This window comes from Sminthopsis crassicaudata, chromosome 2 (genome assembly GCF_048593235.1).
Source record: "Sminthopsis crassicaudata isolate SCR6 chromosome 2, ASM4859323v1, whole genome shotgun sequence".
Classification (NCBI taxonomy): domain Eukaryota; kingdom Metazoa; phylum Chordata; class Mammalia; order Dasyuromorphia; family Dasyuridae; genus Sminthopsis; species Sminthopsis crassicaudata.
The window spans coordinates 376,900,369-377,022,264 of NC_133618.1; the positions used below are offsets into that span (position 1 = coordinate 376,900,369).

The 121,896-nt window shown below is 37.3% G+C and overlaps 1 protein-coding gene and 1 long non-coding RNA gene across 2 annotated transcripts in view; one reads left to right on the top strand and one right to left on the bottom strand.

Annotated features, from left to right (window-relative positions):
• LOC141553525 (uncharacterized) overlaps positions 1 to 2,800 on the top strand; it is a 14,111-nt gene extending 11,311 nt beyond the window's left edge. The window contains exon 3 of the long non-coding RNA XR_012485494.1: positions 1,075 to 2,800. This is a non-coding gene — a long non-coding RNA (uncharacterized LOC141553525). The remainder of the gene's footprint in view (positions 1 to 1,074) is intronic.
• A 29,260-nt stretch (positions 2,801 to 32,060) lies between these two features.
• Positions 32,061 to 120,996, bottom strand: HHIPL1 (HHIP like 1). The gene is made up of 9 exons (XM_074291321.1): positions 120,542 to 120,996; positions 90,789 to 91,435; positions 87,529 to 87,672; positions 84,291 to 84,619; positions 80,062 to 80,188; positions 71,432 to 71,577; positions 52,603 to 52,684; positions 40,546 to 40,628; positions 32,061 to 33,975 (listed from the first exon to the last, which is right to left on the bottom strand). Exons 1-9 carry the CDS (start codon positions 120,827 to 120,829, stop codon positions 33,386 to 33,388), a joined length of 2,436 nt encoding a protein of 811 aa, XP_074147422.1. The 5' UTR covers positions 120,830 to 120,996; the 3' UTR covers positions 32,061 to 33,385.
• Between the last annotated feature and the right edge of the window lie 900 nt (positions 120,997 to 121,896).

Consider the following 121,896-nt stretch of genomic DNA (forward strand, 5'->3'; position numbering starts at 1 on the left):
TCCTGGCAAGAAAAAGCAAGCATAGTAAAAAAAAAAAAAAAAAGAAAAAAAAATGTAACTTATGTACCTTATTTTTTGTTTGTTTTCCTGAGGCAATTGGGTTTAAGTGACTTCCCTGGCTCACACAGCTAGGAGGTGTTAACTTCAGGGCTGGTGCTCTATCCATTGCACCACCTAGTTGCCCTTGTGTACCTTATTCTCAAAGACCTATAGGGCTGGAAACTAACCCCAGAGATGACAGGCCAAATGATAATATGGCAAATGAATGTTACACATATGGGAAAAACGTGCATTCATGTTTCAGTTGACACTTATTTGGGCTTTGTAGCTGCATCTTCTCAACAAGGAAGCTTCCTCACATGTAATAAATCACATTTCACTGTTTTGCTTCTATGGACATTCCACACACCATCAAGACTAATAATGGGCGCTTATACATTTCAAAAATTGTGAAGACCGAGTTAGCACTCTGGATACCTTAGAATCAGCCAGAGTCAGGATAAGCAAAAGTCCTTGATCTTTATTCTTGGTCTTTTGGGGTAGCACTCAGGGGAATAGACATAGCAATCTCCACACCTTCTTTCTCTCTCTCCACCACCAAAAAGTAACTCCTGTTTGTCTTACTCCATCCTCTGATCGCTCTCACAATTCTCTGTCTACACCCACAGATCAGCCAGCACAGAATAGTTGGGCAGGACCATTCTCCAAGCATATGTTGATAGAATATTGTCCAATTGGTAATTAGCCTTAAGTGCTCAGACCTCAGTGCAACTCAGTTTCAGCCCTTTACAAAAAATATTAAACAGTTCTTAGAGGAATTCTCTATACATCATATTTTTGGAATTCCTTACAGCCCCACAGGACAGCCCATTAAAGAAAGGACTAATCAAACCCGGAAGAGAGTTATCAAAAAACAAAGAGGGAGATAGGGTTACTCAGATATAGATAAAGCAGTATACACAATAAATTATTTAAAATTTGATTCAAATGATTTCAATCCAGCTATGAAGTATTCTCTGGTAAAAATAGACAGAGAATTACTAAAAGATAACAATAACATTTCTTCTTTCTTAGGAAGGCCCCCTAAGAACAAGCCTGTGGTAATGAAAAAAGTCCTAAAGGTTCAGTCCACAGAATTGAAGAGGGGAAAAAAGAAAAAAAGGCGACCATCAAAAAGGAGAAGGCGCTCCCCCAAGACAGCTAACAAGATGCTTTCTATATATATCATGAGACACACAATTGAGCAATAAAAAAGACTATTAATTTTAAGTGATCAAGTGGAGTGCTGTTCACTGGCTTGCTAAAAATTATATGAACACAATCAGTGGACTTGAGCTAATAGAAGCAATAGAGAAGAAGAAACGACGCAAAGCTCTTAAGGTTTCCTGGAACCATGAGAGGAAGAAGTAGTAGAACTGGATCAGAGAAAGGACCAGAGCATGTATGTCTTATGTAACAAAGCCAGATTAGAACCCATGCATGAATGGTGAGAACAAAGGAAGGACCTTTTTAAAAAAACCTATTTTGGGGTAAGAGGAAGATGGAAGAAGAGATAAGAGGGTTTCTAATTTTTGGTGAATTAAATAGTGGGTGGTTGGGACCCTGTAAAAAAATAGAAATTGCCAGATTTGACATTAGATGTCAAGTCCTGGCTCTTCCACTTGCTATCTATGTGACTTTGGACGAGCAATCTAATATCTCTAGGATTCGATTTCTTCATCTATGCTATCTCTATGACTTTGGACAAACCAGTTTCCTCATTTACGCTATGTGACTTTGGACAAGCTATTTAATATCTTCGGTTCTGTTTCCTCATCTATAAAACAAAGGGATGGGATTAAATGGCCTCTGAGGTCCCTCTTAGATCTAAATCTATTTGGAATCAGAGGACTTGGGTTGGAGTAAAGGATTTGTTACTTATACCTGTAAGATAGCAAATCACTTTCACCCCACAGCATTGAAAGAGGGGATGGGACTTAATTGGTGCTAAGGTTATTTCCAATTTTAAATCTCTGGTCCCATGACATTTTTGCTCCTTGAGGACATTCTACATTCCACACATTCAATCAGTGCATTCTCACATTGAACTTCTTCTTAAAATGACCCTTCCAATCTTTAGGCATTGTAGTCACCCAAATTCAAACCCTCCCTTAATTTTGCCCAAGGATCCATCCTTGAGCAATAATATTCCCTGCTTTTTTTTTTTTCTCATTGCCAGTCCTGTACATTTTCTTTTTGTTAGGTTTTCATGCTGGAAAAACAGATTATTGGGATATTCAAGCAAGCTGAGCACCAGCCTACTGCAATATCCTGCCAGTATTTTTAATAAAATTCTAGTGGGCAGCTAGCTGATAGAGTATCAGACATGAAGTTCAAGAAAACTCATCTTCCTGAGATCAAATCCAACCTCAGGTACTTACTAGTTGGATGATCCTAGGCAAGACATTTAACCTGGTTTCCCTCAGTTTCCTCACCTATAAGATGAAATGGAGAAAAGGATGGCAAACCACACCAGATATTTGCCAAGAAAACCCCAGATGGGATCCCAGAGTTTAACATGACTGAAAATTGACTGAACAAACTTTGAGCAGGTTAGAGTTAGTCCCAAAGGATTCTGGAATCATTAATTTAGAATTTGACCTTAGAGACAATGAAGTCTAATCCATTACTTTTATAGAAAATTACTTACTGGGATCACATGGTTGATATGTGGGGAGGGACTTGAACTTAAGTCTTCCTGACTCCAAGCCCAATGTTTTATCCACCATTTTGTGCAGATTCCACATTCAGTGGCAAAACTCCAGAGATGTTTGCTGCATCTGGGTATACAAAATCCACAATGTATACTTTCTAGCTGATAACCATGACTTCCTTAAGGAATAAAAAAGTTTGCTTGAATTCAACCCAAGTACAAATAGGATTTTTGTTTGTCTGCTTGCTTGTTTTTATTCAACCCACTGAGATCTTGTCCCCATATCAGGTCATAGAAGTATAGACAGCAAGACATTGTATTTGATCCTAAAGAATGGAACTAGGAGTAATAAACTCAAGTTACAAAGGGAAAGATTTCAATTTGACATAAGGAAAACTTCCCTAGCTTCTCAGAGCTGCCCCCAAGTACTATGTACAGCTTCGGTAACTAGAGTATTTTAATAGGAAGCAATATGAGCTCTTGTTCAGATGTTACAGAGGGAATTTATACTTTAGGAAGGGACTGAGTTTGGTAACTCTTTGACTTCTAAATTCTCTAACTCTGAAATTCTCAGCTTCTCAAATTTATTTGAGAGAGAAAGCGATCTCAGTTCTGATTCATTAGAAATACCTCTAAACAGCCTCCAGAGGGCATGATGGTATAGGGTACACTGGGAAGAATTTAAGAACAGTGAAGAAGTCTCACTTTAAGAATGTTCCCTTGAGACCATGGGCAGCTCAACTTTAAGAAGGCTAAATATTCATATATACTTTTTTATCTAAGGAAAGAAAAATAAGAAAACAAAACAGCTCTGACTTCCCTGCATCAAACCATTTCCCTTCAAATAGTAGTGACCTACCTAGAAGAATCTACCTCAGTTATAAATGTGAAGAAAAGTACCATAAAATGTATTGTAAGGTGGGACTTTCAAACTATGATGATTTGGTGTGGGTTTTACAGTAAGTCATATGGAATGTCAGAGCTGAAAGGGAACTCAGAATCATAGAACATCATATGTCAGACCTAGAAGCAGCCCAGAGATCATCAAAGGTTCTTAACCTTTTTGTATGCAATGAAGCCTTTCTCAGAATGTTTGTTATTTGTTTTCAAAATTGAAGCTGGCAAAAAGAGAGAGAGAAAAAGAAAGAGAGACAGAGGAAAGGAGAGAGGGAGGAAGAGAGGGAGGGAGTGATGGGGGTTGAGGTCCCTTTAGGAGGAAGGAAGGGAGGAAGAGCGGGAAGGAGGGAGGGAGGAAGAAAGGAGGAAAGGAGGGAGGGAGGAAGAAAAGACCATGCACACCTGATCTAATCCACTCTTTTCATTTTACAGAGGAAAAAAATTATGAGAAGTGAATTGACTTGCCCAAAGTTATTCATTGAATTAGTGGTAAGGATAAGGGCTAGAATTAAGATTTTTAAACAATCCTAAACCAGTATTCTTTTCCTGCCCTAGGAACTTGAAATCAATCAAAAAAGTACTGATGCGGGTTGTGGTCCCTTTAAGACTAATCCTTTCAGATTGATTTATTCCTTTCTGATTTCCAACCCCTCTTAAGTGAAGAAGCTAGGACTTTTGATTCACAAATTCTAGTCAAAAGCACCCTTTTGAATTCCAATAGGAGATATCTGGGCTCTCACAACCCCCATCATCTGAGACAACTTGGGCTGTCCCAGCCCCCATTCTAATGATCTGCTCAGGTTTCCCAACCCCCACCTAGCAAATTCTAGCCCTCCCTGAAACTCATGGAGGAACCAACTTGGGACTCCACCCATAGGCCCCTTTAGCTAAATCTCTCCTTATAAAAGAGCCAAGGTGGAGTCCTCTCTTTGCAGAGGGCCGAAACTTGCCAACACTCTGCCCACTGGAACTTCTGGTTCTGGTGTCCTCCTCTCTTTACCTAACACCTTTTACTAACTAGACTTTACTTCCAAACCCCATAATAAACCTCTTTTATCAATCTAAGTTTTCAGGTCTGTAAATTCCTTTACAGGGAACTCTCGCCGCCACTAGAACTCATTTAACTCTGTATATCTGAATATATCTGAATAGATAGATAGATAGATATAGATATGTATATCTGAATCCAAAGGGGTTGCAGGGGAGCTCCATCTGACTCCCTGTACCCTGAACCTGACACTAGACCTCAATTAAACCCTAATTTCATTTAGTTACCCCATATCCAGATCTCATCAGTACCACTGACTGCTTTCCATATATGTATGCAGCATTGAACTAAGCACATAATCTCTACCTCAGAAAGATCGTGATCTGGCTGGACAGACCAGACTCAAACCTAAAAAACAAAGAGGAACAGACTAAAAGATGGCACTATAGGCAAGATGGTTTTCATCTCATATTTAACATTACCAAGACAGAACTCATTCTCTTTCCCATCACGCTGACTCTCTTCCAAACTTCCCTATTTCTGCTGAAAGCACCTCCATTCATCTAGTCTATCAGGTTAGTAACCTCAAGGTTATCCCCCCACTCCTCATTTTCCCTTACCATATACATCCAATCGGTGGCAAAACCTTGATGTTTCTACTTCCATAACAATATAATCCAACCTCTTGTCTTGTAATGCCGGAGAAACTGAGACACGATAGAGATTAGAGAGTTATAATATTTTATTTGAAAAGGAGAGATTTACTGGGACCAAATGGATCCATGGTTTGGTCCCAGGGCTGAATGAGACTATCGTCTCCAAGAATCCAGCAGCTAATGTCGGATACAAGATTCTTTTATAGGGTAACAAGAACCTAATGGGGGAGATACCTGGATGGGGATGACCTAATGGGGGGGAGGCACCTAGGATGACATAATGGGGGGAGGCCCCAGAGAGGCTCCTGATATTCTAATGATGTCTAAGATACAAGACCTTTGTTCTATCAAACATTAAGAGGGAATAATTATAGTCTGAGGTCTTGGGGCAGAGTAACTGAGGTAGGACAATTAGGGAAACTGAGTCAGGACCACAGTCTCTACTCAAACAACCATGTAAATTAAACCTAAGTTATAGGCCTTGTCATCTGCTGGCTAGATTATTGAAGTTACCTCTTGATGATTCTGTCTCAAGTCTTCTCATTCCAATCTATTCTCCCAACAACTGAATGAATGAATTGAATGGATAGTGAGTTCAAGTCTCACTTTCTATTTCTATTCTTGGGATAAAAAAATTTCTTTTGAAACTCCAAAGGCAACATTTTATTTCCTATCCTGAAGTACAAGTCTCTTTGATTCCCCATTAGTTGGATGTTACAGAAGTAACACAACATGAATCTCCAGCCCCTCATTACATAGCCAGTGTCGGCTCCCAAGGAGCTTCCTAGAAGGGGGAAGGGTAACAGAGGAGAATTAAAGATAAAGAACAAAAGATTCTTTTCAGATCTCAGGTCACCACCACTGATTACAAAAGTCAGTCCTTGCCCCCAAGGAAGAAGATAAACTCCACCCTTGATTATTCCTTGATATCCTAGTGGGTTTCAATTTTCTAATTTAAGCTTCATTTCTCCAATTTAGCTTTCATAACTATGGAAAACAAATGTCCATCCATTTCTCACAATTTCCCTCTTCTTTTCTTTTTAATAATTTGGTTTCCACATCTTTTTCAAAGCCCTCAGATTTGGATAGTTTTTCATCCCACTTCATAATAAAAGTCTGCTAATCCCTGCACTGATCTCCTTACACAGGATGGATAATTAATCCCTGAATTCTTTGCTAATTCTTCTAATAGGGTGTGCTAGGAATGAAACTACTTCTAATTGTAGCAGAGAATTGCCAATAATTTTTTTAGTCATTCTACTTTCTCATGCCATTCTGCTAGTGACATGTAACTGAAATAAAATATTTAAACTAAAATATAAATTCAGTTCAGTTGTGTCCAACTCTTCCTGACCCCACTTGGGATTTTCTTGGCAAAGATATTGGAGTGGTTTGCCATTTGCTTCTCCAGTTCATTTTATAATTGAGGAAATAGAGGTAAACAGATTTAAGTGACTTGCCTAGATCACACAGCTGGTGTGTGTCTGAAGTCGAATTTGAACTCACAAAAATATTCCTGATTCCAGACTTGGTCCTCTATACACTTAGCTACCTCGAAAGATTTTTCCACTTGGTCCTGATGAGGTTTGGTGCAGGGCAGAGAGTTATGGGAACCCATTCTGGTTGGCACAGGTCCTTCATAAAATAATTTACAAACCCGAAAAGTTAGGCTGGCAAAAAGAAGTTTATTATTGTAACTGAGAAGTCAGCCTTTGCTAGGAAGACTCATTGGCAAGGTAAAGTTCCTAGCAGAGAAATCCCAACAGAGAGGTAAAAAAGGGTGTAGTCCTGTTAGGGAAATAGGTGAGAGAGATAAAGAGGAGCTGACACTGAGAAGAGAATGCCTTCTCGGTGGGCAGAGGTGGGCTTCCTCGAAGGCAGCTATGCCAAGGAGAGAGAGAGGTTTCTTGGCATAGCATGTTCCTGCTTTGGGCTTTTGCAAGGAAGTACCCCAAGTTGCCCCTTTTTATAATTTGAAACTTTGGCTAGGGGTGGAGGCAGTTTGAATTGAAATCAGACTGAAATCTTTGAATTGAATAGAAATCTAGATCTCCAGTTTGGGCTAAGTAGGAGTGGTCCTGGGCTCAACTAGTCCACCAAGATAACAGAATGAAACCACTTTATCTTGATTCCCTGAGGCAGGCCTCTCCCAGGAGAGTTCAAGGAGTTTCTCCCCTTCAAGGAGTTCTCAAGAGTTTACCTCATGGTTCACCCCCCACCAAGTCAGGACAGTACTGGGGTTCCTCCTTCAGTTCCAAGTGTTTCTTTTTACTCTTTACAATCAAACTCAACTTTCTCTGCTTCTCACAAATAGCTGTCTATCTCCCAGCATCATGCCTTTATCTTGGTCATTCCTCTGATTGACATGCATTCCTTCAGAATCCTGTAACTGCCAGGAATCCCTAGTTTTATTTAAGATTCAGTTCAAGAAATGCCTTCTATATCAAGTTTTTCCTGTTTCCAACTGTGTGGGATAGTATGGACCACGAAAGCAATCAGAGACTCTTAGAGTAAGAAAAAAGCAAAAGAGGGTTTATGATCTCACAAGAAAGGGCATCTTCCATCTGACCAGGTGTTTGTCAGTAAAAAGGAGAATACAAAGCATGAACTGCAAAATACCAAATTAAATAGAACAGAAGCCCTCCCCGATTTGACCTTTTCTCCCATTGTTTACATCCTAAAACCAGAAATCTATCCTAGAAACAAAAAGATTACAAGTCAATAATAATAAACTCAATTTAGATTTCCTGAGAGAAGTGCTATACAGGAAGATATTCTCAGGTAAGAAAATTCAAAGCCATCCTCATCTTTTAAAAAAGTTCTTAAATGCTAATTAAGAGGTAGTGGGAAACAGGAGGGGACAAAACACCTACAAATTTTTAGCTATAGCTTTATTTGTTATTATAAAGTCTTAGGTTATAATTAAGACTATATAAATAAGGCTATATTCCCATGACAGTGTCTTCACCCAGTTAATTCCACACACTCTCAAATATTAGTGCCCTCTTTTCTAAATACCTATTATTGTATTTGATTTATATTTATTATTTGTAAAACCCCACCAGTGGAATTTTCTCTCAATTCACATATATATGGATGAGACCAGCTCCCAGTGAGCAACTGCCTACTTCCCTCATTAGGGATGAAGCTGTCTCTTGTGTAACTTCTCCCATTTGTTTGTTTTCTATTAATTACCAGTTATCTAGACAGTTTAAAAAAAATTTAATTAGCTTTTAAAAATATACATTTACTATGCATTTTGTTTAGAAATACATATATACTAGGTATATAGACCCAAAAGTTTGAGACTAAGGGGGAAAGTGGACTCAAGTTTAGGGGGCACTTATAGAAAAGGGTGAATAGCTCCTGGATTTTGGAAGTCCTTTTCTGTCTTGTATATACTTGTCTATACTGGGGAGTACTCATAAGATTGCCCTTAGATAGGCATAGCACTCAGTTGGGCTCCAAAGGTTGATGCCTTTGTAGAATCCTGTAGCTGCCTTGCCTTGGTATTTAATAAGCTATTGCTACTCCTAGAACTAATTCTGATGGGAAGACCAAAGCTTTCGACCTTTCAAAGTTCATGCATCCTCAAATGAAAGGAGACAGAAAGAGGAGAGATTAAATCCTCTCTCTATCATGCTATTCTCTGGTTGCAGGTATAAGAGTCTGCCCCCAAAATATATCTTCTTTGCCAATTCAATTTTTTTTTACATACATAAACACAGGAGTGTATCTAATTCTCTTAACCAATCTCAATGCATTTTTAACTGAAATAGTATGGCACCCTAAGAGAGAAAAAGTAATATGTAACAAATAGATCAAACCATTACTACCACTTTCAGTACCCTCTCCTCTTAGAGCTTTGTGGAGACAACTCAGAACCCCCAATCCAGGAACAAGCTTCTCAATTATAGTCTGTACCTATCATCCCAGGAGGCAATCATTGTGGAGATGTGCCTGGCAATTGCTCCAGAAGGTGCTATAGTCACATGTATTGAAAATCCCAGGGGGAAAAAGAAAATTCTATCATCAAAATCAGTGGCACTTTGAAATGATTCATCATTAGAAGCTAATATGATTTTATCAGTGAAAATTATATTGAGGGGTAAGAGATACCCTAACAGCGATGATGGTCCTAGGCCAGTGTTGTAGCTTTTACAAAAGAATTCACAGTCCCAGTCTGCAAGCAAGGGTTTTTGGCAAAAATGGGTTTATTTCACTGAGAAACTCTTTCCCTCAGTGGACTGCTTCCTGATTAGGAAGATAGCAAAGTTTGGGGTACAAAGTCTTGTTTTTTATTTACCTTTTTACTTACCTTTTATTTACCCCTTTGGGGCTAGGGAGTGATTAGAGGCTAATTTCCAAATCAATAAAGGTGGTGATTGTTTCCCAGACCAAAGTGATTCCCAGATCAATTGGAGATGAGAGTTTCCTGTGGGAACCATGTAGTTTTCTCAGAGCTGGGAGATTTAGGTGGGTGGGGATTATTTTTAGGAATTTCCCCAGGCCAGGTGGCCCACCCTCTACAAAGATCAGGGAGAAACAAAATCCTATTACATCATTCTCCCCTCAAGCAGTCACCCCCAAATTCATTTGGGGCAAAGGGATGGAGGTTCCATCTTCTGGAGCTGCTTCTAGCTGACAAGGGCCATAGAGCAGTCCCTATGCTCAATGGGGTTCTGGCCAGGAGGGGAAGTGAGAGATCTGAAGATGGCAGCAGCAACATCTAGGGGATGTTAAGTGTCCAAGTCAGTTTTCCCATGATCTTCAGACTGAATGAGTAGTTGGAAGTTCATAGCTTGGAGCCTGGAGGAAACAAATCTCATAAGCAGGTTAAAAATGGGTGGCATCCAGCGTGGAGATGGTGACATTTGGGAATGGAGACTTTGCAAATAATGCATCAAGTCCCATTTGTGGGCTGCCTTTGGGATGCTGATGGCCCACCCAACAATCCTGAATGCCCCCACTGCCTACGGAGCTCCCTAGCTGAAAGACTAAGGAGTTAACTATTAGCAGGGACCATATCAAGAAAAACCGGAAAGAGAATGCTAGGAGCAAAGTTCTCATCCTTGGAGTGGGAAAAAGTTAGGAAGAAAAGGGAGTGAAAGAAAGAAGGACACAGACGACTTCACCCTTCTTTCTCTAGAGTATTTTCAGGAGTCCTGCAGAAAAGTAGCTTCAGGTCCTCTATGGGTTCACAGGACTATTCTGAAATATCTGAAGGAGAAGTAACAGAAGCAGCATTTTTAATCCTAGAAATATGAGTCCAGCTGGGTTACTCTTCCAGAGGGACTGACATTGGAGTAGTCAGAATGACCTTATATGGTCCTTTCCACTTTACACGTAGAGAGTCAGCACCTTCAGACTTCCAAGATTTCAAGTACCCACATCCCCTGGATTTCCAGGGGAGGCAGTCTGAGTATGAGCATCTCTAAGTTTAGGGAGATGCTTGTTTGTGTACTCAGAAAGGGCCTTCTGGAGTGCCCCAAGCTGTGTGGCAAACTGAGTGGCCAGTTGCTGTTCTGGGTCTACAAGACCCATACAAAAGTTCAAAGGGGCTCAGTTTAATTTCTCCCAAGATGCAATACGAACTCCAAGAAGCCCTAATGGGAGATTCTTCACCTAATCTTCTCCAGTCTCTAAGCACAGTTTAGTAAGGGCTCACTTGAGGATGTGATTCATTTTCTTTATCTTCCCAAAAGCCTAAGAATGCCAGGCAGAGTGGAGATGGTGGGTGATTTTAAATGCCTTGGCCATGCTTTGAGTTATCTGAGAAGTAAAAGCTGGACCACTCTGCAAGGAACTGGGCAGGGCAAAGCGAGGTATGATCTCTTCTTAGCAAGCACTTTGAGACCTCCTGAGCTTTCTCAGTCCTGCAGGGAAAAGCTTCTACCCAGTTAGGAAAGATGTAAGCAAAGACCAAAAGCAACTTGTAACCTCTGCAGGGGAGCATATGAGTAAATGTGGTCTAATTGCCAAACTCCCCTGTGTGTGTGCCCCTTCTTTGAGTAGACTTCAGGAGGGGGGGAGGTTTAACAGCTCCTTCAGGCTTTACTTGGACACAAACTGGGCAGGCCTGTCTGATCGTTTCTCCCAGCTTGTGACCAGTAAAAATGCATTTCACAGGGAATTGAAGAGCATTTCTTCCCAACTGGGTAGTTTGGTGAAGACCAAAAATACGTTTCCACTGGCTTGCCTCTGGGATTAAAAGCTGGCCTGAGGGTGTTTGAATGAGAAAGGGTGTATCCACTTTCTTCTGCAAGGACTTATTCCTGTGAGCTATATGAAGGGGTATAAGAATTAGGGAGCTGGAGGATTAAAGGTGCCATAGTTGGGTAAACGGGCAGTAGCTTGAGCAGCTGAATCTGCAAACCTATTCCCTGGGTTCTGAAATGAATCTCCCTTCTGGTGTCCTTTACAAAATATGAATGAAATCTCTCTAGGTTTGTGGACAGCTGGCAATAGTTGTAGAATTTCTCCTGCATATTTAAAAGGATGATTCTTTGCTTTCAAAATCCCCTTTCTTTCCATATAACCTCATGAGCATGCAGAATATGAAAAGCATATTTGGAGTCTATATAGATGCTCACTCTCCTTCCCCTCCCTAGTTCCAAAGATCTGGTTAGGGCAATGAGTTCAGATTTCTGGGCAGAAGTCCCAGGAAACAGTGGCTTAGTTTTCAGAGTGCCATTGAGGGTCACTACAGAATAACCTGCCTTTCTTTCCCCATTTTCAAGAAAACTAGACCCATCTGTAAACCATTCACCATCTGGGTTCTCAAGGGGAATGTTCCTCAAGTCAGGTCAGCTGGAATAGACAGAATTTAAGCTTCCTCACAATTATGAATGATGTTTCCTGACATCATTGTTGTCAGGGAGCAGGGTGGCAGGGTTAAGGGTGTGACACACCTGGAGAGTCAGGTCAGGGTGTCTAGCAGGAGAACCTGATATCTAGTGAGCCTCCCACTAGCGAGCCACTGATGCTCTAAAATGCTCTGAACCTGATGAGGGTTAAAAACCTCCAATGGCTGCTCTACAGTGAGTTTTGAGGCTTCTTCAATTAGAAGAAGCAGCCATTGCTCTAAGGCCTAAGGATCATCCTAGGGAAACTGAGTCCAGTTTCTTTGAAAAGTAGGCAAGCAGTCTGGGATCGGTCCAAGAGCCAGAGTTAAGACCCTCAGGGCCTGGCCCTGCCTTTCATCTACATACAGAATGAAAGGCTTTTCTAAATTAGATAGAGCTAGAGCAGGGGCAGAAGCCAGTTTGGCTTTCAGGGTCTTAAAAGCTTTGGCCTGATAGGGGCGAATACACCTGGGTTTGTCAATCCTGAGGAGGTTTTGCCTGGCTCTGAGAGAGACTCTCCTACCCCACATGGGCACAGCCTTTCAGGGAAGATCTGTCTGCTGCCCCTCCTCCAAATAGGGGCCTTTTCCCAAAGCCCCACAAGCTTGGCTGGTCGCTAAAAAGGAGGTGCCCTTTTGGGGTGCCATGAAGCCAGACTGTCAGGGCAGGAGCTCTTATAACCAAGCACATCCTAAGGATGTGGGCTCTCTGTGGCTGACCGAGGGAGGGGCTTGTGAGTGCCCACAGCCGGTCTGTTACTTTATAGGGAGACTCCACCTGCACACACATACATGCACCTGTTTTAGAGCACCAGTGTATCCACAATATATGCTCACATGTGAAACAATCTACCCCTTAAGCCCTCCTGCATGTCTATATAGACATAGCATTCATAAGTAAGCTGACCCGCTTCCCACTCCCTCCACCCAATTATATTGTGGGTAGCCCCAACTAATGTTCTTTTGGGATAAGGTTCCCTCCCCTCCCTATCTCCCCTCCCTGCCTGACCTGATTCTCCATGTGAATAGTGTAATCCCACTACTGACCCTGCTGGTTCCTCCCTCACCATGTACTGCTAGCCGGAACAGGAAACCACGGCGAGGCACAAGCAGGCCTGTTCTCTGTTTCTCTCTCTGACTCTGTGGTCTTCCTCCTCTGCTGGTATTCAGTCCCTATTATTAAAGACTCCAAAAGCTGTTTCTAACAGCTGAGTCAAAGAAGTTTGAGGGCCCAGGGCTAACTTCTGCAGCTTCCTCCAGATGTCTAGGGCAGGCTGGTTAATAAAATGCATGCTGAGGACAGTGGTTCCCTCTGGAGAAGTGGGCTCCAGATTAGTGTATTTTCTTAGCGCTTCTACAAGGTACCCCCGAAAGAAGGCAAGATTTCCTCAGCTCCTTGGGTGATCTCCCTAAGTTTGTCATAATTAGCCTGCTTTTTAATTCCCCTCTTTATGCCTACAGTGAGGCAGGTTAAGAGGTGGTTCCTTTTCTCTCTATCACTACTCCCCTCCTCATAGTTCCATCCAGGGTCTGAGACAGGCACAGCAATAGCCCTGGGGGTTCTAGAGGAGGAAGATGCAGCCAAACTTTTGGGCCTGATCTCAGATTCCCTTTTTCTCCTCTATGGTCCAACAGGAGAAGATAATGATATTAATATCTCCCCAGGAAAGATCCCATTGGAGGGCATTGGCTTTAAACCCCTCAATAAACTTAGTGGAATCCTCAGAGTTATGGCCAAGTTTCTCCTTAATCTGGGAGAGATTTAACATTGAAAAAGGCACCTGTACCCTGAGTGTCTCTCCCTGAGAGTCTGCTGTTTTTTCAGGGGCCAGAGGTTAGAAGGCGGAGCTGAATCGAGATCCTGAGGAGGAAAAAAAAGGATTCCACTCCTTGTATGAGAAGGACTGAGGAGTGGGGGCTGGGCTGCTTCAGAGTCTGGTTCAGGAGGTGAGGGGGATCAAGTTGAAGAAATATTGTTGAACATAATGTCCTATCTTTGATAAGGGGGTGGTTCTGGAAGGAATTCCCAGGCCTCCTGATAAGGACTGCATGGGGCTGCAGAGGAGGGATCCTATATCCCTAGAGGAGTAGGAAGTGAGGGGGTTATTTAAAAGATTACTATCTAATTTTGATTCCCCTCCAGTAAATTTTACCAGCATCCTGCATCGCTATCTTAATTTAGGTCTTAATTTAGGATCTTAAGACAAGGCCATGAAGGCTTGGACATAGGGAACTTTAGTCCACTTGCCTTGCCTTTGGCAAAACAAATCAAGCTGTTGGATAGTGCTCTAGCTAACTGAACCATTAATGGGCCATTTTTCCTGCTTCCCCAAATATATTGAGGCTAGGTGGCATAACAAAAGAAAATTAGTTTCTTAGTTTTGAGATCTTTTAAGCTAAATTTGCCTCTGTTTTTTAAGAGACAGCCTAAAGGAGAATCCTTAGGAATAGAGACAGAAGTGGACTGTTCCATTTTTTACACAAGTCTTAAGATTTTCTGGATCTATAATCCCCCCTCCTCTCAGGTGTCCCTGAGAGGGAGAGAGGTGACAGAAGTCTCCTGGTTAAGGGTACTTCTGTTAAAAGATGCAGGAACTCCAAGTCTAGGCATCCCTAGTCAAGGAAATATGCTGAGCATAGCCCTCCCAACAGCCACAAACCTTCCCATGGAGTTGTCCATTGTTATAGAACAGACAACAGAGACAAAAGGAGGCTTATCTCAGCCAAGAGAATGTAAAATTTTGGGGATCCTTGTAACAAGCTATCAAATGTTGAGGGGTGATAGATACCCTAACAGGGATGGGGATCCCCAGGCAAGTGTTGCAGGTTTTGCGAAAGAATTCAGTTCCAATCTGCAAGCGAGGATTTTGGCAAAAATGGATTTATTTCACTGAGAAATTCTTTCCCTCAGTGGGCTACTTCCTGATTAGGAAGATAGTGAAGTCTGGGGTACAGGATCTTGTTTTTTATTTAGTCTTCTATGGTTTGGGACTGGGGAGTGATTAAGGTCTAATTTCTAAATCAATATGAGTGGTGATTGTTTCCCAGACCAAAGTGATTCCCAGATCAATTGGAGGTGGGAGTTTCCTTTGGGAACCAGGTAATTTTTCCAAAGCTGGGAGATTCAAGTGGGTGGGGAGCATTTTTAGGAATTTCCCCAGGCCAGGTGGCCTACCCTCCACAAAGATCAGGGGGACATGAAGTCCTATTACATCAATTACTTTTAAAAACATCTACTTTGTTGCTGCATCTTAAGGACCATGTGACCTTTCTATCTGACTTGCAGCAGAAACCTTTCCTATATGTTGTATTCCTCATTAGGATGTGAGTTCTTTGAGAAAAGGGACTCTAATATTTCTGTTTGTATCTTCAAAGCTTTCCACATAACAAATGCTCAATAAATACTTCATTCACTCACTCATTCATCCATTTATGCATTTTCTAGTGTGTCCACATTTGATTTTGCACAATGACTCAAAACTACTTCATTCCTTGGAGATTGAGGAGATGCCCTTAATTTGGGAATGGCTGAACAAGTTGTGATATATGATTGTAATGGAATATTATTGTGCTAGAAAAAGTGACAAATAGGATGGTTGCAGGAAAATCTGGAAAGATTTACGTTAGTGGACAGAATGAAGTGAAGAGCATCAGAAGAACATCGTACATTGTTAATAGCAATATTGTATGATGAACAACCATGAATGACTTAGCTATTCTCAGCAATACAATGATCCAAGACAATTCCAAAGGATAAATGATTTAAAATATTATACCCCTTCATAGAAAGAACTGATGGCCTCTGAATATAGATTGTAGCATACTATTTTTAATTCATTCTTTTTCTCTTTTCTTTCTCTCTGTTTTTCTTTTTTTTCTCTTTTGTAAAATTTTCTTCCATATATGTGTATACATGTATAACCCATATAAGATTGCTTACCATCTCAAGAAAGGAAGAAAGGAGGGAGAGTTAGATTTGAAACTCAAAATTTAAAAAGGAAACCGTGAATGTTAAAAAATAATTTTTATATGTAATTGGGGAAAAATGAAATGTTACTTAAAAATAATTTCACTCCTTCCAAAATGATTAAGCACTTAGGTTTAAACCTAGTTTATACTTTTAAGTCAATAAAGGTACTTCTACTTTCTGTAATAATTGGGGTGAGGGTGTGATTCTTTGATGTATATATATATAATATGTATGTATATTTGTAGATTGATATACACAAAGTAAGTTTCTTAAGAGTATAGTACAGATTTTTTTTTGGTATCACCACTGTGTACCTGCTGTGCTTGGCACCCAGTAGACAATAAATGCATGCTGGTGGATTATTTAATTGATTGTGACATTGGGGGAGGGGAGAAAGAATGACATAATCAAAGAAGGCTTCTTAGAGGAGATAACACTTGATCTGGACTTCCAAGGATGAGGAAGATTTGGAAAAGAGAGGAACAGAAAGGGTCTCCAGGGAGGGAGACAGTACTGCTTAGAAACTCTCCTTACTGGATGGGAGATTCTCTTTAAAATGTGTTCCCTCCCATTCTACATGATCACTCACTCATTCCAGGACAACATAAACAACAGATCAGACAGAGAAAACACTGATATCAAGAAATATGAGAAAATCACACTCATTGCCTGTTTTGTTTCATTTTGTTTTCTGGCTGTTTGGCTGTATTCTTAGCATATCTTGCATCAGAACATCTGGCATAAAGAGCCTTAGGCTCTATCTCCCTGACTCCAGAGAGAACAGGAGACCTTCCTGCTGGGGATCTTGCTCCTGCATTCTACTGCCTGTTTTCTTGGGCACTCATGAAGACCCTTTCATGTACAGTACTTAGGGAGAACTTCAAAGAGCTCAAAGAGCAGTTTACATGAGTCTTCAGGAAACCAGATCTAGGAAAGTCATACTATTGATAATAATAGTAAACATTTCTGTATCATCCATTATGTGCCAGGCACTCTACTAAGTGCTTTACAGTTGATCCTCAAAACCCCTGGAAGTAGGTTCTTATTATTCCCATTTTATAGTTGAGGAAATTAAAGCTGTCAGAAATGCCTTCCTCCCTATAAGATAAGAAGGAGGAAGAAGGCAGCCACAACAACAGTCTGCTGCTAAATTTAAACTTATTTTTCATGATTCCAAGCTTCGTACTTTATCCATTTTGCCCCCTAACTGCTTCTTCTTCAACCATGGGGTATAGCTAATAATGGACTATTACTATACTATTCTATGGTAAAACTTACAGCTTGCAAAGAACTTTCTTATAGCAGGAGGGTGGATGATGTATATATGCATTGTTCTCACTCTACCCATAAGGAAATTGAAGATCAGGGAAGTGATGTTGCAAGCTAGCAAATGAAAACTATGACATGAATGCAGATGTCCTAACCCATTCCACCTCCTTGGGTATCCAATTTCTAGAATGCTATTTAGTCTGAATTTCCTTTAAGTAATCCAGAAATTAAAATATTTCCCAAACTTGTGATGTCAGCAGTGACCCCTGGATCATTGTTTTATGGTTGTTCTTTGACCTCTCCTATTTCTGTCTTCAGAGTTGAACTAGTTTGTGATTCCAAAGTCCCTTTCATAGGAGAGAACTGGGAAGAATCTTAAAAGTTGGATAGTCTAATACTCTCGTTTTACAAAAACTGAATGAAATTAAGTGACTTGTGCAGGGTAACACAGCTTAGTTAAGTATATGAAGAGGTCTCAAAACTAGAGTCTTCCTGATTCTGTCTAGAACTCTAGCATTCTGGATGCTATTATTGTAAGCTCTGGATACAAACTTTGCTCTCCTAGCTTCTCCCAAGCTTTCCCATCCTGTCTCACTTTTCTTAAGTCTGTGTGCTTTTCCTCCCTCTATTGGGGTGAGGTTGGTGGTATTCCCTGATATTTCCAGAATTCTCTCGTGAGAAGAAAGGGTAAAAGGTAAAAACAATGATGTGAAGCCCAGCCCTGTCGCTTACTAATTGTTTGACTTTAGGCAAATCACAAACTCTGCTTCAGTTTTCTTAAATGTCAAATGGACTGATGATATCTTAATGGGTGTTGTGAAGTTTAAGTGAAATAATAAATATGGAGACCTTTGAAGGCCCCAAAGCATTATATAAATACCAGCCCTTATTTTCGTGAAGTTCTATCACTACTTTGGGGAAAATATATCCCTTCTTTGCTCTGCAGTTGTTACCTCATCTCTAAAATACAAGGTTTAGGTAAGATGGCCACCAAAGTCTCTTCCAGCTCTCAACCCTCTGATGCTTCTCCTGCTTCTTGTCTGGGAACCAGGCCAGGAAGAGCTTCCTAAGTTGCATGGGAGTGGTTGATTCTACACTTTCTTGCCAGAGTGATATTCTATGCTTGACAAGAGCTTTGTGGATAGATGAAACAGAAGCAGCTGGTGGTATCTGCCTCCCTATACCTTGAGATACTTGAGGAGGAAGGAGGCTGCCACAGCAATTATCCCTATGACTCATGCCGGGGAACTCAAAACACTAAAGTACATCAGGAGTTTACCCAAGAGCTTCAATTGATGTCAAGCAGATGTGTGTGTATGCAAACATTCTTGGCAGTTAGGATATGCTGTAAATACTCATTTAACTGTTGTCACTGAGATGAAATGTTGACATTTATTCTCTAACCAGCTCCATGATACACTAAGATCCCTGGAACTGAAAATTAGAAGGAAAGCAGAAAACTGAGGGGAAAATGTTGCAACATGAATATGTGATAAAGGTCTCATTTCTCAAATATAGAGAGAATGGGGTTAAAATTATAAAAATACAAGTCATTCCCCAATTGATAAATAATCAAAAGATGTGAACAGGAGTTACCAAAGAAATCAAAGCTATTTATATAGTCAAATGAAAAAATGCTCTAGATCACTATTGATCAGAGCAATGCAAATTAAAACAGCTTTGATGTACCACCTCACAGCTATAAGATTATCTAATATGACAAAAAGGAAACATTTTAGATCAGGGGTTCTCAAATCCTTTGAGCCAGTAGTAATATTATAAGTCTATACTCCAAGAATATCCCAAAAAAGGGAAAAGGACTTAGCAAAAGATTTAGTTGCATAGAATAATTTACAGCAACTCTTTTTTGTGGTGGCTAAGAATTGGAAATCAAATAATTGGGGGATGACTAAACAAGCTGTGGTATATGATTATAATATAATATTATTGTGCTATAAGAAATGACAAGTAGAATGTCAGAGAAATCTGAATAGACTTAAATGAACTGATGCATAGTAAAATTATCAGAACCAGGAGAATATTGTACATAGTAACAGCAATATTATTTGATGAATTGCTCAGCAATTCAATGATTCAAAACAATCCCAAAGGACCAGTGGTACTGTCTCCAAAGAAAGAACTGATATTAATTGAATACAGATTGAAGCATGCCATTTTTTACTTTTTATTTTCAGTTTTTCAATTATTTGAGTCATCTTGAACAAAATGACTAATATGGAATTGTTTTACATAATTACATGTGTATTACCTATATCTGATTACTTACCAGCTCAGGAAGGAAAGGACACATGGATAGAATTTGGAACTCAATACATTTAATAAAAATTGGGTGGGGGGAATTTCCTGGCTCTGCAAGGACTTGAACAAGGAATTTTTATTCTCTGGATCTGTCTTCTCTGAGGAGGGTACACCTTGGACTTCCAAGTTCCCATTAGGATACAATATTCTATCTATATTCCTATGAAATCCCACATTTTGTGCAAGATAAATTGAGTGCAAATTCCTTCACCTCTCTATGCCTTGTTTCCATTTTTTAGAAACAAAAATATTTTTTGATTATAAACTTAAAACTCTTACACAACTGAAAACCACTCAAAAGTGGAAAATATATAATTACAAACTTCTATCACATCCAGATTAACTATGTAAATTGATTTTGAACAAATACAAAATTTCTCCCTCTCTTCTTTTTTTAAAATTTATTTCCAGTTCTTGTTACTATTATTATTTACTACTAGTATTATCACTACTATTATTCACATAGTTGTAATCATCTTACATATTGTCCCTTCTTTCTCACTCTGTTTTTTTGCTTCTTGCAAGCTTTGATCTTCATAGTTGAAATTTCTTACAGTGCAACAATATTTCATTAATACAAGTCACATATTTCATCTATTTCTTGATCACAAGACAGATAGGCTATATCCAGAGTTTTTATTCTTATAAATACTACTGCTAAATTTTTTTTTCTATGAATAGAACTCTTTCCCTCCTTACCAACAGTTTAAGTCCCAGATCTGCATTCATTCTTTCTAAGACTTTGGGCAAATCTCCCCCTCTCCCTCCTCCCCGTTCTGGGCTTTAGTTACCTCATCTATAAAATGAGAAAATAGGACTAGATGATCTTTAAGGTCCTTTAAGTCAAAATCGATTATCACACAATACTTAAGATATAGTGCTAAAGCTCTTTTTGTCATGACAAAGAATTGAAAATTGAGAGGATGTCCATTAGCTGTGATATATGAATGTGATGGAATACTATTGTACTACAAGAAATGATGAGCAGGCAGATTTCAGAAAAGTCTGGAAAATCTTACATGAACTGATGCTAAGTGAAGTGAACAGAACCAAGATAACATTGTACACAGTAACAACAACATTGTGTGATGATCAACTATGATAGACCCAGTTCTTCTCAGCAATGCAACAATACAAGACAATCCCAAAAGACTCATGATGGAAAATATTTTCTGGAAAATCTAGAGAAAGAACTATAAAGTCTGAATGCTAATCAAAGCATAATATTTTCATATTTGTTTAATATATCAGATTGCTTGATGTTCTGGGGAGGGGAAAGAAAGGGAGGGAGAAAAATTTGGAACCCAAAATTTTATAAGAAATGACTGCTGAAAACTATCTTTGCATGCAATTGGAAAAAATAAAATTCTTTACAAAAAACAGATGTAGTGCTAAAAATGGATCAGTCAAAGGGGCTTAGCAGCTTTGTAATTCTTACTATATAATCCCATGTTATTGCCAAATTACCAATTCATCACCCCATACTTTCCCTCATAAACTCTCTTCAGGTTTACAAATTACATTTTTAAAATCTTTAATTGTCTTTGCTAGCTTTCTGGGTCATGAGTCTTGACTCATCTAGCCATTGGATTCCAATGATTCTGGAGGAAAGAGTGAGGCTGGTGACCTAGGCCAAATGGCCAAGGTCATTGCATCCAAGGCCATCCTTTTTTTTTTTTTTATTCTAGTATTTTTTAAAAATAGTTTTTATTTACCAGATTTTGCATGGGTAATTTTACAATGTTTTGTTCCAATTTTTCCCCTCCTTACCCCCCAGAGGGCAGGTCGACCAATACATGTTAAATATGTTAGAGTATAAATTAATTACAATATATGTATACATGACCAAACAGTTGTTTTGCTGAACAAAAAAGAATCAGACTTTGAAATAGTGTACAATTAGCCTGTGAGGGAAATAGAAAATGTAGGTGAACAAAATTAGAGGGATTGGAAATTCTATGTAGTGGTTCATAGTCATCTCCCAGAGTTCTTTTGCTGGATGTAGCTGGTTCAGGTCATTACTGCTCCATTGGAACTGATTATCCAACGCCATCCTGATATATATCCGACCCCTGCACCAGAGGAGAAAGTGAGGTAGATGATCTTGCACAACTTTCCCTGATGTAAATCCAATTCACTTGAATGTCACGCATCACATTTCTGGTAACATGATCTTCTTTGAGAACAAAGGACAAACAACAAATTCAATCCATATTCAAGTCAAGACATCACCCTCATGATGTCTTTGGTCCTGTTCTAGAATAAAGGATGAACAGCAATCTTTGCTAATTTGATGAATTTCTCACCCCTTCCCCCCCCCCAACTGTATTGAGCACTTATTACATTGCTGGCATTGTACTAAGCCCTGGGGATACAAAAGAAAATTGAAAAATGGTCCTGTCCTCAAGGAGCTTACATTTTAAAGGGTGATAAAGTATGTACATTATATATATATATATATATCGTATCTGGGAAATGGGAGGAGACCATAAGAGTCCTCTTGGAGAAAGTAGCAGTTGAGCTAAATCTTAAAGGAAACCTGTTTGGATTCTAAGAGTGAAAAGGGAGAATATATCAAGCACCACGAACATTTAATACAAGACAAGGAGGTGGAAGATGGAGTGTCATGTCAAGAGCAACTGCAAGTAGACCAGTGTAGCTGGATCCCAGAGTATAGGAAAAGGAGTGAAGCATTAGGAATATTTGAAAGGTGGAAATAGACCAGATGGAAAATAGCTTTAAATGTTTAACAGAGTTTATGTTGGACTCTAAAGGAAGGGGCAGTTTTTGATGTGGTCCTGAAGCTTAAAAACTAAGCCTTTAGATTTAGTTGGTTTTTGTTGTTGTTGTTGTTGTTTTGTTTTGTTTTATAGTTTTTATTTACCAGATATATGCATGGATAATTTTACAGCATTGACAATTGCCAACCCTTTTGTTCTAAATTTTCCCCTCCTTCCCTCCCCAGATGGCAGGTTGACCAATACATGTTAAATACATTAAAGTATAAATTAAATACAATATATGTATACATGTCCAAACAGTTGTTTTGCTGTAAAAAAAAAAAAAGAATTGGACTTTGAAATAGTGTATAATTATCCTGTGAAGGAAATCCAAAATGCAGGCAGACAAAAATAGGGGTATTGGGAATTCTATGTAGTGGTTCATACTCATCTCCCAGAGTTATTTCACTGGGTGTAGCTGGTTCTGGTCATTACTGCTCTATTGGAACTGATTTGGTTCATCTCATTGTTGAAAATGGCCACATCCATCGGAATTGATCATTATATAGTTTTGTTGTTGAAGTATATAACAATCTCCTGGTTCTGCTCATTTCACTCAGCATCAGTTCATGTAAGTCTCTCCAGGCCTTTCTGAAATCATCCTGCTGGTCATTTCTTACAGAACAAATATTCCATAACATTCATATACCACAATTTATTCAGCCATTCTCCAATTGATGGGCATCCACATAGTTTCCAGTTTCTGACCACTACAAAGAGGGCTGCCACAAACATTCTTGCACGTACAGGTTCCTTTCCCTTCTTTAACATCTCTTTAGGATATAAATAAGCCCAGTAGTAACACTGCTAGGTCAAAGAATATACACAGTTTGATAACTTTTTGAGCATAGTTCCAAATTGCTCTCCAGAATGGCTGGATGTATTCACAACTCCACCAACAATGTGTCAGTGTCCCTGTTTTCCCACATCCCCTCCAACATTTTGCATTACCTTTCCCTGTCATTCTAGCCAATCTGACAGGTGTGTAGTGGCATCGCAGAGTTGTCTTAATTTGCATTTCACTGATTAATAATGATTTGGAGAATCTTTTCATATGACTAGAAATAGTTTCAATTTCTTCATCTGAGAATTGTCTGTTCATATCCTTTGACCATTTATCAATTGGAGAATGGCTTGATTTCTTATAAATTAGAGTCAATTCTTTATATATTTTGGAAATGAGGCCTTTATCTGAACCTTTGACTGTAAAAATGTTTTCCCAGTTTATTGTTTCCCTTCTAATGTTATTTGCATTAGTTTTGTTTGTACAAAAACTTTTCAGTTTGATATAATCAAAGTTTTCTATTTTGTGACCAATAATTATCTCTTATTCTTCTTTGGACATAAATTCATTCCTCTTCCACAGGTCTGAGAGGGAAACTATCCTATGTTCCTCTAATTTATTTATAATCTCATTCTTTATTCCTAGGTCATGAACCCATTTTGACCTGGTTTTTGTGTACATTGTTAAGTGTGGATCAATGCCTAGTTTCTGCCATATTAATTCCCAATTTTCCCAGGAGTTTTTGTCAAATATTGAGTTCTTATCCCAAAAGCTGAAGTCCTTGGGTTTGTCAAACACTAGATTATTAAAGTTATTGATTATTTTGTCCTTTGGACCTAACCTATTCCACTGATCAACTAGTCTATTTCTTAGCCAATACCAAATGGTTTTGGTAACTGCTGCTTTATAATATAATTTTAGATCTGGTACAGCTAGACCTTTTGTTTTTTTTCATATGAACTTTGTGTTATTTTTTCTAGGTCATTAAAATAGTTTTTTGGGAGTTTGATTATTATTATATAATTATATAAATAGATTAGTTGTCATCTTTATTATGTTTGCTCGCCCTATGCAAGAGCATTTAGCCTTTAGATTTAGGAGTACCATTGTGCATCCACTATCCTGACCCAACTCCCTAAAATAAGATGCCCCTCCCTGGATCAGCTCATCATTTCTAAACTCACCACTATGCTGCTAACTCACTCCTTCAACTTCATTTCCCCTCTTACTGGAGTGCAGAATACCAAACTCCTCTCGATGCCTTCCTTTAGAAGGCAGGAACTGGATCCCAGCTCACTCCACTTTATATTTTTGTTCTACCTATTTTCAACACCTGGTGTTCTCCCCACCCCCTCCATTTTTCTACCTCTTTTCATGCCTCATCTCCCTCTTTAGATTGTAAGCTACTGTAGGGCAAAGACTATTTGTCTGTCTATCCATTGTTATTTGTATTTATATATTTACATAAATTGTAGCCAAAGTGCTTACCATAATACTTAACACACATTGGTACTTAATGTTTATTGGATTTGATTATTGGAGGGAAGGGTGTGAATGATGGGAGTAATCCAGAGTGAGGGGGAGTGGTCATAAGACAAAGCAGGAAGAATAGAGGATGGTGCAAAGATAAACTAATTCACTAAGGAATCAAGATTGAGAAGGGAACATGATAGTCTAAGAAAATACTGAAGGGAGGAGATATTAGAAGTCAAAGTGATAATAAAGATTAAATTTACGAGGTAAGGTATAAAGAGGGATGGAATAATAGAAGATTATAAATCAGAGGGGGAAAGAGAAAGAAACACACATTTAAGTATCTATCTCATGCCAGGCACTGTGCTAAGTGTTTAACAAATAATATATCATTGATCTTTATAACAATGCTATGAAATAAGTGATATTATTATTTCCATTTTAAAGTTAAGTAAACTGAGTCAGAGGTTAATTGATTTGCTGAGGGTCACAAAGATAGAAAGTATCTGGGGCTAGATCATCTAGCCCCACTGATAGCACCATTGCCAAGGAATTTCAGAATTTTTCGACATGAAAGTGTATTATGGTTTCAGGTGCTATGTCAGTTTTAAGTTTCTTTGTGTATATAAAGGAATTTTACTAAATAATGTCAAAGAGTGCTTTTATTACTAAGATTTTTACAATTTACTTTGGGAAAGATCACAAGAAAAAAGCCTGGATTTGAGAATTTTTTTCTTTTTTGGAGGCCATCAGGATTAAGTGACTTGCCTAATATTTATAAAGAAATAAATGTATGACTTTTAAAAACATATACAATAACATGAATCTAGAGCTGCTAATCTGAAGATTCATTGCAATTCCAAATTACAAAGTATGATCCTAAACTAAGATCTGTGTTAATAAATAGTGATTTGCATTTAACAAATCAATCTTAAAAAATTTTATCTATTAGATCAAGTGTATCTTCAACAATGAGTTCTTTAAAGTAGTTTAAACATCCTTACAGTTGGGTTTGTTACTAATTTGTTCAGCAAATCCTTTCTTGGCAGATAGTATAAAGATGCATTTCAGTCTAGCCTGCCTAACTTGTCACAGATCCCAGTGAGGAAAGACTGGCAGGATTGTTGTGGGGAAAGCACTTTGTAAATCTTTAAACAACATATAAATGTGAATTATTAATTCATAATAATGAATTATCACAGTGTTACTGTGTATATATTCAGCACAGTCAAAACAGACAATTTTCTGAATGTACAATAAATCAAAAACTCATTCTAAATTATTTTCTCCTTTTCCATGTTTACCATTATAAAACAAAATAAAAATCCACTTTTTATCTTCCCTAAAGTCTTCCTCTGATATGTCTTTGTGGATCCGAGGTGAGCATGGGCTTTGATAGGGGAACATAAGCTTGATTATGGACTCAACAAAGAATTTGTTGTGTTGATTGGAGGAGTAACCAAGCCAAGAGCAGATATTCATCACTGGATACCAATAAAAGCATTGCCCCTCCCCTACAGCATTTACTAAACTATATACCAAGGTACAGAGGAGCTACAATCTCTGTCAGTGGAAGAAGGACCATCTACCTATGAAATTACAGTTCATTTAGGATCATAATTCCTTAATTATAAGGGACTTGAAAACAATCTAGGTGATATAGTCACACAACACTATGTGACTAGCTGTTTAGTGAGTCAAGTCACTAAATATCTTTCTCAGATTTCTTAACAAAAGATAAAGTTGTAAAGCACTTAGAATAGAGTCTGATACAGAGTTAAGTACTACAGAAAGTCTTATTCAATTACCCTTTTCCTCTCTCTCAAAGGGTTTTTGTGATGGTAAAATGAGATATTTATAAAATGCTTTCCAAATACTAAAGTGTTATAAAAATGCTAATTATTATTATTTCATCCAAGGATTCTTAACCTGGAGTCTGAAAATTTTTTTAATAGTAAAAATTGACAATTGGTTTTTTAAATAATTCTGTGCATTTTAATTCATGCATTTTAAAACATTATCTGAAAAAAAAAATCTGTCCATAGGTTCTACTAGACTTCCAAAGAGACTTGTATTTCAAAACAAGGCTAAGAACTCCAGCTCTAATAAAAGTCACCCATAGCAATTGTGACTTATTCAAGATAATACAGTGAGGAAGCAGCAGAGTTAGAATTCTAGAGCAGCCTTCTGACTCTAAATCATGCATTCTTTGTTCTATGTCATGCAGCCTCCTTAATTTGAAGCAGATTTTATGCAATGCTTTACATTTCAAAACTCATTTTCATATTCATGACCTCTTTGGATCCTCATGTCCTTGTGAGCTTAAGGAAACAAGTATTAAACATTTTCATTTTAAAGATTAGGAAACTGAGGCAGTGGCTCAAATTCAGTCTTCCATTACAGATTTTTTTTTTTTTTTTTTTTTTTTTTACAATTCAGGGTATTTACAGAATTATAAAACATAGAGTTGGAAATGTACTAAGAAGTCATCTAGTCTAATCCCCTGCTGATTTAAGAATCTGAGCAGCATCCTTCACAAGTCACTATTCAAAGTCTGCTTGGACAAATACCTTTCTCCTCTTGAGACAGCTCATTTCCTTGTAGATCAGTACTGATTAGAAATTCTTCTCTATATAGAACTGAACCTGCCTCCCTGTAATTAAATTAGTCAAAGTTAAATTCATACTTAGAATTTTGAGGCAGCTAAATAGTGCAGTAGACAGAGTATAGATTCTGAAATCAGGAAGTCTCATTTCCCTGAGTTCAAATCTGGCCTCAAATAATTGCTGGCAGTGTGACCCTAGGCAAGTCACTTAACTCTATCTCAGTTTCCTCATCTGCAAAATGAGATGGAGAAGGAAATGACAAACCATTCCAGTATCTTTGCCAAGAAAATCCTAAGAGGTCACAGAGTTGGACATGATTGAACTAAAAACAATTTCTCCTTCAAAGGATATCTACTTATGTCATGTTTTTCAATACACCTCCTACTGTAGGTTCCAAGGCCTTCCTATAATTAAGCATATCTTCTCTACTCTCTTCCTTCTCAGTCTCCCACTCTTTCCTTGGATAAGTTTTTCACACTATTTTCCAGGCTTTATTTTTATTTTTTCTGAGGCAATGGGGTTTAAGTGACTTGCCCAGGTCTCATGGCTAGGAAGTGTTAAGTGTCTGAGACCAGATTTAAATTCAGGTGCTCCTGACTTCAAGGCTGGTGCTCTATCCACTGCATCATCTAGCTGCCCCTTCCAGTCTTTAATTGGACATTTTTTTAGAGTTCTAAAACCTAAGCACTATTACCCTTCATACATTTCTTGAAATCATTTCACAAGACATTAGTTTTTTGAAAAGATTGTTCTAAGCCAACCCTGGGTCACCCATCCTAAGCCTCTGTGTATATGTAGGACTCTCCCCTCATTGCTGTGAACAATCATCTTGATTCAGGACCAAAGCCTTATCTTCCCAAGGACATCTCTGAATTTGTTTAGAACTACAGTTATCTCTTTCACATGGTGATTTTTCCCATCACAGTTTTGATATATCATGAGTTGGCATAAAAAATTAAATGGAAATATTGGGGGAGTTTTGCAGAAGCTACATAGTAAACAAAAGCTAGTAGACAACACAGAGAAATTTAGAAACTCAGACACATATGTATTGTATTATATAACATCAACACATTTTATCTTTTAATATCATAATAATTCAAACTTTTCTCTGTTATGAAAGGACCAAAAAAATTTTACTTGGATTTTCCAGACTGCAAGGGATGGAAGGTGACATAACTTAACATGCATAATGTGGAAGGGGTAAGTGTACTGGCTAATATTTCACCACAAATTGAAATACTTAGTCCCACCAAGATCACCGATCTAAAACTAGATTCCTTTTTTACAGGTCAACTAATTCAATACCCTTGTATTTTTATAGATGAGGCCCATTGAAGAAAGTTAAATGACTTACCAAAGATCACTCCTAGGTCTTATAATAAAATCAAATTAGGCGTTTATTTCAATGGCAAAATTTCAAATGACATTCCTTACACTGTTACTTTATAAAAGTAAAAATAAATATATAAAAGGCTTAGTTAGGAATTATGAAAAAGATTGTTCAATGAATATGAAATTTAATAAGGGGGTCTCAAATACAAAAGATCCAATAGGGATTTTAGCTAAAAATATTACAGTGATTCCCACTTCAAACTTAGTCATGGCAAGTTCAATAACATATTGGAAGAGTTACTAATCACACTTAGTGGAAAAGGAAAAGGAAAATCACTCCAGTATCTTTGTAAAGAAAATAACCAAATGAGGTCACAAAGAGTTGAACATGATTGAAATGATTCAACAACAAAAAGTCACATCTAGAATCTTTTTTGTAGTATGCTTCATTTAATTATCTCATTAGTAAATTTTTACTGCATGTGAAGAGGTAAAGGTAGGATTCAAACTCAGATCTTCTGATTTCAGATCTAGGGCTTTCCCAAGTGACTTGCCCAAGATCACAGTAACAGTTAATCTGAACTCAGCTGCTTTAACTACAAATCCGAGAGAGAGGAGTGGAAAGACATCGGATTGGAAGCCAGATGATTTGAATGGCATGGATCAGACGCATGGGACACTATTTGGGGGACAGAAAGCAGAGGATGAATGTGCCATTGGAAGGGTCTTTGTGCAACAATGGGGCAGCAAATGGGGCATAAATTACTGGAAATGAAGATGGAGAATTGTACCAGGAAAAGGAAGAATAAGAAGGAAATCTATAGAAAGAACACTAGAAAAAGTCAGAATCCCTGGGTTTTGAGTGTCAGCTCTGGGTAACCCTGAGTAAAGCATTTTATCTCTCTGAGCTTCAATTTCTTCATCTACAAACTATAAGTAATAATCCTTGCTCTATTTCACTGCAGATTTATTTTATAAGATGCTTTGTTAATAGTAAAGGATTATGGAAATGAAAGCTATTTGTTGCTAAAAGGAGGTAAAAAGATGTTTTACATATGGTATGTTACTATTTGCAAAAGTTTCATGATGTGGCAAGAGTGTTGGCTTTGGAATCAAAAGATATGTATTTATGCGGATATAAAGTCTAAACTATACCCTTTATTTGCAGTGTGAACACGGCATCTGTATTACCTGCCACACAGGGATAGTCTGAGGATCTCACTATAAGAGATTCTAAAAATTAATGGTCTTATATTGTTTTGTCAGTTTTGTGCTACATCTCCAAAATGTCCTGTCCATCAATACATGCAGCTAATTCTGGTATGGAGAATAGAATGAGCAATGCTTATAATACTTTCAAAGAAGAAGAACCAAAGCACTCAATGAAACAATAAAAGACAAAGTAAGATAGATTCAAGCATTCAGCATTTATCAGGGGCATGTTGCAATATGGCAACAAAGATGACATCCCTTCCCAGCTCCCAAGACATTCTGTTCTCTGAAGCTCAGATTTTGGCAGGGCCCTCAAACAGAGGGAAACATTTGGTTGGGGTCACAGCCCAATTATCCAGTCTCATACACTGCCATGACAAAGCCTAGAGAAATTTATTGACCCATCTCAGTTTCCTGTCACAAAGACATGCCAAAATGTGATGTAAAACTAATTTGGATTGGGTCTTTTTAAGACTGAATGTTCTGGAGAAAGAGGCAATATTAGTCAGAAAATTTGGGTGCTAGGATCTGCTATGTAACTTTGAGCTTTCTTTGTAAAGGGAGAGAACTGGCTAAAGGTCTTCTAAAGAAAGTCAAACAGACAAATCTCTAGAACTATAAAAATCTCTCTCACACTTCCATATCTTCATGCTATTTTCCCACGCATAAAATGTCTTTTCTCTCTCTCTTTGCCTGTTAAATCCTTTAAAGCCTAACTCAAATTGACTCCCTGATTCCCAAGAGATGACCTTTTCCAAGGAGATAGTACTTTAATTTTTGATGCACATTTAATGATATATTTTTAGAGAGGCATAACACTAGACTCACCACAGAATAATGCATTTTTTAGTCATGGCAACTCATGAAAATCACCTATTAGTGGGATCCACAGTGATAGAGGAAATATGCCCCCCTCCCCCCAAAATTATCGATCCTTAAAGTTGAAGCTGCTAATTATAGATATGTTACTTATCCCCTTACTACACTAGTATCCCCATACCAGACTAGTTCCTTATAGCCATGGGCCATCTTTTATCTAAATTTTATATTTCCTCACCATCTAATAAATTATTTTCAGGAAGTGCTTATTAAACTGTTGTTGATTTGTTCATCCGTAATAGTCAATGATTCTACAGAAGATTTTAGGAAGTGTATATGATAATTTCGTACTTGATAAGTTGTCATCAAAAGGCCAGATTCTCAAGTTAATTTGATTGTTCTCCTCCTTTCCCTAGAGTAAATAGAACTCCTCTACTAGAATTTCATTTCCTTCCAAATAGGATTATGTCATTACTGTATTTCTATCCCCAGCACTTGGGACATAGTAGGTACTTAATAAGTGGTTTATTGGTGGATTAATTGGATTCCAAAGGGATAGTACAGCATAATAGCTTCCAGAGACTCTTATTCAACATATAGCATTTAAGGTAGGAATACATCAGCTAATAATTCCTTCCCTTTCTGATATTCCATAGGACTTTAGAACATCAATGTCTGAAGGGGCCTTGGAATCATAAAATAGATTATCAGAGTGGGAAGCAACCTCAGAATCATAGAGCAGGCATTTTAGCAAATGATTTGTTCAGTTTAACTAAAGGATCTCTATAGCATCCCTAACAGATGCCTGTCTAATCTCTGTTTGAATCATTTCCAGTGATGGAGAATTCACTATCTTAGAAGTCACCCCATAGATACAACTGCTGGAATTGTATCATGTAGTCTAGTTCTTTCACTTGAAAGTTTAAAAAATGGAATTTAGGGAAGTGACTAATTCACAATCACAAAGGAAAACCATTCTAGCATAGGGCTTGTCCCACCCAATAGTTTCTGAAGCTGGATCTAAAGACTTCAGGAATAGTCATGGCAAATATATAGTTTCTGTGGTAAGGGCTTCTCATTTACCTACATTAGAGGAAGCAGAAACCATTCCTCATGTCCCTTGGCCAAGCTTGGTCCACTTCATATGAGTAACTTTTATTCATAGGAAATAGGAAGCTCACAGAATACTATTCAATCAATCAACCAATGAGCAAGAATTTAAGTGACTACTAAACAATCCCTACTTGAAATGAATTTACATCCTAAAATATGAAGTTATGACTGCTTTACTTGGTCAGTGCTCATGGGTAGAGACTGGTACTACCTGATTTATAGGATCATAGAATTTAGAGCTAGAAGGGATACTTATATACCATTCCACTATTTTATAAATAAGGAAACTGAAGCATGGAGAGATTATGATTTATCTATGGTCACATAAAGAGGAACCAGTTTTATTCACAATAACTTTTGACTCCATATACTAGACTGCAGCTTTGTGATATGATATTCAAAGAATTATAGGATTAACAGGGATCTCTACCTAACAGGGGAACTCCAACAGAATGTAAAGAGCAAGAACTGTTCATTTTTATTCTCATATTTCCAACATGCAGCCCAGGGCCCTATTGAACAGGCATTTGGCAAATGATTTGTTCAGTTGAACTAAAGAACCTTTATAAAATCCTTAACAGATGCCTGTCTAGTCTCTGAATCATTTCCAGTGATGGAGAATTCACTATCTTAGAAGTCACCCCATTCCATTATTAGATGGCTTCAATGATCAGATTGTATCTGACCCAAAATTGTCCTTCCTGCATTTATACCTATTCTGTTTTCTGGAGTCTGTCAACACTCAGATAACAGGCAAGAATTTATTAAATAATTATTGTTTTCCAGACACTATGCTGGAGTCACAAAGAATTTATCTTTTTTCTCTTTCTTATGATAACTCCTTAATTATTTGAAGAAAGCAATCAAGTTGCCCTTATATCTTTTCTTCTTCTTACAAACCACCTACAACTATTTCAACTGGTTCTCCTTGGTCTAGTCTCCAGTCCTCATCCTTACCACTGCTCTCTCATTCTAGTCTAGCAAAATTCCTCCTAAAATGGATGGAACTGAACAAAATATCCCACATAAGGCACAAATAGAACAAAAGACGCCAAGATCTTCATCTTTGTCACTCCAGACACTAGCCTTTTAATAATGTAGCTGAAAAAAGCTGACTCCAACTCTGTACCTTGCCAAACTTGAGTGATGAACTTTGACTTTCCAAATTTTGCCCTGCTATTCCTCTGAGTATTGAGAGGAAAAAGGAAAGGAGGGAGAAAAGGAGAGAGGGAGGGAGGGAAGAAAGGAAAGAGGGAAGGAGAAAGGAAGGAAGGAAAGAAAGAAGAAGGAAGGAAGGAAGGAAGGAAGGAAGGAAGGAAGGAAGGAAGGAAGGAAGGAAGGAAGGAAGGAAGGAAGGAAGGAAGGAAGGAAGGAAGGAAGGAAGGAAGGAGGGAAGGAGGGAAGGAGGGAGGAAAGAGGAAGGAAAGAGGAAGGAAGGGAGGAAGGAAGGAAGCTAGGAAGGGAGGAAGGAAGGAAGCAAGGAAGGGAGGAAAGAAGATCTCAAATACACATATTTGGCCATATGTGCACACATGTACATATATACATGCATAGTGCAAAATAGCCCACAAGGCCACTTCTCATCCCCATCATCCCTTAGCATCATGCTCCAGGGCCACCCACATGGTCTATAGGTCAGGATCCCGATGGCTGCATATCACCCCTGCATCCTCCTTGTGGTCACAGTTGTGTTTGCCCACCCCAGCATGGGAACACTCCAGAAGGTTTCTCTCCTGGCCGGTGCAGCGCACGTCGTCCAGGAGGATAGGCAGGGAGCGGCCCTCACCAAATTCTGCCCTCTTGGCCGCCTTGACCACGTAGGGGAAGCCCAGTTGGCGGCAGACAACAACTGCAGCCTTTGAGTCCCAAACATCATCGCAGACGGTGCCCCAGTGCCTGCCCACATAGATCTCCACTCGGCCCCTGTCCCGACCTGGGGAGTGGTGGTTGAGTAGTCTGACCGCACCATTTCGGAGAGAGGGGGAGGCTGTAGCTGGCCTTCCTTTTCTCCTCCCGCCTCTCCGGCCAGAGGGCCTGCGGGTAGAGGTCAAAATAGGTGTGGCCGGGGTCACTGAACGGTTTCGGAGGAGTTGCAAAATCTGCTCAGCCCAGTCAGGGGTCAAAGGAGGTGTGGGCCGTGCCGTGGAGGTGCTCCGTCGGGGGGTTTTGGTGGTGGTTCGTGGCTTAGGCCTCGCAGTTACGGTTTTGGAGATGAACTCTTAAAGAGAAAGAGAAAAGTGAGAAAAGGCAACTTTCTAATTTTGGCCATTTGTGGTATGTTACTAGAGCCTTTGACAGACCTTTTTGAGAGAATGAAATCGGAAGGACTCAGGAGATTTCATCAATTTGGCTGTTTCTGGCCTTGGGAAACAGCATCGCCACTGCCAATCCCTGTGGTGCATTACATTTCTAAGATCTCAAGCAATTCACAGTCCAGCTTTACATAAGATTCTTCCCAGAGATACACAAAATCCAGGGTAACACACACAAGAAGAAACTTACTCAGAAAACATGGGATAATACCTGCTTCTCAGAAAATCACAGGATGTCATATCTGGAAGGGACTTTAGGGACTATCTAGTTCGACCCATACTAGAAGCAGGAATCCTCTCCATCATCTCCAACAACAGGTCCTGTACTCTCCACCTGAATATCTCCAGGGAACCCATTCTAGTTTTATACTACTCTAAACTGTTTCTAAAACTGTCTTTATATCTTTTTTTTCCCCCTTTGAAGACAATCAGGGTTAAGTGACTTGACCAGGGTCACAGAGCTAGTAAGTGGTTAAGGTCAAATTTGAACTCAGGTTCTCCTAACTCCACAGCCAGTACTCTACACACTGTACCACCTAGCTTCTCTTCTTCTTTCCTACCTTCCATCCTTCATCTCCCCTCTTCCCTTTCCTTCCTCCCTCCCTCTCTCCATTCCTCCTTCCCTCCCTTTTTTGCTTCCCTCCCTCCCTTTCTTTCCCTCTTCTACCTCCCTCCATTCCTTTCTCCCTCTCCTACCATCCACCATTTCTCCATCCATCCATCCTTCACTCCATCCTTCACTTTCCTTTTTCCCTTTCCTTTCTCCCCTCCCTTTCTTTCCCTTCATCCCTCCATCTCTCCTACTCTCCCTTTCCTCCTCCCTTCCTTCTTCCCTCCTCTTCTTCTTTCTAGCTCTCATTATATTAAACTTACAATTTAATTCTACCCTCAGGCATAGTGGATAGAGTGCTGGGCCAGGGATCAGAAAGACCTGAATTCCAAATGGCCTCCAGCATTTATTAACTTTTGCATGATCTTCAGCAAATTGCTTAATTTCTGTTTACCTCAGTTTTCTCATCTATAAAACAGGGATAATAATAGCACCTACCTCCCAGGGTTGTTGTGAAGATTAAATAAGAGAATAGTTGTAAAACATTTAGTACAGTTACTGGCATATAATAAGTACTATATAAATGTTATTATTATTATTATCATTAAATATGTGAAGCTTTCATTTTCCTTATTAGTCTTCTGTTCTTCAGGTTCAAGATAGCAATCCATTTAACAAATCCTCCCATGACATTCATCCTGTCACTCTCTCACAGGTTTACTGGTTCTAGGTCCTATTTATCATGGCTGGTAAACAGAAGTGAACACAGCCCTCCCAGATGTGGTTCCCGGAGGGCAGAGTATAACAGTGCTATTATCTCCCCGTTTAGGACACTATAACTCTCTAAATACCACCTAGGATAATATTAAATTTTTTAAGTTGTTATAACATCCTATTGATTTATATTATGGCTGATATTTTAATTTCAGAGTCTATTAAAAATTTCAGATACTTTTCATAGGGATCATTATCTACCCATGTCTCCCCAAAACTATATTTTTAATCTCTTCCTATAATTTCAATCCACTGGTTCAAGTTTTGTCTCCTGGGAACTGGTCAGAATATTTCTAATATCTTTTCCATATGAAAGTCCATAATTGAAGATGGCATCTCTGTCTCTCCTGAGACTTCTCTTCTCTGGTCTAAACATGCTAATTCATCAAAATCATGAAGCACTTTAACATCCTTGCCACCTGCCTCTGTCCACAATCCAACTTTTTTAATGTTCCTCCTAAAACATTATGCCCAGAATAGTGATCCATAAGCAACATTTTTTAAACTTTTTTTGTCTCAGGACTCTTTTATGCTTGTTTCTTAGAGGGAGAAGCAATCAGGGTTAGGTGACTTGTCCAGGATCATACAGCTGGTAATTGCCTGAAACTGGATTTGAATTTAGATCTCTATCCACTGGGCCACCTAACTGCCTTACTCTTTTTATTATTAGAGATCTCAAAGGGCTTTTGTTTATGTGTGTTATATTCATTTATATTTACCATAAGACATATTAGTTTCATTATTAAAATTATTTTAAGCTCATGGATCCCCTGAAAGGTCTCAAGAACTCTCAGGAGCCCCCAGGTAACACTTTGGGAATTGCTGTCCTAGACCAAAATTCAAAGAGAGTTTTCAGTAGAGAGTTGCATCAACACAGAGAGTACATGTTGGGGAAAGAGTAGAAAAGGGAAGGATAGATTTAAATATACCAGCATCTCTATGATCAGACGGTGGAGCACTTTATCTGTGGAGCTAAAGGAAACCGTCATTGCCCTTAGAAGATTAGTCTTTTGTCTTCTAAGTCTCCTGCAGGCAATAGATAAAGCTAGTGAGAATCTGAAGCTCTGGACAGGTGCAGGAAATAATCTATTATACTGCACTGTGGGGCTAACTGTGCTGATGGGAGCACAATAATTAGCAGGGAGTAGAAAACTAAGGCAGTAAGACAGCACTGAGTTGCCCTTGGTTATTCCAGATTAAGATTTAGATGAATGAAATCCTAGGGAACTGAAAGAATTAGCAAATGGGATTGAGGAGCCTCTGTCAGTGGTCTTTGGAGTATTGGGGAAAATGGGAAAAAAAGAAAGGGAAATTTTTTTTGTTCACTTGTATCTGGTTCTTCATGACTCCATTTGGGGTTTTCTTGACAAAGAACTAGAGTGGCCACTTCCAGTTGATCAATGATGGACAGAAATAACCACACCCAGAGAAGGAACACTGGGAAGCGAATGTAAATTGTTAGCACTACTGTCTATCTACCCAGGTTACTTACACCTTCGGAATCTAATACTTAATGTGCAACAAGAAAATGGTATTTACACACATATATTGTATCTGGGTTATATTGTAACATATGTAAAATGTATGGGATTACCTGCCATCGGGGGGAGGGAGTGGAGGGAGGGAGGGGATAATTTGGAAAAATGAATAAAAAATAAAATTTAAAAAAAAAAAGAACTAGAGTGGCTTGCCATTTCCTTCTCTGGTTTATTTTACAGATGAGGAAACTGAGGCAAATATGGTGAAGTGACAGCTAGTAGGTTGATGAGTCTTTTTGACTTAAGGCTTGTTACTCTATCCACTGTGCCATTTAGCTGTGCAGAAAAATGTCCTGACGCAAAAATAAAAGATAGCAATACATTGTTCTAAAAGAATAAAGGAGTCACTTGAGGGTATCTGTGGCAATCTCACAGAAGAGGATGACCCTGAAGGATGAGTAAGAATGTGCTAGGCCATGTCTGGGAAATCGAAGAAATCCACTGGCGGGAACCCCCGAAAGAAAGGGAAAATAGGGTCTCCCTGAGGCCAAGGAAAGGGGAGCTGAGAGACAGAGTTTACTCCTATTTTTCCTGCTTCTTTTCCTATAGTAGTATAGCGGAAGTATAGAAGTATAGGGGAAGATTGGAGAAGAAATCAACTCAAAGGCAGGGGTCACTGCCAGCCACAAAAAAATGCATCTGACTCTCCTTCTTGCCCTGCATCTTCACTTGAGTCACATTGTCCGTGCTACTACTTTTTTCATTTTCTCTCTTTAATTAGCCCTTCCTTTCCCCTGATTTCCCTGTTCCCAGGTACTAGACTCAAAAGCACTCCAAATGCATCTCTCCCCACAGCGTTCCCCCATCACTGGAATGTGTGAGAACAGCTCAGGTTGCCACGACAACCCAGTCAACAGAGAAGACTTTCTTTAGTGGCTTCTCCACCACTCCCCCAACTCCTCTTGGCTCCAGACAGCTTTGAAATTCCACAGGACTGCAAAGATTTCCATTTCTGACAACCTTCATGACTGGGGTCAGCCTGGTGTGGAGGAAGCAACCCTGGTCAAAGAGTCAGGAGGTCAGATGTCTTAGTCCTAGACATGTCAGCGACTAGCTCATGGCCCTAGGAGTCAAAGCCCTTAGCATTTAAAAGTGTAAAAGACTCTAGGGAGTATTTAACAACACCCCCCACTCCCCACCCCCCGCCTCCGTTTAGAGATGGAAAAAACAGATCAAGAAAAGGAAACTGACTTGCCCAGAATTATTGAGATAGTTAAGGAGTAACTCTGGGATTATAATAATAATTCTCCTTTCTAGAGTGTTTTCAAATTTAAAATTATTTTCCTGATGGCAATCACAGGAAGCAGGTAGCAGCTAGGTGGGACAATCCCCGTTTTAGGGGAATGCTTTTATCTACAACACAGCAGCTTCTAGGATAGATGGCAAGAGAATTGAGTCCTTAGAAGGGGTAAAGGGATCATACCTTTAAGGATGAAAGGAAGGAAATCTACTCATTTCCCCCATCTACCAGAGAGACAACATGGTTCTCAAAATGCAATCCGGAGTTCTCTAGGTTAAAAATATTTTCATGGTAAAATGAATTTCTATTTTTAATACAATAAATCTTTATCAATATAACTTATATAAGCAAAAGCTCTTTGGGGGAATTCTCATTTTTTAAGCATGTAAAAAGATACTGAGACAAAAAGTTCAAAGATTAATAATTGATGTAACTCATAGAGCACTTGGGACATGGAGGAAGACCTGAGTTCAGATTCTGCCTCATACATTTACCAACTGTGTGATCCTGGGAAAGTTACTTAATCTTTCTGTCAGTTTTCTCATCTGTAAAATGGGACAGAGGAGTGTTTGGATTCACTGGGCTTTGATATCCCTTCTAGCTCTAAACCTATGCGCCCCTAACCAGTTCAATGCCCCATCCACCTGGGCAGGGATAGAATACTACTTAAAATAAAAATAAAAGCTGACACTTATATGTTGTTTTAAGGTTTGCAAAGTGATTTTAGATAAACATGTATATGGACATATAATATAAAAATAATAGCTACAGATATGTATGTATATGTGTGTGTATATATATATACACATACACACACATACTCTTAATTTGAGCATTACTACAACCCAATATCTCTCTTCTCCAATCTATTCTCCACAGAGCTGTCAAATTTCATCTCTGCCTTATGTTTAAAAGAACTTCACATGTTTAATCTATATTGGATTATTAGGGGAGGAGTAGAGCAAGAGTGAATGTTGAAAACTATCTTAGTATGTATTTTGAAAATAAAAAAACTATTGTCAAATTCATCTCTGCCAGCTGGCTTCCTTGAATCCCAATTAAAATACCCTCTTTTACAAAAAGCCTTTCCCAATCTTTCTTAATTCCAGCACCTTTCCTCTTTTAAGTATATCCTATTTATCAGGTATATAGCTGGCTTATACTTATTTGCCTGTTGTCTCCCCCATTTAGATTGTTAACTCCTTGAGAGCAGAGATTGTCCTTTACATCTTTTTGTATTCCTAGTGGTTAGCACATAGTTGGCTCTAAATAAATGTTTTTTTAATCGACTCAACAAATTGATATTCTTAAAGCACAGATGAAACCATATTTGAGAAGCTCTTAAGTATTTCCCTGTATGCACATTTTCACTTGTCATGTAAAGCCTATATACCTGGGGTTGCATAAAAATTTCTCAGGTAAAAAGGGTTCACAAGTGGAAAAAGTTTAGTATCCCCAGTAGATATATAACACAGTGCTTTGCACATAGTAAACAGCAAGTTTTCCTTCCTTCCTTCCTTCCTTCCTTCCTTCCTTCCTTCCTTCCTTCCTTCCTTCCTTCCTTCCTTCCTTCCTTCCTTCCTTCCTTCCTTCCTTCCTTCCTTTTTCTTTCTCTCTCTCTTTGTTTTTTCTTTTTTTCTTTCTCTCTTTCTCTATTCCTTTTTTTTCTCTCTTTGTCTCTCTCTTTCCTTCTTTCTTTCTTCCCTTCTTCAAGGTCAAATGACTTTTCCAGATCATACAGGTAGTAAGTGTCTGAGGCCAGATTTGAAGTCAAGAAGATGAGTCTTCCTGATTTCAGATTCCACACTCTGTCCACTGTGCCAGCTTGCTACACCATCTAAACATCAAAATTTTATAAAAATATTTTTTTCTTCTTTATTTCTTCCACCATGTTTTGATCATGGCAACTGGTCAAGAAATACTTAGGGACTGAGTAACTCAATTGCTTCCCTCTCTTTTTGGAGCCAGAAATCCCAGAACTGACGAGGAAGCCATGCTCAATTTGGGAAATAAAAAGCTGCCCCATGCCCAATGTCCACACTATCTATTTCAGTCATGGTGTCATCGTTGCTATGTCCTTTGGGGTCCTGTAATATTGAAACCAACCCTAGAAGCCTCCCACATTCATCTCAGGGGCTGAGAGATGCCCATCTCCAAAGAATAGCATGTTATAATAAAAGGGTGGTGGCTTTAAACCCAGAATATTGGTATTTGCATCTAGGCTTTGGTATTTATCTTATGTATAATTTTAGGCACGTCACCATTGATTTCCTTTTCTGGAAGATAAAGAGCTCATCCTAGATCATCCCTCCCAGTTCAGACTCCTATGACTCTGGACTCGGCATACCAAACATAAAAAAGCAGCAAAACTTACTCTCCTTAGGTTCAAAGCTGATGATTCGACTCTTCACTTTCACTGGGGCTGCCTTGATCTGACACTTGCCGGGAGGAGCTCTCCTGCCAATACATAAAAGGAGCCATGAGAAAGCATCCTCGGTGCAACAATAACAAGGCTTGAAATCAAGAAATATCTCCTACATCTGGAGAGCTGACCTTGCCCATCCCTTTTGTCTGCTGGGAGGACCTCGTCTGAGCATCTCATTTGGGAGAAAATCAATCAGGTTCCAAAGCTAGCCCCAGTCACCATTTCAGTATCTCATCCCATTTCAATAAACTCATCCTTATGTCCAACCCAAATGTCTCAAGCTATAGTTGAGCAGGGGTGAAATACAGGAAGCAAGAGATGGAACAAGGAAAAGCTGGTAGGCAAGTCAGAAAGAGAGGCAGAATCAAGAGTCTCTAAGGCTGTTCCAGCTCTAAGAATCTATGTGTTAAATATTTAATCTAAATCAGATTGCTTTCTGTATTTGAAGAGGGAAGAGAAGAAAGGGAGGGAGAAAAATTTGGAACAGAAAGTCTTACAAAAATTAATGTTGAAAACTATCTTTTCATGTATTTGGAAAAATAAAATACTGTTGGGGGAGGGGATTTATATGTTATATCTAACCTAAATCAAATTGCTTACCATTTTAGGAAGGGGAAAGGAAAGGAGGGAGGAAGAAAAAAATGTAACCAAAAATTTTTAAAATAAATGTTAAAAATTGTCTTTACATAAAATTGGAAAAATAAAATACTACTTTAAAAAAAATCTATGTTAGAATCCTAAATTCCCTTATACTCTGGAGTGCTAAAGTGAACTTCAATGGAGAGAGAAGGGATAAAGACATTCAAGGTACTCGAGGGAGATAAGATTAACACACACAAAACAACAGCAAACAACATAAGATGATGTAATAAAGTGACCCAGGTGATAAATTGTACAGCATAGTCTATAGAAGTTCAGAGCTAGCTTAGAACAGAATGGATTCCCTTATAAAGTGATGAGATCCCAATCATGAGGTGGGTAAGTTCTCTCTCAAGATATAGAAGGAATGACCACATGTAAGAATGGGAAGTTGCAGAGGGGATTCCTGTTCAAAAGCTAGTTGGTTAAGATTGATTCTAAAAGTCTCTGCCAACTCTAATGTTTTATGATTTTCTGATTCCTTAATTAAGGAGAGGCATTCACATAACACACACACAAACACACACATCAACCTGACCCAGAGAGGGGGGGAAACCCCTTTCATTCAAAAGAAAAAAAGCTTTCCCAAGGACACTCTGGAGAACCAGTGTAGTTTTTTTTTTTTTTTTAGGCAAATTCTCATCAGGTAACAAGGAAGATGAGAGTTTGAGTCATCTCACCGTGGAGAATGAGAACAATCTTGCCTTGAAATCCTTGCCCAGCACTGTGATCAGCTGGGAGCACCAGGCTGCTGAGGCATGAAAAAATCATCAAACAGCCAGAGCACATGATGAGCAGAGAAGAGTTTCTGGGGTCATAAATCCAAAGGAGGCCAAGATCTTATCAAAGCCTCCAAGTTTGGGGCAAAATGTATTCTCCACATGGCAGCCCAGGAGATACATGTGGAAAAGCTATAGGTAGCTAATCATAAAAACAACCCCTCGCTGGAATAGTGACAGAAGTTACAGAGCTCTTTATCCTCTATCATTTCATCTCAATGATTACAATAGCCTACAAGTTTGGAAGAGGAAGACAGGATTATCCCCATTTTATATGAGGAAATTGTCTGCACTGTTAAACTGTGAGACACCCAATGCTCCATGAAAAATCTCCTGCAAGGAAGAATCAGCACCTGTTCTAATCAATAAAATCACCCTCATCCTGTTATAAAAAACTGTCAGTAAAAACTCTAATTCAACTTTCAGATTTTATAGATAAGGGCAATAAAGAAGTGACTCACCCTACGTCTCATAACTAAAAAGCATCAAAGCTAGTATTTAAACTCAGCTCTTCTGACAATACCTACCTAGTGCTCTTCTGGATTCTCCTTCATGGACTATGTCATCCTTCCTCTTATGTTACCATGATAGGATTTAGTAGGTAGCCAACTTTGGATGTCTGCACTTTTCCATAATTTTCATTGACTCTCTTCTATAGAGGAGATAAAGTTAGAATTCCTATTTAGGGTCCTCCATTTTGGGTATGGATCTACTAATGCAGTTCCATTTCTTACTGTTTCCACTTGTGTAACTCCATATTTCAAACTAGACTAGTCACTGTTATATGAAGAAAGATTGCCACCTTTGTTTATACCATTCTCTGTATTTTTTAATGCTTTTCCATCCTGACCTATATTAACTCCTATCTAAGTGAAACCTGATTCAACTAGAAGCCTTTCCTGATTTTTCAAGTCAGAATTCAATTCAATAGAAAGCTTGTAGGACATGAGTTTAGGACATCATAGAGAACCACTCAAGACTTATCAAACCTGATTACTGTTACCCACTTCTAGTGATCCAGGTGGGTATAGTGATAGTGCCAGAAGAATCTAAGTTACACTACATAGGATTATGAGGTCTTGGGTCATCACTGCTGTTATAATAAAAAAAAGAGGGTTTTAAAAGAGAAGGCAGATTTGGGAAGCAAGCAGCTGGTTTAAAAGATTGCATCTAAGGTGGGATTTGGATTTCTGAGCCCTAATTCAATGTATCAGAATGATGGGCTCTAGGACATTAAATGGAATGCATCTAACAGGCACTGATAAAAATCTACCTGCTGGCCTGCCTCTATCAAGCAAAGGACAGATCTCACAAGAGGTCCTCTTTCACAATGGCAGTCCAGGATCAGAGCCTTTATACCTCACCAGGAGTGTAAAAAGTCAACTTGATGGAGGTAACTTATGACAGAGATGCCTTTGCTAATAGCCTTCTGCCAGGTTCAATATGTCAGAGAATAGCCCTTTCTTATACTGTCTACTACATATATCTCAGGATCACAGCCTCACTACCTCTAGAGGAGATAGAAAATCAACATTTAAGACAAAGGCTGAAGGGACAGCTAGGTGGCGAAGTGGATAGAGCACCAGCCCTGAAGTCAGGAGGACCCGAGTTCAAATCTGGTCTCAGACACTTAACACTTCCTAGCTGTGTGACCCTGGGCAAGTCACTTAATCCCAGCCTCAAAAAAAAAAAAAAAAAAAAAAAAAAAAAAAAAAAAAAAAAAAAAGACAAAGGCTGGAACATTGTTTACTGGGACAGTAAGACCTATTGTCCTAGAGATTTCTGAATTCCTATACTCAGTCAATGGGTGTCTAGGAGGAAATTTTCCTCCTCTAAGAGGAAATTCCCTTCCCTTGCTACTAGTCTCAGCAAATCATCCCCATTCACTTTATCAATACTGCTTCTAAATTCTGCATTCCTCACTCCTATATTCTTCCTTTATACCCTCTAGTACTCCTATTCTATTGTTAACAACCCACTTTGAGAGGTGAGAAGTATATCATGGTATCTTAGATAAGGCTCTAGATTATGAGTCAGGAAGATCTGGGTTGAACTCCTCCATCAGATAATTAATAATTGTATGACCCTGGGCAAAAGACTTAATCTTTCTGTACCTCAATTTTCTCAAGTGTAAAATTAGGGGGTTTCATCCAATGGCCTGTAAGGTTCCTTTCAATTCTAAAACTATACTATATTCTTCTATTCACACGCCTTCCATCTTCTTGACCTCACAAAAACAATCTCTCAGTCTCTGCAATTGCAACAAGGAAAGAAAAATGCTTTAAATGTTGTTTCTTGGCCTCAGAACAATATTAGAAGCAATGGAAGTTCACTCTTTGTGGATGATATGATGGTATACACATAGAACCCCAAAGATTCAACTAAAAAGCTATTAGAAATAATCCACACCTTTAGCAAAGTTGCAGGATACAAAATAAATCCACATAAATCATCAGCATTCTTATATGTCACTAACAAAGTCCAACAGTTAGAGTTACAGAGAGAAATTCCATTTAAAGTAACTACCAATAGTATAAAATATTTAGGAATCTATCTGCCAAGGGAAAATCAGAAACTATATGAGCAAAACTATAAAACACTTTCCACACAAATTAAGGTCCGATCTAACCAATTGGAAAAATATTAAATGCTCTTGGATAGGGTGAGCAAATATAATAAAGATGACAATACACCTAAACTAATCTATTTATTTAGCGTTATACCAATCAGACTCCCAAAAAATTATTTTAATGACCTAGAAAAAATAACAGCAAAGTTCATATGGAAAAACAAAAGGTCAAGAATTTCAAGGGAATTAATGAAAAAAAATCAAATGAAGGTGGCCTAGCTGTACCAGATCTAAAATTATATTATAAAGTAGCAGTTACCAAAACCATTTGGTATTGGCTAAGAAGTAGACTAGTTGATCAGTGGAATAGGTTAGGTCCAAAGGACAAAATAATTAATAACTCTAACAACCTAGTGTTTGATCCAGCCGCCCAGCCTTTAGAATAAGAACTCAATGTTTGACAAAAATTGCTGGGAAAACTGGAAATTAATATGGCAGAAACTAGGCATTGATCCACACTTAACACCATACACCAAGGTCAGGTCATAATGGGTTCATGACCTAGGAATAAAGAATGAGATTATAAATAAATTAGAGGAACATAGGATAGTTTACCTCTCAGACCTGTGGAAGAGGAATTAATTCATGACCAAAGAAGAACTAGAGATCATTATTGATCACAAAATAGAAAGCTTTGATTATATCAAATTGAAAAGTTTTTGTACAAACAAAATCAATGCAGATAAGATTAGAAGGGAAACAATAAACTGGGAAAACATTTTTACAGTCAAAGGTTCAGATAAAGGCCTCATTTCCAAAATATATAGAGAACTGACTCTAATATATAAGAAATCAAGCCTATCTCCAATTGATAAATGATCAAAGGATATAAACAGACAATTCTCAGATAAAGAAATTGAAACTATTTCTAGTCATATGAAAAGATTCTCCAAATCATTATTAATCAGTGAAATGCAAATTAAAACAACTCTGAGATGCCACTACACACCTGTCACATTGGCTAGAATGACAGGGAAAGGTGATGCAGAATGTTGGAGGGGATGTGGGAAAACAGGGACACTGACACATTGTTGGTGGAGTTGTGAATACATCCAGCCATTCTGGAGAGCAATTTGGAACTATGCTCAAAAAGTTATTAAACTGTGCATACCCTTTGATCCAGCAGTGTTGCTACTGGGTTTGTATCCCAAAGAGATCTTAAAAAAGGGAAAGGGACCTGTATGTGCAAGAACGTTTGTGGCATAATAATAATAATGGCAATTGAAGATTTGTAAAGTATTTTATTAATATTATTAAATAGCTTTATTACCTGTATCCTACAGTGCTGTTCTGAGATTCAAATGAGTTCATGCATATACAGTGTTTCCTAAACTAAGTAGAACTGTGCATAGTGCCAGAGTCAGGAAGACATTTTTCTGAGTTCAAATCTGCCTTTAGAGTCTTGTTAAATGTGTGACCCTGGGCTAGTCACTTAACCCTGTTTGCCTCAGTTTCTTTATCTTTTAAGTGAGATGGAGAAGGAAATAGCAAGCCAGGCTAGTATTTGCCAAGAAAACTGTATATGAGGTGATGAAGACTGATATTCAGTCAGACATGACTGAAAAACACTGAATAACAACAACCAAAAAAGTGATATGGAAATATCAATTATTGCTATGATTACAAAACACAATGTTTGCTCCCTGTTGGCAGGACTCATTGTGAGACACTCCAGACAAGCCAAGTATCAGTTGAATGGGACAAGCCACACATTAGTATGCATGACAGCATGCCTGTAAAGGCAACAGAGTGTGTTATACTAGCCAGAAGGGGCCAAGGAGGAATTCAGGCTGAGCAGTGATAAAATACATAGCTGCATATAGATAGATAAGGATGAGAAGGGGGAAAAAAGAAGGGAGGGCTACTTTTATTATCCCACAGGACAGGAGAAGATGGACAGGTAGGATGAATCACAGAACCACTGAATCTCTGCTTCAGAGGAGGCCTCAGAGCTCATTTAGTTGAACCTAACTAGAGGTCTGATCAGAAATCTTCTCTACCACATCCTTGAGAATTGGCCATTTAGTCTTTCATTGAAAATGCTTCCAGCAAGAGGGATAGCCTTATTTATTGAAGCTGCCTGTTCCATGGTTTGGCAATGGATTATTAGAAAGTTTTTCCTTATACCCAGTGACAATCTGTCTCTCTACAATTTCTACCTGCTGTTCTTTTCCTCTGAGAGTCTTCTTTATTTTTTCTAGACTTAAACATCACTTGTTTCAACTTATCCTTGCATGGCATAGTTTCCCATCTCCCCCCCCCCAAAAAAAAATCAGATTGTTCTCTTTTGAACTTTGGTTTGTTAACATGCTTTTGAAAATGAGGACCCCAAAACTAAAAATGTACTCTGGATAAGCTCTGACCAGGGTAGAGGACCACAAGGTTATTGTCTCTCTTATTTTGCATGCCTTGATTATATTACTATAGCCTAAGATCTCAGGATATTTTTTGATTGCTACATTATACTGTTTTCTAATTAAACATCTAGGGTCCACCAAAATGCCAAGTCCATTAAAATTTCTATTGTTCTTCGGTTGCTTTTCAGCTATGTCCAACTCTTCCTAGGTTTTATTGGCAAATATAGTAGAATTTTTGCCATTTTCTTCTCCAACTCATTTTAAAGAGAAGAAACTGAGACAAATAGGGTTAAGTAACTTGCCCTGGGTCACACAGCTAGTAAGTATCTGAAAGTGTATCTGAACTTAGGTCTTTCTGATTCCAGACCCAATGCTCTATCCACTGCATCACCTAACTGGGATCCAATAAAATACAATCACATGCCCTATAGCCAGCCATGTTCTCCCTTCTTCCATTGGTACAATTAAAAATTTTTGGATCCAAGTGTAGGACTTTAAATATATCCTGATTTAATTTAATTTTATTAGATCTGGATTACCATTCTAATTTATTAAAATATTTTTGGATTCTGGCTCTGTCACCTAGTGACTTGAGAAAAATCCATTCTTCTTAACTCCAAGTTATCTGCAAATTTAATAAGCATGCCATCTCTACCTCCCTATAAATCACTGTAAGTTCCTATAAAAAGTATAATAGAAGTGGCACAAAGACAAATTGGCAGAGCACTGTAACAATATCTATAGCTATCCTACATATTTGTACAGAATATTTTGTATGTATGTATGTATGTATGCACATATATATATATGTATATAGTTTTATACACCAATAACTCTGTTTATATATATCTATATTATATATATATACATACATATATGAAGAGACAGAGAAGAAAATAGAAAGAGACAGGGATAGAAAAACAGAGAGAAACAGACAGAGACACAGAGAGAGGTATATATATATATAAAAGTCATGAACATTTATTAAGAATCTACCAGATACAAAACAGTCTTCCCCATCAAGGAGTTTACACGGCAATGGGAGAGAAAACACACACCAGTCAGTCACAGAGAGTAAATGGAAAGTAACTTTAGAGATAACACAAGGAGCTGGGCACTAGGAAAGATCTCCTGAAGGAACTGGTACTTGACCTGAGTCTTAAAAATAAGCCCAGGAGTCTAAGAGTTGGGCATTGGGAAGGAAAGCACTTCAGACATAGAGAACAGGTAGTACAGAGAAACAGAGATGAGAGATGGTGTGTACTATACAAGGAATAGCAATAAAGACAGTATCGCTGCATCACCAAATACAGGAAATGTAGTAGAATATAATAAAATTGAAAAATTAAGAGGTCAGGTTCTGAAGAGCTATGAATACCAAATAAAGCTCTTTTTTTTCAATTGTTTGTTCTGGAGATAAAAAGGACCATGGAGTTTAGGGAATAGGAGGGTAAGGGAATGACATGGTCACAGTGTAGTTTTATGGAAGACAGATTAGAATTGGGGATGGGGAAAGAGAGAGAGACTTGGAGCAGAGAGATCAACCAAGGCTGCTACCAAAGAGCAAGTACGAGATAATAAAAGGTGATGTTGAGTAGGTGGAAAGAAGAGGCTGTTTACAAGAGTTAGTGAAAGCAAAAATGGAAAGATTTGGCAACAGATTGGATATGTGGATAAGTGAGAATAAGTTGAGAATAACCCAAAAGTTGTGAACCTGCTTGACTGAGAGGATAGTGATAACCTTTAACAATCACAGAAAATTTGGGACAAGGAGAAAATTTGACTGGAAAGATGAGTTTTGTTTGGGATACACTGAGTTTGAGATGACAACCAGTTTGAAAGGTTCATTAGGTAGTTGGAAATGGAGATTTGTGTTCAGGAGAGAGGTAGAGACTAGAAATATAAATGTAGGAATCATCTGCATAGAAATGAAAACTGAACTCTAGGAAAGCTGATAACATCTTCAAGGGGAAAACACAGAAATAAGAAGAGAGTTCAGTAAAAATTATTGTGGGACACCCATATTTAGTGAACATGATATGGAAGAAGAGCCAACAAAATAAAACAATAACAAAAATAAGAGAATAGATAAATAAGAAGACTGAGAGAGAAAAGTGAAAAAGAAAAGAAGAAAATGAAGGAAGAAAAAGGAAAGAAGATAAAGAAAGGAGGAAGGAAAAGAAAGAGGAAAAATGAAAGAAGAAAAGAAAAAAAGAGAAAGAAAAGAGGGAAAGAAGGAGGGGGAAGAAGAAGGAAAGGAAAAGAGAGAAAGAAAGGAAAAAAGTAACAAACAAACAAAGAGAAAGAAGGAAGAAAAATAAAGGAGGGTGGAGGGAGAGAGGAAGAAAAGGAAAGAGAAAGAGAGGGAGAAAGGGAGAAAGAGAGAGAGAGAAAAATTTAGAGATAAATAGAAAGGAAGGAAGGAAGGAAGGAAGGAAGGAAGGAAGGAAGGAAGGAAGGAAGGAAGGAAGGAAGGAAGGAAGGAAGGAAGGAAGGAAGGAAGGAAGGAAGGAAGGAAGGAAGGAAGGAAGGAAGGAAGGAAAGGAAGGAAGGAAGGAAGGAAGGAAGGAAAGGAAGGAAGAGAAAGAGGGAGAGAGGGAGGGAAGGGAAAAAGGGAGATAAAGAAGGAGGAAGAAAGAAAAGGGGAAGGAAGGAAAAGAGAAAGAAGAGAAATGGAAAAAATACAGAAAGAAAAGAATGGGGGGGGAACGTTGGTAAACTGTGCCAAAGGTCACAGAGAAGTCAAGAAGAATGAGAATGGAGAAGAGGCCATTTGATCTGATAATTAAAAGACTCTACTTTGGAGAGGACTGTTTCAATTGAATAATGGAATTTTTTAAAAAGTTAGAGGAGAACTGGAAGCACCAATTTTAAAGTCATTTCCAAAGAGTTTAATTGGGAAGAGAAGGAGAAAGACAGTAGGGAAAGTGGGTGGGCATGATAGGAGGCAGTTTGACTGCTCAGTGGATAGCCTTGGGCCTAGAATCAAGAAGACCTGTGTTCAAATCTAGCATAGACACTATGTGACCCTGAGCAAGTCAGTTAAACTCTGTTTGCTTTACTCTCTGGAGAAGGAAATGGTAAACCATTTCAGTATTTTTGCTAAGAAAACTACATGGATCACATTGGGGTGCTATGGTCTACAGGCTCATATAGAGTTGGACACAACAATACCATCATGGCAACAGATTGGATATGTGGATAAGTGAGAATAAGTTGAGCATAACCCAAAAGTTATTTTCAAGGGTGGAAAGATTTGAGTGCTTGCAGGCAGCAGGAAAGGAATGAGTAAATAGAGAGTAGAGTTAATGATGAGAGCAATCTGCTAGAGAAGACAGAAGTAGATGGGATCATGTCTACATAGAGGACTTGACCTTGGCCCTCTATGTAGACATCATCAGGTAAGGGAAGAGAGAATAGAAGATGATATCAGGAAGGAGGTGAGATGAGAAGAAGAGAGAATTTTTTTTTGTAAAATATGACTTAAGACAGCAGTGGAAAACAAACAGCCTACAAGGCCATATAAAGCCTGTGAAGTCATTTGCTAAGGCAACTGCAGGTGATGCTGAGCTGAAAGCTAGGTACAACAACCTTCACTGTTTGAGTTCTATAAGTTGATAATTGTTTATGGCTCACAAATGATGTCATAAATATCCAAATGGCCATTGGAAGAAAAAAAACTTTCCCATCCCTGATTTAAGGTTTTCACCAGAGAAAGTAGAGGGAGAAAATGACATAAGATGTGGGAAGTTCAAGGTAAAAATCAGAGGTTTAAAATAGCATCTGTTTGAGTGGAATGAGAAATCAGCTGAGGAAGAGTAATAGGGTTGCCTAGCTGCAGTGAGGGCCCAGTTTGATTTAGCAAGTGTAAATTTCTTGTAACGCCAGCTGATAAGGTTTGGGGGGTTTCCTCTAGCTCTGTTCAGAAGCATATGATAAAATTATATAACATGTATGCATGTACCTGTACACATAAATATAAATAAAATATATATATCATTTTATATATAATGTGCATATACACATATAAAAATATTTATATATATATAGCATAGCATATATATTATACAAAGCCCTTTCCTTACAAGTTGTGAGGCAAGTAATACATGTATTGTAATTCCCATTCTATAAATGAAAAACCTGAAGTTCCCAAGATTAAAATAAGTTGCCTATAGTCACATAGGACAGCTAGGTGGTGCCATAGTATATAAAATACTGAGCCTGAGTCAGGAAGACTCATTTTCCTGAGTTCAAATCCTTAATTTAACACTTAACTCTGTTTGCCTCAGTTTCCTCATTTGTAAAATGAGCTGGAGGAGGAAATGCTAAGAAAACCCCAAATGGAGTCATGAAGTATTGGACATACCTGAAAAAATGCCTGAAAAAGCAATAGCTGGGCAGTCATATATGCTGATGAATGTCAAATCTCCATGACTCAAACCCAGGTCTCCTGACACATAACCCTAGTTGGACTCTGTCTACTAGAGCACAATGGTTTTCAACAGAGCAGGGTTCATTTCAGGTTCATAAAAATTATACCCTTTCTCTGACATTTAATAGCCTAGTCATTTTAAAAAATCAACTCCAATGCTTTCTTCTTCATGAATTCTTCCCTGATCCTACATGGAGAAGTGATCTCTCCCACATCGGATGTCATGATTCATAATCTGCTTGAGCTGATTTTAGGATATGTTTATTATTTTCTTCCCCAATAGACTTAAGATTGCACATTCATGCAGCTTTCCCTGGTTGAATACCTTTAAGTGCTTAATAAAGCAGGGGTCACCAGATCAGGGTAAAGGCCATCAGACTATTATCATCATACAGGATGGATGGGTTGCAATCTTTATTACAAGAGGGAACTGCAGAAATTGAGCTCACAGATCCAGTTGAAGATTAGATCCATACAAGAGTATTTACCTTTGAATGCCTTTTAGCACCAGGGAACTAGTCTTTACCCATTCTCAAGGTTTGCTCAACCAAGAACAGATATGATTCTGTGGGTAAGAGCAGTGATGCTGTTCTGATGAATCAAAATCATACTGAAGCCTTCAGAGGCCAGATAAAGAATAGTCTATGCTCTTTGTCGGGAGCTACTTCTTCCCTATTAACAAAAAAGCTGACTCCTTCTTATCAAGTTGGGCACTGCCCCAATGGAACTTCCAGGTAACTGAACAGAGCCTTTCCTCTAGAGACCATTGTGCTCTCTGTCACCATAGGCCAATATTAAGCCTTTCCCTGATGATTCCTTTCAATAGCCTAGTAACCTAGGTTGCACAGGAGCAGGAAATGAGTGACCTGTATCAATTATTATTGTGTCAAATAAACGCACAAGAGACAATTATCAGGGAATTGAGCACAAGACTGAGCAACAGAAAGCCACAGCAAGCTGTTGTGAATGATGAAATCCGGACAGTTCAATTAGCCTGCCTGAAGAAGGAACATCCTGAAAAAGCCATCGAGCTTTGATTCTAGGATGCTCTGCGATTCTAGGGTTCTGAAGTGCATTCCAGCTCTCTGCCAATTATGAGGCTGAATTATGACTGCTGAAAAATGTATCGTAGCCAAGAGTATGGATATTATATTTATTTTTTGACCTTACCTAGAGGTGTCAACCATTTTGTAAATGACTCCACTTGCAGATGTGGCGCTTGGCACTCCAGTAGACATGAAGTAAAGTTCTCCTTTGAGAAAACAAAAAACAAGGGAACATGTAAAAAATGTTACCTGGTGCAATGACCGTTTCTTGCTTCCTTGGACATCCTTTATTCTTCTAATCTTATAGATATAGCTGTTTAACTACCCATTCCAAAATGAGTTCAGTCTATATCTGAGCTTGGGAACATTTATGGCAAGCCAGGCCCAAGAGCTCTTAAGACTCACCACAGAATTCACACAACTTTCAGCAGCCAGTCTCTTTCCTTCATGTGATCAAGTGCAACTTTGTTGTTCTATTCTCAATATCTGGTCCCTAATATCATCCTTTCCATACCCAAGTTACTTCTCAGTTTCTCTGAGTTAAAAATAATAAATCTTTTCAGTGGTTTGGCCTTGCCTCTCCCCTATCACAGAATCTCAAATTTGGAAAGGATCACCAAAGTCATCCAGCACAACCAAGGCTTCCAGTGTAAGTATTGATTGCATTCATTTCCCAGACTCCAGTCTACTTCCTTACCAATCCAACCTTCACACTAAGGCCTGAGAATTTTCCTAATCGACTGCTCTAATCGCATCACTCATTTTCCTCAAAAGCCTTCAGCAGTTCCCACGGCCTACTGAATAATGTATAAACTCCTTAGCCTAGCTTTAGAGAGAGGTAGCACAGATTGTAGAGAACAAAGCATTAGATTTGTGTTTGCAGCCCAGCTCTGTATAACTTTGAACAAGTCACTTTAATTCTCTGGGTCTCAATTTACTCATCTGTAAAAATATGGAGGCTTCATCTCTAAGGTCCCTTCTGGCTCTAAATCCTATGATTCTCCTATGATCGGACTTAAATTTACTAATCTTATTTCATACTATCCCCTCCTTCCTTGACCCTATATTCCAGCTCATTTAGTCTGCACTTCGTCCAGTTTTTTCCCATTCCCCCAACTTTAAATCATTCCCCGGGACCTGGAATAGACTTTCCTAGTCATCTGCCCATTCAAATCCCTTCCTTTTTCCTAAGCTGAATTTGGATACTACCTCTTCCAGGAAACTTTCCCATACTATTTCTTCCATCCCCCAAACCTCTCAGAAAATGTATTTTTTGTTTCCTTCGTCAAATTTCTTACAGCCCTTTGTCAGGACATCTTCTTTTATTTAATTACATCCTAATCTATATCATTTATTTGTGTACATTTCATATCTTCCATATAGACACACATTAAATTGTAAATTTATTGCAACTAGAAATTGTGATATTGTAGTTACTTTTTACAGTCCTGATTTTTTAAGCTATACATAGTGGATAGTTAATATTTATTGTTGAATTGAATGAAGCATGAACCCTGTCTACAAAAACTCTAACAGTCATCTAGTCTCTGCTTGAAGACTTTCAATGATAGGAAGCTTATTTCTAAGATTTCTTTCTTGCCTATGAGGTTGCCATGCCACCTATTATCAATATGCTGCCAGACTCTCAAGAAATAATATTCTTCCTTCTAGCTGATAGTGCATTCAGCTTTTGACCACTGCTATTTATCAGTGGCTGCCCACTTATCTGAATCTCCTTCTCCTGATAGCTGAGCTCACCCATAACTTTCTGTAGTCTCAGCTATGCTCAGGAGGGTTTTTCCTGCTGCTCAATAAGCCTTAATTATAATATCTGAAAACCTGGATCCTTATTCATCACAGCATTTTGGCCATGGGACAGTGAAAAAGAACTGAAGCTGGAATGAGATTCAGGTTAAAAGTCCCAAATCTGTCATGTATTAGTTATGCAGTCTTGAGTGGCTCACTTTACTTGTTGGGATCTCAGGTTCTCCATCGGTAAAATGAAAGGGTTAAAATCAATATTTCTAAGCTCCCTTTTAGCCCTGACAGTTCTGTGATTCTGAGCACAGCAGCAGATGACCAACCTGTCAAACTGAATATTCATTGAGATGTTATTCTTAAGTAAGGACCTGTGGGACAAATGGAAAAAGAATGAGAAGGTCTTAAGCTCAGGATGAGCTGAGTCTGGGGAAGAATGCTAAGGACAACAAAAAGGGCTTTTGTAGTTATGCTGGGGAAAAGAGGAGGATCACAGAAGGGATGGAAATGCTGCTTAGGGAAGATGGGCTGATAATAGATGACATACAGAACTGCTCTTTTTTTTTCTTTCCTTTTCTTCTCTCTGCCAGGATGAAATGTCTTTGGAATGGAGAGGACAAAACAAAATCAGCAAGTAGGGAGATGAAGGCCAAGGTAATTAAGGAAATAATAAGAGAGCATCTAATTGCCCTTGGTGAGTTCAAGCCATCAGGCCCCAAATGACAGGGTGCTGAAAGAACGTGGGGATGGGATTACTGAGTACTTTGAAAGATCCTGCAGAATAGGAGAGATGCTTCAGGACTTAAAAGGGGCAAATGTTCTGATTTTCACAAAAGGGAAAAGAATGGAAACTGGAATCTGTAGACCAGGAAGTATAATTTTAATCCCAGCAAAATTCTAGAACATATTATTAAAGGGATGGTTTGTCAACATCTAGAAAGGAAAGCAGTTATCACTGAGAATTAGCACAGCTTTATCAAGAACAGGTCAGACCAGACTAACTACATTTTCCTTTCAGACAGAGTAGTTAGACCTGTACAGCAAAGGAAGATTGTAGAAATAATATGTAGAAACCAGTCAACCATTTGACAAAGTCTTTCCTGTTATCCTTATAGCAAAGATGTAGGAATATAAATGAGGCAGTGATACAGTTAGGTTTATTTGAAACTGGTTGAAAATTTCCCTCAATTAAAGGAATAAATGATTTGATTTCTTGAATACAGCTCATGAGTATGACTGCAAAGAATAGTCAAGAAAATACGTATTAGCTATTTGGCAATAAGGCATAAATGTAAGTTATTTATATAAATGACTATATTATATATTATTATTTTTCTTATGTGACTATTTTTGACATGAAGCTTTTATTTTTAAAATTAATTTTTATTGATTAAAAAAAGAAACCAGTTGAAATAGGTGACAAAAGAAATATTCAAGGTTGGTTTAAGAGAAGGGGCTGGAACCCAGGTCTCCTAACTTAGAATCCAATATTCTTTCAGTCAGGCTGCTGAAATATGGGGGCTGGGAGCATTGATTTTTCCAGAGCAGAGGCTCTAGATATTGTGACTAAGGACAAATAGCTCAGCCAGAAAGATGATTTCTCCATTGTTCCAAGTACACCCAAGTCCCAGACCTCAAATGTCTTATCTATTAAAGTAGACGATTGAATGAGCTGATCTAAAAAAGCTTTACATCTCATTTCCTAAATATTTCTGAATTTGGGAAAGTTACATGAAAAGCTGGAATGTGATCTATAGCTTGGAAAAAATAATATTTTCACATCCTCAAATATACTCATTATCAGAAATTCAATAGAGGTTCAAATAATCTCAGTCAATAAATCAGAAATAATTCTCCCCATTTTATACATATGAAAATTGAGGTCCCAGAAAAGTGAAATGGTTTTTCCTCAAATCACAAGATAAGTTAGTGATGGCAGCCCAGGTTTTCTGACTTCCATGATCTTTTCAGAATACCACCTGCATGAGTGGCAGATTTTCTCAAGAAAAGTTAAGGCCCATCTGCCTCTCCCTCCAAAACTAAAATAAAATAAAAAGCTTGGCTGCCATATACCTAATTAACCAAGTTTTGCCTGAGGGCAGTCTAAATATCTAGCACTGCTAGATGGAACCAGTTTGCCAAATTATCTGATTCTCTGTCTCAGGGAGCCAGGAAACCCACTGAGGATCATAATTCACAGTCCAAGAAGCTGGTAACTAATATGTTTGCAATGTTTGCACCCAGAAGCTTGGAGTGAGCATGTGGGGAAAAAGCAGGGAGGAATGGGGAGGAAAGAAGGAAAACTGGCTCTAAAAGTTTTCTTTACAAATATTTTCATTGCCTTTTTGTTTAAACATTTTAAATGCATTCCCTAAAGGGGAACATCAAGAGGGTGTTGTTTAGTTGTTTCATAAATACCTGTTGTTTTTTATATGTTAGCCTCCATATTCCTCTCTACATTTCCTACCCTTCCATTCCATACACAAACTCTCTCTTATTCTAACCCCACCTAATCAAACCACCTCAGGAAAAAAAAATTAAACAAAACCAATTATAAAAGGAACTTTATTTGACAGTATATGTAACATTCAGCATCCCCAGTTTCTAAGCACCTGGAAGACTGGGAGAGTTCCATCCAACAATATTCCTCCACCATGCCATCCCTTCCCATTTCACTTTTAAGGCCTTCATTTTGGGGACAAGGCCCATATCAGTTTGACTTCATTTCTCCCCTCAGCTGTGCTTCTGATACTAAGAATATCACCACAATTATCCAACTCTTCCCTCTTCCTGGAACTTCTCTCAGTTCGTGGCTGCCTCACCCAGCAAAATTTTTCTGCCATCTGAGTTCTGTTATCCCATTGATGGCTTTTGGTTTTTATAATTTTTTGGAAGCCCCTCCTTTCAAGGCCTTTATTTTGGTCCTGCTTCATTCCCATCTTGGCTGTGCTTCTGACTTTAGGAACTCTGCTTCCATGCCTCTGCTTGAGTACCCTGAGTTCTCCTCCATCAGCATCCTTTTATGTGTTGTCTTCTCTCATTAGAATACAAACTCCTTAAGGCCAACAACTGTCTTTTCCTTTGCTTGTTTTTGTCTCCCTTTGCTTAGAAAAATGTCTGACACAAAAGTGATTCTTAAAAATGGATGTTAACCTTACCTTGCCTGCCTCAGTTCTCTAATGAAAGGAAATGTTTCTTTAAATATTTTCTAAGATTAAAATTAGTCTGAACTCATATAGCCATTTCATCTATTATAATTATGGTAGTTACTATATATATATATATATATATTGTTCTACATGTGCTATTTCAGTTTGTATCAGTTTCACAAGATTTCTTCTCATGTTTTTCTCTATCCTTTACTAGCTGTATCACTTTAGTCAGGTCATTTGAGGTCTCTGGGCTACAACTTCCTCACCTCTAAAACAGGGATAAATAATCTCTATCCTGAATCCCTTACAGTATTGTTATGAAGAACAAAAAGAACAAAAAGGGGAGTGGAGGAAGAGAATTTAGAATTCAAAATCTTTTTAAAAATAAATGGTAAAAATTGCTTTTGCATGCAAGTGGGAAAAATAAAATATTAATTTAAAAGAAAAAGAAAATGCTATAGAACCCTGAAGAAACTGATTCAAGATGGAGAAGTGAGCACATTGACAAGAACCATTTTCTTTAACACACCCATCAAAATACACACACGGGAGGAAGGAGAAAAGCAGAGACAGAGACAGGAGAGAGAGACAGAGGCAAAGAAAGTGAGAGAGAGAAAATGAGATTAAAAAAATACAAAAAATCCCCAGAACCAAAAAAAAATGTATAGATTTTCTATGAAGGAAAATAAATGGCAGACAAAAAACATCTCAATATAGGCCTTAAAAAAACTGCATTGAATTATCCAAGTTACTGGAAAGCATATAGAACAAAGTGAAAAGCATGGAGGATAGATCACAATGCAAAAATCTTAGGATTACTAATATTCTACAAATTTTTCTTTAAAAATATAGACAATTTATTTTAAGAAAATTTGTCCAACAAAGGATAGTTTACCTCTCAGATCTGAGGAAAAGAAATGAATGTGTGGCCAAAGAAGAACTGGAGTTCATTATTGAACACAAAATGGATAATTTTGATTACATTAAGTTAAAAAGGTTTTTGTACAAACAAAACTAATGCAGACAAGATTAGAAAGAAAGCAAAAAACTGGGAAAACATTTTTACATCCAAAGGCTCTGATAAAGGCTTCATTTCTAAAATATATAGAGAAATGACTCAAATTTATAAGAATTCAAGCCATTCTCCAACTTTATCTGATAAATGGTCAAAAGATATGAACAGACAATTTTCAGATGAAATGAAACAATTTCTGGTCATATGAAAAAGTGTTCTAATTCACTATTGATCAGAGAAATGCAGATTGAGACAACTCTAATGTACCACTACATACCTCTCAGATTGTCTAAGATGACAGGAAAAAATAACGAATGTTGGAGGGGATGTGGAAAAACTGGAACACTCTTACATTGTTTGTGGAGTTGTGAATGGATCCAGCCATTCTGGAGAGCAGTTTGGAGATATGACCAAAGGGCTATCAAAAGATGCATACCCTTTGATCTAGCAGTGTTTCTGCTGGACTTATATCCCAAAGAGATCTTAAAGGAGGGAAAAGGGACCTGTATGTCCAAGAATGTTTGTAGCAGCCCTTTTTGTGGTGGCTAGAAACTGGAAAATGAATAGATACTCATCAATTAGAGAATGGTTGGGTAAATTGTGGTATATGAATGTTATAGAATATTATTGTTCTGTAAGAAATGACCAACAGGATGAATACAGAGAAGCCTGGAGAGACTTACATGATCTGATACTAAGTGAAGTGAGTAGAGCCAGGAGATCATTATATACGGCAACAGCAAGACTATGCAATGATTAATTCTGATAGACATGACTCTTTTCAACAATGAGATGACTCAGGACAGTTCCAATGATCTTATGATGAAGAGAGCCATCTACACCTAGAGAAAGGACTGTGGGAACTAAATATGGATTACATATAGCATTTTCACTCTTTTTGTTGTTTGCTTGATTTTATTTCTTTTTTCATATTTTTTTCCTTTTTGATCTGGTTTTTCTTGTGCAGCAAAATAATTATATAAATATGTATGCATATGTTGGATTTAACATATATTTTTACCATGTTTAACATAGATTACTTGCCATATAGGAGAGGGGGTGGGGGGAAAGGAGGGAAAAATTGGAACACAAGACTTTTCAAGGGTCAATGTTGAAAAATTGTCCATGTATATGTTTTGAAAATAAAAGGCTTTAATAAAAAACAAACACAGACCAAAAAAAAAAAAAAAGCCCTCAAAAAATTTGTAAAAAACCCTACTAGAAAATTAGAAGAAATTGATTTTTTCTAATATTAGAAATTCATTTTATTTGGACTTCCCCAAAACTTTCAAGGCCATACAAGCTATTGAAGAATCTTCTGAATGTACCTGGTTGAATAGGAAACTTCAGTATCTTAGGATCAAACAAACTACTCTTTGACCCAGTAATAGTACTATTAGGCCTATAATCTAAAGATAACAAGGAAAGAGAGAAAAGATATATCTGAGAATATTTATAGCAATTCTTTTTGGCAAATAAATGGAAGCTGAAAAGGTATTCATTATTTGGGAAATGGCTGAACAAGTTATGGTATATAAATGTATTATTTTGTACATTATTGTACTGTGAGAAAGTATGGAGATGGTTTCAGAGAAAGTTGGGAAAATTTGTAGGAACTGATGTAGAGTGAAATGAGCAGTACCAGGAGAATAATTTCTACAATAACAATATTGTGAAAATAATCTTCTTTGTAAGGCTTAGTAACTGATTAATGAAATAACCAATTATGACTCCAGAAATCTCATGAAGAAATATGCTATTCACTTCCTCATTGAGAGGAAATGGGTTTTTAGGAATTTATTTTTGTTTAACTAAAAAGGTTATTAAGAAGACTTTATTTATTTATTTATTTATTGCTTTCTAAATTAATGAAAGAAAATATGGAAATGAGATTGTAGATCTGAAAATAAAATTAAATTTAATATTAGGATCAGAAGACTTAAGGGTTGAAAGGTATTTTGAGATCTAAGAGGTTTTTTTTGTTTGTTTGTTTTACAATTTTGTATCATGGCCCCTTTGGCAGTCTGGCTGGAACCCATGAACTGCTTCTCAGAGTAATATTTTTAAATGCATAAAATAAAATATATAGGATTACAAATGAAGCCAGTTATATTGACATATTTATAAGAATATTTTTAAAACCACAAGTTTGTGGACTTTCCTAGGTTAAGAATCTTTGATTTAGACCAAACCCTTGTTTTGCAAAGGAGGAAACTGAGGCTCAGAAAATTTAAGGAACTTAGCCAAAGTCATGCAAATAGCAACTCATCAAGCCAGAACTAAGCCCAGATCTTCTTTTCTCCACTACAACATATATGTCTATCATTTTAGCTTTTACAACATACTCAAGTTCTGTGAATGTCTGGTGTCATGAAAAAAACTCTTTACTTAAACACAAAAAGTATAGGTTGAAATCTTACAGGACTAAACCTCTTATCTATGTGACTTTGGATTGACTCCATTGAATCACAAAACATTATGGGAGATTTTAAAAATCATCTTGTCCAACTCCTTCATTTTCCAGATCAAAAAATGGAAATGTAAAGAGAGAAAAAGCCTTGGCTAAGGTCATAGTCTATAAATGGCACAGATGTGACATAAATCCAGCTTTTTTGACACCAAGTCACTACCCTATACTTTTCCTTAAATCCAATTTAAGCTCTTGAGTTTTCAGTTCCACATCTGTAAAATAAGAGGTTTGAACTAAAGATGATCTTTTAAAGCTCCTTACAGTTCTGATGAGATTCTATGATTCTATAATTTTTAAGTCTGTTCAATCTGTAACATTTTGTACTTCTGATTGTAAAGTCTCTTAAAGCTTCAACATTGTATAATCTGGAAAAGAGAAGAAGAGAGAACAGAAGAGAGGAGAGAAAAAGATGAGAAGGATAAGGAGAAGATAGGAAAGAAAGGATAAATGTGGGAAATATTCTTTGTAAGGAGGCAAGGGGAAGCTTGTAATTAATTTTAGACCCACAAAACCATTATTAATATTATTCTTATTAGCATTAATAATAATTATTATATATACATATATAATTCTTAAAGTTTCAAAGCACTTTGCATATTTTATCTCATTTGATCCTCACAGGACCGAAGTGCAGAATAAATTAACCCTCTAATCCTCATGGAAAACAAAGAATTTCAAATACCATGAAAACTTCCCATTAGCCACAGGCATGCTAATTCCAACTGGGGCACTTCTCAGATTATTTTCTGGCACTAGTGGGTTCTGGAGACCAGGGAATAGATGCCCTGCCCCTTTGGAAAATACATAATGAAATTAGTCGCCCATCTTCACCTGGCTCAGCCAGAATGGGACCCAAAAAACCTGTAAAACTGTCAAAGGAAAAGAAAAAGCTTTGAAGGAATGAACTTGCAGAGATTTCTTGGCATCAAGCACTGAGCTGGCGTAAGGAATGGGGATGCAGGGATCACCACAGGGGTGCATGGGGTTGCCTGGTAACCTAGCCAAGCATTCTCAGCAGCTTTGAATGGCCCAAATGGGCTTTGTCCCATGACAATCCCTGACTGTTGGTGAATGGCTCTCCCAGTGGAAACAAAGACCTGAGGCCCCAGCCAACTCCGCCAGCTCACAGATCCCTGCCTTCCCCCACTCCTTTGTTACACATTTTTCTAAACTTAAAGCCTCACCAGCTCTAAAGGAGAAATTCTTCTCCAAAGAAAATTACTTGGTTTTATTTTTAAGGATCCAAATTTCTAATGGTCAAGCCTTCCTCATCCTCATTCCCCCATAACAGCATAGCAGGGCTAGGAGTAAGCAAAACTAATTCCAAAAGTAGTTGCTACTAACTACTAAGTTGATATGAGGCAAATACCTTCACTTCTCTGGGCCTCAGTTTGCTCGTCTGTAAACTGAGAAGATTCGATTAGATGACCAGTACTAGTGTTCAATGGCCTGAAACGTATACAGAGTTAATCACTGCCTTTGTGAAAATATTTGAGGGGTGCTAAAAAGTCATCTTGCCATAGAACTTTTTGCTCGTCTACCAAGGTACCACAAATTTCACCATTAAGCACAACCTCTCTAAGAGTCCCCTATTAAAATGCAAACTTGAAAAAGAATCACTCTGTGAAAACAGAGGATTTTATACTTAGATTTAGAAGAGTTGGGGCAAGAAAGAGAGAAAGGCAGGAAAAGGATTGTTATTAAACCTGAAGAAATGTCCTGAGGATGGTTATCTGGGGGAGGAATGGAGAAACATTGCATGTGAAGAGCCATGAGGTCAGCCACCAACTACAAGGTAAGTCAGATGTGTAGGGTAAAGAAAACAAAAATAAAAGCCCCTCTTTCTTTCACAGTCTGACAGGAGGAGCCTGATTGCTAATTTCCTTGGACCCAAACACTTCCTCACTCTCTTTCAGATCATGAGGAATGGAGCCACACTTCTATACAATCCCAATTGAGGGTCCTCAGATCTCAAGTCTGTTGCCTAATGATAGTTGTAGTCTCACTCCAAAGGTGTGAGTGGTAAAATCTCAAAAAAAAAAAAAAAAAGTATTTAAAGTACACTTTTAAGTTTAATTTAAGATTAGAGATAGCAGAAGAGGTTATGTCAGGAAAAGTAGAACTGAGAATTATCAGTATTGAGATGGTAATTAAATCAATCAGAACTAATGAGATCACCAAGTTAAGTAGTATAAAGAGAGAAGAGAAGAGGGTCCAAACCAGAACCCTGTGGGACACCCATAAATAGAGAGCATGACATGGATGATGACCCAGAAAGGAAATTGAGAAGTGGTGATCTAATAGAACCAAATTAGATTATAGGAAATCTGAAAGCTTTTATATAAATATGATCAATAAAGTCAGAAACAGAAGAAATATTATTGACTAAGAAATCTTTGCAGAAAATTTCTGATAAAAGGCCTACTATTCAAGTTGATGTGAATACTAAAATCAGTTTATTCTATCCCCATTTTCAGGAAATACTAAAATGCTCATCCTGTGAACTTAGTTTCCCAGACTGTGTTTTATTACCACAGTTAAAGCAACCATATATAATATGCCCAGATAGCCTTGAAAGGCATCTTTAAGATACCTCTAGGATATCTATGGTGGGAACTCCCCACAATGTTTTATTAAGTCCTGAGGGGAACCAAGTTTTCCTAGAATATCTTTAAGATAATTACAATATCTGAAAATACATCCTTTATCTCCCCAACTCTTTCCTCGTACTTCCCTATACCCTGACAAGTTCCCAAGGTTATATTTTCCCTATAAAAGATGTGCTTATAATGAAGATTTCTGCTAAGCCCTTTTCAGGACAAAATCCACTATGAGGTCTTCTCTCCCTCCTCATAATTCTGGTTAGTCTGCTAAACTCCTTTATGGATTTAATCTGCTAGTCAATGACACACTCATACCTCATACCATATTCCTTTAATGGCTTCTTCTAAACCCTTTTCCTCACTAACCCTAATATTCTCCCAAACTCAAGATTTCTGACTCCTCATCCTGTTATTCTTTTTTCTACACTGTAAAAGAGCAGGAAAAATTCAGAAAATAGATTATTTGATCAGAAAATATCCTTTCCAACATCCTGAATGTCTAGCCTTGTGGCTTCCTGAACATTTGCAGGGATGGGGAATTTCTGAGGCAATCCATTCTATTTTTGAGCAACTCTGAATTAATAGGCTATCCTATGCAATTTAGTAGTTAGGTAATTATATACTGTCTGGTATTGTTTGCTATTGTTTCAGAGTATTAACCTTGTCTCCAGATTTATAATGAATTCCTTAAACATTGTTCAGCACAAGGATGGGCATTGTAAGTATTGAGTATGATGACTGACTGAGGAGGTGGGGTGTAGAGCGAATGAGCAAAGGCATGAGAGTGTGGGTAACACACAGACACACACACACACAGACACACACACACACACACACACAGACACACACACACACCCCAACGGTATCAATTATGCAGCTGTGTTTATGCAGATGCTGGAGGAGCTGTTTAGGACAGTCAGCAAAAGGGGAAGAGATTTCTGAGAAGTCATATAATACATCCCCCTGCCTTCAGGCAGGCACAGAATCAAACTATCCTAGTCCAATCTCAATTATTTAATTAGTTTCGCTATCTCTAGTCTCTCCTTCCCTGTCCCACAACTCCCATTTATCTTTTACACAGCTACCAAAATAAAATAATACTTTGCAGATCTGAACATTCAATTCAACATTTATCAAATATCTATAATTTATAAAACCTTATACTAAATGCTGGAGGCAGAAATAGAAATGAGATAGTCTATTCCTTCAAGAAAGTTTTTATTCTACTAGGGGACACAACAAGTATTCAGAGAAACAAATACAAAGTATATTGAAAGGGAGAAGATCCCCTAGAGATTGGGGAAGGAAGAATCAGGGGAAGCTTCACAGAGTTGAAATCTATGCTAAACCTTGAAGGAAGATAAGAATTTGCAAGATAGAAATGGCAAGCAGTCCTTTTAGGCATGGCTTGTTTGGAGATATGGAAGTGGAGGGGTAGCCAGTTGAGTTTGGGGGACAGATAATGGTTGTTTAACGGGAGCATAGAGCATCTAAAAGGAAGTGGGAAAAAGAAGGGATGTGAGGGTAGGCAAAAAAATGTCATAAAGAAAGATTGGGAGTCAGATTCCAAACAATCAAAGATACCAGCTTAAGGAGCTAGGGTTTTATCCAAAGGTTATGGGAGAATTCCTGAAGTGTTTCAAAAAAGGAAATAACATTTTCTGTTCTTCAGGAAGATTATTTGGCCAATTGTATGGAAGGTAGATGGTAGAGGAGAAAGACCAAAAGAGGAAGTTATTACAATAGTCCAGGTGAAAAGCTATAATACCTAAATTAGGGGAGTGGCTAAGTAGAAAAAAGGAGATAAAAATGAGAAATTCCAAGGGAGAGGAATCAATAAGGCTTGGGCATTGAATGTGATACATGATTAAGAAAGAAAAGTCATGGATCATTCAATCTACCAATTGAGTAACTAACTACGCTGTGTCAAGCACTGTTCTGGACACTAGATCAGTATGAGGTTACAAATTATTGATGATTGGAAAGATATTGGTTTTGGGGCAGCTAGGTGACTCAGTGGATCCAGCCTTGAATTCAGGAGGACCTGAGTTCAAATCTGGTCTCAGACACTTAACACTTCCTAGCTGTGTGACCCTGGGCAAGTCACTTAATCCCAGCCTCAGGAAAAAAAAAGAATAGGGAAAGATATTGGTTTCCCTTATCCCATATAGAAAGAAGAAAGCTTGGAGAAGGGGGAAGGGATTCAGGAGGTAAAGGTATATCGTGAATGCTGAACCTGAGATGCCAATACAGATATGGATGTTCAAGTGCAATGGGAGATAAAAGATTGAAGTTCAGGAGTATAATTAGAGCAAGTTCTACAAATCATGAGAATATACTACATCCAGATGATCACTGAATTCATGGAAACTTATGAGATCACCTAGAACAGAAAACGGATGGACACTGGATAGATCCTCTAGCTTCTACTTGTGGCCCTAAACACTCCTGGACACTCGAGAACCAAATTAAAATGCACCTGGCACAAATAAGAATGCAATAAAACAAGTAATATTACATTAAAAAATCTAAACCAATATGTAGGTCATTAGGATTCTTAGGTACATATTAATGACCCCTGTTTCTATTTGACTTTGATATTAATGACCTAGAGAGTCAGAGAGAAGGAAAACAGGACCAAGACAAAGACTTCGGGGATACCCAAGTTTTTTAGGTGGGATATTTATGATAATCCAGGACAGGCTCCTAGAAAGGAATATTAGACAAAGAATGAACCAGGATAACAAAGAATTAAAAATGGAAAGGATATCCATCCATTAAGGAATGGATGAACAAGTTGTGTATATGATTGTGTGGAATACTACTGTGTTATAAGAAATGACAAGGAGGATAATTTCAGAAAAACCTGGGAAGATTTATATGAATTGGTGCAAAACAAAGCAAATAGAACCAGGAGAACATTGTACCCTAACAGCAATATTGTACCATGATCAGCTATAAAATCACAGCTACTCTCAGTGATCCTGATCAATTCCAAGAGTCATGATGGAAAACACTATCCACCCTCCAGAGAAAGAACTGATGGAATCTGAATGAAAATTGAAGCATACATTTTTGACTTTCTTTATTTTTCTTGCCTTTTTTTTTTGGAGTATAGTTATTGTAGAAATATATTCTGCATGATTTATTATTTCTAGCATACAATAGAAACTCCTGTTTGGCACATAAAGCTTTTTCTAATAGTGTTCTTCATACACCTTACTTCCCTCCATGCACTCACTTTAAGATTCAATTATTCCCCAAAAATGGCACTCCTATCTCTGGACCCCTATACCTAGACTCATCTCCTACCTCACCTTCTTTTCCCTGTCTTCCTTCAAAATGACACTCAGATCTCATCATCTGCAAAAGGTCTTGCCCTGTCCTAATTGTTAGTGTCTTCATCTTTCAGAGTACTTTCCATCTACTCTATACAGATCTTATACATACCTAGTTATTTCCAAATTGTTTCCCCTATTAAAATGTATGGTCCTTTGAGGTGAGGCATATATAGCCCCTGCTATTGAGGAAGACTGAAGCTGATAGGTAGATTGAGCTTGGGAGTTATGAAGAACAGTAGGACTAAAATCTATTGAGTGTCCACCTTGAGTCTGGTACAATTTAGTGAGCCCTTGGGGAGGTAGGGACACCCAGACTATCTTCCAAGGAGTGAACTGGCCCAGATCAGAAAAAGGTCAGTATTGAGTTCAAGCCCCTGGGACTATTATACTTCCAGCCCCTTTGAGATGGGAATAATAATAATAATAATAATAATAACAATAATAAATCAATCAATAAATGAATGAATGAATAACTAAATCGATAAATAAATGTATGAATAAACAGATGAATAAATGAGTAAATAAATCAGTAGATAATTGAATAAATGAATAAATAAATGAGTGAAAGCAAACAAACAAAAAACCATTTCCTCATTATTACCTTTCTCCTTTCCTCACCTTTTGTACCTATATGCCTCTGGATATAATTTCTTTTGATCTGTCCTTCCTCACTTAAGACAACAACATATTGCATCCCTACTGATTTGTGGCCTTGTATATTATTATTCTAGCCTGAGTCTCTTTATGGGGTTGTAAAAGAGATTGTTACTAAAGCAAAAAGCTAAGGAATTTAAAGTAATTTTTCCCCCTGTCAGATCCAGTTAATTTAGCACAAGGGAAAAAATCTCTATCCAAGGATCACAAATTGACCCTAACCCTGGCCATAGAACAAATCCTAACCCAATCCCCATCTCCAAGACAGGCCTATTGCCTAATGATTCCATCTTTCTCCTCTTTTTTATCTTAAGGCATCAAAATTAACCACCCTTTCCCACAATTATAAGTAAGTATATTTCAGAGGTGATGCTAAGCATAGAACACAAGCCCTCATAGTTGCTTCCTGGTATTAACACAGGAGACTCATGACCAATTCTCCCTCATATAAGGCTCTCCAGTCATAAAAAACAGGACAAACAGCTCCTACAGGCATCCTCTGGAGTCTTGCCTGGACAGTTTGGAAAAGGTCTAGAAATGCCTGTGGGAGGAATTATGTACAAGTGCTAAGCCTAATTAGCACAAAGCACTGCCAGCTATTTAAAGGGATGATTGTCTTAATCAGCTGGAAAAGACCTTCATTTGTACCGGGCACAATTTATAGGCCTAATTAGCATAGCCATGAACTCTTTGGTCCTGGTCCTTTGGAGAAAATGACTCAGTTCTCAATTCTTAATCTTTGGATTAGTGAAGTCAACATATGAATTGGGCTCAAGTGTTCACAGGCAAAACACCCTACAACTGAAGTCAGTGGCCTTGGTAATATTAGTATCTTATGCTTCCTTAGGTCTTAGTTATTCTCCAGGGGTCCATTCATCTTTACTTGGCCCAGACAGGGTGCTAATGATAGAAGCCAACATTCTGGGTCTAATCCTGTCTAAGAAGCTTTGCTCTCTCTCCATGAACATAAATTTCATCCTCAATCGGACCAAATGTTAAAAGGGAGCAAGAAGAGAGATTGTAGAAGAATTAGGGTAGAGATGAATTACCCATCTCTACTACCTGGGTTAAAAATCCCTCAGAGAAGATGTCTGTTGAGTAATGTCATCTTATAATAGCTGTAACACACATTATTGATTTTCCAAGTTTGTTCAAGACAATTCTATTAGGTAACTCTTGAAAGCATCACCATCCCACAAAACTATCCCAGAGAACCTCAGGACTAGAAATGACCTCAGTGGGCAACTAGCCATAAGCTTCCTTGAAGAATCATTATCCCCTCTTTAATATTCCCAACAGGTGATTCTTAACTTAAAGACTACTACTCACTACTCACTACTTAAAGACATCCAACTTTAAACAACTCTGATTATTGAACATTTTCTGTATCTCAAGCAAAAATTTGCTTTCTTTTCATTTCTCCTGTTGCTTTTATGTTCTGTCCTTTGGGGACAAGAAAAGAAAATTACATCTCTCTTCTAATGATATACCTTTGGATACTTGAAAACAACTCTCATATCCCTCACTCTGGTTCCTAACAAATCTTCTTTTTATTAGGTTGCACATCCTCGGTTCCCTTATTTTTTTTTTAATAACATTCTCTACGCTTTGCATAATTCTGGTCACTCCTCTCTGCATGAGTTCCAATTTGTTAGTATCCTTTCTAAAATAGAATAATAAAATGAAAAAATAGAACAATATTCCATTCTGTTATACTCAGTATGCCACATGTGCTCTGACCACAGCAGAGCAGAGGAGTTTTATCACTTCTCTTGTTTTGAATCTATAATGTCCAGGTTAGTTCTCTGGAGGATCTCGGGACTAGCCTAGAACTTAATGCAGGAGTGCAGGAGGCAGGAGAGCCACCAGGAGATGGTCAAAGATGGAATATCTCATTTCCAGTCTTCTCAGCCCTTATATACCTCAGTGTGATTACATCATTACAGTACACTATGTATGTGTGAATTAGAGAACCATTACATCACCATGCTAAGTATGAACTAGAGAACCATTATCTCATCAACCACACTGAGTAAACATCCTGCTGTAAGTATCTTTGCTTCAAGTATACTTTTCTCAGAGTTCCCCAATATCTTCGGTCCTCTACATGAATCCATTTTACAGATTAAAAACCAAACAAACTCAGAGATAACAAAGTTCTCAAGTGGTGCTTACTGATTATCACACCTGAGTATTAACCCCCATTCTAAGTCCAGTACTTCCCTCTAGTATACCTGTTTCCTCTACAGCATTAGAATCAAACATTAAATCTTGACTACTGGAGTTCTGAACCAGATTAAAATAAAATACTTAAAAATTAATAAAAATATAATAAAACATAAGTAATGCTAATGTGTGGTTTTCTAAGTCAATAATGCCTCTGGTAGAAATCTTTATGCACAATTTAGTGGTTCCAATCTCAATTTGAGTTCAATACCACTGCTCAACAGAAAGTAGGTATCTGAACACATTCCTTAATTCCTTCTCTAGCATTAACAAACCTTGCAGATAAGCTCATGTCTACAGGCCTGGAGGCAATAATTATTTCCAGAGAGGCAGTCATCCCACCAGTTCTCAGTTATATACCAGAGAGTTTCCCCTGAGGAAGGTGTCTATCAGGGAAATGGCCTTAAGCAAGCCTCAAACAACACATGGAACCAAACTGGAAGGACCTTAGAATCAGATGAAGCACTCTGCTTAAATGAAGTTTTCTCAAAAAGTCTATGAGATGGAATAGGCCAGACCTCAGGAATTCATCTAATTATATATATTGTTTAGATATTAAGTTGAATAATTAAAATCAATTATTTATAGATATATTATCAATGATCGATAGACATAAATATTTATTATTACTATAACCTCAACAGACTATGAGTTTATACTTCCCCTACACACACACCACTTGTAAACATGTTGTCACATGTTCCCTAATCCCAGAGGTCTGCAGGGCTGGAAGGTTGGGCCTTAGGCCCAGGTTTCAAGAAGTCACATGATCTCTAGGTATAGAGGTTTCTAGGAGAACTTAGGTCTAAGCTTCAGGAAGTGGCAGGAAGTGCCATGGCCCAGGAACCAGACATCATTGATCATTGGTCAATAATGGTTACTTCCTTTTTAGAGCATCCAATGAAAAAGCTTGGGTCTTTTGCTATTTAACCAGCTTTACTATTTCTGGCTTAAGCACATATTGGAAGCTGAGATGTCTCCCAGGTGTGCTTGGGCCCCTCCCTACAGGGACCAAATAAATGCTTTCTCTATGTATCTGAAGATGTCTCTGATCAATTTGGATAAGGAGAGCTGGCACCTGTCCCACACATGCTTTACAACCACAAGCCTGGAAGAGGCCTCAAAAGGATATCCATTCATGTTATTTCCTTTCCTCTTTGAGGAAACTGAAGCCAAGAGAGATGAAATTATTTTGCCAAAATCACAATGCCAAAAGTAGACCAGCACCTAAGTCTTCTGACTCCTATCATATAATGGAAAATGTCAGAGCCAGAAGATCTCACAGATAATAGTTCAATCCTTTCACTTTAAAGAAAAAAGAAGGGGAAAAACATTTAAAAATTGTAAAAGAAAGAAAAAAAGAAAAAGGAAAGTGAGATTTGGAAATATGGTATGATTTGTCCAAGATCACAAAGATAACAACTTTCTCTCACCCAGCCTACAAATAGCACCTTGGCTTTGTATTTTGTGCTACTGAACCTTTTTTATTGGATAAAGACATAAATACAGTCATTCTACCAGTCATATTTGTTTAACTGGTGGTTATTTTTTTCTTTATTGTTGTTATAAAAGAAGACATATTGAGAAATCCTGTGCTTATTTTCTTTTAAAAACATCAATAATTTTTCTTTTTTTTTCTAAGAAGAAAGATACTATAAAATACATCAAACCGCTCCTAGATATCAAGAAAAGATCAGCCTCTGTCACTAAAACTACAGTGAAACTTGATTTTACCTGCCTCATCTTCAGCAAAGGAAATGATGTACTGATAATAGTTGTTGATCATGCCTGGAAACATGCATGTCTGCCCACGCCCCATGCAGATCTCACTGTACTGCCACTGTCTGGTGGCCTGGTTCTCCCTGAGTGACATCAAGCGCCTAAAGAGGAAAAGCAAATGGCATTAATACTAGTCACTGATGGCACAGTCTGGAACAGAGTAAAAGGCGCTAACTAGGCGTGGAACCCAAATCTATGTGACATCAACTCTTGATTGCCTCAAAGACAAATTACTTGCCCAGGTCACACAGCTAGTGTCTGAGGCCAGATTTACACACAGGTCCTCCTGACTACACCATCTGACTGACCCCAAGGTGATGTTTCTAAAGCTTAGATGTGACCATGTCATTTCCCCAATCCCTGATCCCCAATAGCTCCCCATTACATAACATAAATGCCTCTGTTGGACATTTAAAAATCTCCACAACCTGGCCCCCTCCTACTATCCAATCATGGATCTCTAGGTGGGATTGGCAGAGAAAACCTGAAGTACTGAAAAGATTACTCCCTGAAGCAAACAAGGAAGGATATGGTGGGGATCAGCTCAAGTTTACAGGCCTACCCCTTGTGGAGATCTTGGGTAACCCCACCTTACTGTATCTAAACAGTAAACAAGTTATATCAAACAATTTTGCCCATAAATCTTCCCATAGCTTACACCATCTTTGCCAAATCCCTTTTGGTTAGCCTGGTGTCTATTTTACATCTTCATTTTGTCTATAATCTCTTCTCCTAAATAAATATCCCTTTTGGCAAAGAGAATGGCCATTGTGAATTTGTAACGAGTTTATTTCAAACTAGGAATTGCTACCTTGAACTCATCTAAGGCTTTATTTTTCTTCACACACTCTAGTAACTCTGGCCTAGATAAGTCCCTTAAAGAGATACTCCATCACTACTTGCATACCTTCTCAATGGCTATCTTCCATAACTGCAAGGATTTCCCTCCAGGGTTCCTAGTCTTCCTTCAAGACTAAATGCAAGTCTCCCCTGCTATAGTTGGTTAGTATCTTCTTCTCTCAGATTATCATCTATCTACTCTGTATACATATTGTATGCACATGTTGTCTCCCCTTATTTTGTAAGCTGCTAAAGGACATGAGTCCTTTTTTTTACTTTTCTTTGTATCCCAGAATTTAGCACACTGAATTAGCATTTAATAAATGCTTGTTAGGGGGCAGCTAAGTGGCACAGTGGATAGAGCACCAGCCCTGAATTCAGGAGGACCGGAGTTCAAATCTGGTCTCAGACACTTAACACTTCCTAGCTGTGTGACCCTGGGCAAGTCACTTAACCCCAGCCTCAGAAAAAACAAACAAATAAATAAATAAATAAAATTTAAAAATAAATGCTTGTTGACTATTTCCTTAGGGTAAAGCAAGGGCTAATAGAAATTGAGTCAAAGAATCTCTTCTTTCACCTTGTCAAAAAAATATAAATGAATGAATGAAATCTGGGAGGGGAAGATCCTCAGGGTTTCTAGTCAAAGCAGAAATGATTGCTATTTACATTCTATCTGAGTCAATCAGGACCTAAACAATGACCAAATAGAGCTTGGCCTCCTAGGACTTACTGGGGGCCAATTAGAATCAAATTGCTTTTGGTTTTAAGGTCCATTTAAGACTTTAGCTTAAAACAGCCACAGTCTCCCACCGCATCCATGGCCATCTCCTGATCAATTGATCAATTGAATCAATTGCATCAATTGATCCTGATCTATATCTTGCCACTGGACCCAGATTGCTTTGGAGGGGAAAGTGAGGTAAGTGAATTTGAACAGCCCTCCCTCACTTAAATCCAATTCACCTGCTTGTCATGGCATCGCCTCCCCAATATCATGGTCTTCTTCAAGAAAGAAGGGCAGACAACAGGGCAAAGAACTGTGCTAGGCCCTGGAATATAAAAGCCAAAAAAAAAAAAAAAGAGCTTGTATTTATAGCTAGGTTATAGCAGTAGTTGGGAGGGCTAGGCCTGAAATCAAGAAAATCCGAGTTCAAATGTGGTTTCAGACACTTATTATTTGTATGATCATGGGCAAGTCACTTTACCGATGTTCATTTCAGCTTTCTCATATGTGAAATGGGGATAATAATCTCTGCTTCCCATGGTTGTATTGAGGATCAAATGAGATTATATTTGTAAAGCATTTAGCACAGTGACACACAGTTGGTACTATGTAAATGTTAACTATTATATATAATATACAATGTATTGTTATAATATTGTTATTATATTAGAAGGATGAAACAGAAATAAGAAACTTAGTGATAATATGAGAAGGGAAGGAGCCTTAACAACCTCAGAGATCAAAAAAAGATCAGAGGTACCATGAGAACTCAATTTTGAAGAAAGTCTCAGAATCTAGTAGGGACTGATGAGGGATGTGAGCCAGACATGGGTGACAGGCTATGCAAAGGTGGAGAGACAGAAAATAAATGTGAAATTTGAGAAAAAAATACTTGTTAGGCTATTTTGCCTGAAACATCAGGTTTATGTAAGGTAGCCATAGGAAACAAGTTAAATCCAGATGTATGGGAAGACAACCTCTGACTCAAAATGACTACTCAGAGACTTCTCAAAGTGAAAATTAGTTTTATTAGAATCTCATGAGAAGCAGGCAGTCTGCTCACTGAGTTCTCAGAGAGAGGAAAGCCAATTTTACAGAGGCTAAGAGGTAATTTAAATAGTCAAAAAACCACAGGAGTCCATGGTCCCCTCCCCTTATCTTGTTAATTTTCACTGCCCACTCAAGTGGAAGTAGCAAAGGTTTGCTAAATTCTAGTCAAGCCAATATAATTGACTTACTGCAAATGTGTATGCCTAAATTCATTGTGGTCAGCTTGTTCCAATGTGTGCAAATGCTCATGAGCTGATATGAGCATTTTATTGTAATGTTTGTACAAAGAATCTCATTTTTCCCAAACCCATCAGACTTTCATATGCTAAAATTTAGGTTATAGCTTCAATCTACCTTAGTTAATGATTTTATGAGAAACCACATAATTTCTCACAATAAGGAGATTTGTTTAGAGGTACTAAGTAATCAATTAAGCCAGAGGGGTTAAAGGTTTCTAAAATAACTAAGGAGACTTGGTTTACCTCAGGCTTTTCTCAATCAACAAACAGAGATTAGCCAATTTGGAGGCTTCTCAAATATCTCCAGGCCATTAAATAATTAGTCGGGTTCTTCTCTAAGCAGTTAAATAAAGATCAAGGGGGTTATCTCTTAAATGTTTTCTGCTGGTAAAGCAAGTCTTTGCTCTTCTTCCCAGAGCCTAATGATTAACAAATCCTAGGTGCTGAGTCTTGAATTACCCAAGGTTATTATTCTGAGAAGTCCTCAGTTTCCCTTTTTGCTCATAGATATCTGGGTACTAATAAATTCTTTCCCTATTTCTCATTTAGGGCTACTTGAAGACACATGAAAATAATAATCCATTTATATAGTACCAAAAAGTTCACAAAATACTTTCTTCACAACAATCCTTTGAGCAAAATGCACACATTTTAGTATCTCCATTTTATACAGAGACAAACTGAGGCTTAGAGAGAGTAAGTTGCATATGTATGAACACTAACATTGGCATACTTGTCTAACTCCCAAGTCCAAGAGTCTTTCCCATCACCGAATAACAGCCTCTCAGATGTTCAGTCACAATATGAATCAACCCATGCCTGAAGAGGGATCCATGCATGCTGTACCATGTACATGAAATCTCTAAATGAAGCACTATAGAAATGTATGCATCTATTGTCCATCCAAGGAAATAGCCTTCTTCCCTCATCTTTAGGAAAAAATATTTATTTTGAGCTTAAAAAATAAAACAAGCATTTCCAACACATAGTAAAATAGAAAGAAAAAAGATTGTACATGAAACTACAAATCTTGCAGTTACTTGTAATTCCTTTTAAATATATAATAAAGTTATCATGTAAAGTTCTTTTTTCCTTTTTTTTTCTTTCCTCCTCTCTGCATCTCCCCAAGTTAGAGATGGCCATCATTAGACACATATATGGCTCTATGTACGAGTTTTATACACGTACATATATGTAAAACTATTCTATTTCTACTTCCATTTATCAGTTCTTTCTCTGGATACAGACAGTATCTTACTTTGTATGTCCTTTATAGTCAATTTGGATATTTATAATACTCTCATTCCGACCCATAGTCTCCTCTGCCTCTCATTCCATTGGGCTCTCTGGAATTTCTCCTCTTACCAAGCTATTCTTCATTCTGGACCTTTCACCTTGTATTCATTCCATCTCCTGATGCTTCTGACTTGCTCCAGAAAAACTGTATCAATCACTGGTCACCCTTTCTAAACAAGTGAGTTTCTCCTTTCTTGTCCTGGAACCATGAGGAATCATTCTACTTTTTACTGCCTATTGAGCTTTACAGATCCTCCCTCTGTAACCTTTCCTCTTTGGGGATTTGCTTCATCTGTCTATATCAATCACAATATCTAGGTTCTTGTGACTATAATCCATTACCCTCCAAATCATTCAAACTCTTTTTAAGGAATTCAGTATTGGACTCATATTCTTGATCTCCATCTTATCTCCTCCTCTCTTTCTAGGATGTGTGTGTGTGTTTATGTATTTTGGGATTAAAGAGAATCATTTGATCCTCACTTTAATATCCTGGCTTCCTAATCCATTAATTTTCACATCTTCTAAGACCTACTTCTTCACTTCAGCTCAGTCACCTACAGGGATTTTATCATGACCCATACCTATGCTACTACCAAGATTTTGACCTCTTGTTCTTCCAATTCACCCTCCATCTCATACTTCTCAAACCATTTTTCTCCTCACTATTACCTCCAATGACTCTGTAATTATTCTTCTAATCCATTTTGTGCTTTTGCCTTTCTTTTTTCCCTTCTTAATAAACTTTAAACATATCTTTGCTCCTTATCCTATACTATTATTGTTCACACCCTGTTATATTTATTCCTATGCTGTTAAATGTCATTGGATGAACTCACACAACAATGACTGTCGAGTACTCCACAAAGTCATAGGACTTAAATGAATTGAGACAGAGTAAGGTGAACAGAACCAGGAGAACAATATATGCAATAAGCACAAACCTTTGGGACATAATTGACACAGTGACCAACTACAATCCCAAAGGACTCAGGACGAAAAGTATTACCCATTGATTTGTTACAATGCTCTGACATAATGGAATCCCTCTCAGGAGGATAGCATTGTTAATTAACCTTTGCTTTCTGTAACTGGGTGCACAGTGTCATACTCCTCCAGTCAGATTCAGCTGTCAATAGATTAAGTCCTTGTTCAGGACCCAGTTTCTGTCTAATGAAGGGCCTGTGGGTCAGTCAGAGACATTGGGGAAAGCAACTCTTTTGTGAGCTTATATGAGAAAACAAAAGGAGTCAGTTCGATACAAAGCTTTTATTGCAAACAACAGGGAAGAAAGGATAAGGGAGAGAGGACCTGACATACAACTATATATCACACTAATATGGAATATAATTCATGTAAGGGTAGTGCTGCATTAGGAATCCAGATGGGTCCATTCAGCAGAAATAGAGAACTTCAAAGTGCCCTTCTGAGGACAGGTCCTTATACTCTAAATTTTGGGTAAGCCCCCTGCAGCTGGCTGAATAACATATCAACGGTTAGGGAAAAATATTATTGTGCAGTATTTGCTGTCAGGGAGGGAAAAAAAAACCAAGCAGGTGGTATACAAAATATTATTTGGGGGGGTCATTATTAAGACAAGCTGATAGTACATAAGATATTATTTGGCGGACATAGATATAATAATCTTTGAAAAATATTGTTGGAGGTACTTTTTCCGTGAGTATGTTCTATAACTTTTCAGCCTCCCTTAAGAAGCAGCTGTTATGCTTGTTTCAAAACTGTCAGTTTTAATCTTACAACAATGATTTCCATGTATAGATTCTATAAACTATAGCCTATCTTAAAGGAAAACTGTTATGGTCATCTCAAGACTACCAGACCTCATCTTATAAAACTACCCCAACCCCATAGTTAGGTGAGATAGGTAATTGACTCAGAGTACAGATCAAGATATATAGGGTTAGATAAGGCCAATGTGGCAATTTGTACTGTTTGTAATAGGTTTTATTTTTCTTGGAGGGAAAAGAGGAAGAGAATGTGGACCTAAAAATAATTATTTTTTAAATTTTTAATTGATTATTTTTTATTATTATAGCTTTTTATTTACAAAACATATGCATGGATAATTTTTCAACATTGGCCTTTGCAAAACCTTCTTTTCCAGCTTTTCCCCTCCTTCCCCCTACACCCTCCCTAGATGGCAGGTAGACCAATACATGTTAAATATGTTAAAGTATATGTTAAAATCCAATTTGTGTATACATATCTATATAATTATCTTGCTGCACAAGAAAAATCAGATCTAGAAAGAAAGTAAAAAAAAAAACCTGAGAAGGAAAACAAAAATATAAACAAACAATAACAGAAAGAGCAGAAATGCTAAAAATAAATAAAATAAAATTGAACTTAAAATATTTTTTTAAAATTTGTTCTTGTCAAAGTTATTAATCATCCATAGAATGATAAATCTTATGGCCTTTTCTCAGTCTTCATATTCTTGATTTCCTTGCATTTTTTTATTTGTGAAATAACACAAATCATTTCCATAACACAGTAGAATTTTTATGGCCTTTTCTCAGTCTTCATATTCTTGACTTCCTTGCATATTTTAATTTGTGAAATAACACAAATCATTTCCATAACACAGTAGAATTTTTAAAAAAAATATGACCTCACATGAAACTGCAAATCTAGTGTGTACAACTTGCTGTTCTTTTTTATTATAGAACAAAGTTATCATATAATCTGGTAATACTATTGATCAACCTCTCCTCTTGGATATTCTCTATCCATTGTTTTTTGCATTCATCTGCTCTCAATTCACAGAACTAACACATTAGTTCAGCCCTTATATCTCAGCAAGATGCTGGCAATAACCTCCTTCTTCCAGTCTTCTCTCTCTAATCTATCTTCCATGCAGTTGTCAAATGAATCTTCTTAAGACACAGGTTTTAATCATGAAATTCCCCACTGAAAAACCTGGGACAAAATATAAACTTCTCGGCCTGATGCTTAAGGTCCAAAACAAATTGGTAGTATCCTACCTCTCCAGATAAGTTTCCCTCATATAGGAAGGGAATCAGTTTGTTAAGTGCCTACTATGTTCCAGGAACTGTGCTAAATGCTTTACAAATATTATTCATTCATTCTCCAAACAATCCTGTGAGGTAGGTACTATTATGGTATCCATTTTATGATTGAGAAAACTGAGGCAAACAGTGGTTCTAAGTGCCTTGCCTAGGGTTAACATCAAAGGCCATATTTGAACTCACAACTTCCTAACTCCATGGCCAAAATTTTTATCCATTATGTCACCTTCTTATCTATCCTGCATGCTAACGAAACTTGACTTCTCTGGCCCTCCAAAATAGACATTCCAATTACCACCTCCATACATTTGCTTAAACCATACTTCATCATAGAATGGAATTTTTTCAATCTCTGACTATCCAAAGTCCTATCTTTTTCTTCTAGACCCAGTTAAAGTATCATTTCCTCCATGAAGCTTTCCCTGATTCTCCCCCCCACACCAGTTATTAATGTTCTCCTTTTTCAAATTATCTTACATTTACCTGCCTACATAATGTTATATCCCCCTCCCTCCAGGTAGAGTGTAAGCTCCTTGAGGGCAGGAAATTTTTCAAATTTGTCTTATCTCAGTATCTAGCTTTGTGTTCAGTACATAGCAAGCACTTGATAACCAGTGAATTGTTGAATCATTCTATAGGCTGCTTTGTGGTTTGGGCATTTGGAAACATATCTAAGGCTGCCTTAGAAGTCTTCTCCTTCCATTCAGTAAATCACAACTCATACTAAGTGTGGTTTGAAGCATATAGGGTTCCTTTTTATTACCACAGGCTATAGGCTATCCTAGCATGCTCTTAGGGCCCTTCCAAGTTTTGGAAGCTAGCTGTATAGAAAACAGCTTGAAATACATAAGTCATTTGCCTAGAGCTTACAAATAATAATGTAGGCGCTAGGTATCTCCTAGAATTAGGTCAAACGGATATATATTTTTATATTGATGGATAGAAACAAGGAACTTTAGAATCTCAGATTGGGGGTGCATTTTAACAATAATCAAAACCTTAGAACAAAGGAAATATTATTGTTTGTTTGTTTTTTTTTCCTTTTCAACCAGTCTCACTAAGTCAGGAAAAGGATGAAATTACAAAAGCCATCCACACTCTGAAGATTCTCAAGAAGGCATTGTTCTGCTAACAGTGTCTTAATGATGGAACTTCTGGCATTATTTGGTTAGAGAGAAAGATCTATGGATATTAGACCCTATGAGAGGCACCAAAAAAATCATCACATAAAGAAATCAAAATAGTATCTCTAGTATTTATGAGAGTTATGGTGAACACTGAATGTTAGACGTGGACAAGAACCAGTATGAGGCAACAGGTGAAACAGATGACATATACAAGCAAAAGTGTTAATTTAGTGCGTTGACTAGCGTGTTTACTTACCCACTCATAAAATCCCCAAATATGTACAGACCATTCAAGTTAGGGGACTCACAGCCCCGGTAGACATAGCCTCCTGTGACTGACTTTCCCATCTTGTGTGGATATGCATAGATTGGAAGAACATCATCTGTAGGGGAAGACAAATAGCTTCTGTTTCTCTCATGTACTTGGCTACCAGCCTGGGCTACACCCAGCTTAGAAGGTAGACCAGACAAAATGAATGGCTTGAAATCCTGAAAGGACTATCACATGGGAAAAGGATTGATCTGCGTAAGCCCAGAAGGTAGACCTAGGAGTAATGAGTCAGAAGTTATTTAAAAAGAAAGAAACTTTTGGCTCAATATAAGAATGTCTTAATTAAATTAGTCATTTAATTAGCTCTTAGGTGAAACTAGTTAAAAATGGAATGGGCTACTTCAGTAGGCAGTGAATTGCCATCAATAGAAGTTTTCAAGCTGAGCATGGATGACTATTTGTCATGGATGCTGTAGTGGGGACTCCTGTTCTGATGCGGTTTGTCCTAAAGGAACACTGAAGTGCCTTCTAACTGTAAGATTCTCTTTATTTTATAATTAGCCACCTTATTGAATATCTTATATTTCATATCTAATAGGATTTTCCTGAACATCACAATAAAGTTAATTTAAAAAAAAGATAAACATCATTTGAATATGATTTGCATACTATTTGCTTGTGGCCATACATGCCATATAATCTATTCTTAAACTCTTTTCAACATTTGAGGTTTCCACATCCCTAATTTTTCTTCTCCACTAATTAGTCTCACTGTACTAGGTGTCTTCTCCGTGAGTCAGAAAAGGGAGAAAGAAGTTGGAAGGGTTACCTAAAGTCTTTCTTGAGTCACAGTATAGAGCTGGGGTTCTTAACCTTTTTATGTGTCGTGGATCCCTTTTAAACACTCTGGGGAAGCTAACCTTTCTCAGACATTTAATTTTGAATTAATAAATAAATAAAATCCTGGGCAAGTCACTTAACACCAAATTGCCAGGCAAAAAATAAATAAAATAAATAAATAAAATTAACTCAAAGAATCCCAAAGAAAATCTGTAATATTAAAAGACAGTGATAAAAAATTTTTTTTTACAATATACTGAATACAGGTTAAGAACTCCTGATTTAGAGAATTTTCAACTGAGCATTGTCCTAACAAAAAGTATATGTCATTACAATTTGGGGACCAGGGTTGTAGGTGGATAGGAGAGGGAGAGAAAAAAAGGAAGGAAGGAAGGAAGGAAGGAAGGAAGGAAGGAAGGAAGGAAGGAAGGAAGGAAGGAAGGAAGGAAGGGGGGAAAAAGCATGACTTTTAGATTTCTGTTCCTATACTGGCCTAAACTATGACTATAGAATTGTTATAAGAGAGTCACAAGAAATCTTTTTGTAGATCAACACATACTATTTTCATTATTTTTTTCTTCTTCAGTTTTTTTTTTTTTTTTTGGGTGTGTGTGTGTGTGTGTGTGTGTGTGTGTGTGTGTTGTTTCTCTTTTGTTCTGATTTTTCTCTCCAACATGGTCCATATGGAAATATATAAGAAATTAACGTACATGTATAACAACAAAAAATTGTTTTTTTACATGTTAAAAAAAAAGAGTAAGAACAATCTGGGAAAGAAGTTGGATAAAAATGCCTGTTAAATTCAGCAAAGGGGAAAATGTGGAGGGGAGTTAAAATTTCACTGTCCTATGCATATTCTCAGAGTAAAAGCAGACAGCAATGCTAGTACATTCCAGTCACCTTCATTAATGATCCTTTTTTCTTTTAATGATTAAAGGATATAACTGTTGAAAGAGAGAGATGGGGGTGGGGGGAGGGAGGGAGAGAAGGAGAGGGAGGAGAGAGGAAGAGACCTCTTTGGTATAGAATGTTCTTGCTTTGGATTGTTTAATTTTCTGGGTAACTTTCTCTGTGTGTCTATGTCTATATCCTCCTATGATGTGTGTGTCCTTCCCTGGGAATGTCTTACATAGCAGCCTGTCTTAAACAAATCAATGCATAAGGCCTTGGACTCAGAGGACATCCATAGCCAATAATGACTTGGTAGCACAGGATTGATGACACTTGACAATTGATATTTGATAATCCTTTCTGAATCCCTTTTCTATCCCTGCAGTCTAAGTAAAGGTCATAGATCTTTACATTCAGAGGTCAAGGGGTCCAGATCTCAGAGATGACTCAAGAAAAACCTGAGTTAGCAATATCCAATACTTTCTGAAGCCCATTCTGCATATTGAATTTCATCTCACAGCCCAAGAACTTAATCTTTCATCTCAAAATATCAAAATCCAAAATGGACCATAAGTCATACGGTAAAAATGAGTTTGATACAAGATCTATCTAGATCCCCTGATAATTCTGCTTACTCTTCAGCTGAGCTTGGTAGCTCTACCCAAATGCTCAGTAGTATCTTTGTGGTTTAGAAATTTTAGGGAAAAAATTTAGATAATTTAGAAAAAAATTCCAATTCCAAGTCCTTCAAAGGACTTTTCTGCAAAGAAATATCTGAGAGAAGAAAAAAGGAAAAGTAGCACTGACATGACGAATTCCAATTGGGCAAAAAAAATTGAAAATAAGGGTTGGGAAATAGTAATATTAATCTCTTATAACTGCTATTATGCTCTCTGTTATTTCTTTCTTCAGTTAGTGGCTAGTACATCATAACCTAGCACACTTGAATAAGGAAAGTGGGGATAAAAAGAAGGAATTTGTTCCTTGCCAAATCATAATTTCTAGGAAAGCTCCTAGTACCCAGTGGGTCAGTGCCCACAACAGGAGTAGTGTGCTTTGTTCTACATATCACATTTTTGAAAGGAGAATGACAAAGTGGAAAAGATCTAGAGGACAACCAGGATGGTGAGATTAGAAGCTGTGACATAAGCATTTTTCAAAGTAACTGGGAATGATTAACCTAGAGAAGAAAAGACTTTTCAATCATAGATAGCTCTTTTCAATTGAAGTAACTACACAAAACTCTTAAAACCAAAAAACTAAAAGATAGTATTTAATCGTGGTATCAACTAGCACACAGTTTCTTTATCCTAGAGGTGGCATACATATTGGCAAGCACCCCCAGCCAGATTAAATATAATTGGGAAATATTTAACATAAATAGATAAAAATACAATAGAACACTAATGATATTAATACGTGATTTTCTAAGTCAATGTGCAGCCAGAAAAGATCCTTGTTTGCATTTCAGTGATTTCTCCCATTTGAGTTTAATACTACTACATATCAAATTGTGTACTAAAATTGACCAAAGGTTTATTAATGGAACTTCATCAGTTGGGACAAGATGAGCTCAACAAAAAAATTATTCCATGGAAGGTCAGCTGAAGATTTGGAGATATTTAACCCATAGATGAGAAGACTTGAGGAACATCTGATTTCTGTCTTTAAATATTTCACAGACTCACCTAGTGCCAGAACTAGAGGGGACTTTAATGATCCAATTTTCTTTTTTTAACAGATGATAAAGATAAGGATCAGAAAAGTAAAGTGACAATTCAAACCCAGATTTTCTGACTCCAAATCCAGTGATCTTTCAATTGTACCACATCCAAATAAAACAAAGAGTAAATTTGTTTTGCTAGGCCTCTTCAGGCACAACTACTAATGGTTAGAACCTAGAGAGTATCTAATTTAACCTTAAAATAAGGACGAATTTAACAACCATAACTATACAACTTGGAGAATGTTGCATTGAAAGATGGTGACATCTCCATCACTGGAAGACATCAATCAGTGACTATAGGATAGAAAGAGATCACAGAATTTTAAAGCTAGAAGGGACTTTGTTAGAAAAACTAGAGAAGAAAAAGAGAGGAAAAATGGTATATGGTGGTTGAAGAGCTGACCTCAAAGCAAAAAAGAGCTAGGTTCAAGTCCTGTCTTTTACACATAATGATTTTGTAACTTTAGCTAAGTCGCAACCTCCCAGTGTTCCTCTAGGTTGCAAAGATTTGCAGATATAGTGCTGGCTCAGATTGGTAGAGGGAGCTTCTTCAACCAGGAGTTCCTTATACTAGTAAAACCACAGGTCTAGTCCCTCCCTATTCCTACTATAGAGATCAATGTTTCAATTAGAAGATGTTGTCTGAGGGATCTTCCCACTTTCAGATGCTTTGTGAGTCTGTGAATCATCCTTACTAAGTTACAGAGGATTAGGAATAGGAAAAGGGCAAGAGAAAGAGTTAGCTTAAACAAGTTACCTAGCGAAGAATTGGTGCATAGTTTTTTGTCATAGCACTCAAAGCCTTCCCGGGCCCTCCATCCATAGTTCTTCCCTTTCTCTATGATGTCAACCTCTTCAAATTTGTTCTGGCCAACATCTCCACAGAAGAGCCTCCCCTGCCCTTCCTTGGTGATGGGATCGCCTCGGTCAAAGGAGCAACGCCACATATTCCGCACACCATAGGCATAGACTTCTGGTCGGGCCAATGGGTCACCAACAAAAGGATTATCGGGAGGGATTCTATACAGAGGCCCTCGGTCATTGTGATTCACATCAATACGCAATACTTTGCCAAGTAAGGCTGACCTGGATGCAACAAGAGGAGAGAAAACAGAACTCAACAAAACAGGGAAACAAGAGTTGTGATTTCATGAATAAAGGGAACTCCCAGTGAGTAAAGTCCTTCTACAAATGCAAACCAGCATATGCTCTTTAATTTACCATCACAGAAATTCACGTGGCACATTGAGAGTTTAAGTAATTTGTCCAAAGTCAAACAACCAATAAAGGCCACAGGCAGGATTTGAAGCCAGGTCTTCCTAATTCCAAGGCCCATTCCCAATCTGCTTTGCTTTTATGTGTGTGTGTGTGTGTGTGTGTGTGTGTATGTGTGTATTTTTAATTTTTACAAAGATGTTTCCTGACCACCACTTATGAATTCATAAGTTCAGGTAATTCATTCATTCAACAATTTTTGGTTATTGTCTACCTATCTGTCAAGCATTGTGTTAGACCCTGGGAAGACAAAGCTAAAATGAAGCAGCCCCTGTCTTCAAGGAGCTTATATTCTATTGGGGAGAAGCAATACGGACATAGTTTTAGATAATTAAGATCCACGCCAACTCATCTGGTCTAAAACTACCATTTTATAGATCAGAAAACTGAGGCCTAATTAGGTAAAAGAGCTTATTCAATATTATTCTTGTGGTGAGAGGCAGATACAAATTGGATTCAAGAAAATACACCTACAACACCAAAAACACCCCAAACTTTTCATTCAATTCAATTGAACAAATATTTATTTGTTCCAGATTACCAATTATTTGCAACATCCTACTGTTTTTTCCTTCATGAAATTTTTTAAATCTAATATTCATTTTTTAAATTTTGAGTTCCAAATTCTTTCTCTCTCCCTCTTCAATCTCTCGCCGATCCATTGAAAAAGTAAGCAATATAATGCTCAATATTCATGCAAAATCTATTTCCATATTAGCCTGATAAGAATACTATGATTGAAGTGAGGGGAAAACATCAAGATGAATGAAGTGTGATCTCTGCATCCTTGGAACTTATATTCTAAGAGGGTGATAAAACACAAGCATAAATAATTGCAGTGTAAAGCCAAATGTGAAAGTATATTAAGAGAAATATAAATGTTTTATTAGTTCAAAGGACAGTGGAATTATTTCCGATCATCAAAATCAAGGAAGGCTGCAGAGAAGGAGCCATTTCTCAATAAACCTGGAAAAATAAACAAGATTCCAATTGGCAAGAATAGAAATGAGGAGGGGAAGGCATTTTAATTAACAGCAACAGTTGAAGAAAACAGTTGTTTTTCAGTCATGGCTGATTCTTCCTGACCCATTTGGGGTATTCTTGGCAATGATACTGAAGTTGTTTGTCATTTCCTTCTCCAGCTCATTTTATAGCTTAGAAACTGAAGCAAACAGACTTATGTGACTTTCCCTAGTTCACCCAGCAAGTAATTGTCTTGAGACCAGATATGATCTCATAAAGATGAATCTTTATGATTCCAAGATCAATGCTCTATCTACTACACTACCTAACTGCCAAGAAAAACACTAGAGGTGAGAAATAATGAAGCATGTGAAGGTGATAATGGGTTTATCAGGAACATAAGACATATAAAAGGACATAGTGGGAGATGATGAAATAGAGGCAAGAGAGCATCAGGTCAAGAGTCAGGATACGCAAATCCTAAGAATTTGCTATTTATTAACTGGATGATCTTGGTCAAGTCATCTTTACATCTCTAGATCTTACAGTTTCCTCATCTGTTAAACAGGAAAAACATAACGCCACTGGCTTTTTCATAGGATTGTTGTCAGGATTGAATAAGATAACATACATTCAAAAGTCCTGGGTAAATCATAAATAATTCTGCACATACTTTGGCAATGATTATTATTAGTATTGTCATCTTACAGCTGAATAAGGAGTCTAAATTGATATGACTTTGTTTCAAATGCCAGGTTGAGGAAATTAGATAATTATTTTCCAAAAATTTTTGCTGATGAAGAGAACAAAAGAGATCTTTTTAATTCACCTGGAACTATACTTCAGACATTGTTATACATAATTTCAGAGACTGTTTGTTATATGCTGCCCTCAACATAACTTTCAGTACCTTTAAATAGTGAGATGATCCTTACAGAATGTGGATAGCAGAAGTACAAAACTAATATTCTTGTTGTCTTTTTTAAAAAATAAAGTTTTTCCCTGCCTACCATGAGTGCTTAAATTTCTATTTTCTGAAATTTTCCTTTAGTCATCAAAAAAATTAGTGCATTCAGAAGGTCCTTGCATTATACCATATGAAAGCAAAAATCACTAATTGAGGTTTAATTATTGTAATTAGCAATGTAATCTATTTTTGCTTTGCCTTCTAAGAAAGATTTCTATCATTTCATTAAGGGCATCAAGCCAGCTGCTTTGAAAATCCAGAATCCTTATTTACACTAACTAGATGCCAATTTTGTTTTTATATTTAGTAGATTTATATGGACCACCTGTTTACTAAATTGGAAGAAATGGATAAAGTCAACTCTCAATTATCCATGCTAATGATGGGAACTCCGGAGAAGATTATGTACAATTAGAGATCTTTGACATCCAGGAATGACCCTCTGATTCATCCTCTGGAAGGGGCTTCTAAACTAAACTCAGATTTTCAGCAAATTATGCTCTTTGGTTGCTAAAGTTAAGAAAATTTGTACCCTTAGAGAAATACACATATTCTCAATACTGCTTCTCCTTGATATATATTATTAACTAACATCACTCACAGTCGATTTTTAAGAAAGGAATAAAAGCAGCCCTAATGTTCTAGGCTCAAAAAACCTGGTTATGAGCAGAACGTAGCAGAAAAAATCCATTCCCTCCTTCCCACTACTTCCAGCATTATTAAACTAGCAAGGTGTCCTGGTTCAATGGGAACAAACCCCTTCCTTCCTGCAAGAAAAAAAATCTCTTACTTGTTTTGTGAGTTTCCAAACTTTCCGAATGGATCTCCTGCCATTCCTCCATCCCCAGTGAAGATGTAAAGATACCCATCATCTCCAAAGAGCAGTTGTCCGCCATTGTGGTTAGATGCTGGTTCTTCAATTTCCAAAATTATCCTAATAAAAAAAAAAGTCTCCTCAATTCAGAATGTCACATTTGGATGGAATCACAGAATAAAACAGCTGGAAGGAAGGACCCTATCACTCTAACCCTGAAATTTTAGGTTATGATTCTAATACAGATGATGAGAGCTAGAGGGGGCTTTTGAGTCAAAGCAGGAAGAAACCACAAGAGATTTTCTAAAACCAACTTATTCATTTCACAAAGGTACTGAAGCCCAGAAGGGAAAATTATTTGGCTAGCCTTATTTATTTCACTCAGCCCACTGGATTGCATTCAACTCAATCCTAGTTCAACTAAACTATCTATATACCTCCTACCCAGCAGCCTTGACCACCTTACTCCATCCTGGCTTCTGCTCTCCTGTTGGTGAGTTTCTGGCCAGCACAGCCATATTTCAATTTCAACTCCATTCATTATGTGGATTACTATGCCTCCTCACCTAGCAATTTTCCTGGAATGAGTCCACTTGACTCCTTCCTACCCAACCTTGTACCCTTGCTAGTATACCTCCCTTTTATGTTTTGTTTCCTCCTTATTAAAATGTAATCCTGTTGAGAGTAAGAACCATCTTGTTTTCTAGTATGTGTCTCCCCAGCACTTAGCACAATGCCTCCCATGTAATAAGTGCTTGAAAAAATTCTCTATCTACTGGACTATTTATTATTCCCCAATTACATCTTGCCTTCCTTTCAAACTAGTACCTATTTCATGAAATTTTCAACACCCAACTCAAGTGCCAAATCCTTCTCAAAACTTCCCTTCCTGATGCTAAAAATGATCTCGTACTCCTCACATTTATTGGTTCTGTATTTTGTCCATGTTACATTCTACCATGGATCATAATACCTTGTAAGTTAGATAGTATAAGTATTATCTCCATATAAATATAGAAACAGGTAGAAATAGAAGCTTGAAAAATTAAATGATATGTTCAAAAACACAGCTAGAAAATAACTGAAAACAGGATTTGAATCCAGGTCTCTTCACTTCAAGTCCAGCATTCTTTACATCAGGGTACATTGACTCTTAAAAGTATCCAGAGAGATCGGGCTAGTGGGGGGAGAAGGGTGAAATCAGAAATGGCTTCATGGAGGAAGCATCTCTGAGCTGAGCCATCTCATGCTGTGGATTTCCTTTAACATGCCCCGAAACCTCTTTATCCTGAAGCCTCACTCTAGCTCTGAAATTCATATATTGAGAGAACCTTCTGCCCCTATGATTTTTCCCTTCCAATAAATGACATCTAGAACTCCATTTAAGGAGAGTACCCAGCATGTGTTGGTTATCTCCACGATGTACTTTGGATTTTTTCTAACAACCCTCTCCTCCATCTTTTTCAGCTTCCTTTTGCATATTATCTCCCCTTGTCAGAAAGTAACCACCTCGAAAGAAGATGCCTCTTTCTGTATTCTCAGTCCCATGCTTTGCAGACTTCCTGGAATAATTTAATGCTTGTTGACTGACTGGCTGAGCCTTAAAAGATAGGAAAAAATAGAGGAGCATCTTTTTCATGCATGAGAAGGCAATCTGTGAATTGATGAAGTAAAAGGGGAATGGCCCAGATGCAGATGATCATAATAGATTTATTCAAATACAAAGAAAGAAATTTCAAAGATACAAATAATTAAATTAAGAAGGGGGGAAAATAGTGCAATTAAGTTAAAATGGAAAATTCCAAACAAGAGAATTAACAGAAAGTATTTTGTGCTATTTTACTCTTACTTTATACACTGCTCTAACAAACTTGGTAATCCAATTTTCCAGTCCCCAACAGATTAGAAGCTTTTGGCTAGAATAAAGGAGAATGATTACTGAAAACAAGCACATCAACAAGAGTGAAAAAAATGATAGCTGACAGTGAGAGGGAAATCAGAAAATTATTTTCAGCACAGTGGAAGGGCAGAATAAGAACTCTTTATAGACCAATATTTAAATAACATCCTTGCAAATTACAACCCAATTTTGTTGTTCGGTCATTTTCAACTGTGTCTGACTCTTTGTAATCCCATTTGGGGTTTTCTTGGCAAAGGTACTGGAGTGATTTGCTATTTCCTTCTCCAGCTCATTTTACAGATGTGGAAACTGAGCCAAACAGGGTGAAGTGACTTGCCCAGCATCACATAGCTAGTAAGTGCATGAGACTAGATTTGAACTCAGGAACATGAGTTTTCCTGACAAGCCCACCACACTACCTAGCTATTCCTTACAACCCAATGGGTAAGTTAATGACCCTCCATTCATAACCTGGTCCTTTCCTACCTTTCTAATGTTCTTACAACTCATTACTCTCCACATACTCTCTGATCCAACTGTCTCCTCACACATGACAGACACCTCATCTCCCAAACTTGGGCATTTTCACTGGCTGTCCCCCCATACCTGGAACTCTGTCCTTCTCTGCTTCTGCTCAGAGTCCCATCTCCTTTAAGACTTTCCCAGTCTTCCTTTATCTTGGTGCCTTCTCTCTGAAATTATCTCCAATTTATCTTGTATATATATATATACATCTTTTTTATATACAATTGTTTGCATGTTACCTCCCCATTAGACTGAGCTCCCTGAGAACAAGGCTTGTTTTTGCTTGTTTGTTGTTGTTTTTGCATTTCTTTGTGCTACCAGCACTTAGTGCCTTGACACATAGTAGGCACTAAATAAATATTTGTTGACTTAATAAATGTTTGTTGTTGACTTGACTCTATAGGCCTCAGTTTTTTCATCTGCAAAACAGATCAATCAGCTAATCAGCAAGCATTTGTAAAGCTATTATTATTATTATTATTATTTCTAGAATGGGTTAGACTAAATGATTCCTTGTGTCCTTTCTGATACCATATCATATGATCCTATGATCTCTAAGGTCACTTTGGATCTTAACATTCTATAATTCTGAACTTTTTTAGGATGTCAAAGGAATATGTGAAAAATATTCAATGTTTTTTAAAGTTTTGTTTCTCAAAAGGGTGAATTTCCACTATCTAGAAAATATAATGCAACCAAATCAGCCATTCCCAGAGGACTTTTAGACAACCAAAGTCTTATTACACTTTTTTTCTTTGTTTTCCTCCCTCCCCTAGGAATTCTGGGCTAAATTTTCCCCAAAAGGCACTACCTTTCAGATCTGTGGTCCACAGTATTCATGTCATCAGGGGAAATCTTGAACTCACTGATGCGAATCATCTCCTCGTAACTGATCTCCACAGAGTAGTACACATAGACTTTTCCAGTATCTTTAAACCGAGGGTGGAAGACAATTCCAAGAAAGCCCCTCTCATCACCTTCCCAGGGAGAGGTGAGCACGGCCTCGCTGATGTTCAGAAATGGCTTCTCCAATCTTGAACGGTTGGGGAGGTAAGTCCAGACCAGCCCCACCTGTTCAGCCACAAAAAAGCGGTGAGTGCCATCATTGGCATGTACCATGGCCACGGGGTTCCGGAGCTTGTTGGCCACCTCCACCAGACAGAGCTCCAGACAGCCTTCTGTGTCAGCCCTCACCTGACCCAGGTTCACATTCAGATTCTCATTGACCAGTAGGCGAGGGAAACAGTAGTCAGCATCATCAAGTGATAAGTAGCGGCAAAACTTGGCCCGATTAGTCTCCAGGGCCCATAACTCTGGGTCCGGGGAGAGATGACGGAATATAGTTCTGCAATTGTTCCATACATCTACACAGTAGTCCTTACAGAGCCCAGGCACTGTCCGGAGAGGTGTAGATGGGTCCTCTGCATCAAACAGGTGTGCAGCATATGGAGAGCATTCCTACAGACACAGAGAGAAACTAGTCTTCATTTTTACCCCAAAGCCTTTGTAGCCAACAACTCTTCATGTGTAAAAGAAAAAAACTATCCATTTCTCTCAGATGACACCTATAATACCATCCCCTCCAAGAAGCTTTTCTGGACTACTCAAATGAGAGATAACTGGTAATGACGGACTGCACTTGTGATTTCACTGTATAGAAAACTCCAAGATTATAAAACCTTCCCTCCCAAACCAGGATAGAATCTGTCTCAAAGAAGTGCATGCAACTCTCTACAAGAATACTGGGGTGTTAAGTGACTCCCTCAAGATCACACAGTCAGTTTTATATTAGTGGCAGGATTTGAATCTGGGTTTTCCTGGTATTGAGACCAGTGGTCTTTCAACTATATCACATTCTTCTCCACTAAAAGGTATCCTCACAATAATTATCCACATTTCTATGGAGTAATCAAAAGAAGTATTAACACACCTATTTCATAGATGAAAAAACTGAATTTCAGAGAGTGACTTCATTTTATAGTTGGAAAATTTTCATCTTAGAAAGTGACTTCATTTATTTATCCATTCATCCATGCATTCAACAAGAATTTATTAGAAGCCTACTCATATCAGACACTATGCTAAGCATCAAGGATATAAAAACAAAAACAGAAGTCCCTGCCCTCAAGGAGCTTACTCTCTATCACAGAGACCTAGTAGATGTCAGAGTCAGGACATTCAAACCTTGATCTTTAACTCCAAGTTCAGTTGCATTTCTGCTATCTCTATGCTGCTCCCATGACTTTTCCATACTCATCTCCTCATTAAGGAACTGATGATTTAACTGTTTTTTGTTTTTATATTTCTAATACCTTGCACAGTGCCTGGTACTTAATAGGCATTTAATTAATATAATTAATAGGCACTTAATAAATGCTTATCAAATTGAATTGGTGAAGAAGTAAATAGTAAAAAATATTATTTTGCTTATTGCCCAGAAAATATTCTATCCAATTATCTAGATGTGGAAGGAGGGGAAATGTATGTATACATACATATATAGATAGGAGAGGGGGGAAGAAGGGAGGGAGGGAGGAAGGGAAAGAGGGAAGGAAAGAGCTTGAGGAGGGAAGGAGAGGTGGACAGGGAGAGGGAGAAGGAAAGAAAATCATGGCATGCTAGAACTGGAAAGAATCCCAAACTCATTGCTTCTGAGAATGTCAGATTAAACGGAAATCTAATAAACACACAATGATGGAATGTTTGAGGTAAAATGGACCTTAGAAATTACTTCTTAATTTTATAAATAAGGAAACTGTGTCCCTGGTGAGAAAACATGACTTACCTGAAGTCACAAGCAAGTGAATCACAAACAAGTGTATTTTCATATGTTTGACCAAAACAAAGGAGAGAAAGGCAGAGGTAGAAAAGAATAATAGAGAAGGAAGATGAAAAGGAGGAGGGAAAGAAGGAGGAGGAGAAGGAAGAGGAGGAAAAGGAAGAGGAGAAGGAGAAATAGGAGAAGAAGGAGGTAGAGTGCTCACTATGTGCTAAACACTTTACAAATATTATCTCAGTTGATCCTCAAAACAGCCCTGGAGATAGATATTATTATTATCCCCATTTTACAAACTGACTTACTACAGAGGTATTAATGTCTTTATTACATCCTAAGCCAAACTAAGATCAGGCCAGCTATAACAGAGTTCTAGAACAGTGTCAGCAACAAGTAAGGTACTGTGTCAATGTTGTAAAAAGATATATGCATATCATGTGTTCAACTATCCAAAATTAACATTTATCACTGACTTTATACTTGAGCACATAATGGAAATTGCTGTGACCAAAACTTAGGAAGTTAACAGCATTGAGCAAAAAATAGCTCTGGAAATTCTCTAGGATTCTTTTCCTAGAATAATAAGGCCATCTATTAATATTTCATTCAATACACTTCCCCTCCATCATCCCTGGTGCTATAAGGGATAGAGAGATCATTAGGATATAGTTCCTGTCTTTATCATCTCCAAAAAATGAAAAGATATATACCTCTAAGTCTCAAAGGATAGATAAAAACCAATCCTCAGAGACCTTCTTGATGTAATCTATCATTTAAAGTCCTACACAATATGGCTTACCTCTTTTTGCAATATTATTTCATATTGTATCCCTTCACATACAGACTCTCCTATTTTAGTCAAATTTAGCCTTCTGGTCATATGCTTCTATGACATGGTCTCCCATGTCTGAAATGTGCTATCATGCTTCTGGTTTTATATTCCCAGAATTCAATACAGTGTCTCACAACACACAATTATAAGGGACTCAATAAAGTCAAATGTTTTACTTCTCATATATGAAAATATTATCAATTTATATATGATTTTATTTAGGTAGTTTGAAAGAAAGGCTTGGAATGAGCCAAGTATGATAAAGTGATTCATTCATCCAAAAAAAGTGACCTTAGAGATCATAGGATCATATGATATGGTACCAGAAGGGACCCAAGAAATCCCAAAGATAAAATTAAAGACAATAACATCAAAAAATACATAGTAATGTATTCCCAAATATTCGTAGTAACACCTAATAGTGGGGGCAAAGTATTTAGTTGATTGGTTGTTGTTCTTCACTCTTGAAGAGGACCAAAATGGCAGCACTATGTTGAGGGTCAAGGTACAATATGTCCAACTGATTAGTTCAATAGAAACTCTTATTTCTCTAAGTTATGCTTTCTTTGAGCTACTGCAATTCTGTTTTGCTCATAAAGTGCACCACCTTTTTTTGAGTGGTCACACCATGCTAAATAATCCTGTTTTAGCATCTTCTATAATATCACAATTGATTATGAAGTTCTTCAAAGAAACTATGAGACTCTCCTTGTATCACTACTTCTGACCTCCATGTGAACATAAGCCTTGCATGAATTTTCTATAAAAATAGTCTTTTAGACAAATGTACTTTTGGCATTCAAACAATGTGACCAGCCATTGAAGTTGCACTCTCTACACACTTTTGGCAGGGGGAAACTCCAAACACTGAAGTTAGCTCTGGCAATGTGTACATCAACCTCATCATCTGCGTGGACAACCCTGGAAAGAATACTGCCAAAGTGAGTGAACTTATCAGAATTTCTCTATTTGCTGGAACCACTGGCATGGTGTTGCCAGGTGAAGAACCTGTGCTTTTTTGATGTTAACTGTTAGGCCAAAATTAGCACAGGCAAAGAATTGATCCATACTTTGTTGCATCTCATTTTCATAGGCTACATTGAATGCACAAAAAAGTCACATACCAATTCTCCCTCCACATTAGTTTTGGTTTGTAGCCTTTTCAAGTTAAATAATTTACCATCAATGTGGTAGCTGAGTTTGATGCTATTTTTGTCCTCATTCAAAGCATTCAACAATATCATTGAAGACATCATTCTGAAAAGCATGGGAGTAAATACTCCAGAAGAAATACATAATGACCAGGATCATCACAGAGAAGATAAAAGAACTTCTCCTGCTTTACTCTATTGGTGACTGGGAAAGCATGAGAGAATCATCCATTATGTCATCATGAAACTAATATACAGTACTGATGCACTTCTCCAGGAAATCAAGTTTTGCCATAATTTCCCAGAGGTCTCACAACTGACTGTATCAAAGGCTTTGGTTAGATTGATAAACACAATATATGGGCCTTTGTTCTGTTACAGGCATTTTTCCTGGGGTTGTAAAACAGCAAATTCTACATTAACTGTTCTTTGATTCTTCCTGAAGCCACTCTCTCTCAGGTAGAAGACCATTTTTCAGATGAAGAATTAGTCTGTTAAAGAGGACTCTGGTAAGAATCTTGTTGGCAATTACTAAAAGAGAAACCCCTCTATGATTGTCACAAGATAATCTATATTCCTTTCCTTTACTGAGATGGACAATAGAAGCATCCTTGAACAAAAAATATTAGACAAAGTAAGTGCCTATTGACTCAAGAATGGCTAGACAAATCATGATACAATGCAATATCCATAAAAAACAAGTATAAAGAATTCAAAAAAATATCAGAAGACTTATGTAAACTGATTTTGAGTGCAATAAAATTAGGAAAACTTATAAGGCTATAAATAAAAAAAACATAATATAGATGTATTTACACATATATCTATAACTTACATATGTTAATATATAATGTTTTATATGTCATGTATACTTATATGACAAATATATTTTTGGGATTTTGTTTCCATTCTTATTGTTTTTGTATATGCAATGACAACAATATAACATACTCATATAATGTATACAAAGACATCACATATAACAATATATACATTGTATATATATAATTTATACAATATATGTAACAATATATACATAACAATGAATACAATACATGTATTCATATAACATATATAAATATTGACAATAATATAAACAGAAAGAATGTTTTTTTAAGCATAATACTCTGTAATATAATGACCATACCTGGCTCTGGAAAAGAGATAAGTGAATATACCTCCCACTCCTTTTTGCAGTGATACAGAGTTGTGATATGGAATAATATACATATTGTCAGAGGGTATATTAATTGGTTTTTGAGGAATTCTTTTTTCTTCTTTTTAAAAAACAGATGTTATAAGAGATGGCTTATTAGGTAAGAGAGGAGAAACGTTTTAGAAGTAAAGATGATAGGAAAATATAGCATATCAATAAAAATTAAGAAGAATTTATTGAATGAATATTTGCCATTATTTGATAGGAAAGAACTTGGAGATCTCTAGCTTTTGATTGGATTCTGTTTTTTCAAGAGAAATTTATTAAACAATTGATAGTTTTCAAAACAGAAAATACAATGAGGCATTCTAGTACACTAAAATTTATAATAATAACATTTATGCTGTATATGCTGCAAATTTTACATATTTTATCTCATTAAATCCTTATCATATCCCTGAAAAGTAAATTATATTACTATCCCCATTTTACAAATGAGAAAAATAAGCTGAGAAAGGTTAAATGACCAATTCAGGCTCACACAATTAGAAAGTTTTTGGAGGATTCAAAGTCAGATCTTTCTTTATCTCCAACTCTAGCACTCTATCAACTTTGCTGCCTTTCTTTGGACTCTTGCTTAGAGTGATCCTAGGCAAATAATTAAACTTCTTCAGGCTCAGTTTCTTCATTTATAAAACAGCAAAATGAACTCTTAAGTCCCATAATTCTACTCTTTTGTTCCTAAAAAAAGTATACTTGGTTTCTTCTGAGGAAAGGTTCCCACAGCCAACCAATTTATCTTGAAGGAAACTCAGCTACTAATCAGCTCAACCAGCCTTTTCATCAGTGTTGCTCTGGAAATAATACTCATTATGACTAGGATCATTATGGAGAAGCTAAAAGGACATCTCCACTCCAGTTCCTTTCCAGTTATCCTAAATAGAATTCCCAGTATGAGTTGACAGGTACCCAGATTAACAACCAAGGGATGTAAGGAAGTTAGGTGACTTAATGAATAGACCACTAGTCTTGGGGTCAGCAGAACCTCAGTTCGTCTTCTTCTTCAAATATTACTGGTTATGTAAGTCTAGACAAGTCAGTCTCAGTTTGCTCATTTCTAAAATGAGGATGAAATAGGACCATATACAGAAAAGATTTTGAAAACTTAAATATTAGCCATTGTTGCTATATAAATGTTAGCTGTTCATATTGTTGTTATTATTGTTAGAATTAAAGGGAATTTCAGACTACCCAGATAATAAGTTTGGGTGAAAGAACTCCGGAAGCAAGAAAAAAATAATTTAAAAGATAGATTTATTTTTAAAATATTGTTGTTCAATTCTCAATCATGTTCGATTCTTTGTGATTCCATTTAGGGTTTCCTTGTCAAATACTGAAGTAGTTTGCCATTTCCTTTTCTAGCCCATTTTTACAGATGAGGAAACTGAGGCAAATAGGGGAGGCTCTCTAGACAGAATAGTGGCAATAGAAGGCAACACAGGATCTGACAAAGCTCCACAGCATTTGTACACCAACAGGTGGCAGCAGAGAGCAGCTCAGCAGAAGGTCCCAGCACATCTCCTTTGAGGAGCATCATAACCGAGGCTCTATACCATCAATATCTATAATATTAACCCGGGCTATACTTATTGCCTACATTTAAGTCCCTTTGCATGTGTTCCCAAGACAGAAGTGTTCTGTACATGTGTTCCCCAGAACATAGTACAGGAGAGAGGACACTGAACTTGAAGTCACTGGAAATTAATTCAAATTACAGCCAACAGTTGGGTAATTCATTTCAACTTTCCAAGTCTCTGTTTCCTCATCAGTAATGAGGGGATTGAACATGATGACCTCTTATTCCCTTTCAAGCCCTAGGATCAGATCAATAATTTACTATTAAGCAGGTACTATGTGCTAAATCTCTGCTTTGATCTCATAAAACATTTTACCTGTTCATCCAAATTATCTAGCAACTTATTTCCTCTTCATCACTGATCATAAGGTCATGTATAGAAGAGTATGTATGGAAAGTTTCTGGTCATTTACTTTGTTTTGCTATTTGTCTTTTGTTTGAATGAATGTTTTTGCTGTTTACTAAAAGAAACTCAAGGGAAGGGGTTTTTAAACTATGGTTTTGCTGATGCTAAATATATATATATGTATATTAAATAATAAAGTATGGGGTATCTTTGAAGAGATCCAGGAGTGTGGGAGGGAGAGAGGAGAAAAGGAAAAGGAAGAATGGGTAGAGTTGAGAAATTTCAAGGTAGAATTTGTTCATGAAGCCTAGACTAAAATCACTCCGTGGCTTTAATAACCTCAACATTGTGGAGCAAGAATCAGAAAAAGTGGGTTTCATTGTTGTCTCCACCTGTTACTGGTTTCTATTGAGAAGTCAATTTCAGAATCCTTATCCATAAAATAAGAGTAATAAGAGTAAGACATCAATTCTTCCCCTCCTCACTACTCCCAGCAGTCACTCTGGTTACCTCATGAGGCTGTTAGAGGAAACTTTTTTTTTCGATCAAAATTAAAATTTTATTATGGTATATGAAGGTTATGGAATATTATTGTTCTGTAAGAAATGACCAACAGGAGGAATACAGAGAGGCTTGGAGAGACTTACATCAACTGATGCTGAGTGAAATGAGCAGAACCAGAAGATCTCTGTACACTTCAACAATGATACTGTATGAGGATGTATTCTGATGGAAGTGGATATCTTCAACATAGAGAAGAGCTAATTCAATTCCAATTGATCAATGATGGACAGAATCAGCTACACTCAGAAAAGGAACACTGGGAAATGAGTGTAAACTGTGAGCTTTTTTTTTTTGTTTTTCTTGCCAGATTATTTTTACCTTCCGAATACAATTCTTCCTTTGCAACAACAACAACAACAAAATTAAAATTTTAAAAAGAATCCATCTCAATAGGTGGAGAAAGGAGGGAGAGAATTTGGAACTGAAAATTAAAATAAAATTTTAAAACATTCAGAGAAACTATGTGGTATTACAGAAAATACCATACTTTAGAAAAGAAGATTTATATTCAAATCCCATTTTGTCCTCATAAACTCATGAAACTGAGAAAAGCAATCTGTCATGGCTTCAGCTTCCTTTACATAAAAGAAAAAGGATTTAGTCTAAATCTTCTTTAAGATTCCAATCCAGTTCTAGCACTCTCTGAGGGTTCTAGACTATGATCCTCAAGGCCCAGCGACCACATTACTTTAAAAATCTATTTGTTCCCTAATGCCTAGCACTAAGTTCTACAAACAGGTGGTATTTGATAAATGCTCAGAGAAGTATCAGAAATTTAAAACTGAAAGGACCTTTGAGATCATCAAAACATTCATTTCATAGAGGAGGAATCTTAACCCCAAAGGCTAAGTGAGTTGCTCATGGACTACACAAGTAAAATGAAGAACTGAAATCTAAATCATGTCCTCTGCTGAAAATAATTCTTTCCCCTATTATGAGCTGATGCTAAGTATATGTTGACAATGATATATGCAAGGGTATGCTGGAACTAATTCTCAGTCAATTGTTTAATTCTAATTGAGAGCATTTATACTTTGGAAATCAGCAAATAGTATACACCAGGGCTTGATTTATTGTTTTGCTAATTGCTTAGATTTAAGAAAGTGATGGGAAAATGTTAAAAAAGCAGATTAAACTTAAAATATGTTGTGCAGACTTTTTTGTAAACCAGTTGTTTAACACTTACCATAATATCTCTGAACTATTCCTTTATTATCTCTCTCAATATAAAATTATGTACAAAGGCAGAATCAGCCTGGTATAAGACAGATTGTACATGGCAATTTCCTGAATTTGAAAATGAACTTATAAAAATAATGCTTCATAGTAATGAGAAGGACAGAGTGAGGAGAAAAATATGATGATGTCATCTATGAGGATGGGAGAAGAAGAGTGAAGAGGATGGAAGTTCAGCACCAATTCAGAGGTTTGTTCCCAGCATTACTCGGTTTAACAATAAAGAAAAGGCATTCTCTGGGCATTTGTTTATCCATGGAAAATTGTCCAATTGGCTCCAAGGCATAAACAATAGATATGATATCCATGGTGCACATGTTTGAAAGTCAGATGTTTACCTCAAGTTCATCAGATTTCTGCTTTGTGACATCACTGCCTATAATGCCAGCCTACTATAAAAACACGGATATGTAGCTTCACTTTACCATGGAATGATTCAGAATGAGAATTCTTATGGTATAGTCAATCTTTCACAAAGATGAGTAGCAGTTCAATATCCCTAAAGAATGGAGAGTTGGATTTGGAGGCTATGGACTAGAATTTCAAAATTTCAGAACTGGTTCTGCAACTTACAATCTAGAATTAAATTAAATCTCTCTGAGCCTCAGTTTCCTCAGCAAAACTACAGGGTTGGACTAAAGGGATATACTAGTTCCAAAACGTACATTTCTATAATGTGTCAAGGGAAGAAAGTAATTTGTTTGGAGAAGTGGTCAATTCCCCCTTAAAGCTTCTTTGCACAAAGGCTGGATGATAATTTGTTGGGAATACTATATAAGGAGGTTCCTACAGCCCTATCTAAATGTTGTCTTGGATCTCTTCCCAACCTGAAATTCTGTGAACAGTACAGCATAACTGCAAAAATAAGATAAATTAGCCTTAGGTTTTATTAATTAAAAGCATCTTGTCTAGAAGAGGTAGGTGACGCAGTGCATAGTGGGCTGGGCCTGGAATCAGAAAGATGTAACTTCCTAAGTTAAAAATCTGATCTCAAACACCTCCTAGTTATGTGACCCTAGGGAAGTCACTTAACCCAGTTTGTTTATCTGTAAAACAAGCTAGAGTGAGAAATGGAAAACCACTCTAGTATCTTTGCCAAGAAAATCCCAAATGGGGTTATGACAAGTCAAGCATAACTGAAATAATTGAACAACTAGAACAGCAGAGGTAATCATCTCTCTGTCTTCCATCCTAGTCAGATCTCCCCACCACTATGGTATGTTCAGTTCTGAGATCCACTTCTGAGAGGTAAGGAGAGTGGTAAGGGGATGTCACATAAGGATTGGTTGAAGGAAGTGGAAAAGACCAGTCTTAAAGAAGATTTAGTGAGGACAAAATTGTTTTTAGCTATTTGAAGGGCTATCCTATTGACAAGGAATTAAACTTTTCTGCTCAGACTCAGAGGGAAGAAGTAAGAATGATGACTAGCAATTGCAAAAATGTAGATTTCATTTTGAAGAGAAAGCATTCTAATAATTAGAGCTGTCCAAAAATGAAAAGCGTTATCTCTTATGATTTAGTGTACTTCAATGAAGGTCTCCAAAGGAAGACTAAATGTCAGAGATATTGGGGATTCCTGTTCAGGTCTGAACTTATCTGACTATATATTCCCCATGCCTATGACATTGCCACATGGTAAACCCACTTGCTCTTTCTTACACATGGTATTCTATCTCCTTCTCTCTGTTTGCCTTTGCTAAAATGCTTTCCTTTTTTACTTCTCTCTCCTGGAATATGTAGTTCCCTTTTCAGGTTCCTCTCAAAGACTACCTCCTTCAAGTGACCTTTTTCTGGTTGTTAATGCCCATCCCATCTATTATTGTATCTTTATTATGGATTTATCTGACTCCATTTATCTATGTACATCTTATACATGAAAGAATGAGGATGGGGACAATAACAACTTTTAAATTACTCATTCCTTTTCTTCCTCCACAAAAAGTTTTTTAGACTACCTATATATTACAAATAAAATCCAACAGGTAAAGATAGAAAAAAGTTCCAGTCAAAATAATTGTAGAATGTATAAAATTTTTATAGACTATCTACTAACAGATACAAGAATTATATGACTACAACTAGAAAACACTCTTTATAGAAATAAAGTAAGACAAAGAATTGGTGTATTGCTTAATTACTGAAGGATGCTAATATAATAAAATATGATTTTACTTTAATATAATAAAATGATTTTACTTTCTAAATACTAAAATTCTAAATTAAAAGATTTATTACTATACTAAAATACCAAAAGTTTCCTTTACAGAACTAGAAAAGTTAATAACAAAAATTCATCTAGAAGAACATTATATGGTCAAGGTTAAAAAGGGAAATAATGAAAAATATGGAAAAGAAGGGGATTCAGAAATACCAAACCTCAAACTATACTACAAAGTATTAAATATTTAAATTCTAATTTAGAAAAGAAAAGTTGATCAAATTAGGTAAATAAGACCAAGAGGAAACTGAACATTAAAAGAATAGTATTCAGTAAGACAAAAGACATCAGCACTAAGTCTGGCAGAAACTATATTTATCCCAATATCTCACACAATTTAACAGAATAAGCTCCAAATGGACCTATGGCCTTCATATAAAACATATATAATAAATAAGAGAAGCAAATGGAAAGTTCTTAAGGAAACAAAGGAAATACTGACCAAAAATAAAATGAAAAATTGTGATTACATAAAATTAGAAAGCTTTGGCAAAAACAAAATCAATGTAATTTCTGAGGAAATTAGTTAACTTCCCAATTAACTAACTGGAGAGGAGGGGAATCTTTGCCCCAAAATTCCTTTGATAAAAATTTGATATCTAAGATATACTAGGAAATGAAACAACTATACAAAAAACAAAGGTCAATTTTCAATAAATAAATAGCCTGATAGTTTGCAGGAGGAAAAAAATATGAGATACAGCAAACCATGGAAAAATTATGTTCCAAATCACTAGTATTAAGAAAACTGCAAATTAAAATAATTCTGGCATTTTACCTCACAGCCATCAGCTTGGCAAAGATGACAAAAATGATGATTGCTGTAGTGGGAAGATAGTCACACTAATTGCACTTTTAATGGAATCTGTATATTAGTTCAATGTTCTAGAAAGCTATTTGTAACTATTCTCAAATAGGTCCTTATACTAATACTCTTTGGTCCAACAATATCACTGATAGGCATGTACTTCAAGAGATCAAAGACAGAGGGGAAGAACCCATATATAAAAATATAGCTAAAGTAGGAATTTTTGTGGTTGCAAAAAATTGGAAATAAAGTAAGTGCCCAACAACGGGGGAATGGCTAAACAAGTTATGTCATAAATGTAATAGAGATTATTGCATTCTAAGAAATGATGAAGACAGAGAAGACACATATGAACTAAAGGGAAGCTAAGTGAGCAGAACTAGGAGAATAATACATACAGTAAGTGACATAATGAAAAGGAAAACAATTCTAAAAGACTTAAAAACTATGATCAGTGTAATAAATAATCATAACTTCAGCAGATGATGATAAAACATGTTTCCCATCTCTTGGTAGAGAGCTAAGGGCCTCAAAGTAAAGATGAAAACATGCATTTGCAGACACTGCCACTGTTTTGCTTGACTATACTTGTTATAAGGGAGAGTTTTTATTTAAGGGGAGGAACAGATAAGTCATGACAAGGAGTAGATCAGTAGTGACATTTGATGCCAAAACAAAAAGAAAATAATGTCTTAAAACATTTTTCTAAAATAACAGAAGAGAGTAAAAGGAAGTGTGTGAAGTTTTGCTACTAAAGTGTTAAATTTAAAAAGTTTTCATTAAAAATAAAACTCTATATTAAGAGTTCAAAATTTCTTAAATAATTATTTTCTTAAAAATGTGTATATTGCAACACTCATTTGTTGGTTTTTAAGTTCATAATTTTAAAAACATTTTGGGTTTTGGATTTTTTATAATTTTAAAAATTTAAAGAAAAAAAAAAGAACCCATGAGATAGGCAAAATGAGTATTATTATTCCAATGTAAAGATGAAGATACTGGGATACTGAGGTACAATTATTTTTGCCCATAGTCAAATAGTGAGCAAATGTCAGAATCAGTATACAAATTCAAGTTTCTTTACTCCATGGCCAGTGTTTTTCCTACTATACCATAGTGACTCACTTGTTAGCACCTTTTCCCCTAAAAGCAGTATCCATGACAACCCCTTTGATTGGGATGAGACTCTTTGCCAAGTCTTTCAACAGATGCTGTTGTTTCCACATCATGAATGACACAGTGAAGATACGTGATTAAGCCTATTTCGAAAAGTTGACCTTAATTTTCTCATCAAAGGCAAATCAAGATGGGCACTCAAAACAAACAACAATGCTATTACTAGACATATTTGTTCATCCATCTTGACAGAGTTTCTTTAAAAAAAAAAAAAAAAGGCCAACTTCAACTTCACTTTATATTCTTAAGGTAGAGTTTAGGTCATTGAACATATCCCAGCTGTTTTGTGAAAGGGAGTTCAGCAAGCACTCTAGAGACTGAAGTTCTTTTCCTCTGTGTTTTGATTTTTAATCTTGTCCCTTCACAAAACAAAAAGATGCTGTGACATAAATCAATTGGGACAAATGGAAATTTCTTGGTCCTATTTATAGGTATTTCTCTTGGTGGCAGTCTGTTTACAAGTTAGCCATTCTTCTCTGGGGTTAACTGGCAACAATGGAAGAACTAAAAAGACTGAAAACAGCTGTTTTCACACACAAGAAACAAGTTAGTTATGAAATCAAAAAGGGAGCAATTAGTGCCCATAGCCATATCAAAAGTGCCAACTTTTTCTCCCCCTTAAAACACAAACAAAAAAGCAGTCCACAAGTAACAGTTACAAGTGGGAAGAATTCAGTTATCTAGATAGGCATTTGATAGATAGGTCCTTTTCACTTTTATTGCAAAGCAAACCAGAGGAAGAGAAAGACAGCAAGCCAGGGAGACCTCTATGATAGAGCTTTATAAATTTATTCCTGATTAGCTTTCCATAATTGACTTTGTTTTCCCCTATATTGTGTTTTCTCCTGGGAAGTCTTGTCCTATAAGTTGCCTCAAGCCTTGAGCTTGGAAGATAAAGAAAAATTTAATAAATGATGACATTATCTAGGACAAGACTTTCTGAGTATTCTTTAAGTCTTTCAGATGGGACTGAATTCAAGGTTAAGAAACCAACAAAAAATACTTTAATACCCAGTTCTTAACATGAAAATAACAATTATGACATTAACAATGAAAACATTCACCATAATGATATTAAAAAAAAAACTGAAGGTATGCCTAAGAAAATTGTGGAGAAAAAAAAGGATGATCACCATGAAAATAGCTTAAAATCAATAAATATCAAAGATTTACTTCCATGGAAAACAAACATTGACAATAAGGGTGGGAAGGAAACTAAAGGGAAGGTCAGGGAATGATTCAATTTATAGCTGTTTTATTCGCAATAACAAAAACTTGGGAACAGCCTAAAAATCCAGTAATTTGGGGGAAAGAGGTGATAGTCTGGATCTGTAATTCCATCCACATGGGGAGATTCCCAGCTAAGGTTCTAGTCCAGTGTGGAACCTTCTTCCATCATTGCCAAGTAACTCATAGTCTTAGAGTGATGCCTGAACATGGTTACAAAGATAACAGAGGAGAGACAGATCATTAACCTAATCTTCCTAACTTCATTTTGAATAAATTATGACAAAATATAATTGAATAGTGTAATGCTGTCAAAATATTAACATGAAAGATATAAAAAGACTATGGATGTCCTACAATGATCATCAAAACCCAAACATAAATATATATAACATATATATATACATATATAAATATAAAATACATACACACATATGCATATATTTTAAAAACCACATTAAAAGTAATAGAAATTCAGAAGGGAACAGGAAGTAAACATTTCTTTGATTAATATTTCTGATTTGGTAAAATATGACATAGTGTCTAACATATTACTTATTTTTCTAATTTTCTTAATTATTTGATATCCTTAGTAGTTATTCATTTAACTTGAGGAAACACTACTGCACAAAGAGGAGGTAAGGTGCAGTACCATTCCCTCTTATGAGTCCACAAAGGTGGTTTGGAAAGAATTCAGTCCCTTCTAACAGACTGGCTTCTAATGAGAAAGGATAGGTTTCCTTTTCACATACTCTACAATTCATTAAACTGCTCTAAAAATGATTTCTCTTTTAGTTTAGGTCATGGTTCCTTTTTAGAGTTTCTTCAAAAAGCAAAAATTAAACAGATACTCAATATACAAAATGAATCAGATATGGGACATGTAATTTACTCCTGCACACAAAAGAAATGCTAGGTTTAAAGTCTCAGTATATATTAACCTAAAGATTTAAAACAAGATTCATTATCTTAACTTTGGTCTAATGTGACAGTCTATTACTAGGCTAATACTTAAATCTCATCAGAACATGAAAAAGTTAAAAGGATTGCTACTTAGGTGTTACACATTTCACCTCAGCTCTTTACTATCTAATTAACTCAGTAGACATCTGCTTGTAAAAGTCACCCAGATTTGGGGTTTCACTGGCCATCTTCTGTGATACAAAAGCTTTTCAGGCCATTAGTCAGCTCCAACACAATAAAACTTTAAGCCTTCAAACTTCTCAAACTCACAACATTATCTCCAAATAAGTCAAACCCACCTTAAGAATGATTCTCAATCACCCACTAGGGAAATGAAACACAAAACTAAATAAAAAGGCAGGGTCCACTGTATGTGCCAAAATGTTTGTGGCAGCTCTTTTTGTTGTAGCTAGAAACTGGAAGTTGAATGGATGTCCATCAATTGGAGAATGGTTGGGTAAATTGTGGTATATGAATGTTATGGAATATTATTGTTCTGTAAGAAATGACCAGCAGGAGGAATACAGAGAGGCCTGGAGAAACTTACATGAACTGATGCTGAGTGAAATGAATAGAACCAGAAGATCGCTGTACACTTCAGTGTTGTATGAAGATGTATTCTGATGGAAGTGGAAATCTTCAACATAAAGAAGATCCAACTCACTTCCAGTTGATCAATGATGGACAGAAATAACTACACCCAGAGAAGGAACACTGGGAGGTGAATGTAAATTGTTAGCACTACTGTCTATCTACCCAGGTTACTTATACCTTCGGAATCTAATACTTAATGTGCCACAAGAAAATGGTATTTACACACATATATTGTATCCAGGTTATATTGTAACACATGTAAAATGTATGGGATTGCCTGTCATCGGGGGGAGGGAGGGGAGGGAGGGGGGATAATTTGGAAAAATGAATACAAGGGATATTATTATTTTTAAAAATTACTCATGCATATATACTGTGAAAAAAAATTCAAAAAAAAAAAAAAAAAAAAAAGGCAGGGTCCAGGTACAAATTCATCCTGTTGATTCTATCAGCAGAGGGATAGGAAGAAATATAGCTATTTCTCTCCCAAAACTTTTTAATGATGAAAAAAAGATTTCTCTATAAAGACTATATTGTTACATGGGAAGCAGCTAGACCCAAAACTGACTCTTTTAACTCACACAGTTCCCCAGACTACATCACTTTTAAGGGGCTGTGAGAGGGCAACTCAGGGCTTGCTGTGTCATATTAAATAGCAAGGCTTCTTGCACCTCACATGGCAGGAAATAGACCCCAGGGATTCTATTTGATTGATCAGAACTGGGAAAGGCAATTCCAAGTATGTTCCATGGCATGGCCCCTGATGTTTGTTTGTTTGTTTATTTATTTATTAAACAGATAGAAACTTGCAAAGCACGGGTATTCTAAGGGCCATTAATCATGGGAACAAGCAAACTTAAGGGACTCATCAGGCACATAATAAAACTGAGGAAGCTGAGGATCATCAGTCTGTAAGTACTTATTAAGTGCCTACTTTGTGCCAAACCCTGTGCTTGGGAGAGGGGGATACAAGGATGAAATGGTCCCTTCCCTCAAGGAATTGATGTTCTGTAACTGATGTTCTGTAAGAAACAAGGATGGATGGATGGATGCGGTCTTTCTACAAGCTATATCATATCTCAAATCTATCTAGAAAAGAGTCAACTTAAATTTAGAGTCAAGAAATCTCCACATCAGTTAGCTTCAGTGGAAGTCAGAATATAAGCTTTGTCCAATATTTCAGTCTTTGAGTCATTCTTTTTTTTTTTTTTGCTAAGGCAATTGGGGTTAAGTGATTTGTTCAGGGTCACACAGGAAGTGTTAAGTATCTGAGATCAGATTTCATCAGGTCCTACTAACTTCAGGTCTGATGCTCTATCCAAGCACTACCTAGCTATCCCAGTCATTCTTCTGCACAAGTACCACCCACATCCATTATCCATTTTCTGATGAGGTAATAGAGAACCTCAAAATGATGAGGTAACTTGAACCAAATCATGAGATAAATACCTAATAATGAGGTATATACCTCAATAGGATTAAGTGAGGTCTAGTGGCAGGATTCGGGGTACAGGGAGTCACATGGAGCTCCCCTGCAACCCCCTTAGGATTCGACACAAGGATACAAAGTTAAATCAGGTCTAGTGGCGGCAAGTCCCCTGTAAATGAATTTACAGGCCCTAAAACCTAGATGGGTAAAAGATGTTTATTGCAGGGTTTGGAAGCAAGGTTAAGGTCTGGTTAGTAAAAGGCATTAGATAGAGGAAGATATACGCCAAAAGCGGCGGGGACAGAGAATCTCTGATGCAAGCATCTTAGCTGGCATCTTTCAAATCTCTGAACCAAAAATGGTTCTAGCTTTGCTCTTTTTATCTGCTTGAAGAAGTAATGGGCGGAGCTCAGGTTAATTCCTAGAAGGCCAGATTTTTGGCGGGCTTTATCCAAGTCAGCTCAGATCCAGTGGGGGGCTGGGTACAGCCCAAACTAGTTTGACCAGATCTTGTATCAAAGGTCCAAGTCCCAAAGGAAGTTGTAGATCAAACAAGGAATACCAAGGGCTACCGCCCTCAACATTCTCCACATCTATATTGACAGGGAAACTCACATCATTTCAATCCACACAATAAAATAACTGATATTTACATTGTGTTATAAAATGTAGGTAACATTTTACTTATATTACTCATCCTTACAATACCCTGTAAGGAAGGAAATATTAGCCCCACTTTACAGATAAAGAAAGCTACTCCCAAATAAGTTATATTACTTTACTTAGAGTTGTAAAATTAATAGAGGTCAGAGAGAATAGAACAGGACATTATTTTGGAACTGATAATCAAAAAGATGGGTGAGATTTTTCTTTCAGAGTAGTCCAAAGAATTCAGACTAATTTGATTTTTTGTTGTTTTCTAATCTGCTTCAATGTAATAATAAAATTTTTTAAGTTAAATTGAAATGAAACATTGGATCAGTTTTGACTCTAGAGAAGCCAAGAATATTCTTTCTCTTCCATAAAACACAGGTACTAGAGTAAGAAGGAATTTTGAGATTTTTCAGTGTTGTACAAAAAGCCTGATTATGCAGGTGGAAGTTAGTTCATACTATGACCCAGTCCATCCTCTTTCCATTAAAAGACAGCCCAGAGAAAAAAAAGACTATAAAACAAAAAACTTGCTGAGATATTCTGAGATTGTATCAATCATGTTCCCCCAATGAAATGACATGGTCATTTTTCTTTGACAAGAAACTATATAATAGCTAGCATTTATAGAGCTCTTTAATATTTACAAAGCAGCTTAAACATACTGTCTCATAGGATCCTATGAAATAGATTTTATAATTATTACCATTTTGTAGATGAGGAATGTAAATCTAGAAGAGGTCAGGTGATTTGTAAAAGTCACACAGCTAATGAATATCTGGGGCAAAATTTGAACTCTAATCTAAGAGCTCTATCCATTATACTTCGTAGCTGAGCTGTAATAGAATCCTGCATCCCCATATGTATTATTATTGACAAAGGTAGCAACCAGAATAGAACTGAACATAGAGTACTAATGCAATAAACAGTTGTGAGATTAAATGGAATTGACACAAACTCTGAGCTAAAAAATGGTATCCCTTCCAAAAAGAAGAAATAGGATTATTTTTCTCCCTCTCACGTCATTTCCCCAATCCCATTGCCCATCCTTTCATTTGGTTGATCAGATACTGTTTTCTCCCTGCCCTGGACGAGACATTAGGTCACACTTTAAATATGTTCTTCCTGATTAAATGCCTTTCTGTGGATTAGCCTGCTACCAAGATTTATGAAAGGGAATTTGTCAAAAGGAAGCAAAATATAGTGTATTAAGGTGGAATGAAAGAATTCAAATGAATTCCCCACCCATTCCCAAACCTAGGAAGGGCTTTTCTAAACTCTCTGATTCAATGCACTTCTTAAGTACTTCAAGAATATGTGATAGTCATCTAGGTCCCCTGGCAACTCAAAATCCTATATCTTTCTAAAGGATTGACTTACTTGGTATGATCATGATTTTCTCTACCAGAAAACAACAACAACAACAACAACAACAACAACAACAAACCCAAAAAATCAAATTAGTGTGACTTCAACTTCCCAGAAGATACGTGTTTTTCCCCTGCAAAATCTCAATGCATGGTTTGCTTCTTATAATTGCTCATCTAGTTGTATTAGTTGACTCCATTGACATGTCTTAGAATCTATGAGCAAAACTTTGGCCAATCAGGGATTGTCATCCCTTGCCTGGAGGCTTGATTTCTGCCTGAAATGTCTCAAAAAAGAATTGACATCCTTGTCAGCCTTCATTGGGAACAATAGGAACATGATATATGTAGTATAACAAGAGAACAAAAAGGAGCACAATGAACAAATACAGTTGACTCTTGATGAAATAAAACAAAATAACAACTCAAACATCACTGAAAAATACCCCATTTGTTATATATCTATTATAAGTAGGTGATACAAAAATGGAAAAAAATCCTGAAGTAACATAGAAAGTACTTTGAAGTCAGAAAACCTGGGTTCAAATCTTGCTTCTGTCATTTATTACTTGACCTGGGATAAGTCTCATGAAGATAGACATATGACAGAGTAGCAAAGTATATCAACAGCTTTTTTTTTTTCCAGGAGACCTGTATTCTTGGTCTAACTCAGCTAAAAATTTACTGTGTTGGTCTTGCTGGTCACCTCCCCTTTGGGCAAGTTTTTTTTTCATCTGTAAAATCTCTAAGGTCCCCTTTCAGTTTTCACATTTTATGACTGTATACTAACCAACAGAATTTAAGAAACACTGAAAAAAGGGAAAACTTTGAGAAGAAATCAGGCAAGGATTGCAGGTATTTTATATTAGGAATAAACACTAGGCTTTGTCCATTAGTGGATATCTGTAGAATCCCTTGAATGGTAGTAGGTGAGGGTGGAGCAAGTATTCTCCATGAATAAGTATAGAACAAACTAAGTCCCTGAGTACTAGAAGGGACGTTTCAAAAATTTTATAATTAATATACAAATAAATGTTAGCTATTGTTTTGTTGAAATTGCTCCATCATTTCAGTCCTGTTTGACTCTTTGTGACTCTCACTTGGGTATGATATACTGAAGTGTTTTGCCATTTCCTTCTCCAGCTCATTTTTTGGATGAAAAAACCAAGGCAAACAGGATGAAGTGGCTTGCCTAGGGTCAAACACTCAGTAAGTTTTTGAAGTATTTTGAACTCAGAAAGTTGTCTTCCTGCTTCCAAGTCTAGTGCTTTATCCACTGTACCAACTGGCTGCTATTATTGTCCTCCCTCTCCTTCTCTTCTCCCTCCTCTTCATCTCCCTCCTTCACTTCCTCCCCCCCTTCTTCTCTCTCTCCTCCTCCTCCTCTTTCTCTTCCTCTTCATCCTTTCCTCCTCCTTCTTCCCGTCCTTCTGCTCTTCCTCCTTTTTCTTTCTCTCAATTTGTGCCATTCAGGGAGAGGGAAGGGAATAAGCATTTATATAGTGCTTGCTATGTGCCAGGCACTATACTAAGTGTTTTTTATATTTATAGCTCTATCTTATCCATCTATCATGTGTGTATATATTTCAGTTGGTCTGTTGACCATATTATGTATTCCACCTTGTGTCACAATTGTTTGGATGAGATTTTAGAGATCAGTCCTCTCATTCCACAGGTGAGGAAAGTGAGGTTAAGAGACTTATCTCAGGTCAAGTAATATGTAACAGATGCAGGATTTGAACCCTGGTCTTCTGACTTCAAAGTACTTTCTATGTTACTTCAGGATTTTTTCCATCTTTGTTATCACCTGCTTATAATATACATACAATAAATGGAGTATTTTTCAGTGATGTTTGACATGTTATTTTGTTTTATTTCATCAAGAGTCAACTATATTTGTTCATTGTGCTCCTTTTTATTCTTTTCCTTCTCCAGCTCATTTTACAGTGAGGAAACAGAGATAATAGAGTTAGGTGATTTGCCCAAAATCACACAACTAGTAAGTGTCTGAGGTTAGATTTCAACTCAAGAAGAGAATTTCCACTGTATCTATTGTTCTCCCTGCCTGCCCCTCATCGATGTGCTACTTTATCCTTAATAGCTGCCAATTTCCCCCCACTGTAAGGAAGGCTTAAACTTCAGTTCCCTTCTAGTCTTCCTAGACTCACTGAGGCAGAACTGCCCTTAATTAGAGGTCGTAAGCTGTTTTTCCAAGGATTGTTCTCTTTTTGTCTTTGATTAGAAAGAAAACAGTAAAAAAAAAAAAATTCCAGTGACCTACAGAAATACCCAGCACTGGATTTAGGATCAGAGAACTTCGATTCAAATGCTGACTCTACTACTTTCTTATTGCTACATTTTTTATGTAACTTTGGACAAGTAGCTGAACCTTTTTTGGGTCTCACTTATTTCACCTATAAAATGGGACATCTTTTAAGATGTAGCTCTCAAAATTGAATGGATGTCCATCAGTTGGGCAATGGCTGAATAAGTTATGGTATGAATGTAATGTAATATTATTGTTCTATAAGAAATGACAAAAAAGCTGATTTCAGAAAAGCTTGGCAAGACTTACATTAACTGATGCTGACTGAAGCGAGTAGAACCAAGAGAATATTGTATACAGTAACAATAAGATTATGTTATCATTAACTATGATGGACTTGGCTCTTTTCAACAATGAGGTGATTCAAGCTATTCCATTAGACTTATGATAGAAAGAGAGAGAACTATGGAGACTAAAGGTGGATCAAAGTATAGTATTTTCACCTTTTGTAGTTGTTTGGGGTTTTTTTTTCCTTATATTTCTTTCCTTTTTGATCTGATCTTTTTTGCACAGCATGAGGAATATGGAAATACATTTAGAAAAATTGCATATGTTTAACTGATCAGATTGCTTGCTGTCTTGGAGAGAGGGAAGGAGGAAAGAGAGAGAGAAAAATTTTGGAACACAACATTTTTCAAAAGTGAATGTCGAAAACTACATGTATTTAAAAAATAAAATAAAATTAAGGAAAAAAAAATGTAGCTCTCAGTCTGTGATTCTATGATCCTAGCTATCACCTCCTACTGGTGAGGGCAGGTGAATTTCCAGTTCTTCAGGAGCCTACTGAAGCTAAAAATCCTGTTACTAGTCAACCAGCATCAGTTAGTTCTATGCTGCACTTCAGAGGAGGGTGTACTTAGTCAACAGACTTTAAGAAGAAGCATCAGTACTAAGAAACAAGGTAAAAATGATAAGTTAAGGAACATGACAAATATTTTTAGTTGTCAATCCAGAATTACACATATATATCTCCCTAATTCCTTCCTAATCAAGAGTCAATAGAATAGAGAGAACACTTTCAAACTGCTCCTTTATAGAAGTTTGAGGTCCATAGCTGTTACACATTTAATGAGATTTTGAACTTTTTCAGTAGATTAACTAGTTGTGCTGATTTTTCCTCTTTTCATTTTTTTTTTTTTTTTTTGGTCATTAAAAATACTGTTTGTTATAGAGGATAGCTCTTTGGCAGAGGAAAAGGAAGGGATATTGGGAGAAATGATGATCCTATGAAAAGACAAAAGACATCAATAAAAAGCCTTGTAGGTTTTGGGTTTTTCTTTTGTTTTTTTTTTTTTTTTGGAAGAGTAAATGGGACATCTTAAAAATAACACTGAAATAACACTAAACTCAAGCTCTAGACTCAGCTCTATCATTAACCAGCTTCATGATTTTAGATATTATTTAGTCCCCATTGGTCTCAATTTCCTAATCTACAAAATGTAGGAGTTTCACTAAATTATCTCAAAGGTCTTTTCCAACTCAAGGCTTATAAATTCTAAAATTCTTTCAAATAAATTGAATAACCACTAGGAAGAACATCTGGCTTACAGGAAACTCTTCCTTCCTCTCCTGATTCCAAAACAGTCCTTGGAGTCCAGCTCCAACCCAGGTTGACCTATGAATCATGTTTCAGAAAATTCTAAAGGCTTTTGGTCTAAATTGATTCTGCAATCACTTCTTCCTGACACCCTGCCCTACCCTACCACCCCAAACCACAAGCTCTATTATTTTGAACTTTGAAATTCTTCTGTCTAATCAAAATCTCCAGTTTTTGTTTCTCCCTCTGACTCACTCCTCCTAAACCTATTCATCTTCATCATTTTACCACCAGTTTTTCCATCTGTCCCTGTTTACCCAGACTATCACCTCTGCTCCTATCTTATTTTCCTCTACAATCTTGACCCTACAACTGATCAGAACAACTATATGCGATATCCAATACCACAAACTGCTCTTCATTCTTTGCCAGTCCTCAACCCTAAATCACATTCCCCATCATCCATATTCTTCTCTGTTGACTTCCATGCTGCTGAAGAGCACTGGAGGAGGTCATTGTACTATGCTAATTGGTATCATTACAAATTTAGGTTAATTAATCTCAATGAGGAAGCAGTGTGGTTCAGTGGATAGAGACAAAGCCTTTGCATCAGAAAGTCAAGTCCTCCCTCTAACATACTAGTTGTGTGACCACAGGCAAACTATTTCATATCTCAGTAACCCTGTGACAACACTCTAAGACTATAAGTGACTGCAAAGTTGCCCATTTATATCAATGGAAGGAGTTTCTGCACTGGTAGTTCCCTACACCCACATCAATGAAATCACAAATTCTGATTTGTTTTAAAATCTCAACTATATCTTACTGCTGCACAAGGGAGAAAACCCCAAACATTTTTACTCTTTCAATTCAACAACATTTGCTAAATACCTACTATGGTAGATGTTCAAAATTTTTTCAAGGATCTAATTGCTTCCCACTATGCTGTTGGTTTGTTGTTGGTTGTTGCCCTTCTCTCAACAGATATCATCTTTCTTTAAAAAGGAAATAAAAGCTATCCACCATGACTTTCCTTTTTTACTGGATTCCAAATGTTACAATCTCACTGTGTTTTTAGCTATCCTCTTTTCTGTTGCTCATCCCTGAACCTTTCTCCTAAGTCCTGACTTCTCCCTCCATCTCATTTCTTCCCACCTCTCTTAGGAACATGATCCATCATTTCCTCTATTATCTTTAATTTCTTCCCATCTCTTGGCTCTTTCTCAATTGTTCACAAACATGCTTAGATATATCTCAAACTTTAAAAAGCTGAAATTGTCTCATGTACAATCATTTTTTTCCTATTCTACAATGCTATTGTAGAAGACATACTGGACCCTAGTCTTGGGCCCCAGATTAGCTTCTGAAAATTTCTAACATAAACATTTTCTAAAATCACTAACATAAGTATGTTTAGATTTGCTAGGTCCACAGAAGGAACACTTGCCCCATAAACTGTTTCTTGAAACCAGGCAACAAAATTGCTGTTTTGACTAACTCTGCTTTTAACAGCTTAACAGTGGCTAAGCTACTGTCTGAAACAGATTCTGTTTTTTAGCAGTCTTAGTATTTCTAACATGACTTAGAGCCAAAATTATGATACATAAGGTTTCTTCTTCCAATTAGTTACCCATGCTATTTGGCTTACTGCTTTTGCAAAATAAAGCTTTGACTTAAAGAGAATCCTGTATCAGTTTCTCACTCCAGCCCTGAACCAAAAGTTCTCTCTCAGCACTACAGAAATACTTATTTTATTTCTTAGATTCAGAATAAAAATAAATAAAAAACTGCAATAAACTTTGCCATCCACTTAAGTTATCACTCTTTGTAGACATAACTATACTCTTAGAAAGTCCTAGAAAATCAACTAAAAAACTAGTAGACACAATTAACAACTTTAGCAAAGTTGCTGGATATAAAATAAATCTGCATAAATCATCAGCATTTCTATGTGTTACCAACAAACCCAGCAGTGAAATTGAGAAATCCTATTTAAAATAACTGTAGATAATATAAAATATTTGGGAGTTTACCTCCCAAAACAAAGCCAAAGAACTATATAAACACAATTGCATAACACTTTTCACACAAATAAAGTTAGATCTAAACAATTGGGAGAATGATAATTCTACCTGAATCAGTCTACTTATTCAATGCCATACGACCAAACTGTCAAGAAATTATAGTAATTTAAAATTATAATTTTAGAAAAAAAAAATAACAAAATTCATTTGGAAGAACTTATGCTCTTCAAACAAAAGAATTACATGGCAATTAGTTAGAAGAGGAAAAAAAAAAGACAAAGGAAGGTGGCTTAGCTGAATCAGACCTAAAACTAAATTATACAGCAGAGGTCATCAAAACCATTTGCTATTGGCTAAGAAATAGCCAAATACTAAGAGAGTGAATCAGTTGAATAGGTTAGGTTTATAAGATATAATAGTCAATCACTATAACAATCTAGTATTTGATAAATCTAAAATTTTCAGCTTCTGGAATGAGAATTATTTGATTAAAAAAAATTTCTGGCAGAAACTAGACATTGATCAACATCTAACATCAATATATCAATATCAATATAAGGTTAAAATAGGTTCATGATTTAGACATAAAGAGTGATACTATAAGCAAATTGGGAGAACAAGGGATAATGTGACCATCAGATCTTTGGTGAAGGGAAGAATTTATGGCCAAAGGAGAACTAGGGAACATTTGAAAAAGCAAAATGGATAATTTTGATTGCATTAAATTAAAAAGGGTTTGCACAAACAAAACCAATGCAGCCAAGATTAGAAAGGAAGCAGAAAGCTAAGAAAAAAAATTTACAACTAGTGTTTCCAAAGGCCTCATTTCTTTTTTTTTTTTAATTTTATTTTTTATTATATCTTTGCATATACAAAACATGTGCATGGATAATTTTTCAACATTGACCCTTGCAAAACCTTCTGTTCCAATTTTTCCACTCCTTCCCTTCACCCTCCTCCCCTAGATGGCAAGTAGTCCAATACATGTTAAATATGTTAAAGTATATGGTAAATACAATATATGTATACATATTTATACAGTTGCATAGGGAAGATCAGATTTAAAAAGAAGGTAAAAATAAGCTGAGAAGGAAAAAACAAAAATGCAAGCAAACATTAACAGAAAGAGTGGAAATGTTAGTTTGTGGTCCATACTCATTTCCCAGTGTTTAAAGGACTCATTTCTAAAATATATAGAGAAGCGACTCAAATTTATAAGCATACTAGCCATTCCCCAACTGACCAGTGGTCAAAGGATATAAACTGACAATTTTCAGACAAAAGAAGTTAAAGTCATTTCTAAGTCATATAAAAAGTTGCTCTAAATCACTATTAATTGGAGAAAAGCAGATTAAGATAACTCTGAGATATCATTTCAAATCTCTTAGATGGCTAAGATGACAAGAAAAGATAATGATAAATGTTGGAGGGTATTGGGAAAACTGGGATACTAATGCATTATTGGTGGAATTGTGTAATGATCCAATCATTCTAGAAAGTAATTTGGAATCATGCCAAACAGCTATACATACCCTTTGGTTCACCAGTGTCTCTCCTGGGTATGTATTCCAAAGAGATCATAAAATAGAGAAAAGGACCCACATGAACAAAAGTGTGGCAAGGAACTGGAAATTGAATGGATGCCCATCATTTGGGAAATGGCTGAATAAGTTATATAGGAAAGTAACACAATATTATTGTTCTATAAGAAATGATGAACAGATTAATTTTAGAAAGGCTCAAAAAGACTTACATGAACTGATGCTGAGTGAAGTGAGCAGAAACAAAAGAACATTGTACATAGACAGTAACAAGAAGATTATCAACTGTGATAGACTTTGGTCTTTTCCCTAATGAGGTGATTCAAGGCAATTCCAATATACTTGTGATGGAAAATACCATCTACATCCAGAGAGAGAACTATAGAAACTGAATGTAAATCAAAGCATAGTATTTTCACCTTTTGTTATTGTTTTTATTTGCTTGAGGTTTTTTTCTTGTATTTCTTCCCTTTTGATCTGATTTTTTATTTTGCACAATATGAGGACAATGGAAATACATTTAAAAGAATTGCATATGTGTAGCTGATATCAGATTGCTTGCTGTCTTGGGGAGGCAAATGGTAAGGAAGAGAGGGACAACATTTTGGAATATAAAGTCTTATGCATGTTAAAAACTATTTTAAACTGTATTTGGAAAAATAAAATACTATTTAAAAAAAAGAATCACCCAACAGAAATTGTTCTCTCCAAGGTTCCAAATGGTGTCTTAACTGCTTAATCACATAGCCTCTGAATACTAAACATTGTAGACTAAGCCTCTCTTCCTAACAATCTCTCCTCCCTTTACTTCTTTTATTCTATTTCATCTTGGTTTTTCTATATTTTCTGACCATAACTTCTCAGGCTTCTTTGTTTGTCTACCAAATGCCCACTATGTGTCAGATATTGAGCTAAGCACTGGGCACATAAAAGAGAAAGACAGTTGTGGTTTCAAGGAGCTTGCAATCTAATATGTGAAGACAACATGCAAACAAAAGTATTCAAAGCAAGCTATATACAGGATAAATTGGGGTGGTGGTGGAAGGGAATTAAGCAGAGGGAAGGCAAATAGAATTAAAGGGATGGGGAAGGCTTCCATTCATCCATCTCTTTCCAAGTCTCTGTCTTGGGCTCAGTTCTCCTTTCCTCTCCTCTATTCTCCTCTCTTCTCTTTTTCTTTCTCTTTTGTGAAAATCTTTTTCAGTTTGCACAGTTTCAAATATAACCTCTATAGAGAAAATGAAAAATTCATATATCCAGCCCTAATGGTTTTTGAATGCTAGTCATGTATTGGTGGCTATCTCTTCTTGGATGTTCTATGGGCCTCATAAACTCAATATATTCAAAACAGTCTTATCTTTCCCCCATAAAAAACTTCATCCCTCCTCCAAATTTTCATGCCATTTGAAGACAATACCATCCTTGTCACCAACTTGAAATCATCTTCATTACTCTTTTCTCCCTCAATCTTCATAGCCAATTACCAGTGACATCTTTTCAATTCTACCTACATAATATATCTCAGATCCTTCCCCTTTTCTTCACTTACATAATCACCATCCCAGCTTAGCCCATTATCATATTTACTCTCTAATCTATCCTTCATATAGCTAAGAAGATAATGTTCTTAATGAATTTTATTAATCATTCAATAAACAGAGAGAGAGAGACAGAGACAGAGACAGAGACAGAGACAGAGACAGAGACAGAGACAGAGGAAGGAAGGAAGGAAGGAAGGAAGGAAGGAAGGAAGGAAGGAAGGAAGGAAGGAAGGAAGGAAGGAAGGAAGGAAGGAAGGAAGGAAGGAAGGAAGGAAGGAAGGAAGGAAATCCTTCAGTAATTGTCTAATACCTGTAAGATAAAACATAAACTCTTGGTCTGGCATTTAAGGCTCTCTATAAATTGGCTCTTTTCCACATTTCTTGCCTTACTATTTTTTTTATTTACATACTACTACTCCCTTTCATAAATTCCATCTTCCAGCCAAAATGAACTACTAATTGTTCTCTCGGAACCCTTATCTCCAGTCTCCCTGCTTTCACATAAGCCATCTTCCCCATTTCTGGAATGTGCTTCCTACTTTGTATGTGTTTTCTAAAACTCCTGTCTTTCAACTGTAAGAAGATGCTATCTCCTTCCTGGAGCCTTTTCTGATACATGTGATCTCTTTCCTCAGTTTTAGCACAATGTCTTGCATATAGTAGGTGCTTTAAAACGAATCTTTTACTAAATTTAATTGAAACTTCCTGTGCTTCAAATGAATACCAAAGGAGAACCGGACCTTCTCTGCCCAACTTATTGAACTGAAAACTGTTAGAACTAAGAAGAAGAAAAAGGAAAAAAAAATCCTTAGAAACAAAGAAAGTGAAACTCAAAAAAAAAAAAAAATTGTAGAAACTGTCTTGTCCAACCCCCTTATTCCACAGATGAAGAAATTAAAATTTGGGGGGTGGGAGGGAAATAAAGAACTTGCCAAAGTTCACACTGTGAAACAGTTGTGACCCAATGTAAAGAGCACTCTATTTGTTCTGCACATAGTAGGCACTTATTAAAATATCTGCGAAAGTGAACCGTTTTTATTGTTGAATTTGCACTCAAAATTCCTGGATTCTAGTCCCAGCTCTGCTAGTTATTTCTTTCAACTAAAATTGTTAATTTTGAGTTTCCCAAAGCACAAGTTATGCCTTCAGGATTCTTCTCTGGGCCTCATTTTCTCAACGGTAAAATGAGAGGATAGAAATGGATGAGGTCTGGAGCCCCTTTTGAGATCCGATATCAGAGCCCCAAACATGCCAGTACTCCTTAGTCTCCCCAATAACCTACTCCCTGGTGCTTACCACTTCCTTTGCTCCAATCCACTTAACCACCCTCCCACAGCTGCAGGAGAACGACCCCACCCTCCGGCACTTCCCTCTGCACAGCCCGGGCTATCAACCCGAAGGGAAGGAAGGCGGGGTCCAGGTGGCGTCTGGAGCCGATCCCGAAGCCCTGGCTTCGGTCCCTCACCTGGCACAGCAGGTCGCGCACGTAGGCGGCGCAGACCGCGAAGGTGTCGGGCTCCAAGCGGCTGGTCACAGCCCAGTAACGGCGGCTCAGTGCGGCATCCTGCTCTGCATCGCAGCAGCCGAAGGCCGAATACTGCTCACAGAAGGGCAGTGGGCGCGGCGGCCGGAATGGGGGCTTGAAGTCCAGGCACTGAGGGTGCGCGCTCCCAGTGCCGGCCCGCAGAAGAGCCAGGGCGAGCGGCAGCAGCACTAGCCGGGCCAGTGCTGCCCTGCAACCGGCCAGAGCCATGGGGGCGCTCCCCAGAGCGCGGTCCGGCCAGCCTGCTCCGTCCTGCCCCCGCTCCTCGCTTTTGTCCCGCCTCCACTTCTTCCTTCTGTCCTTCCCTCCTTTGCACTCTAGGCCCTCGCTTCTCTCTAGTCCCCAACTTGGCGAGTGCCGGGCTCTTCCTGCGCCTTCTCAGCTCCAGCTGTGCCCCCCTCCTCCCTTTAGGTCGCTTACAGCCCCGCCCTGCGGGGAGGGTAAGGGGACCCAGGAGAGTGGAGACGTTCCTCCCACCCATCGAAAGATTCCCCCGCCCTGACTGAAGGGGAGGAAAGGATGATTAGCCTTCTCTTTAATAATTTCTCCTCTCCCTACCCTTCACCCCCCAGCCCCTAACTGAGCTTTTCCTTCCCGGAACCCAGTGAGCTTGGGAGAATGTTTAAGGTCATTTCCAAGATCCCTCCAGCCTAAGATTCTGCCTCTGGGGAGGCCTTGGGATTCCATCCACAGAAGGCACAGTCGTTGGGTCCAAAAGTCTTTCCCTTGGTGTTCTCTCCACAAACCACAAACCTTCATCAGGTCCTGGAGGGAATTTTAATGTTCTTGCATAAGTCAGTACTCTCGTTGAGCCTCACTAAAATCAACAAGAGTTCTTAACCTGGAGTCCAAAGACACGGAATTCAGAGGGTTCTGTGAACTTAAATGGGAGAAAACAGTTATACTTACATTAACTTCTAATTGAAATTTAGCAGTTCCTTCAATTATTTAAAAACACTGTTTTGAGGAAGATCTATAGGCTTCTTCACACTATCAACTAAAACAAATTGTTCATGAAACTAAAAATGGTTAAGGATCCCTATTCTAGAGTATCTAAAGCCCATATCAGTTCAGATAATTTATGATATTAATATATCATCATGTTAAGATTCCTTCCAGGTCTAACATTCCATCTCCTAAACATCTCTGGCTTAAGATGTTATATTGTTCTAAAGTCTCTAAAAACTTTAACATTTATTCTATGGTTCTACATTTCTAAGATCCCTCCTTCACAGTTCTGACATTCCCTTTCACTCTAAGATGCTAGGATGCCCTGG

Excerpts from the sequence above, each read along its gene's own strand:
- HHIPL1 (XM_074291321.1), bottom strand. The coding sequence starts at position 120,829 with ATGGCTCTGGCCGGTTGCAGGGCAGCACTGGCCCGGCTAGTGCTGCTG. Across the intron at positions 91,436-120,541 it reads TGCGCGACCTGCTGTGCCAG|GAATGCTCTCCATATGCTGC; the intron begins GTGAGGGACCGA and ends CTGTGTCTGTAG. Across the intron at positions 52,685-71,431 it reads CTTTGCTGAAGATGAGGCAG|GAGAACTTTACTTCATGTCT; the intron begins GTAAAATCAAGT and ends GTTTTCTCAAAG.